Source organism: Crotalus tigris, unplaced genomic scaffold (genome assembly GCF_016545835.1).
Source record: "Crotalus tigris isolate CLP2741 ecotype Arizona unplaced genomic scaffold, ASM1654583v1 scf7180000018301.7375997, whole genome shotgun sequence".
In the NCBI taxonomy this organism is placed as follows: Eukaryota; Metazoa; Chordata; class Lepidosauria; order Squamata; family Viperidae; genus Crotalus; species Crotalus tigris.
In genome coordinates, this window is record NW_024096931.1 from 2,992,290 (window position 1) to 3,114,646 (window position 122,357).

A 122,357-nucleotide genomic window follows, 5' to 3' on the forward strand; every position below is an offset into this window, starting at 1 on the left:
TTTGCCTTGTTTCTACCCATTGGGACACAGAAGGAATTTGTCTCCGGTGCTTAAGCTCACAGTGTACATACAAACAACAAAGTAATATAATCATAAGACACCAATAGCAGAAGGTAACAGGAAAGATGAGAAAGATAATAGCAATACAGCCCTACTACATGAGTAAACATCCTTAGGCATAAGGCAATGCTGTGGGAATATTAGCAGAATGATGGCATGGGGGGAAAAAAACTGTCCCTGTGTCTAGTTGTTTTGGCATGCAATGCTCTCTTAGCGGTGTGCATTGTGTGTTGTGTATACCCTCATTTCTGCCTTGATCAGGACCCTTGTGAAACATTATGTCCAGCTGGACTTCTGGGGAAGCATGACAAACTGAACTCAGCTCTCCTCCTTTTGCTGCCCCAGTGAAAAGAGCTAATGCGTGGGTTGGATCACTGGATCCACGATCAAGGAGAGGACAAGGATCATCTGCAAGTTTGCTGCATACAGTCTCCCTGCAAAGAGACTGCAAATAACAAACTCCAGTGGATTTGGGAATTCTGGGATCCAGTGGAGAAACATCTTGTCTAGCCACCGTTTGGAGACTTCAAGGGGACACTGGGTTCCCCCACTTCCTCTCTTAGCTATGTTTTAGGAAGTTCCTTATTCTTGGTTTTCTAGAACCTTCCAAAGGGCAATTTCATTATGCCAAGGGAATCTTCTACCCTGGATGAAAGATGTTTTATGTTAGTTTAAGGACTGAAAAGGAAAACTTCAGCAAAAGTGGGACCAGAATGTTGATTTTGAAAAGTTAACAGCCTCGATCAGGTGTGTCCAATGATAATATGAAGATTTTGAATTAACTAAGGAATCTTCTCATGGGAAAGTTTTGTTGATTGGAAAATAAACAATAACAGAGACGTTGAAAGTTAGCTAGAGGGAATCAGAGAGAATTAAGGATTACAGTTAAAGGAGAAGAGACCCATTAATTCAATGGAGGAATACTATATGACTATAGAAGGAATTCAGACAGTCTGGGGACGATATATTCAGAAATAGAAATGGAACGTGTCCATTCTTTCAGTAGAGGAGAACATCAGAACCAAAGGGTTGAAACTATAGGGAAGTAGATTCAGACTAAATATTAAGAAATTTCCTGACAGTAACAGACATCAACCAGAAATTTCCTAACAGTGAGAACCTTTAACCAATAGAACAGCTTGCTTTAAGAAGGTGTGGATGAGTCATCATTGGAGGCTTCCAAGAGGAGACTGGACAGCCATCTGGGTTGGACTAGAGTCTAGACCAGACATGTCACGTGATGTTGCGCAATGTATCAGGTCGGTTTTGCCATTGCCAGCAATGGGGTGGGTGCGGCTTCCATGTGACGCATCGAGCCCGTGGGCTGTCAGTTTTGACACCTCAGGTCTAGACCATAAGCAGGGGGTTGGACTAGAAGACCTTCAAGGTCCCTTCCTACTCTGTTATTCTGTTATTATTCTTAAACATTAAAGATTCTACACTGAATAGATAGCTGGGTTATATGATCTCTCAAAACCTTTCCAACTGCATCATCTTATCATAGAAAGGGGAATCCTGTTTTAGATTATACGTAGCAATCCCTCCAGGGCAGTGGTTCTCAACCTGTGGATCGGGACCCCATTTGGGGTCGAACGACCATTTCACGGGGGTCGCCAAACAACGCAGTCCGACATTTTTTTCCCCTTTTCCTTAGCTGTGCTACTCCCTTTTATTCTATTGGCTTTCAAAAGCCAATAGGAATTGTCCAGACTGTCTCTGCCCTGCTGAGCCCGCCAAAAGTCCCATTCTGCAAACGGTGCTGCACCAGTTGAGTAGTCCTCCACTTACGACCGGTTGGGGGTCGCGGCATTAAAAAGGTTGAGAACCACTGCTCCAGGGTGTAAGAAGTTGCATTATTACAATCCGGTTAAATTCTCCAGTTCTGCTACATTTTTTCATAAACACACACACACACACACACGGTGAGAGAATGAATAGCAACTGTGAACTATTCGTGCTTCCATTCTGTCCTCACCACCAACAAGGTTTTAACAGCTGCAGAACTGGTGTGACTCACTATCTCTCAGCTGCTTTTTCATTTTTTTGCAACTGATCTTTAGTAAAGTTTTGTTTTGTTCCTCTTCTTCTTCTTCTTCTTTTAAAAAAAAGGCTCTTGCCCGTATCTCACTACCTGTCTTGGCCTGTCATGAGAGCAATTCTTCTGCCTGAATCAAGTAGAGGAGGATGGAGATAACTTTGAAGTCGGAATTCAACAGCCATTAGATAAACACCAGCTTAGATCTGAAAGAGAGAAATAAGAAAGAGATCAGACGGCCCCACCTCAATTCTTTTTAATTTAAGAGTGGAGGAAGAGAATCTCTGACACAGTTTCAAGATTCTATTATTAAACTCTATACAATAAAGCAGAATTATGATTGTTATGGTGGAGTCTGTTTTCTTGCTTTACCTCAAAAGGTTGTCAGGTAAGGACACATGTATTCAGGCTTCACCAAGGAATAACATTCAACAAAAGACCAGCGATGGATTTTTCTTAAACACGAAATCCAGTTTAATCTGGTAGGACTTCTTGACAAATCCATACTGATTTCAGGTCATCACCGCAATGTTTTCAAGGAGGAAATGTAGATCACTTTATGATCAGCTCTATCACCTTCCCAGTTATCGGTCTCACTGATCTGGAGTTGTGTATTCTCTTCTTACCTTCCTATTTGAAAACATTTTTTTTCAGGACCCCTCAACAACGAAATAACAGAAATTCAGCCTGAACATCATCCGATTTGATCAGTTCTTCAGGATGGAGTTTCATCAATCCTTGGAAATCTGAACTCATTCAAGGCTAGTCCGTATTTGCTCATTACATTTATTTCAAGGTCAGCTTGAGACTTCCTAATTCTTCAACCAGATTTTTAGAACGTGCCCCAAGTTGAATGAAAAGAAAGACCAGGGGAGACACGATAGCACTGTGCCCATATTTGAGGCACTTCTACAGGGATGAGAGGATCAACCTGTTTTCCAAAGCACCAGAAGGCAAGACAAGAAACAATGGATGGAAACTAATCAAGGAGAGAAGCAACCTGGAATTAAGGAGAAATTTCCTAACAGTGAGAACAATCAACCATGGAACAGCTTGCCTTCAGAAGGCTTTCAAAAAGAGAGTGGACAATCCATCCATCCATCCATCCATCCATCCATCCTTCCCAGTGGTTAGAATGCAGCATTATAGGCTGACTCTGCCCACAGTCAGAAGTTTGATCCTGACTTGTTCAAGGATGACTCAGCCTTCCATCCTTCCGAGGTCGGTAAAATGAGGACCCAGATTGTTGGGGCAAAAGGCTGTCTCTGTAAACCGCTCAGAGAGGGCTAAAAAGCACTATCAAGCAGGAGATAAGTCTAAGTGCTATTGCTATTGTTCTGTCTCCCATTTTCTCAGAAAAGCCCTAAACTTTCCTGACAGTGAGAACAATCAACCATGGAACAGCTTGCCTTCAGAAGGCTTTCAAAAAGAGAGTGGACAACCATTTGCCCAAAATGCTAGGGGGGTTGGACTAGAACAGGGGTCCCCAACCCCCAGTCCGTGGACCGGTACTGGGCTGCGGCATGCCAGCAACTGGTCCGCACAAACCAGCAAAGTCCCATCCATGGCATACAGGCAGCACACAAAACATGCACCTCTGGTTCATGGAAAAACCTTTCTCCACGGAACTGGTCCCTGGTGCCCAAAAGGTTGGGGACCTCTGGACTAGGAGGTCCCTTTCAACTCTTATCATTCTATGTTCTTTTCAGCCAAAATAGGAATCAAACCCTTTTGTAAGAGTAGCTGTGCAGCTCTTCATTTCAACCAGGGAAAAATTCACAGTGGAACAGTCACCAAACTGGTGTGTATAAAAGCGAACTGTCTTTACCAGGGCTGTGCAAAGCTTTAATTTAAAGGGATTTGATCCAAATTGTTGCCTCCATTGCATTCTTTAATTGAGCCAGGTGCCTTTAAATTGATCCAAAGATCTGAGGGGCTTGTAGGCCTCTCTACACACATATTGATCAAATGCAATTGACTGTTCAAATCCAATCACATTGGTGATTTGAATCTTGCTCGCTTCTAGCCTTTTCTACAACATTTAAAATAAACTAGAATGTAATATTGCAAACTATTTTTGCCGATTGTCCGCAGTTCGATCCTGACCTGTTCAAGGATGACTCAGCCTTCCATCCTTCCGAGGTCGGTAAAATGAGGACCCAGATTGTTGGGGCAAAAGGCTGTCTCTGTAAACTGCTTAGAGAGGACTAAAAAGCGCTATCAAGCAGGAGATAAGTCTAAGTGCTATTGCTATTGTTCTGTCTCCCATTTTCTCCGAAAAGCCCTAAACTTTGGGAAATATTGCTCTTGAGGGGTTGCTCCCTGGCTCACCCTTTCCCCCTCCCTTTTGTGCACCTGTGGGAGAGATCAAAGCTCCTCTCTTCAATCTTCACCTGCTTCCGCAGCCAAGTCTTCCTCAATCTCCAGGTGCTCAGGGAGCTCTCTTAAATAAAGGCCATCATTCAACAGATAAACCTCCATCTCTGGTGCTGCTAAGACTTGTTCAATCCTGAGGATGGCAGAGACAGATGTTTCTTCTTGTCACAAAGGAAATGAGGTTCTTTGAAGCAAAGTTTTGGGTCACCCCCAGCAATCTGGGCACTAAAATCAGTTATGACAATGGAAAAACCTGGCAACCACTATGGGCTAGCACACAATCATTGCACCAGCTGATGAACCAGTTTACGCAAGATTACTGTGTCTACGTTTCCCACCTGGTAAAAACTGGACATCCCTGGTATGTTGGTAATCTATGGAGACTTTTTGCAAATTCAGCCAGTCTTGTATGCCACCGTTGATTTCATAGAATTCATACACTTTAGGAGCAGGAAAATCACCACCATCTTTGACTGCTAAAAGCTGGCATCGTGTTGCTAATACGTCTGAGCGCTGACGGGAATTTCCACACTTTGAAGCTTTCAATAGTGGCAAGAGACACAATAAATAGCACGGCTGTCATTACCCTGAAATACTTTGAAAGAACGCCCTGCTCTTAACAACTGCTGCCCCTTCTTTCTGCAGCAGGGCTATTAGTAGTGACCTTTCAGAGAATATTCATCATTGGACAAAGGTAAACCTGCAGAATTGGAGAACTAGATAACTTTACAAGATAGTCCAATCTTTATGATTATGGCCATAGAGCAGTACAAATGGACAGTAAAAGCAATAGAAACAGTCAGAGCAATCAGAATGATGGGTCCAATTGCCCATCAGTGCAGAGTTAAAATGTGTTGAAAGTAGCGGGCATCCAATTGTGGACTAAAATACAAACAGCAATAAAAATAAAATCAGGATTGGATGGGCTCTGTCAAAGTTAAAAAAATAACAAGGCTAAAATTGATGCAGTACCATAAAAGAAAAGCAAGTATTACATTAATGTAATGTATTTAATTAGTGTTCTGGTCAGAATGTGCCTGCTGAAGTTAACAAGCAGCTGCACAAAATCTTTCCACGTTAGCTCTGATGCAGGGACTATCATCCTTGAACAGATCCTGGTTATAGCCTGCTCCATGAGAGCACCCACCAATCAGGGACAGCTAAGCCTAAACCTTAAGCCTCTGTAGCAGGGGGTCTTCAAACTTGGGCCTTTTATGACTTTGGGACTTCAACTCCCAGAATTCCTCAGCCTGCATACACTTGTTGAAGTCCACAAGTCATAAAAGGCCCAAGTTTGAAGACCCCTGCTCTATAGGCCTTGCAGGAGATCTACACTATTTCTGATAAATGGCTATCCAGTCTCTTCTCAAAAGTCTCTGAAGGCAATTTGTTCCAAATTGTTCTCACTGTTAGGAAATTTCTCCTTAGTTCTAGGTTGCTTCTCTCCTTGGTTAGTTTCCATCCATTATTTCTCATCCTGCCTGCAGGAGTTTTGGTAAATAAGTTGGACCCCTCTTCCTTGTGGTAGCCCTTCAAACACTGGAAGATTGCTATCATGTAACACCAGCTCTTTCTTTTCAGTAGACTAGATATCCTGTCAACTCTACAAATGACACTGCAGCCGTTTTGCCTTCTCATTCTAGGTTGACACATTGAATGGAAGGAGGGGGGTTGCCCAGGTGCTTCATTAGTCAAAATAATCTTCTGTCCCTTGGGAACCAAGGTCATCCACTGCTCCCACAACCAGAGACTGGGCGTTGCATAAAAAGCCCGCCAAATGAGTATATTGGGGGACGTAGTTGCTTGCATAGTTTTGTGGGTAGGACATTAAACTTTGTAATTGGGCAATTGTTACTTGTATATTCAGACTAGGTTTCACTTTTGACCATGCTGATACTTCCTACTTAATAAACATGTTCTCTGAGGAATTTTCAAGCCTTGGAGTTCTGCTTTATTCGTCTCTCTCTATCGGAACCATGACATATATACCCTATTCCTGCAATCATTCTTCATATGTTTTAGCCTCCAGTCTCCTTATCATTCTTGTTGCTTTTTTCTGCCCTCTTTCAAGAGTCTCAATATTTTTTTTATATTGTGGTGACCAAAACTGAATGCAGAATTCCAAGTGTGGTCTTACCAAGGCTTTGTAGTGCCGTACTAGTACTTCCTGTGTTCTTGATTCTATCCCTCTGTTAATGCCATCTAGGACTGCATTGGCTTTTTTGGCTAATGACACAGAAACAGTGTGTCACCTTTCTGGGTCTTATTCATTACTTAGTTCAAAATATATTAAGAAGAATAGAGAGATGTATGCCTCTTCTCTCTCTAGTTTAACGAAGAGAAGGACAAGGGGGGACATGATAGCAGTATTCCAATATCTCAGGGGCTGCCATAAAGAAGAGGGAGTCAAGCTATTTTCCAAAGCACCTGAAGGCAGGACAAGAAGCAACGGGTGGAAACTAATCAAGGAGAGAAGCAACCTAGAACTAAGGAGAAACTTCCTGACAGTGAGAACAATTAATCAGTGGAACAACCTGCCTCCAGAAGTGGTGAATGCTCCAACACTGGAAGTTTTTAAGAAGAGACTGGATAGTCATTTGTCTGAAATGGTGTAGGGTTTCCTGCCTAAGCAGGGGGTTGGACTAGATGACCTCCAAGGTCCCTTCCAACTTGACTACTATTACAACTCGCCACGGCCAGCTTGCCATGGGACAACTCACTGCGGAACAATTTAAGAATTCTATTTAGTTATTTGAAATAAATAAAAAGGAAGTTTAATTTTGGCCATTCACATTTCATTCTGTCCCTCCTTTTGCATCATTTCTTTAATGAGTCTGTCCCACCATTTCTTTGTTATTAGTGTAACTTTTGTCCGGCAATGAGTTGTCCCACAGTGAGTTGGCTGTGGTGGATTGGCCATGGTTGAGTTGGCTGTGGTGACTTGGCCATGGTGAATTGGCCACGGCAAATTGTCATAGACCAGTGGTTCTCAACCTGTGGGTCGGGACCCCATTTAGGGTCGAACGACCATTTCACGGGGGTCGCCAAACAAGGCAGTCCACCATTTTCCCCCCCTTTTCCTTAGCTGTGCTACTCCCTTTTATTCTATTGGCTTTTGAAAGCCAATAGAATAGACTCTCTTGAATAGAGTCTAATTCTATTGGCTTTCAAAAGCCAATAGGAATTGTCCAGGCTGTCTCTGCCCTGCTGAGCCCGCCAAAAGTCCCATTCTGCAAACGGTGCTGCACCAGTTGAGTAGTCCTCGACTTACGACCGGTTGAGTAGTCCTCGACTTATGACCGGTTGGGGGTCGCGGCGTTAAAAAGGTTGAGAACCACTGTCATAGACCCTTGATTTGAATGGGCATCAAGCAGAATGAAGTAGGTCACTCCCAACCTCCGGAAAGACCCCAAAGGGATTCTATCCAGTGCCAAGTTACCGCAAACACAGCAGCAGCTCTTCTCCTGTATCTTCCTGGGAAGACCATGGACTTAGTCTGTTGCAAGTCTATTGCAAGTTGTCTGAAGCCCCCGGCAGTCCATTTATCATAACTGCCATAAAATCATCACGTGGCCTGACTGATACACTGAAAAAGACAATTAAAGCAAAAATCGTTTTCCACTGTACTTTCCTCCGCTCCTCCTGAGCTCCCACCTGTCAAGAGTGCATCAGGAATGCCCCCAAACATCTGGATAAATTTAACATCTCTGCTTGCCGGCATTCTCTCTTTACTAACTTCATCTATCTTGTTTCCAAACTCAAGCACACCCGGAAGGATTTGCTCACCAAATGGGGATGGACGGCCAGTCCATTTCACCAAGTTTCGCTTAATCAGAGAAAAATCTAACTTTAATTGCATGCAAGGCAACGAGATTTGTTTTAATCCCACTGTGCGTGTTAATTAGGGAGATAATGGGTAGCAGGGTTGGGGCCCAGCCTGGGCCTGCTTAAAAAAAATGTTTGCCTGAGGAAGATGGATCAGTGGTGTTTCTCACCTGGGGGGGGGGGGGGCTGCAGAAATTTGACTTTACAAGATAGTTAGAAAAATGTATTTGTTCATCAGTCATACTTAAAAAAGGCTTCAGATGGATAGTAGCTGATAGTCCCAGCTGCAGAATTTAACTCAGCCCTTGTATGTTTTCTTGAGGGTAAATATCTGGAGGAGTTGAAGTTACCTCATTCAGAATCCGAGTGTTAAGTGAGCTACACCCATTGTACTACGGTCTCTTGGATCCAGAGCAAAGTCTTCTGAGTCGTCTTTCAACAAATGGATACCCATGCAACTTTATCAAAAAGTCCTTGACCACTCAACCCAATACAGCATAACCAACACAAACCCTAAATAAAATTACACTGCCATACATCAAGAATATCTCAGAAACCACCAACAGACTTCTACAACCACATGGAATGAGCGAAGCACACAAGCCAACTAAAACCCTTCAGAACTTCCTAAGCAAACCCAAAGACCCAGGATTAAAAACAGGAGTCACCTACAACATACAATGTAAGGACTGCAGCAACCACTAACAGGCAGAAGACTGGCAGAACGCATCCATGAGCACCAACTGGCAGTCAGAAGGCAACTTCATAATACAGGTAGTCCAGCGGTGGCATTCAAATATGTGAACAGTCGGTTCTCTGTGTGGATACTGCTTCTGGAAGTCCATTCTGGGCCTGGGAAACAAAAAATTAGCTACCAGTTCTGCTGAACTGGTGCGAACTGACTAAATTCCACCACTGAGGTAGTCCCTGATTTACAATCGGACTCTTACTAAGCATTCAGACCGATGCCAGACCTGTTCAGAGCTGGTTAAAGGCTGGTTTCAATGTTTTAATAGCTGCCCCTCCATGGTCATGTGATCACATTGGGGGCTCTTAGCAACCAGCCCACATTTATGATGGTTTGCAGCATCCCATGGTCACGTGACCACAATTTCAGGCATTTTTTTTGGCAGAAATCAGTGGTTGTCCAAAAATGTCAACCTTGAACTGTAAATATCCTCCTTTAATCTCCACAGAGTTCTAAGCAGATCTTTGTCTAATAGAAGATAGGACCCCAGATATTTGTCCCAAAGATGATTTTTCAAAAGGCAACTAAACTTCGTTGGACCCTGAAGATGTTTCATTTCTCATCCAAGAAGCTTCATCCAAGAAGGAATGTAGGTAATCCTCGCTTAATGTCTGACCGCTTAACAACTGTTCAAAATTACAATGGACTTTTAAAAAGCTACTTATAACCTGTCCTTGAAGTTATGACTGCTGCAAATCCTCCCTTGGTCACATGATCACATTTCGGGGCTTGGCAATGAGCTCACATTTACAACCAATTGCAGCAATCCACAGTCATGTGACTGCAAGTTGAGACTTTTTTTTGCCATTTTTCTGGCAGAAAACCGCACAAACACCAATTGGATCTGTTGGATTCACTTAGCAACCCCTGGTTCCCTTAATAACCATATGATTTGCGTGACAATTGCAGTTACTTTACAACTATTGTAAAAATGATTGTAAAATTGAGCCAGGTTACACGGTGACCTGCTTAATGACCACAGCAACTTAGGAACAAAATTCCAGGCTCAGTTGTGATTGTAAGTCGAGGACTACCTGTAAACCTTTAGGGAAAGCCCAGGAAATGGGTGAATTGGACCTACAAAACCAACCCTTCTTGTCCAAGAATCTTGAACCATCCAGAATAAAACTGTCAGGGCTGCCATTCAACAACGCTATGCATTGCTTGCTGTCAGCCTGCCATATTCAACGGGTGGGTGGGCGGGGAGGTCTGTGGTGTGGGATAAGAGGAGAGTTAGCATAAGGAATTGAAACTAAATGTAAGGTCCTGCCCCAACTGGTCCTATCAGAAAAGCACGAATCTTGACTCCGTGTGGTTAATCAAAAGAACTTTTATTGAGAGACACCTTACCCTTTGCCAAGTGGGCCAACAGGTCTTGCATTAGTGGTAGGGGGTACATGTTTTCCACACAAACTTGACAGACAGTGGTTGCAATAAAGTCAGGTGGAATCTAGTGGTCCTGCGCAAAGCACAAAACAATTCTTCCCTTTCCAAAAATCCAAGCCCCCTGACCAGTCCACCAGCAGCCAATGCATTTTCGCAAAGTTGTTTTGAGAACGTTGAGGTACAAGTCTAATAACAGACTTCAGGGCGCAGCGACCTTGGAGGCTGGAACCAGCAAAAATGGCCTTGTTACTAAGTGCATTGCACCAGCCAATGAGAATCTCCGGCTATTCCAAGGTCAGGCAAAGAATGCAGAACCATCCAGCCTGTGAAGACAGGGACTGTTATTCCAAACAATTTGTAGCCCCTAATTGGACACTCTTGGATAACCAGGGGGGTGGATGGGAACAAGGGAAACTTAACTATATGTTTTGGGCGCGAAAACTCCAGATCCAGCTTTGCTTCTTCTGTAACCACTTGGCTTTAGTAAAGTACACCTTGGGCTAAACATGGGCCTGAGGGTCTTCCTTTTCTAACTGACCATGTTGGGACGGTTGACAAAAACAAAGTGCAGAATACAGATAATGCCAGAAATGGGGCTTTCTCTCCTGGAATTATATGCAGACAGCTGGGAAGGATGAAGTTGAATCTGGCACTTAGATTGGATTCGTGCTGGAGACATGTTTTTTTTTCTTCAGAACTCAGATAAATATATTAAAGCAGCATCAGTTCACAAGAGTTAGGTTTTCATGAGTGTCCCAGCCTTTCCTTGACTTTCTTAGGTAACACCCTCCTCACAAACACACACACACACACACACACACACACACTTTGGAGGATGGTGCACAGAAGATGGAAGAGGCTCGGAAAAACACCCTTTTAAGTTGTCCGCTTGAAACCTGTGATTCGTTGCTTGTAAAACCGTAGTGATTAATTGCAGTTCAGCCTTTTGGTTTCATGTCTTACCCTGTTTCATTTCACAATAAAAGAGCATCCAGCTTTTCTTCTAAAAAATAGACTTCAAAGCCCTTCCTCGTGTGCAGCACGAACCCAGGGCAGATATTTAAGGGCAATCTGTATGGCATTAATTTCCCTTGGTGGAGATTTCTGGCAGAAGTGATAGTCTTCCCCGGAAGGTGCAAAACGTGCAGAGAAGAACAACTAGGATGATTAAAGAAGGCCCGGAGACTAAAACATATGAAGAATGATTGCAGGATTTGGGTATGGCTAGTCTAAAGAAAAGAAGAACTAGGGATGACATGATAGCAGTGTTCCAGTATTTGAGGGGCTGCCACAAAGAAGAGGGGGTCAAATTATTCATTAAAGCACCAGAGGGCAGGACAAGAAACAATGGTTGGAAACTGATGAAGGAGAGAATCAATCTGGAATTAAGGAGAAACTTCCTAACAGTGAAGACAATTAACCAGTGGAACAGCTGGCCTTCGGAAGTCGTGGGTGCTCCAACACTGGAGATGTTCAAGAAGAGATTGGACAGCTATTGGTCTGAGATGGTACAGAATCTCCTGCTTGAGTAGGGGGTTGGACTAAAAGACCTCTAAGATCCCTTCCAGCTCTATTCTGAATTGAACTGAAGGGCTTTTTTTAAACACCCGCTTTTTTTCTTCAATAGATCAGAGATTAATCTTTCACATGATCCCAGCCAGCAATCGCTACAGGGCTCCAGTGCTTAAAAATCTGGCTTCTGTGTATCTGAATGTTGAGGGTATGAATTTGGGAGAGCTACTGGGATCTGAGCGAATGTGAATGGCTTCTTTGCATTTTTTTTTTCCAAACCAAGTTCCTCTTAAAAGCATTTAGAGCTCGGATCTGTGTTAACCAGCAGACTGAGTCAAGCCGCAGAGAGGCAGCTGGATTGATCGGAAGCAGATGGTTTTTAATTGCTTCAGTGTGCATTTTGGGGTGGTTTTTTTGTGTTTGTTTCTCTGCTTTGTCTTCTGCCCTTTCTCCTCATCTGCAATGTTTCGTTGATGCTCTGTTTGGACTTCAAAAAAGAGAATAGGCAGAACTAACTGGGAAGGGACCTGGCAACCGAGTTTCCTGAGCCTCTGACACAAACTGTCCCAAGTCTGAAGTGCTTCCGATGAGCTCAGCCGAGGAAAACTGAAATCTGGGGACAGTTTTTGCACGAGGTTCAGGGAGTTAATTTAAAACAATGAGCAGCAGGTCAGTACAAAGCAAAGAACCTACTTCCCAAATAATCTTAATTTCTAAGAATGTGAGACACAGGCTCCACAGGTATTGCAAGATCCAATCTGGGTCGGTCACCGGGACCAGAGGTGCTGTCCTCTGAGTTTTTGGACCCACACGGGAGCCCATCCTCAGAGAACTTCTCTCTACTGAAATATGTGCTTTGGGCTATTCTATAATTTTCTATAAGCTCTTCTCTTCTTTTCTCTTCTCGGCCTACGCCTATGTCTACTTCCATTCTATTCCTATTCCTTATTCTATTCTATTCTATTCTATTCTATTCTATTCTATTCTATTCTATTCTATTCTATTCTATTCTATGGGCTTTTTTCTCATAGAATGCCCAGAACGGAGTTCCAGCACCTTTTTTGGATGGAAACTTGTAGGGTAGGCAAGGCGGGTTGTATGATGTGTGTGAGTTTTTGGTTTTTTTTTTAGAAAAAAAGCACTGTCTATTCTATCCTATCCTACCCTATCCTATCCTATCCTATCCCTATTCCTTTCAATTCCATTCCATTCGTACTCCTACTCCTAATCCTACTTCCATTCCAATCCCCTGCTCAGGCAGGAAACCCTGGCCTATACCATTTCAGACAAATGTTGTCCAGTCTCTTCTTAAAAACTTCCAATGTTGGAGCATTCACAACTTCTGGAGGCAGGTTGTTCCACTGATTAATTAATTCACTGTCAGGAAATTTCTCCTTAGTTCTTGGTTGCTTCCCTCCTTGATTAGTTTCCATCCATTGCTTCTTGTCCTGCCATCAGGGGCTTTGGAGAATAGCTTGACTCCCTCTTCTTTGGGGCAACTCCTCTCTTCCTTAAACTAGACATAACCAATTCCAGCAATTGTTTTTTATATGTTTTAGCCTCCAGTCCCCTAATCATCTTTGTTGCTCTTCTCTGTACTCTTTCTAGAGTCTCAGCATCTTTTTTACATCGTGGTGACCAAAACTGGATGCAGTATTCCAAATGTGGCCTTACCAAGCCATTGTAAAGTGGTATTAACACTTCATGTGATCTTGATTTATAACCTAATGCCTATTTAGGAGGCTACACAATGCAGTCTACTTCAGGAATAGGCAGTTCTCTATCTGACAGCATTAGATAGTCCCAGTTACTTCTCTTGGTACCCATCACTTGACTTTTTACAGCCTTATCTTATTTCAAACAATAGCACGGCAACAAAAAAACAAAGCACTGGCTTGCAAAATCATTGATGTGGTTCCAGCTAATGAAATGTTCCAAAGAACTTCCAGGCATTTATTTTCCTAAAAGTCTTTTAATATTACAAAATGTTGGCACAGGCACAACGGAGGGATGCTAGGATCTAAGTTCTCTTCCTCTGAGCAGTTAAATTATCAGCGTGTTCCCTCCCTAAATTAGCCCTCATATCTCACACTATCCAATTAGTGTGAAGGTCAAATGTTTTCTTCCTCTTTCTTTCCCAGGTTTTACCCCCAACCCCCCTTCTGCTCTTCATTAACCCCATATTTACCAGACAATTCTGCATATTGTCAAAAGCAAGAATATACAATATTTGCAGCGTTGACAATCATCTGCATTTGCAAGAGAGCCTTTTAGGGCCATAGAAATCCCAGAAAAACTATCTTGCTTTTTGCTTCATTGATATTCCATTGCTGAGCCTGAGTTTTCTGGCATGCATTGTGATTGGGGAAGTTGCCCGCATAACATCCATGACATCCTGGTAGCATCTAATGGACATCTGTTGTGTCTGCTCACAGTAGCCATCTAGGAATAGGTCGTGCCTTCCTCTGTTCCATCTGTGGAAAGAAGGGAGTGGAAGACATTGTCCTATCTTTGCAGCTCCCACTGTGTACACAGCTAGGTTTGCTTAGGATAGAACAAGCAGCCATTCTTGGGGGGGGGGAATCCTATTTGTTGTTTAAAAGACAAACAAACCATAATCGGAGCAATGTGTGAACATAGTCGCTGACTCAAAATTGCAAGCGTTTCTTTGTCCAAAGTTTCTGCTCAAAGCCAACCTTCCTCCAGCCAATTTCCTTTCTACAATGAATGATAAAACTCCGGTTCTGGCTTGGAGCAGTTCCGTGGCTGCACAGTTAGGAAACGATACCATGTCCTCTGCTGGGTCTATTAAAAAAAAAAAGCGGAATGTTTTTGATCGTAGCAAATGACATGAGTGTAAGCTTTGGAACTGGATTGAATTAAAAAATATCCCTCTTAAACCGACAACAATTAAAAATAGTAGAGAGAAGAGCAGATCGGCCCCTTCATCTTCACACAAAGCAAGGACAACAATCCCCCAGCAACATTAACCAGATGACTCCAGGCTGGGGAACTGGGGCCGTTTTCCCATGGTGCATGCTTGCGCCATTGTATAAAAGCTTCCATGTCTGGGAATGGTCTGCAGGCAACTCAATGGAATCCCTCCCCTTGGGCTTTAAATTCTTAGGACAAATTGCACCTTAATGTTTGCTAGTGGATTTGCCCAGTTAGAGATGGCTTCCGTCCTTTTTATTCTTTTACAGGTATTCTAATAAATTGTCTGCAGTTGAATTTGGCTTCTTACAAAAGCATTCCTACCGTCAGTCAACACAATTTTGCTCACGGTAGGACAAGCAGTTGTAAGGTGAGATTATCTCTCTTTTTTTTTTCCTTGATCGCAAAACTTGTTTTACTTTCCTGAAGTAACAAGGAACATTTTAAATCTGTTTGCTGCCATTTCCTACAGGAAGCAACTGGTATTTTTCATTATTTTGCTTTCAGCTCTTTGTGGAGGTGCTTTGCTATTCCTGGGAGACTTTCATTTAGTCTTCTGCAAGGTAGGCAATGTGTTTTGGAGATGGGGGTAGGTACGTGCAGAATACTGCAAGCATATGGAATGGAATGGAATGGAATGGAATGGAACAGAACAGGAGAGGAGAGGAGAGAAGAGAAGAGAAAAGAGAAGAGAAGAAGAGAGGAGAAGAGAAGAGAAGAGAAAAGAGAAGAGGAGAAGAGAGGAGAGGAGAGGAGAGAAGAGACAAGAAGAGAGGAGAAGAGAAAAGAGAAGAGAAGAAGAGAGGAGAAGAGAGATGAGAGGAGAGAAGAGAAGACAAGACAAGAGAGAAGAGGAGAAGAGAAAAGAGAAGAGAAGAAGAGAGGAGAGAAGAGAAGAAAAGAGAAGAAAGAGAAGACAAGAGAAGAGAAGAGAAGAGAAGATGAATTATTTATTGGCCAAGCATTGTTGGACACAAAGAATTTGTCTCTGGTGCAAAAGCTCTGAGTGTACATACAAACAGAAAAGTAATATAATCGTGAGATACCAATAGGAGAAGGTAATAGGAAAGATGAGAAGGATAATAATAATAATACAGCCCTACTGCATGGGTAAATAGCCTTAAGCATAAGACAGTGCTGTGAGAATTAGATGTTCAACACAGCGATGGCACGAGAGAGAAAAATGGCACTCTCACAAAATGGTTTTCATGTGAGAAGGCTTGCATAGTCACAAATGTCTGCCCTAGGAGATGTAGCCAAGCATAGGTGTATCCATATGCAATGTATATGAATGATGAACATGACTATGCAACCAGAGATGCTACCCTGACTTTTTGATCCTTGCTTCCCAAAGGCAAATGGATGAAATCAATCCCTACCATCTCTTTTAATCCTCTCCCAAGTTCTCTCTAGTAGCCCAGTTTACATTTGTCTTTTTAAGTGGCCAGATAGGTCCATTAAATCAAGCTGTTGGTCTGCAGACAATCATCTGTTTTAGGTTGGAAGAACCAATGGGGCATATGTGAGACCTATGACACCATCTCTGGTAAAGATAATGCTACAGATCAGAGTTTTTCAGCAGGCTGAGTTCCAATTTAGCCTTAACACAACTACCCTATTTTAATTTTAAAAAGATCAGCTCTATTAATAAAAATCATTAAAAAAATTATGTGAGTGAACCCATGTCCTGATAATACTGAAGTTGTGGTCTCTCTCTCGACATGCAATCTTCACATTTGCACTTTTTTTTTCCACCTGCAACATGTAGGCCCTTGGTTTGGATGGCTTCTGGGAATAAAGAAGAGCATACAACTGTTTCTTCCAAAACCTTTATTCCTGGTCCATTTCCAAGAGCACCCAGAAGGCCACCTGTAATGGGACATGTCCTTTCCCATCCCCCGTGCCATGTCTCAGCATCTGAAGCATTTGTCCAAAGACAGGACAAAGCATTTTGAAGGAGGGGTCTTTGCCATTTTGAAGCCATGGCTGCTGGTTCTAGTGCTGAGTCAAACCTTGGAGGTCTTCTAGTCCAACCCCCCTGCTCAAGCAGGAGACCCTATACCATCCCAGGTAAGTGACTATCCAGTCTCTTTTTGAAGCCTTCAGTGATGGAGCATCCACAACTTCTGAAGGCAAGTTATTTCATTGGTTAATTGCTCTCTCTAGGTTGCTTCTCTCCTTGGTTTGGTTTCCATCCATTGTTTCTTCTCTTGCCTTTTGGCGCTTTGGAAAATAGTTGGATCCCCTTGTCTTTTGTAGGAGCCTCTCAAATATTGGAACAGTGCTATCATGTCCCCCCTAGTCCTTCTTTTCACTTGACCAGACATATCCAATGCCTGCAACTGTTCTTCATATGTTTTAGCTTCCAGCCCCCTGATCATTTTTGTGGATCTTCTGTGCTCTTTTTCAGGAATCTCAACACTCTCTTGAGAAGAGGGTGTTCAAAGAAACTCCACATTCATGAACATAAGACAAGAGGATAGAATAGAATAGAATAGAACAGAACAGAACAGAACAGAACAGAACAGAATAGAATAGAATAGAATAGAGCTGGAAGGGACTTTGGAGGTCTTCAAGTCCAGCCCTCTGCTTAAGCAGGAGAACCTACACCATCTCAGACAGGTGATTGTCTAGTCTCTGCTTAAAAATCTCCAGTGATTTCTGGGGGTAAGCTGTTCCACTGGTTGATTGTCCTCACTGTCAGGAAGTTTCTCCTTAAATCCAGTTTGCTTCTCTCCTTGATCAGTTTTCAACTATTGTTTCTCGTTCTTCCCTCTGGTGCTCTGGTGAACAAAGTGACCCCCTCTGCCTTGTGGCAGCCCCTCAGATACTGAAACACTGCTATCATGTCTCCCCTATTTCTTCTTTTCTTTAGACTAGCCAAACCCAAGTCCCGCAGCCATTATTTGTATGTTTTAGTCTCCAGGATTTTGATCATCTTAGTTGCTCTTTGAATTTTTTCTTAACTCTCAACATCTTTTTTATGACATGGTGACCAAAATTGGCTACAGTATTCGAGGTGTGGCCTTACTCGGGTTTTATAAAGTGGTACTAATACTTCGCATCATCTTGATTCTATGCCTCTGTTTATACAACCTAGAATTGTATTAGCTTTTTTGGCTGCTGCTGCATAGGAGCCAGCAGTGTGCAGCAGCAACAACAAAAAAAAAAACCCCTGCAGTGCTGGCTCATAGGAAAATGCAGTTTCTGAGATTCTGTACTTTACTCCTAAACTCTGCATTAAAATACATTACATGTATTATGTAATACTTACTGTAAATACAAACAACACATTTGCATCGTCCTTGCTTCCCTGATTGGGCCCCTGCTACGCATGGCTTGACAAATCAGGAAAATGACTTGTCAACAATGAAACATGTTGTGTGAACTTGGCATCAGAGCATGGGGAATCTGAATCAAATAAAAAAAACGGGGTAGAAAAGCACCAAACTGGCATGCTGTCCAATTTAGCCTTGATTGAAGATTTCGCCTGATACTGCGTCGATTCTAGTTATTTGCTATCAATGAGCTCAGTCCCAGAAAGGTTAGATATGACTCTGAAAGGCTTTTCCTACTTCAGCTGGATTATTTCATTTATTGCCGAATATAAATTTGTTTGTTAATGCACTCCGAAAGTATAGATCTGGAAAGAGAAAAAAAACAGAAGTAAAAGACAAAAGGTAAATGTTTCGGCTTAAAATACAATTTCCACCAAATCTCCAGAGAGTTGAAAGAAAGAAAGAAAAAAAAAATCTCAGCAGAAACATTAGAATGGCTGCATTTCCTGGTAATTTATCCATTTATTTTTACAGTAGCTGTCCAGGAGAGTTTTAAAACCCCGAGATAACAAAGAGAAGTTGTGAGGCTCTCCCTGAAATATTATTTTTATTTCCTAAGGAGAGTGAAGCAGCCAATTGTGGTTTACTCTTATCAAGCCTCTATTTGGCTGTTTTCCTGATTCTTACCATTTCAGGGCTTTTAAGGAGCATAATAAAATGCATTAAGAGAGGACGAAAAGAACTCCTCTACAGATGAGACAAAAAGTATTGGTATCCTACTTTTCATCCAAGAATCCCAATTTGCTGTGAACTAAGTTGGCCACCTAATGAGAAGGAAGGACTCACTGGAGAAGGGCCTAATGCTGGGAAAGATTGAGGGCAATAGAAGAAGGGGACGACAGAGAATGAGATGGCTGGATGGAGTCACTGAAGCAGGAGGTGTGAACTTAAATGGACTCCAGAAGATGGTAGAGGACAGGAAGACCTGGAGGAACGTTGTCCATGGGGTCGCGATGGGCCGGACACGACTTCGCAATTAACAACAACAACAACAAAGTTGGGGACACAACTAAACGGCCCCCAACCCTCTTGATTTCACAGTGCACTGAGCAGACTGTGTGCTTGTCATGTATGACTTAACACAGTGGTGGCGAACCTATGACACGGGTGCCAGAGGCGGCACTCGGAGCCCTCTCTATGGGCACACGTGCCGTTGCCCCAGCCTTGCCTCCCCCCGTGACCCCCTCCACTCCAGCAGCCCCCTGAAGGGGAGTCGCCCCTGAGCGTGGCCCACGCGGAGCAGCGCAGCCAAGGACATGGCAGCCAGGCAGCGTAGACAAGACTCTGCCCTCATGCCCCATCCTGCACAGTTGATGCGCGGGCAGAGGGCGTGGCCGCCATGTCACTGCTGGGCTGCCTGGGCGATCTGTGGCGGGCCCTGGAGGCGGTGAGTGGTCCTGCGGGCAGGCGGGGCACGGGATGGGGGTGGAGCAGGGGCGGGACAGGGCATGGAGCAGGAGCGGGGCCAGTTTTTGGGCACTCGGTCTCTAAAAGGTTCGCCATCACTGACTTAACATATTCTTGTAAATAATAAAATAGTACTTTAATTTCATAGAACACAGACCAATAGAGTTGGAAGGGACCTCAAAGGTCTTCTAATCCAACCCCTTGCTCAAGCAGGAGACCCTATACCTCTTCAGACAAATAGTGGTCCAATCTGCTTTTGAAAGCCTCCAGTGATGGAGCAGCCACAGCTCCTGAAAGCAAGGCGTCCCACTGGCTAATTGTTTTCTCATTGTTAAGAATTTTCTCCTTAGTTGCAGGTTGCTTCTCTCCTTGACTAGTTTCCATCCATTTGTTCTCATCTTGCCTTGGAGAATAGATTGACACTCCCCCCCTCTTCTTTGTTTATTGGAAGGGTACCAATACTGTACTTTTGTGCCTGTATGCCACACACTTCCAACACGTTTGTCCTCTGAGTCAGAGGTCACAACCTCTTCAAACATCATCTCATTTTGCTCAGCTTGTCAAAAAATGTGACAGTGACTCTGATCTGCAGTCCCCACACACACAGACAAAGATGGTAGTTTTCCAAGAATGAGCATGAAAATTAGCAGACTTTTCAGCTAGTTTATTCCAAGGAGGATTTTTTTTTTCATTTATCACCTCCCCTTTTGTTATGTATACTCTTGAAAGTTGGGCGGTATTGTCTCCGTGTAAACGCAGAACTGAAATTTGTCCACTTTGCCTTCTCATTGCTGCACACAAATCGCTGTCTCTGCCTAAACCAATTACTGCATCAAACCACATAATGGGCAGGAGGAAGGAGCTTGAGGAAGAGGAGAAAGAAACACAACCAAGACAATGGTCGGATAAAAGACATCTGAGGCTAGCCACATCCTGGCATTAGAGAGGGAAGAATCAATACATCTTTCTGAGAGGCCACAATTGCTCTAAAGAACTGTCCTTGGCACTCAGGAAAATGCATTAATGCAGCTCAGTTCTCAGAACTTCACCATCTGGTGTCTTCTGGAAGCATCTACCACTTTTCCTGCTAGATCAGGAAGTTATTCCCCAAACAGCTTCTTCATGGTACCTTGCTCAATAGTAGTAACTGTGAGAGGGATCTCGGAGTCCTAGAGGACAATCAGTTAAATAGGAGCCAGCCGTGTGCTGCAGCTGCCAAAAAGGCCAACACAGTGCTGGGCTACATGAATAGAGGGATAGAATCAAGATCATGTGAAGTGTTAATACCACTTTACAAGGCCTTGGTAAGGCCACACTTGGAATACCGCATCCAGTTTTGGTCACCACGATGTAAAAAAGATGCTGAGACTCTAGAAAGAGTGCAGAGAAGAGCAACAAAGATGGTTAGGGGACTGGAGGCTAAAACATATAAGGAACGGTTGCTGGAATTGGGGATGTCTAGTTTAATGAAGAGAAGGACGAGGGGGGACACGATAGCAGTGTTCCAGTATCTCAGGGGCTGCCCAAAGAAGAGGGAGTCAAGCTATTCTCCAAAGTGCTTGAAGGCAGGACAAGAAGCAACGGATGGAAACTAACCAAGGAGAGAAGCAACCTAGAACTAAGGAGAAACTTCCTGACAGTTAGAACAATTAACCAGTGGAATAACCTGCCTCCAGAAGCGGTGAATGCTCCAAAACTGGAAGTTTTTAAAGAAGAGATTGGACAACCATTTGTCTGAAATGGTATAGAGTTTCCTTCCTGAGCAGGGAGTTGGACTAGATGACCTCCAAAGTCCCTTCCAACTTTTTTATTATTATTATTATTATTATTATTATTATTATTATTATTATTATTATTGGATTTCCCAGGCCCCTCTACAGCAGGCATGTCAAACTCACGACGTCATGTGATGTCGCGACATATCGGGACTTTTTCCCTGTTGCCAGCAATGGGGTGGGCACAGTTTTGGCGTGATGCATCCAGTCCACGGGCCGGCAGTTTGACATGCCTGCTCTAGAGGGTCCTCAAATCATTTTGTAGACCTGAGCTTTTGTATGAAAGGGTGGCATAGAAATAAGGCAATCGAGATGCTTGATAGGAAACCTTAAAGTGTGCTATACAAATCTTCCACCCTATCCCAGAGGAATCCTCCTTCCACCCATCTGTTTTACCAAAAGTGAGACATATCTTGAAGTCCTAGTGGACATGTACTTAATAGGAGCCAGCAGTGTGCGGCAGTAGCTAAAAAAGCCAATGTAATCCCAGACTGTATTAACAAAGTAGAAACAAACTCATGTGAAGTGCACTACTTAGGTGACCCTGAGAGCACAGATAAGCCTCCAAATGGCCTCAACAACTCTCAGAAAGAGCGTTAATGGCCAGATAACTGCAAGGAATATAAATCTTTCCATTCTCCGCCGTCCAGCCAGAACTGAAGAAGTTTCTTGGATGAGAACCAAAACATCTTCAAAGGAAACCAAAGTCCAGTTGCCTCTTGAAAAAGTTTATTTGGGACATCCATCAGGCTCCCTGATCTTTCAGTGGCTTTTGATACCATCAACCACTGTATCCTTCTGGGATCTGAGAGTGGGAGACACTGTTCCACATGGTTCTTTTCCTTCCTCTGTGGTCAGTTCCAATCAGTATTGGTCAGTGGTGGGATTCAAATAGGTGAACAACCAGTTCCCTGTGTGGATGCTGCTTCCGGAAGTCCATTCTGGGCCTGGGCAACAAAAAATTAGCTACCAGTTCTGCCGAAGTGGTGCAAACTGGTTGAATCCCACCACTGGTGTTAATGAAGGGAAAAGTAACATCTCCACCTCTCACTTGTGGGATGCCTCAGGTCTTGATGCTGTCACTCATCTGTTTAGCATCTATATGAAGTCATTGAGTAAGGCCTTTTGTTGGTTTAGGGCCCAGTTACGTATTTTGACACACACACCCCAGGCCACCCATGTAATGCTGTCAATGTCGCCACCTAATGTCTCAAGACTGTTCCGATCTGGATGGGGTTATCTCGATGTTCAAATGACTTTGGCAACTGAGAATGAAAATAAGACAGAAGTAAGAATCAACTGACACTAAGGATATAGTGCATTGTCAAAAAGTAGTAGCTAACTGGATGGCTGCATTTGAAAAATTTCCAAATGGAAAATATCTAGGAGGTGTTTGAAGAAAAACTAGGACATATTACACAAACTATGAACCAGAATCAGATTGAGTTGATTGTAGCAATTTGAGGTGATGCAACCAGGGTGTTTGGTGATCAGTAAGGATTCCTGGTTGGTTGGTTTATTCGTGTCAGAAGCATCACAATTAAAACAAGGTCTATTGTGTGACATAAATTTTAACATGTAAAATGCAAAATTAAAATATGTACAAATTAAACAGAACTTGCCCGGAAACTAGCAACATTAATTGTGTTCTATCACGCTGCCAGGAGGTAAATGTACGCTGATTGGGACAGACATACAAGCACAAAGAATAGAAGAATAGAAGAATAGAAAAGAATAGAAGCCACTGGTTAGCCATATTTAAATGATTGTCCACGAGGACTCCAAGATCGTGGCTTAAGTTTTAGTTGCTGCCATTTAAAACAAGTAGGAGAGGAGCAAAATTTGCCTCTGTACCTCACCCTAAGCCATAATTACTTGGTTGGCTTGCTGTTTGTAGCAAGAGGGCTTATAAACCATGTTTTACGGATTAGCATTGTTATGTGTACTCTGCCACTATGGCTCATTCAGATTTTAAACAAACCATGCCTCAGTATGAACCAAGTCATTACAAGCCCCAAAATGAAAGACAGGCCTTAAAAAAAATTCCTCTGAGGTGCTTTTTTACCACATATTGATTGTAACAATTGGTTTATTCGTGTCAGAAGCATCACAATTAAAACAAGGCCTATTGTGTGACATAAATGCATCCCAGAAATCTCCAGAAGCTCATTCTGTTCTGCCTTCCTTTTGTTTATCTTATCGTTATTGTGGTTGTTTATTCTTATTCTTAGTTGTTGTTGTTGTTGTTGTTATTTTCATCAACCTGTGTTCACCCAATCTTGAGAGAGCATTTTTTAACTATTTGGATTTTAATCGGAGAGCCTAGGAATCAAAGAAGTATCGTTGTTGTTGGTTTATGTACAAAACCAAAAGAATCAGAAAAAATAAAACAAAAAACAATAGAAACGTATTATATTTTTAGTTAAAAGGCAGACCTCGTTCCCTTGAAATAATATATTGATCTGTCTTTCCATTACAGCTATAAAGACAGAAAGTGAACGTATATTATCAACCCAGGATTGTAATCCAATCTTACCGACACTGAATAATAATATTTTTGTGGCACTTCATTCTCAGGAAAATCCTGATTCCTTATGTAGTGATACTCCAATTTGTTTTTATATTGTTGAAAAATATATTCACATCTTTTAACTATACTGATTTCCATAACAAACATATGGATGTTACACAAAATAAGACCAATATCCTATGACTTTGTGTCCCTGCACCCTTGTTATATTTCCAGAATGACATTAAAAACCAATCTCTTTTTGAAAACCTCCAGTGTTGGAGCACTCAGAATTTCTGGAGACAAGCTGTTCCAGTGGTTAATTATTAATTGTTAGGAAATTCCTCCTTCATTCTAGGTTGCTTCTCTCCTTTAGTTTCCATCCATTTTTTCCTCTCCTGCCTTCAGGCGCTTTGGAGAATAGATTGATTCCCCCCTCAATCTTTGTGGCAGCCCCTCAAATATTGAAAGACTGCTATCATATCGAGAAGGATGAGGGGGGACATGATAGCAGTCTTCCAATATCTCAGGGGCTGCCCCAAAGAAGAGGGAGTCAAGCTATTTTCCAAGGCACCTGAAGGCAGGAGAAGAAGAAACGGATGGAAATTAACCAAGGAGAGAAGCAAGCTAGAACTAAGGAGAAACTTCCTGACAGTTAGAAAAATTAACCAGTGGAACAACCTGCCTCCAGAAGCGGTGAATGCTCCAACACTGGAAGTTTTTAAGAAGAGACTTAAAAGCTCGGAAAATTAAACCTTTGGTCCTGGTGACCGACCCAGACTGGATTCTGCAAAGGGGCTCTCCATTGTCAAACAAAGAAGCTGGGGGAAGCACTGAGCAGGATTGGCATTCTATTTTTATACCTCAGGGCACAAGAAATTCAAAACACCAATACAATGATTGGTTACAAATTTCTTATCAATGTAGCATGTGTATAAGTAACACTGTTCAGCATGGAAAACACAAGTACATGTCATGCTGTTTAGGTGTTCTTGGCATGATCTATACCACCTAGACCCCTGCTTGGCCCTCAGCCCAAACTGCAACAAGCTTCTAAGGACTGCCTTAACCACGTACTGTGCATCTAGCTATGGTTTCTCTGTAGATTCTGCTTTCAGCGTTCCTAATCAAGCATGCAGATCTTGTTCTATCTAGTTAAGCAGCTGGCAGCTTCCTGCTCTGAGTTTCTATGCAGATAAGACGAAAGAAGATTGAAAAGAATTGGAAAGAATATGTTCCATTTTAAATGAAGTGCTTTCAAATTTGGGGGTCTCACAACCCTGGGCACATCTTTAGACCCTTCCTTTAGGGATGTCTGCAGGGGAGCACAAAATAGAATAGAATAGAATGGAATGGAATGGAACGGAACAGAACAGAACAGAACAGAACAGAATAGAATAGAATAGAATAGAATAGAATAGAAAATATGGAATAGAATAGAATAGAATAGAATAGAATAGAATAGAATAAAATGGAATGGAATGGAACGGAATAGAACGGAATGGAACAGAATAATAGAATAGAATAGAATAGAATAGAATAGAATAGAATAGAATAGAATAGAATAGAATAGAATAGAATAGAATAGAATAGATTAGAATAGAATAGAATGGAATGGAATGGAATGGAACGGAATGGAACAGAATAGAACAGAATAGAACTAGAATAGAATAGAATAGAATAGAATAGAATAGAATAGAATAGAATAGAATAGAATAGAATAGAATAACAAGAGTTGGAAGGGACCTTGGAGATTTTCTAGTCCAACCCTTTGCTCAGACAAGGAAGCCTTATACCATTTCAGACTAATGGTTGTCCAATCTCTTCTTAAAAACCTCCAGCATTGGAGCATTCAATAACCTCTGGAGGCAAGTTGTTCCACTGATTTATTGTTCTAACTGTCAGGAAATTTCTTTTTAGTGCTAGGTTGCTTCTCTCCTTGATTAGTTTCCACCCGTTGCTTCTTGCCCTTCCCTTAGGTGCTTTGGAGAATAGCTTGACTCTCTCTTCTTTGTGGAATGATGCTAGAAGCTGGATATGTGCAGTCAACCCTCTCCCTTGTTTTCATCTGTTTCATACAAAGCATAAAAAAAGTTTTAATATCTTTCATGCAAAGCATAAAAAAATAGGTGGGGCTTTAATTGCACAGGTGCAACCATCATCTGTTTTAACCCCTTCCTGCAGCCTTTCCTGTATTCATTGCAAGTCCTCCCCCCACACACACACAATATAAAGGAACTGACCCTTCCCTGTAGTTTTTTTTTTCCAAAGCAAAGCAGAAGGGAAACCTGGAGCCCCACACTGGAGGGGAAGGCAGAGCTCCTTGTGCTGACATAACTGACAGCAAAGGGGAAAGACTTCAGATGGGATTTCAGCAAAGCAGTAAGTGCCAACAGAGCTGAGGGTTTTTGCAGCAAGGCAAAGTAGTAGTAGTAGTAGTAGTAGTAGTAGTAGTAGTAGTAATAATAATAATAATAATAATAATAATAATAATAATAATAATAATCTGGCTGACTGTGCGATGATTGAATAATAATAATAATATCATCATTTGCCTGTAAGCAAAAACTGGTGGGATCATAAAATAGAGAAAGTCATAGAAAATGATAAAATTAAACTGCTCTGGGACTTCAGAATTCAAACAAACAAGCACCTGCAACATAACACCCCAGACTTAACAATTGTCGATAAGAAAGACAAAAAAGTCTGGATAGTGGATGTGGCAGTGCCTGGAGACAGCAGAATAGACTAGAAAGAACTGGAGAAGATAACAAAATACAAAGACCTACAAATAGAAATAGAAAGACTGTGGCAAAAGCAAGCAAGGGTAGTACCAATAGTCATAGGCTCCTTGGGTGCAATCCCAAAACAACTGGAGCACCACTTGAACACCATTGGCATTGACAAATTCGCTATTAGTCAATTGCAAAGGCGGCCTTACTAGGAACTGCTTCCATCCTGCGACGATATCTGTAATACCATCAAACATCCACATCTGCCTATCCCAGGTCCTGGGTAAGGACTCGATAGGTAGACAAAATGCCAAATCCAGTCTGAACATCTGGCTGACTGTGCGATGATCCGATAATAATAATAATAATAATAATAATAATAATAATAATAATAATAATAATAATAATAATAAAGTTGGAAGGAACCTTGGTGGTCATCAAGTCCAACCCCCTGCTCAGGCAGGTAACCCTATACCATTTCAGAGAAATGGCTGTCCAGTCTCTTCTTAAAAACTTCCAGTGTTGGAGCATTTACTGCTTCTGGAGGCAAGCTGTTCCACTGATTAATTGTTCTAAATGTCAGGAAGTTTCTCCTTAGTTCTAGGTTGCTTCTCTCCTTGAGTGGTCCACAGGTCTGCACTGTTGATACAGAACCAGTGGTTATTCCTCCTCTTTCTTTTTTATTCCTTGCAAAAGGCGGGACGAATCAATAACAAACCTACACCTTGAATACTGACTTCAAGCTGACCGCAGACATGGTTTGAATTCTTTTTCTTTCCATCCACTTTAACGGAGGGTTTTTGAACCTGCCGTGTGTGTGTGAGTGTGTGTGTTTGTGTACACATGTGTGTGTAACTGTCAGAGTCAAAGCCACCACTGAGGGGTTCATAAGCCCAGGGTCTTGCTTCCCTCCCCCTGTTTCCATCTTCTTTCCTAGGAATTAATGAACGGGATGATTTCCCACTGAGGAAGCCAAAACTGTTTTGAAAGGTGAATCAATACAAATTGCTGAGTGGTTGGGGAAATATGAGGAAACCAGGCGGTTTGCATCAAGATTTTGGCAAAACCCTAATGGCTTGTAAGTAAGTCATCATCCCTTTTGGAACTGAACAAACAACCCAGATCTTCTGGTTCCACGTGCTCTGTAAAAGACTGGATTATTCTGGGCAAACTAAGCGCAGCGAACATCAGCATCTAGGAAGAGCCCTCTTGACGGGGGCACCAGGGGGAATCCAAAATAACAAGTTGGCAGATGCAACTCAGAGACTGAAGCCTGCCATCTTCACCTCGAGGTTGTCCCAAGGAGACCCTTGTCCTTGGAGCAGACAGTGAGCAAGAAGGAGCAGTCTGGAAGCTCCGCAAAGCTGCCACCAGTGACCAAAGACGTTTGGAGAATCCAAGAGGGCAGACCTAGCATTCCGTCATTGCCTGCAGGCAGCTGGAAAAGGCACAACAACCTCACAGTATCGCAACAAGGTGCTCCCTGACCCTTTAATTCTTCTCAAACATTACAGCGCCCAGTAACAACTAGCCGATGAGATGCTGTTGTTTGCTACTGATCCTGAATCTCCTTGCATTTAATTTTAACGGCCAATTCCTAACCTTAACTCTGTAAAAAGAGGACAAATATCTTTGCAGGATCCAGTCTGGGTTGTTCATGCAGATTGGAGGTTTACTCTTCTGAGCTTTACGACTCACACTGGAATCCATCCTCAGGATAAATCTCTCTCACCAGAATGTGTGCTCTGGGGCAGGGCTTTTCAAACAGTGGTACGAGTACTACCTGTGGTACATTGGCACCTAGCAGGTGGTATGCGACCATCCTAGAAAAGTGGTAGCGGGGGAGGGGAATAGGCTGAACCGGTGGCAGCACCGCACAAGCCTGAGCGAGAGATGGCTGGAGCTGCAGGGCTGTCAGGGCTCAGTGGAAGCACCAGGATGAGCACCAGGCTCCAGCTGGAGCTCTGCACTGATCCTGGCGCTTCCGCTGAGCCCAGAAGAAGCGCCGATCAGCTGGAATGTTGCAGCATCTCCAGGGTCTTGTGATTTACATTCAGATGCTTGGCAACTGATTCATATTTATGATGGTCACAGTGTCCCAGGGTCATGTGAAGTAACCAAAACCTGCTGCAACCACCCAGCAGACGGGGGGAATAAAAACCAAACACCCCCCACCCCTGCTGCCAATCCCCAACAGAAATGCTCACAACAATGAACCTCAGATAGGAGGAAGAGCACAGCCGGGTGGGCAGGCAGGTGTCTTGCTCGGCTGTGCCTTGGGGGGCACTTTTTTCAATGCCATTGTAACTTTGAACAGTCACTAAGCGGACTGTTGTAAGTTGAGGACTACCTGTACTTTATCACTTTTTTCCCTTTTGGGGGAGGTCATCATGTTTTTGACACCTTGCTAGGCGACTGGTGATACTTGGATATCGCCATATCTTAAAAGTGGTACAATAGGTGAAAAGGTTGAAAAGCCCTGCTCTGGGGTATTCTATGCATAGTAACTATGTAGTACTTGGTTATGTGGGGCTTTTTATTTGTTGATTGGGTGCTGATGGCTGACTATTAAGTCGTTGGCTGTTGTTTCTTTGTGCTGCCAAGTCCTCGGCTCCTAAGTACCTGATAAGCACTCCCATTTCCCAGGCTTCAATCATTTCCCTGGCTGTTTTTGTACCTGCTCGGCCAACAATCTTAGAAGCTGCGAAATTGAATATATGTCCTTGTTCATTGCAAGGTGAGGCTACCAATGAGTCTCTTTGTCTGACCACTGACTTGCCTTCTTGCAACTTGGTGGTTAGCTTCCTTTTCATCTGTCCTACATAGTCACAGGTAATCTAGACAGGGGATCCAGTAGATTCCATTAGAAGCATCTCCCTACCACACCTGACACAATGGAGGCTGCTTGATCATCCATAACTCTCATGAATGATGTTTCGGTTGCAGAGGAAGTTCTCCATTCAGATAAAACATCTAATCCTAGATTAACGCATATACTCTACTGAAATCCTGTTTAAGCTTCCTTTTCAAAGTTTTGGGGTGCAAAGCTTGGCCGAAGAAAAGCTTACAATGCTTTTTAAAAATGCCTCATTTATAGAAACTGGTGTACAACAATGTATGTTTTAGGGGAAAATGCCAACAAATATTAATATTGACTCTTTTGCATCTTTGGTTCAAGGGCTTGATACAAGAATGCTATAGATCAGCCTTTTCTTCACTGAACATACATGAAAGTGACATGGACTGAAAAACAAATTGATTTGTTGACCTCTGCTGCAGCATAGTTGGTTCTTTTGAAACCTGGTGTTTTTATCCAAAGGTCTTTTTATATATCTCTATATCTATGTATCTCTATATCTGTCTGTCTGTCTGTCTATCTATCTATCTATCATCATCTATCTATCTATCTATCTATCTATCTATCTATCTATCTATCTATCTATCTATCTATCTATCTATCTATCATCTTCTGGAAATGTCTCCAGGATCAACAGGCTCCCAAGATGTATCAAAGGTTGGTTTCCAGCTGAGAAAGCATCCTTCCAAAAGAAATGCGAGTAATAAACTGTAGCCAGACTATCTTGCTGGGTGAAATATTACTGTACCACAAAAGCTCATAAAAGGAACTCGCAGCCGTACGAAGCTGTGGATGGTTTGAACTGATGCCTTTGAAAAACTGCCTCGGTGACAGAATGAAAACACATACATGGAAGTCGGCAGACAGGGAGAAGACTCCAACAAGGAGGTCAGTGAATATGAGTGTGGGTGTCTGTGTGTAGAGTCATCCCAGCTGCACCACACTGTTCATGCTGAGCTATATTTCAAGAGGAACAAAAGGAGAGGAAGGAAAGGTCTCTTTCCAGTAAAGATTATCCTGTTGCCCTTCTTCCTTGCCTGCATTCACACAGTGTACTAAACGCAGGTTAACAAAACAGTGTTCCAATATTTGAGGGGGGGTCAAACTATTTTCCCAAGCACCAAGACAAGAAACAATAGATGGAAACTAACCAAGGAGAGAAGCAACCTAGAACTAAGGAGAAATTTCCTGACAATTAAGAAGAGGAACGTGTTGCCTTCAGAAGTTGTGGGCGCTCCGACACTGGAGACTTTCTTTTTCTTTTTTTATTAAAAGTTTTAAAGATTTTGTACAATATATATCCCAAATCCCTCCCACCCCTCCCCCCCACTTCCCAGAGCTGATTACAGGGTTACAAATAAACAGTCATAATCTAAATAACATTACCCAACTATACAAACAATCAAATCCATAACATACTTTAACTCCTTTTCAAAATAAATATTAAGAAATTAAAAATGAAAATAATAACATAATTAAATCATAATACTAAAACTAATATAAATTCAACCATATTAAACTATTAATAATAATCTAAAATTTACTCATAAGCTAGATAATACTTTTTAGTCTCATATTTATTCTGAATATAATTTATCCATCTTCTCCAAACCGAGATATATCTTTCTTGTGAATAGTCCTTCAAATAAGCGGAAATTTTTGCCATTTCTGCTAAATTAGACACCTTGAGTATCCATTCTTCCATAGAAGGCAAAGAATCCTTCTTCCAATATTGCCCCACCAATAATCTTGCAGCTGTTATAAGATTCAACATCAAATTAATTTCTTTAACATCAAAATCTACAATAACACCTAACAAAAATAATTGTGGCGTAAACTTTATGAACACTGGAGACTTTCAAAAAGAGACTGGACAGTTGTTTGTCTGAAATGGTGTAGGGTCTCCTGCTTGAGCAGGGGGTTGGACTAGAAGATCTCCAAGGTCCCTTCAACTCTGTTATTCTATATTCTATGATTGCAGCAAATCTCTCAGCATGCCACTGTTCCTCCAAAATACACACCCACCAGACCATTCTGATGTTCCAGACATGGTCCAATTCTGGAATGGAAGGTTTCTCTCTGGTACAAAACATTTTGTCCTTCCTTGTGGGAAGTTAAATGTTATGTTTTGTTTGGGAGTTATCCAGAAACCAAGTTTGGAATGGGGTAAATTCACTTTGATGTTGCTGACCACAAAAGAAGGCTAATGTAGGCTCACCACGTTTTAGTCTGGATTCGCTTCCTGCTCTATCATCTACAGTCCAGTACTAGAGATTTATTGGCAGTAATATTGAAATGCTTTACCTTTGGGAAGTTTAGGAAATCCTGGGAAGAAGCTATAGTGCACGGTTGCCAAGTGGCTCTCCATCCAGGGCCAAACACGTACAGGCCTACTTTGCTCATTAGAGGTCAGCCAAAATTGGCTGAATGTTAACATCTAAATCAACAAGAAAGCCAATGCAGTCCTAGGCTGCATTAACAGAGGGATAGAATCAACATCACATGAAGTGTTAATACCACTTTATAATGCCCTGGTAAGACACACTTGGAATACTGCATCCAGTTTTGGTCACCACGATATAAAAAAAGATGTAGAGACTCTGGAAAGAGCGCAGAGAAGAGCAGCAAGAACGATTAGGAGGCTGGAGGCTAAAATATTTGAGAAACGGTTGAAGGAATTGGGTATGTTTAGTTTAATGAAAGGAAGGGGTGACTAGGGGTGACATGATAGCAGTCTTCCAATATCTAAGGGGCTGCACAAAGAAGAGGGGGGTCAACCTACTCTCCAAACGACCTGAAGGAAGGACAAGAAACAAGGGACAGAAACTACATTAATCAAGGAGATAAACAATCTAGAACTACGGAGAAATTTCCTGACAGAGAGAACAATTAACCAGTGGAACGGCTTGCCTTCAGAAGCTGTGGATGCTCCATCCCTGAAGGCTTTTAAGAAGAGACTGGACAGCTATTTGTCTGAAATGGTATAGGATCTTCTACTTGAGCAGGGGGTTGGACTAGAAGACCTCCAAGATCCCTTCCAGTTCTTTTGTTATTCTGTTATTCAAATGCTGCAAATATAAATTGGCCAAGTGGAGTCAGCAACTAATAGCATCCTTCAGCATTTCATTATTCAGTCGAAAATTCAATGAAATACTCAGCAACAGTTGCTAAAGTTATGTTCATTTGCTAAATTCCTGTGCATTTTATTGTTTTAAAAAAAGTTTGTATTTAAGACATTCCATGCTAGGGAAAGCTCTGAATAAGAAATGAACGCAGATATCTTAGTAGATTCAGTGGGTTAAGTAAACCCACTTATTGCCTTTTGCATGACATGTGAAGCAGACTGTTTTACGGTTATTTGACACAGCGTAAAATCAAAAAGAGTCTGGTAGTAGTGGACTCAGCCTATAGTTTTAATTTGGTTGGTTTTATTTCCTGCATTCTTCCCCATTAGCCTGTTTGTTCACCTGTCAACTCACTGCCTCTGTTTCCCTACAGACCCATGTCGCAGGCTGTGTTGACCCTGGCAAGCAGAGAACTGCTTTGATTCCCCTGTTTTCTTCAGCAGCAACTCATGCAGAGACAGCGTGAGCACCCTCCTCTGACTGCCAGCTTGTGAACTGGTGGTAGCTGGCTTTGAATTACTAATTTCATGGGGGCCTCCTCTTTGGGAAATGAGAAGCTCTCCCCTCCAAATGACAAGAAGCTAAAAGCTAATAGAAATGTGTTTCCGATTAACAAAACGTCTTCCTTAGTATGTGGCAATCCTGGACAATTCCAGCCGTCCTGAACAGAAACCTTCCAGCCCAGACAGAAACCACAGCAGACAATGTTTACTTAACTGGAAGGACAGAATAATTTCTCCTTATTCCTGATTTCAAGTTCCTGCAATAAAGATCAAAGAGGAAGGGGGAGGGGAATCACCTTCCAGAAACAGATCTGAACTGTCCCATCAGAGAAAAGCACAGCTTCTCATCTGCACCAGCACTTCAAAAGAAGCTCCATGGGAAGCCGCAGAAGTGCTGCACCCTCTCTTCCCCCCCCCCCAAAAAAACCTGAAATGCAACAGATTTACTCATGAGAGTCCAAAGGCGTATCTTTGGGGACGGCATGTTCTGACATGAACCAAACATGTCTCTTTAGTGCAGTCTTCCAGCCATCCCTTTGTGGTGAAGAGGCTGCCGTTAGCTTGGTACTGAAGGAATAATCTTCAATTTCATCTCCTGGGCTTTGCAATTGCCAGGTAAGTTGTCAATATTCCATAAGGAAAAAAAAAATATGTTCCTCTGGGGTTTTACATACTGCTTTTACTGCCAGTGCCAAATCTTTACCCCATTTGAAACTCTAGATGAGAGGCTGAAGATGCAGAAGGATCTTGACAGACTTGAACATTGGGCCCTATCTAACAAAATGAAATTCAGTGGTGAAAAAAGTCAGGTTCTACATTTAGGCAAGAAAAACCAAATGTACAGGTATAGTATAGGGGGTACCTTGCTCAATAGTAGTAACTGTAAGAGGGATCTCGGAGTCCTAGTGGACAATCACTTAAGTATGAGCCAGCAGTGTGCTGCAGCTGCCAAAAAAGCCAACACAGTGCTGGGTTGCATTAACAGAGGGATAGGAATCAAGATCATGTGAAGTATTAATACTATTTTACAATGCCTTGGTAAGGCCACACTTGGAATACTGCATCCAGTTTTGGTCACCACGTTGTAAAAAAGATGTTGAGACTCTGGAAAGAGTACAGAGAAGAGCAACAAAGATGATTAGGGGACTGGAGGCTAAAACATATAAAGAACAGTTGCTGGAATTGGATAGATCTAGTTTAATGAAAAGAAGGATTAGGGGTGACATGATAGCAGTGTTCCAATATCTCAGGGGTTGCCCCAAAGAAGAGGGAGTCAAGCTATTCTCTAAAGCACTTGAAGGCAGGACAAGAAGCAATGGATGGAAACTAATCAAAGAGAGAAGCAACCAAGAACTAAGGAGAAATTTCCTGAGAGTTAGAACAATTAATCCGTGGAACAACTTGCCTCCAGAAGTTGTGAATGCTCCAACATGGAAAGTTTTTAAGAAAATATTGGACAACCATTTGTCTGAAATATTATAGGGCTTCCTGCCTGAGCAGCGTGTTGGACTAGAAGACTTCTAAGGTCCATTCCAATTCTATTATTCTGTTATTCTTCTGTTGATAGCAAAATGACTTAGTGCAGTGGTGGCGAACCTACAGCACGGGTGCCAGAGGCGGCACTCAGAGCCCTCTCTGTGGGCACACGCACCGTCGGCCCAGTCCTAGGCCTTCAGCTGGGTTTTATAAAACCTTTTCACTTTAGGCCTCCACTGCCGTGTACAAAAAAAAAAAAGGTTCAATCAATCAGTCAATTTCAACTTCTCGCAGAAAAAAAAGATCTTGCAAAGTTGGGATTGATTGATTGAACTTTTTAGTCCCACCCAGTCTGCCGTTACCACTGCAGCCATGCCCACCCACTGGACCACACCCACCCAACGGGTCACACCCACCCGGCACCCGACAATGCATAAGTGGGTTTTGGGTTGCAGTTTGAGCACTCGGTCTCTAAAGGGTTCGCCATCACTGACTTAGTGGAACATCAGGAGAATATAGAAAGCTTCCAGAAATGGTGTAATGCTTAGAAACAAGCAATGAGTGCTGATTGTTCAATTTAGAAAAATCTAAAACCCAAGTTGGAGCTTTGCATCTCTCTATTTTGAATAGAAGTCACCTATTTGATATTATAAAAACAACGTTTTGGCCTGGATGCAGATCTTTATGCTTTAGAAACATTTAACCAAATAATCCTTTAGAAGATATTCGGGCTTGACTTTCTGAGTATTGCTGAGACAAATTTGTTTTGAGTTACAATTTAGATTAATTTTTAAGATTCTCCCAAATGCTCCAGCTACTTGAGCTGGGAACTTAGCCATTCCTTTATGTATCCCTGTATATACAGTATGGTCCACCACTGGAGGCTTTTAAGAAGAGACTGGATAGCCATTTGTCTGGAGTGCTTTAGAATGTCTCCTGCTTGAGCAGGGGGTTGAATTAGATCTTTTGGACACCAACATTTTGAACACCAGGGACCGGTTCCATGGAGAAAGATTTTTCTGCGGACCGGAGGTGGCCTCGTTTTGTGTGCTGCCTACATCCCACGGATGGGACTTTACTTGTTTGTGTGGACCGGTTGTTGGCATGCCGCGGCCTGGACCAGGAATTGGGGACCCCTGGATTAGATGACCTTCAAAGTCCCTTCCAACTCTGTTATTCTGTTATTTCTATTGCATGGCTGAAGTTACAATGATTTAAACCTGTCCTTCTCACGGGGAAAAAAAAGATCTCGCAAAGTTGGAATTGATTGATTGAACTTTTTAGTCCCACCCAGACTGCTGTTACCACCGCAGCCACATCCACCCAATGGGCCACGCCTAGCCAGTGGGCCACACCCACCCAGCACTCGACGATGCATAAGTGGGTTTTGGGTTGCAGTTTGGGCACTCGGTCTCTAAAAGTTTCGCCATCACTGCCCTAAATCGTGTACTGGTTCTGTTTGGGGAAGTTTAGTCCCATCCAGAACTGAAGACAGGAAATCCCCAGAACCGGGGATCCCTAATGCCCAGAGTCACTCAGTCTTGCTAGGGTTGAGCTGCTGTTTCCTATCCAAATCTCCGTAGCCCTGAGACGTGGAGGCAGAACTGTTACTGGGGGATTCCTCACCTCATACCCGTTGATGACCTCATCCGCCAATTTATGTAGATGTTGAAGAGGGGAGGATGGAGAATCAAGCCCTGTGGAAATGCACAAAGCAGGGGCCATGGGCAGGAATTCTCCTCCCCTATCAATACTCATTGTATTGGAGAAAGGAAGAAAGGAAGAAAAACAGTACCACACAGGACCTCCCACTCCCAATCCCCAGAGCCGATCCAGGATACCATGGTATCAAAATCCACTGTCGAAAAGAGCCAGGATGGATGCATTTCCTCACCTGGGGTCTTTTCCATCTCTGGGGTCCTGTGAAATCTAAAGATAAACACTCAGCCACTTCTCAAGGGCTCCTCCGCATGTGCTCTCAAATATTCCAGGAGTTTCCCTCCCCTGAGAAACAGGCTTCTGTTCATCTACTACATGTCTATGGAGATTCTCAGTCATCCAGGTCATGGTCGTCCAAAGGTGCTGTCAGCCCTGTCAGCCCTTAAAATGCCTAGGGCAGTGATGGCGAACCTTTTAGAGACTGAGTGCCCAAACTGCAACCCAAAACCCACTTATGCATTGTCGAGTGCCGGGTGGGTGTGGCCCATTGGCTGGGCGTGGCCCAGTGAGTGGGCATGGCCCAGTGGGTGGGTATGGCCCAGTGGGTGGGCATGGCTGCAGTGGTAACGGCAGACTGGGTGGGACTAAAAAGTTCAATCAATCAATTCCAACTTTGCAAAATCTTTTGAAATTGACTGATTGAACCTTTTTTTTTTTTCACACGGCGGCGGAGGCCTAAAGTAAAAATGTTTTATAAAACCCAGCTGAAGGCCTAGGACTGGGGCGATGGCACGCATGCCCACAGAGAGGGCTCTGAGTGCCGCCTCTGGCACCCGTGGCATAGGTTCACCACCACTGGTCTAGGGTCCTCATCTTCATTTATTGAGAAAGCTGCAATTTTATTAGGAGTCAAGTGTCTTGCAGTAATGCATAGCCAGAACTAAGAATTGCACACCAAAATCTCAAAGTTCAACTTTCCTCCCTTAACTGCCTCCCATCAGTGACCCTCCATGACCAATCAGGTTCAAGTGAGATTTTTCAGAATGGATGCTGCCTTGGTACGCAGCTGCCTTCCTCTCCCAACTGGGTGACTTTGAAGTAGCATCTTAGGAAGATACAGAAATACTTTCACTTTCCCCCAAGCCTCCCCCCCATCCCGTCCACCCTCGCCAGAGTTCAGGGCAGACTGTCCCTGCATAGTAGCAAGCAGAAGTTGACAGCTGCTTTTTCAAGAGGCAACTGGACTTTCTTTGATATTTTTTTCTTGAAGACGTTTCACTTCTCATCCAAGAAGCTTCCTTTGGTTCTGGATGAGAAATGAAACGTCTTCAAGGAAAAATAAAGACATTCCAGTTGCCTCTTGAAAAAGCACCTTTGGGATGTTCATCTACTATTTTCTCGGGATAGTTGGGAATTTTGTCCGTATTTTTCTTGGTGAGGTTTCTGTTCTGTCTTAGCTGCAGGCCTTCAAGGGTACAACAGATGGTAGTTTGGCCTTCTAAGTATACACCCCCTGGCTGTTTCCACTTACTGCTCTATAAAAAAACCAGCATGAGGAGTTTCCTCCCAGTTTCGTTCCTGTGGGACGGAAGGAAAGTGTGGGAAGCAAAGAAACGGCAAGCCATTGGAAAGAAAATTGTCCAGTAAAAGGCAGAATATTCCCACACAGCCCTGGAGCATCTCCTTACTAAGGAAATGCAAGGATGTTGCGCTTTCTAAGTGGGAAATTCACCCGAATGTTCTCTTCCTTTGAAAGACACGTCAAGAGCAAAAGTTTTCATCAGATTTATGAGAAGGGATAGGGAGAGAAAAGGCAAGAGATTTGATTGCATTTTATGTTTTATTTGATTTGCACAGAAGGGAACCCACATAACAATCCACAACTGCCGGTGTTGCACGCAGCCTCCCAAACCTTGCAAAGGACAACCGTAGGGGAGAAAAAACATTGTTCTTGCATTCTGTGGTTGACTTACGACCACAATTGAGCCCAAAATGTACGCTGCTAAGTGAGACATTAATTGCATATGACATCCTCCACCCATCCCAATAATCTGGAAGGTATCCCCTGCATCCATTGTCTCAAGGTGCAAGCCCTAGTTTAGCTTTTTGTCTAACTGGGTTGTTTGGAAAGAGCTGCTGTCTGTCAGCAGGAGAATAAGGAAAGAGTTTAATCATGAAGAAATCCCTTTCTCCAGAGATCTCTCCATCTTTGTGCTTCTCGGTGTTCAAAATGTACTCCTTCCCTCCAGGCCCTGTACCCACTGCCAAAAAACTAACACTACATCAGGCTATAATCCACAAGGGAATTAGCTGTAGAGGTAGATCTATTGCAACAAAAGCCACAGGGAAATGTGTCCATGTTTTCTAGGTAATTTTTCATACATTCTGAGCTTTCGTAAGGAAGGAAAAAAAAAGCATTATGTTAGAAATAATGATAGGTATTAAATGTCAACTCCATTCTACTCATCCTAGGAGCCGTGGTCAGAATGCAGTATCGCAGGCTAACTCTGCCCATAATCAGAGACTGCTGGGAATTTTCTCCTTAGTTCTAGGTTGCTTCTCTCCTTGATCAGTTTCCATCCATTGTTTCTTGTCTTGCCCTTTGGGATTTTGGGAAATAGTTTGACACCCTCCCTGTCTTTGTAGGAGCCCCTCAAATATTGGAACACCGCTATCATGTCACCCCACATCCTTCTTTTCAATAGTCTAGAACAGGGGTAGGCAACCTTGGCTCTTTTATGACTCATGGACTTCAACTCCCAGAATTCCTGAGCCAGCCATGCTGAGGGGAAAGGGAGAGGTTTCCAAACTGAGCCATGCTGGCTCAGGAATTCTGGGAGTTGAAGTCCACAAGTCATGAAGGGGCCAAAGTTTCACCATGCTGGCTCAGGAATTCTGGGTGTTGAAGTCCACAAGTCATAAAAGAGCCAAGGTTGCCTACCCCTGGTCTAGACATATCCAATTCCTGCAACTGTTCTTCATATATTTTAGCCTCCAGTCCTCTAATCATCTTTATTGCTCTTCTCTGCACTCTTTCCAGAGTCTCAACATCTCTTTTGTATTGTGGGGACCAAACCTGGATGCCGTATTCCAAGTGTGGCCTTACCAAGGGGTTATAAATTGGTATTAACACTTTACCTGATCTTGATTTTCTTCAAGAGAAAACAAACTGAAGGGTCACCAACACCCTTCAGTTGCAGCATTTGTATTTCATACTATGACCTTCAGTTTGGAAAAAAAAAAAGAATGAAAAAAATCTACCCAGACTTCTCATGAAAGAGATTGTGACGGTGATTTCTGATTAGCACTCATGGTTGATGCTAGAGGTCTTGATAAGTCTTTCAGTTGGAATTTGGTTTTTGAGGGGATCCATGAAATAATCTTCCTCGTTGTCTTTCCAAGGCTTTTGGATTCCAATTAAATTGAGAAGCTGCAAGAAACGTCTCTTCTGCAGAGCCAGCAGCTTCAACAAACCCCAGAGCGCCTTTCAAGCTTAGACTTGCCCACTGGAGGGAGCTGGTGGCTTCCGCCTCGCCAGAACTCAAAACCAAAATGAGCGGTGGAAATACCCTAGGATGGATTGGCCAACATGTGTTCCTTAATCCTGCATTGGCATCGTTATAAATCATATTAATATCTTCCCTTACATATTTTTGATCCCACATTCTTAAGCTGAAGAGGCTACTGGCATGTAAAATCATGCAGTAAGAATCAGTAATATCAACCAAGCTGGAGCAAGCCAACACAAAGTCAGTGGAGGAGAAAAAAGCAAAGGCATTTGGTCTCTAAGATCCTCAGTACCAGAACTAGGGCTTTTATAAAAATCCTGGCCGCAGGGAAAGGAGGAATTTTCTGGCAAGGATGGATAGGCATGGACGAGGCAAACGAGGCAGACCTTGCAGCATATTCTCTAAAACAAAGAAATAATGCTTGGATTGGATTGGGTTTGGCCTTGGTTATCTGGTTGTGCACGCTTTTGCTATCCCAAAGGTTCTTTTTCAAGAGGCAACTGGGCTCCCTTCGTTTTGTTTTTCCTTGAAGACATTTTGCTTCTCATCCCAGAAGCTTCTTCAGTTCTGACTGAATGGTGGAGAATGAACTAATTAAACACTTCTGCTGATTGCTGCTGTAAAAAATGCCTTGCTGAACACGGCACTGTTTGAAGAAGAATAATGGGAACATCCTGCACTGATACTTTTAATGCTATTAAACAACAACATCTGTCTATTCCTGTCCTTTAGAACAGGCAACTTTAAGACTTGTGGACTTCAGGTCCCAGAATTCCTCAGCCAAAGTTGAAGTCCATGAGTCAGAAAAGGGCGGAGTTTGAAGACCCCTGTTCTGGGTGCTTTCAGCCAACAGGCTGCTCCAAAGAAGAGGGAGTCAAGCTATTCTCCAAAGTGCCTGAAGGCAGGACAAGAAGCAACGGATGGAAACTAATCAAGGAGAGAAGCAACCTGGAACTAAGGAGAAGCTTCCTGACAGTTTGAACAATTAACCAGTGGAACAACCTGTCTCCAGAAGCGGTGAATGCTCCAACACTGGAAGTTTTTAAGAAGAGACTGGACAGCCATTTGTCCAAAATGGTGTAGGGTTTCCTGCCTGAGCAGGGGGTTGGACTAGATGACCTCCAAACACATGAACCGGTTAGGGGCATGGACACAACATGCGTTTTAAAAAAAGGAGTTCTCTTCATGTTTTTCACAACACTCATCCCTGGACACGAAGCTGGGAGTGAACCACAGCAGAAGGTCAACAGGTAGTCCTCTTCTTCCAGCCACAATTTCTGTTGTTAAGCAAGACATTTGTTAAGTGAGTTTTGCTCCATTTTACGACCTTTCTGGCCACTGTTGTTAAGTGAATCACTGCGAGTAACCCGGTTGTTAAGTGAATCTGGCTTCCTCACGGACTTTGCTGGTCAGACGTGCGCAAAAGGTGACCTTCGGACACAGCAACCGTCATAAACGTGAGTCAGTTGCCAAGTGTCTGAATTTTGATCACGTGACCGTATGGGGATGCTGCAAAGGTCATAACTGTAAAAAGCAGTCATCAGTCACACTTTTCAGTGCCGTTGTAACTTTGGAAGGTCACTAAATGAACTGTTGTAAGTCAGGGACCACCTGCATTTCCTTCTCGTGATTCTGAAGAAGATTCTTTTAGAGTTTCAAGATGTGGCAGGAGGGGTATGGATATAATTACACACACACATGCATACAAACATGCACCCATGCATGTAGCTCTCTGCTGAGCTTCTCTCTCCAAAGCCCTACCCTGTGAATCTTCTTTTTTCTCAGTCTGCAAATTCAATAGTCCTAATTAAATTCAAAATAAATAATACGAATGAACTAATTAAACACTTCTGCTGATTGCTGCTGTAAAAAATGGGCTCCCTTTGTTTGTTTTTTCCTTGAAGACATTTTGCTTCTCATCCCAGAAGCCTCTTCAGTTCTGATTGAATGGTGGAGAATGAACTAATTAAACACTTCTGCTGATTGCTGCTGTAAAAAATGCCTTGCTGAACACGGCACTATTTGAAGAAGAATAATGGGAACATCCTGCACTGATACTTTTAATGCTATTAAACAACAACATCTGTCTATTCCAGGTCCTTTAGAACAGGGGTCCTCAACCTTGACAACTTTAAGACTTGTGGACTTCAGCTCCCAGAATTCCTCAGTCAGAGTTGAAGTCCATGAGTCAGAAAAGGGCGGAGTTTGAAGACCCCTATTCTGGGTGCTTTCAGCCAACAGGCTACACTTCATTCGTTCGTATCCTTATTTTTTTTTCCTTATCTGAGTTTTTGGTATATATAGTCGCTATAATCCCCAAAGTGCTTTCTTTCAAAAGGCAACTGCACTTTCTTGTTTTGCTTGAAGACGTTTTGCTTCTCATCCAAAAAGCTTCTTTGGTTCTGACTGAATGGTAGAGAATGGAAGGACTTATATTCCTTGCAGTCATATGAGCTGTGGTGGCACAGTGGTTAGAATGCAGTATTGCAGGCTAACTCTGCTCACATTGCCAGCAGTTCGATTCCTTCGATCCTGACCGGTTCACGGTGGACTCAGCCTTCTGTCCTTCCGAGGTTGATAAAATGAGGACTGTTGGGGGCAAAATGCTGACTCTATAAACCGCTTAGAGAGGGCTGTAAAGCATCAGGAAGCGGTATATAAGTCTAAGAGCTATTGCTATTCCTATCTGGTCGCTAGCCCTCTTTCTGAGAGTTGTTGAGGCCACTGGAGATTTATCTGTCCCTCAGGGTCACCTGCATCCTGTAATCCGCAATTTTTTTCTGGAAATCCATTCATACTTCCACACCGTTCAAAGGGTGTTCATTCCAAAGCGCATAGCTAAATGTCTAAGGAGATTCTCAGCATCTGCAAGGGGCCTCCACGATTCTCAGAAAGAGCACTAACAACTAGATGACTGCAAGGAATATATAAATCCTTCCATTCTCCACCATTCAGTCAGAACTGAAGAAGCTTCTTAGATGAGAAGCAAAATGTCTTCAAGCGAATGGACGACCATGACCTGGATGACTGAGAACCTCCATAGATATAGTCCTTCTAGGTTGGCAGCAAAGACACTTACTGACACAGCAACCATCAATTAACTTATTTATTTTTACTCAGAATGGACTACAGATGTGTCTAATGTATACTTGAATGCAAACTTAATTTTTGCAATTGTAAACTGACATACAAGCTCAGAGTGAGCTGTTCTTCATCATTCATACAGTACTTCTCCAGATTTTGTAAAGTTTATAGTAAAATAATAGAGAAAATTCTGTATAAAAATGCACATATTTTTTGAAAATAATGAACACGGCTACCTTACATTAAAGAATCTGTTTTCAATACTGGTGAATATTAGTCTAGAAGTCCAACACAAATATTTGTTCAGAAATATGTTTACCTAGCACAGTACAGCATAGAATAAACTGAACTTGCCAGCAGGAAAAATGAGAAATACTGAAGAGATTCCCAAACTGATGCAATCACGACCATAAGAAACCAAAATTAAAGTCTTCTCCACACTGGGCCTTCCTATAGAATATCTCAATAAAATCTGGTCATTTTTTCCACTTCATGCTCTAATGCAGGGGTTCCCAACCGGGGGTGCGAGACGATATTCCAGGGAGTGCAAAAATTTGGGTTTAGAAGTTTCAAAATTATTTTTTATGTTCATGTCATTCAAAATTTATTTAAATAAGTTTATTATTTTTGTAAGGGGTGCGAGAATATATCAGAAGTGTTCTAGGGGTGCAGGGTATAGAAAAGGTTGGGAACCGCTGCTCTGATGAATGCTTGAGCTTTATAGAGGAATACTTAGCAAAAGGTTTTGTCCTGCTTTCCTAATTATTCTCCAACTATTTATTTATTTACTTTTGCCATATTTATGTAGTGTATATCGGATGTGGTGACCCTTTGAGAGCTGCATGCAATGAAATTTCATTTTAATGTATGCCGATTAGTGTACATTCAAAGTGACGATAAAGTTATTATTCTATTCTATTCTATTCTATTCTATTCTATTCTATTCTATTCTATTCTATTCCATTCTATTCTATTCTATTCTATTCTATTCTGTAAAATTATTCCTGATAACCTAGATTTTCTATGTTGCAGTATGGGAAGCCAAACCCTTGGATTTGCAAAGTACAATTCATACTTCAGCACAAAGTATGAATGCAACCAATTATGGCTTGTTTAACAAAAAGTGTTTAAATCACAGTATGGATTAGCATGTTGTATGAACCAGTACATCTTTTAAACTTCATTTTCGGCTGATGAAGTAAGAAAAAGAAACAACATTTATTAATGCTGGTGAACATGTGCATATAACAACTCACCTACACAAATTAAAAGTGTCAATTGCAAGCATTAATTGCTTGGCATGTGGCTATCACCGAACTAATTGCTGTTTATTGATAACACGTTTCCCTTTTTTATTTTAAAATTCAGCAGAAAAGAGATGGATTTTCCCTGCAGATCCCTTCTCATGATAGGAATGGTTGAAAACAGTAATTAAGGCTTGAAAAATTAGAGGGGGAAATTCAGTTGCAAAGATATTAATTGAATGTGTGCTGTCAAACATCGTCTCCTCCCGTCCCACTCCCTTAACCTACCCCTTCTGTTCCCAAATGATGTTTGATGTTTCTTCAATTCCAGTCCTGGGTTGGAATATCATTTAAAAAAAAAAAACTGGCAGAGACACATTTGCGCATTTGCCTTTGATTTGTATCCTGCAATATCTTGAAAGTTCAAGGGAGATTATAAATTATATACACACAGCATATGCCTCATCAAAACACCACATTTATTCTTCCCATAGGGAAAAAAAAAAGGGATCTTCCTTGGCTTGTTCAAACGTTTGTATATATTTTAAATTTACTCACATATGTTGTGTTTATTTTTGGCATGGTGATACAATAATAATAATAATAATAATAATAATAATAAAGTTGTAAGGGACCTTGGAGGTCATCGAGTCCAACCCCCTGCTCAGGCAGGAAACCCTACACCATTTCGGACAAATGGCTAACCAGTCTTTTCTTAAAAATGTCCAGTGTTGGAGCATTCACCACTTCTGGAGGCAGGTTGTTCCACTGGTTAATTGTTCTAACTGTCAGGAAGTTTCTCCTTAGTTCCAGGTTGCTTCTCTCCTTGATTAGTTTCCATCCGTTGCTTCTTGTCCTGCCTTCAGGCGCTTTGGAGAATAGCTTGACTCCCTCAAATGGTGTTTTATGCAAATATCAAAGCAGCTCTTAATAATGGAAATCAACTACAGGTAGTCCTCAATCTACGACAATTGAACCCAACATTTCCGTTGTTAAGTGAGACATTTGTTAAGTGAATTTTGCCCCGTTTTTACAACCTTTCTTGCCATAGCTGTTAAGTGAGTCACTGCAGTTAAATTAGCGACACTGATGTTAAGTGGATCTGATTTCATTGACTTGGCTTGTCAGAAAGTCGTAAAAGATCACATGAGCCCAGAACACGGCAACCGTCATAAACATGAACCAGTTGCCAAGCATCTGAATTTTGATCACGTGACCACGGGGTTGCTGCAACAGTTGTGAGAAAAAACGGTCCTAAGTCACTTTTTTCAGTGTCGTTGTTCCTGTATTGCAGGATCTAGGAATCCAGCCATATTTATTCCAAACCAGAAGTACATTCTACCTGTTTCTTCCAACTTTAAGTAGCAACAACCTTCTTGCTAGTCCTTCTTGGGCTCAGGTGTGCCAAACCCTGCCTGGCTCGGTTCATTGGTTTTATCCCTCCCCTCTTCCTCCCCCCCCCCCACCAGGACGGGTCACAAGTCTGAGCTCACCTTTTAAATGTGGGGCTCACAATGGAGCCAATATTTCAGTTGCAGTTTTAGTGAGCGCGAAGCAATGGAACAATTATTGGCCTGAATTTTGCATTATACTACTCAAGAATCATATAGCTTTTTAAGCAATTGCATCGTAACAGTGGCATTTGCAAGTACATCATATTTTTCCATCCTAATATCCGATGCAAGTATTGAGCATTAAATGTTAAGAGTGTCCATGAATATTACGTAACTTGTGTTCACTGACGGCAGTGGGATATATTTTTCATCCAGTAAGTACCTTTAGAATTAGACTTTAAATGTGTATATACACACACATCCTTTTGTCTGCTTAACTGTGAAGCGTGCTCAAGAATCAGTGTTCTCCAGACGAGTAGGAGGCGAGTTAAATTAGTTTTTAAAAACAAATTAATTGCCAAGCGGTAAAGAGAGCAGTTGCATAACCGGCCGACCGAAGTACACAACAAAGAATATGCATGCGCTCTATCAAAGCAGCTCAATGCAACGCCGGCCATATAGATTCCCTTACTAAATCAACCTCTGACCCATCTTGGCTCGTGCGTATTGTGTGAACTCCGCCGCCGTGCTCGATTAAATGACCCCCCCCCCCAAGCTTCGCAAGTTGTGCGAACAAGACGGTCGGTTTTCCAGCTTTCCTGTAGAAAAGACCCGTTTATTGATCAACGTCATTGAAGGGCAAGTCAATTTTTCATATCCGATCGGTGCCGAACCGGGGAGAAGAGTCCCCCCCCCACCTGCATTCCCGGGAGAGGCTGCAGGGAGGCGACCGTCGAGGACCGAGCCCGCTGTGAGAAAAGGGCGCAGCGCAGGCCCGCCGTCTGCAGAGGATCGCTCGCAACCTCCCACTCCACCCCGGAGAACCCCCCCCCCCAGCCTCGCATGCCCGGGAGGCCCTCCAAAGCGAAGGAGGCTGCAGCGGGGCTGGGGCGGGGATGCGAAATCCGGCAGCCCCGAGTCTCCTGGGCAGGCAGCTCCTCTCCGCGCTGCCGTCCGCGGCTTCTCCTCCTCCCCAGGGACCAGGATCACTCGCAACCCCCCACCCCACCCCAGGAGAACCCCCCCCCACAGCCTCGCACGCCCGGGAGGCCCTCCAAAGCGAAGGAGGCTGCAGCGGGGCTGGGGAGGGGCGGAGGCGAAATCCGGCAGCCCCGCGTCTCCTTGGCAGGCAGCTCCACTCCGCGCTGCCGTCCGCGACTTCTCCTCCTCCCGCCGGAGCAGCGCCGGAGGGACGGGGCGGGGGGGGGGCCCTCTCCGCCTTCCCAGGGAAGGGCGCCCGCGGCTTGGGGACCCCCTCTGGGCAAGCGGGGCGCCCGCCAGATGGCCAGCCCGGCCCGGGACCTCCGCCGGGCCGGGAAGGTGCATTTCGGTGGGCAGCCCCGCCTCGGCGCGCCCCGCCCCGCGTCGTCGTGTGAATGCCGGGCCGGCCGGCGCAGAAGCCGGTCGGGGCCCCCGCCCTCCAGCCGGGAGGGGGGCGAGTGGGCGGAGGGGGGGCGGCGCCGAAGGGGCGGGGAGGGGAGGGGGGGTCAGACGGCAGCAGAAGGCGCTGAAAGGCGGCCGGGGCAGCGCGGAGGGGCCCGGGGAGACGCGTGGCCGGCTCGGCTGCCCAGGGAGCGGCCCGGGGAGCGATGCCCCCGTCGCCGGCTCCCGCCCCCGCCGGGACTCGCCGCTGCCCGGGCTCGCCCTCCGCCCATGGGATGTAGCCGCGGCGGGCCGCTGGGGGGGCTGGTGCCGCGCGGCCCGCTGGCCCTGGCCGCGATGCTGCTGCTGCTCTGCAGCTACTTCTTCTACTGCCTGACCGGCCCCTGCCAGCCCCTCCGCCGGCCCGGCTGGCCCCCGCGGGCGCCCCTCTGGCCCCGCCGCCCGCCCGAGCCGCCCGGGGGGCAGCAGGAGGAAGAAGCGGAGGAGGAGGAAGAGGAGGAGGAGGAAGAAGAAGGCGAGGAAGTCGCCGTCGCCTTGACCCAGGACGAGGCGCCCCCCGGGGCTCCGGCCGGGGCTCTTCTGCCGGTGTCCAGCGGCTCCGGCCAGAAGAAGTTCCCGCAGGCCATCATCGTCGGCGTGAAGAAGGGCGGGACCCGCGCGCTGCTCGAGTTCCTGCGCGTCCACCCGGACGTGCGAGCCGTCGGGGCAGAGCCGCACTTCTTCGACCGTTGCTACGAGAAGGGGCTGCTCTGGTACAGGTAAGCCGGAGGGGGGGGGACGGGCGCGCCACCTGTCCCGAAGCCGCTTCGAGGAGGGGCTCTGTGGGCTCCCTGCACCCCCCCAGCCACGACCCCCCCCGTCTCCGGCTCTGCTGCTGGTTGGAAAAGGCCTCCCCCCCCCAAAAAAAAGAGAAAGATGCTTTTTTTCCCAAGAGGCGTCTGGCTGGACTCTCCTTCGGTGTTCGCTTGAGGACGTTTCGCTTCTCCTCCCAGAAGCTTCTTCCGCTCCGAGGGTTGGGAAATCAGTTTCCCGTCCCCGAGCAGAGACCCCCCCACACCCCATCCCGGCCGGCCTTGTCCTCGGATAGAGGAGCGGGATGAAATTGGACGGGGGGGGGCGGAGAGAGTAAGTGGAGAGCAAAAGGGGTCTCATGAGCCAAGCCCAGGAGGAAGGTTCCCTCCGCCGGGTCCCCCCAAGTCCAATTATCCATCCGCGCCCCCCCCCCCCGTAGAGGGCTCAAGGCTGTCAGTTCGGGCTCTGTCCTGTTCCTCCTCCAATCCGCACTTTTTTTGCCCCCCACCCCCACCTGCTTTATTTATGGATTTAGTGCCCCTGCTGTACGCTAAATAAATAAATAAACTTTAGTGCCACTGCTGTATGCTAAATAAATAAATAAACTTTAGTGCCGCTGCTGTACGCTAAATAAATAAATAAACTTTAGTGCCGCTGCTGTACGCTAAATAAATAAATAAACTTTAGTGCCGCTGCTGTATGCTAAATAAATAAATAAACTTTAGCGCCGCTGCTGTATGCTAAATAAATAAATAAACTTTAGCGCCACTGCTGTATGCTAAATAAATAAATAAACTTTAGCGCCACTGCTGTACGCTAAATAAATAAATAAACTTTAGTGCCACTGCTGTACGCTAAATAAATAAATAAACTTTAGTGCCACTGCTGTATGCTAAATAAATAAATAAACTTTAGTGCCACTGCTGTATGCTAAATAAATAAACTTTGCACCCCTGCCTGCCTGCCTGCCTGCCCCACCCTGGCTTTGCTGAGAATAAACGCTGCCCCAAACCGTTTGGGCTGGACCACCCCACCCCCCCATCCCTTTATCCACCGTGGTTGCCCCTCTGCTTTGGCTGGTTACATCCCTGGTTCCCCCACCCCATCCGTTGCTCTTTTCTTCTGAAAAGTTTTGCTTTGAACGGACCCAAAGTAACTCATGCGTTGGCTTCTCTTTTGAAATTCAGCAGCCAGCGCTGCTACAAACTGGGCGGTTTGATCATGCATACTTATTCCATATATTTCTCCTCCTTAGTCCTTTCCATTCCTTTCTTCCATCAAAAGGGCTGGCTATTCTGATTTTTAAATGGCCAAGGCTTACAGCAGCAACGAGTTCAAAGTTTCTTCTTTCCTGTTTGCTCCAGCCTCGTTCAGACAAGATACCTTTGCTAGATAACCTGGAGGGGGGGGTGACTCTGAAAGAGGAGCGGAGAGCTCTGTTCTGCAATGGATGAAAGCCCCTGACCCAATTCAGGCTGCTTTCTTTCCTGCTTTCGTGATACTTTTATTCGAGTTTCTATTAAGAAATCAGGTACGAAAGACATTCTGACTTCCCAGGGCTGAAAGCTGCCTGCTTTTGAAGTCTATGGCAGCCTGGCTGCTTTTGTCACTTCAAAGAGGGGTCTAGGTTTCACAAAGGCAAAAGTGAACAAAAGCTGACCGGCTATGAAAACCCCCTTGAAAAAAAAACCCTCCCAAAATGATTAATGGAGGTTCAAGTTTTGCCTTTCGGTTGTCTTTGCTCTGAGCCGCTTCTGTTCTTCTGCAGAAAGTTCCTGTTCAACCCCACCATGTTGAAAGTGAAGTCAGGTTGATCCTCTTTCAGTCTTCTAGTTGTCATTTCCCCACCCTTTATTCTACATTTCTTCTCTTGGGTGAATAATCAGGGTAATTTTCTGGAAAAAAAATTGACTCCTCCCGAATACAATCTCAGAAGGCAGCATGTTGAGTTTTAAAATTGGGGTCTAAACCTATTTGGGGGTTCCTTCTGAAGGAAATAAAAGTTATTCTTTTATAAAATTGCAGAAAAATAATTGTAGAAGTGTAATGCCAATATATGAAACTGTCTCTTTAGCACAGATGTAACACAAATGTAGCAATACACTGCCAAATGTGTGAGAAGGTTTGTTCAATGTTTACTGCCTAATATTCCTCCGGACACAGGAACTTACACTTTGAGTAGAAATCCTACTATCGAAGAGGTGAGAATTACAAATAAGTGAGAATTACAAATAAACAAGATAACAAAGTGAGAATTACAAATAAACAAGATAACAGCAGATGGACTTCAGAGTACATCTATAACAGCAGTTCTCAACCTGTGGGTCGCGACCCCATTTGGGGTCGAACGACCATTTCACGGGGCCGCCAAACAACGCGATCCGCCATTTTTTCCGCCATTTTTTCCCTCGGCCGGCGCATGGGGGCGCCGCCGCGCATGCGTGCCGCGCATGGGGGCACCGCTGTGCATGCGCACCACGCCGCACGTGTGCGCCGCGTGCTTATGACCGGGGTCGCCGGTATAAAAAGGTTGAGAACCACTGATCTATAAAGATGAAAGAGTTGTTTAGATGTGGCATGCATTGTAGGGGTATAAAATGCAGATGTTGCAACTAGGCCAGTGTGCTCCTGGAATCCAATCCATAGGGAAGGATCCGGGGGCCGTGTTTGCAAAAGCTCCTCTCTTCTATTCTTTCTCTTTTCTCTTTTATTCTGTTTCTGTTTTTCTCCAATAAACCTTTGTTTTGTTAACCAGACTTGTCTTCGTATTGTGAGTATCAAAATTTGGGGTTTTTACATCTCACACTTCCCCTTTTGATCAGCCCTCGTAAAGGATGGTCTCAGAGTCAGTTCCGTGGAGATGGCTTTGCAATAAGCAGGCGGGACGTTGTACTGTTGTGTTCATTAGCTAAATAAAAAAGGCTGCTTTTATGTGGGGGCAGGAATGAATACTACATGGAAGAGAAAGTTTGCCTTCGATCTTCAGCTTCTTGATTGCCTTTTGCAGTTTCTTCCCCAATTAGCTGTTTTACCACTCATTTGATTAATGGTTTGTGAACCAGCTAATTCTTGATGTCGGGGTTTATATACCTGGCTGTACATATGAATAAATGGTGCTCTGTAATGAGTACTTGCCAGGCACAACGGCCTCAGTCTATTGCAAACAGAATAATAAAACTCTTCTCGTTTGTTTGGCTTTTTTTTTGTTTTGTTTTGTATTGGTCTGGAGAGCGTCTCTTGAGGATTTTGGTTTTGTTTTGTCGCTCCTGGGATCACGATAGGCCTCCAGCTCCTTGTGATGATGAATGCTTCCAAAAATCAATAAAAGCATTTAGAGTTAAGAACTGGGTTGCTTAATTTAAATCCATTGATATGCATTATCCCTGGCATAACAGCGGGATAAAAAAGCTTCTGTCCCCTAAGAAATTATGCTACTTCTTAAGTTTGAGCAAAACGTATAAACAAAATTTAAAAAAGGGGGGGGGTTTTGAAGAATTGCAGAACTGTTTCACTGTTCGAATCCTGCTGCCAGTGATTCTGAGATCCCATCAGATCCCAAAAGCAGTGATCCTCTGAGATCCCATCAGATCCCAAATGCCTTGGGAGATCAGAACAAAACATTTGAGCTGATTGCAACTTGTTGTTTTCCCTCTTTTGGATCCTTTAAGTTAAATGTAAATATACACAAATTTACGCCTCTGCGTAAAATCACATTTTGCAAAAGGATAATTTCCTGCTCTGAGATCATAATGCTGCGGAAGCTCCATTTTGGAGTGAGACAACAGCCAGATCCCCACAACTAGGCTAAAATTGAAAAGTTCTGTGTTACAGAAACATGTCAGCATCTAAGCACATGCAATGATCTAGGCTGTTTCATAAATTAATATTCCAGTGTATTTGTTTGGCATTATAGGGCACGTGGAGACAATAATTGCATTTTTTTTTCTTATTCTGGGATTTAAAATGCTGTGGAATGCATCATCCATGAAATCAAGATTGCTGTGATGAAAGAACAATTATGTATAGATAGGGTGGCTTCCCCATATAGCCTCTAGTGCTCAAAAACTGGAGGACAGAATTATAAAAATTATGTGAACAAGATTGACACTTTCTTCCTCTTTAAAATATTTGACAACTTAACCTTGCAAATCACTTTTCCCTTCCTTTTCTTTGTACTGTAAATATAAATTCACTGTTCTATTCTTACCAATATACATAATAGGAAAAAGGCGTGCCGATTAAAGATGATTTGCCCCTGCATACGAATATCTACCTTTTGTTTTTAAAATTCTCTGCCAGGAGAATCTTGGAATAGTACCTCTAGTACTGAATAGGATGGCACTGTGAATAGAGAAAATGTAGGATTAAATATATGGCTGAAGTAGAGTGAGAACTCATTCAGGGGGTGAGATATTCTTTTAATACAAATGCACGCTAGTGGTCTGACTTAGAAGGAGCCCAGCCACAGTGCAGCGGCCTAATAATAAAAAATGTCGTATCTCGGCCAATCATTAGAAGCAGTTCTCGACTTATACCAGTTCTTTTAGTGACCGTTCAAAGTTACAACGGCACTAAGTGTCTGACGACCGTTTTTCACACGACCGTTGCAGCATCCCCTTGGTCACGTGATTTACATCCGGATGCTTGGCAATTGACTCGGGGGTCACGTGGTCCCCTCAGGCAACCTTCTCCCAAACAAATTCAACGGGGAAGCCAGATTCACTTAACAACCCTGTTACTAACTTAACAACTGCAGCGATTCACTTAACGCAGGGGCAGGCTCTTTTTTGACTCGTGGACTTCAACTCCCAGAATTCCTAAGCCAGCCACGCTGAGGGGAAAGGGAGAGGTTTCCAAGCTGAGCCATGCTGGGAGTTGAAGTCCACAAGTCATAAAAGAGCCAAGGTGGCCTACCCGTGACTTAACCAATATGGCAAGAAAAATCGTAAAATAGGGCACATCTCTCTTAACAAATTTCTCACTTAGCGATATAAATTTTGGGCTCCGTTGTGGTCGTAAGTCAAGGGCCCCCGTATAAAGTTGGAAAAGGTAGAAGAGAAGAGGGGATGGACTCAGTAGCCTGGTGATATGTACGTGTTCAGAGTCCTGAAGGACCAGGTTGAGAACAAAGCCTTGAGAAGATCTACTATATGGTCAGTAAGAGTCAGTGCCAGCTGGATGATGGCACCTAATCAATCAACTTTGGTCATGTGACTAAAATGGAGCTGATTTTTCTTAATGGTACGTTTTTTTCTTATCTGGAACAAAAAGTGAGGATTTTAAAACGACTTTTAATTTCTCTAAGATTTTTGAACATTTTACAATAAGACAAACTTTTCAGGACTACCCTGTGCTTGCCCAGGAAAACTTATTTTAATTATTTGTTAGCTTTTAACCTTTGGTTTATTATTGTATTCGTCTCATGCAGCTTCTTGGTGGGGAACTTTTACTTTTTTTTAACCCCCCCCCCTTTTTTTTTGTAGCCAAGCTGTTTATTTTGAAGAAAATCAAGTTTCATTAAGTCAGTTGGGTTGCTGAGTTCTAGTCCTGCCTTAGGCATGAAAGCTAGCTGGGTGATTTGCAGCCAAACCCTCTCTCTCAGCCCAACATACCTCATAGGGTTGTTGTTATGGGAAAAATAGGAAGAAATATTAGGTATGTTCACCACCTTGAAGTATTTATGTAAACAGTAAGGGTGGAACTATATTACATAATTAAGTAAACAAGTGTCAATCAGAGAGTCAGACAATTCTTAGGGGAAGCTGAGAAAAAGTCACCTTCCAAGCTACACGTGGATTTGACTTTGGGTCTTTTCAATCCGGGTCCTTATCAGAATAACAGAGCTAGAAGGGACCTTGGAGGTCTTCTAGTCCAACCCCTGCACAAGCAGGAGTCCCTAGACCATTCCAGACAAGTGGCTGTTCAGCTGGAAAGCCTCCAATGATGGAGCACCCACAACTTCTGGAGGCCAGCTGTTTCACTGATCAATTGTTCTCACTGTCAGGAAATGTCTTAATTCTAGGTTGCTTCTCTCCATTGAAATTCCAAATGTGCTTTGAAACTTTGTCGTAACAAGTAGGGATGTCAATGCCGCGGGGTAGTCAAAAAAGTCAAAATGGCAGCCCATGATCATGTGATCAAGGCCCCTCCCTTCTTCAAATGCATCTCAGATATCCCTTATGTGAAGAAGGTAAAAAAGAAGCTGAGTCATTTAGGTTCAACACATCACCCATTCATTGCCTTAACAGGCAATCCTACCCTTTACGAACACAACATGTATTTTTACATGTTTATAACAGGTGTGAATCTAATCTTAAACTTACCATTTCAGTCAAGCTAAACAAGTGATAACATAGATGCATTGATGTATAATGTTGGCAACATTATAAAAATAGTTTTTGCTGGCTGGGGAATTCTAGGATATCTTCAAGCTGCCAAGTGTCAACGCTGCTAACATGCATTGACAACAGATGGAAATGTAGCCATCTTTTCCTTTTCGCTTTACAGTTAGATGATGTTGGGAGGGGGGTTGGATGTGAACGAGAGTCCAGCTAGATATAACAACACTAAACTTAGCATGAGAATCAAGGTTATTGAGCCCAGAGCTGATAAAGAATTGGCGAGCTGGAGAGGAAGCCCGTGCTTCAAGCTAATTGGGGAATGTGATCTATGACTGTTAATTGGAGGAAGGAATGGTGCTTTAATACTAGGTGCCCAGGGGAGGGGAATTCAGTTTTTGGCTTTGATTATGTAGTGCTACTCGAATAAAAGATTCTTTAAGGTAAACAATGCCTTGAAGTTCTTTGAAGAGTTTCATCTGTCAGAACCATAACACCAAGGTTTAAAAAATACTGCTCTAATCTTTCTAAGGCCCGAAATTTCCTGGTGGTTCCCCAGGACCAACCCAGACTAAATTCTGTCCCACTTCAGAATTAAACCAGTTTAACAATTAAACCAGTTTAACAAAGTGCTGCCATCTGCTGAGACCCAATGAAAGTCCTGGCGAGGTTTACCTCAGTCTACCTGTGCTGAAGATTAAATGGCTCACCTTCCCACGTTTCCAAGAAAAGAGTTAAACACCTGCTCGATTCTCAGCCGTAACTGCAGCCCCGTCGTAATCTCTTGATCTGTGTAAAAAGTAGGAATTAAATCTACTGGCTTTAACGATATATTTCTCTCCCCTCCCTTTCTTGTTCGTAAGCTTGTTAAACGCATGTCTGGTTTTTCCCCCTCTCATTTACCTTTTGGCGGAGAAAGAGGAGCGCGTATCTTGGTTCGGGTGTATTTAAGATTGCCTATGATTGCAGGCGATGGGGATATTTAAATCTGGGCGTGGGTCTGCGCTTGGGGGGGGTGGGGGAAGAATTTTAAAAGTTGAGCTTTCTTGCTCCTTGGAATCTTTTAAAGTAGTGTCAACATTTCTGAAATAGTTGACTAAGCCACGAAACTCCAGATTGTGCCAAAAGCTTTTAATTGCCAGCAGGTTGACCCCACCCCCTGCACCTGTGGAATTGTTCGATTTAAATGGTTTTTTTTTCCTTTTTTCTTTAAGAAAAAAGTATTTTGAGCCACCGAGTCCTTCTGCACGATCCAAGTCTCTTTGTACTTTCCCGTGCAGTCTTAATCCTTCAGGCAGGTCTGTGGATCCAGCTTGAACATTTCGTCTATGGCCTCCGAGATCGGCATTTGGCATGTTCTTTTGCTTTGTAAATATATTATGAAACTCAACAAAAGGCAAAGGATAGTATCTTTCCCTGGAGTGTTTTTGATGCTTTTCTTGGCCCTACCTTTTTTCTGCAACTTGGGCCCTTTGTTAATAACAAAAGAACCCTTCAGTTTGAAAGCCATGAGTAATTCTCCAGATTGTTAAACCCTTTTAACCCTTGAGTTCAGGGCCGAAAAAAGACTGTTCGGTTCAATAAGAGGGCGGGAGGCAAATTGAATAAGTAAATGAATGAAATAAGAAGCAGAACAGCTTTACGTGCTGGCACAAATACGTTTATGACTGTCCAGGACTTAAGGATACCATTAATTCAAACCAGCGGCATTTGCAGAGAGGCCTAAAGCAAGGGCAAGATTGCAGCTGCAAAAAACCTCATCTGAAGCCTCCCCTTTTTTATGTGCAATCCAGTGGTGCTGTTGTGACTGTCACGTTGTCTCTTTTTTTTGCTGCAAACATATACGCTCTTGATGCCAGTAATCTAAACACTTAAAATGTTTGTGTTACATTGCCCTAGGCTAGGGGTAGGCAACCTTGGCTCTTTTATGACTCGTGGACTTCAACTCCCAGAATTCCCGAGCCAACATGGGGAAACTATGGCCCCTTCATGACTTGAGGACTTCAACTCCCAGAATTCCTCAGCCAGCATGGGGGAACTATGGCCCCTTCATGACTCGTGGACTTCAACTCCCAGAATTACCAAGCCAACATGGGGGAACTATGGCCCCTTCATGACTTGAGGACTTCAACTCCCAGAATTCCTCAGCCAGCATGGGGGAACTATGGCCCCCTCATGACTCGTGGACTTCAACTCCCAGAATTCCTGAGCCAGCGTGGCTCAGCTTGGAAACCTCTCCCTTTCCCCTCAGCATGGCTGGCTCGGGAATTCTGGGAGTTGAAGTCCACGAGTCATAAAAGAGCCAAGGTTGCCTACCCCTGCCCTAGGCCTAGGCTAAACCTTAAGTTTGGAAAACAGGAGTTGCAGCTACTCCTGCAGCTGTGCAACATGCTAAATGCAGACAAGCACACGAGAGTTTTTGCAAATCCCACCTGTCCGGGCATGGCTAGACTGATGAGTCTGGCTGCAATGGAAAAGGGGTGATGTCGCAACAGGTAAACAAGCAATAACCATCTCTCTTAATGATTTCTTGACACAGTTAGTTCAGCGAAGAGACAAAGTGCAGTTTCAAAACAAGTCTCGGCGCATTGAAGGAAGACACCTTTGTTAGCAACTTGGAGGCTAATTCATTTCATGTTTTCTGAGAGCGGACCAAAGTTCCTTCACTTCTGACTTTATTCCTGTTGGTAGAAATTCTAGCCCACTGAATAACACCAAACAGCAAGTTGAAATTAGACAGAGATTTATTGGCTACAATGGTTTGCAAAGCGTGGTGGACTCCAAATAAATATTTGAGCCACAGCTGGTCACAGCAAAAACACACATTATATGCATTCTATCCCTACGCCTTGGCCCCTCCTCTGAGGTTACAATCTTATCAGGATCGCCTAAACAAAATACATTATCCCTGCCCCTTACTATTTTGCTTCACCTATTCCCTAATATGTACTTTATCATGAAATCCTATAGCTCAGTGTGGAAATCTTATAGCCTACGTGCAGAACTCTTCCAAGGTATGTGTACATGTAGAAATTGTGTAGAAATCTTGCAGTCTACGTGTAGAAATTTTGGGTAGAAATCTTTCTGTCTGCGTGTAGAAATTTTACAGAGTACGTGTCACTTTACTTTTTATTCTAAAATTTTATTCCTAACATTCCCATGTTCAGGTCAACAGGCCTCGGTCCATTGCTTGCCCACTCAGATAGAGAAGTATGGGCCGATCTTCTCTCACGGAAGAATCGTGTGATTAATATATGCAGGTAATCTTTGACTTACAACAATTCATTTAGTGACCGTTCACAGTTACAACTGCACTGGAAAAAGCCACTTACGGTTGTTTTTTCACCGTTACGACCGTTGCAGCATCCCCACGACCATGTGATCAAAATTCAGATGCTTGGCAGCTGGTTCATACTTACGACGGTTGCCCTGTTCCCAAGGTCACGTGATCTCCTTTTGCGACCTTCTGACCAGCAAAGTCCATGGGGAAGCCAAGATTCACTTAACAACCGTGTTACTAACTTATCGACTGCAGTGATTTGCTTAACAACTGTGGCAAGAAAGGTCGTAAAATGGGGCCAAACTCACTTAACAAATGTCTCACCATAACAACCGACATTTTGGGCTCAGTGGTGGTCATAAGTCAAGGACTACCTGCTCTCACATGGATGGTTTTAATTTTATATTAATTTTCTGCATGCTGGGCGGAACCTCCATTCCCACCCCGGTCTTTACGGGAAGGCACTCCGAAAAGTTACGTAAGAGGGTAGGATAAGAGTCAGTTTTGTTCATTCTCCATTTTTATTTCGTTTATTTTCTTCTGTATTTAGTAAATGATATGCTGTTTTCATTCTTACTGAGCCCTGGTGTGTTTTAATCGTAATTCACAGAGTCTGTCTTATGGGCTGGAAAAATAATCTTGGCTTGCTTGGCCATTTCCTGGTTAGCTGTCCTTCCTTCCTATCTTCTTTTGCATTTTTCTGAGTTGGTTAAACTTTGATACAGGAGATAATTGGGATTTAAGCATATCCCTCAACTCAAATCATGCAGCTGTCAGAGCATCAGCAACAGTCTCCAGATTTATTCAGTGGTTTGAATAACAACAACAGCAACAACAATAGAGTTGGAAGGGGCCTTTGAAGTCTTCTAGTCCAACCCCCTGCTCAAACAGGAAACCCTATACCTTTCAGACAAATGATTGTCCAGTCTCTTCTTAAAAACTTTCAGTGTTGGAGCATTCCCAATTTCTGGAGGCAAGTTGTTCCACTGATTAATTGTTCTCACAGGCAGGAAATTTCTCCTTAATTCCAAGTTGCTTCTCTCCTTGATTAGTTTCCATCCATTGCTTCATGTCTTCCCTTCTGGTGCTTTTGGAGAATAGGTTGACTCCCTCTTCTTTGTGGCAACCGCTGAGATATTGGAAGACTGCTATCATGTCACCCTTAGTCCTTCTCTTCATTAAACTAGACAAGTTTATTCTTCTTCATGCTATGTACTACTTCTTCAGCTAATAATAATAATAATAATAATAATAATAATTCGCTATTAGTCAATTGCAAAAGGCAGCCTTACTAGGAACTGCTTCCATCCTGCGACGATATCTGTAATACCATCAAACATCCACATCTGCCTATCCCAGGTCCTGAGTAAGGATTCGATAGGTAGACAAAATGCCAAATCCAGTCTGAACATCTGGCTGACTGTGCGATGATCCATAATAATAATAATAATAATAATAATAATAATAATAATAATAATAATAATAATAATAATAATAGCTTAAGCTGGCATATGAATAATCCCTCTTTATGCAGAAAAGTGGCTCAGAAAAGCATTTTCTGGTTGGTAATCATTAAATGATTTATGCCCACTTCGCCTGGCCTCTGCCAAGGTTTGGTTCTTTTTTCTTTCTCTTGTCCCATACCGTATTTTAATTACCTCCCCACCCCGTCATCATTAAACCTTTGGAAAAGAATAGCATGTGTGAGATTAAAAGAAAGTGTTTATTCATTTCATTTGCAAACAACCAGTGTGTATTTACAACGCTTTCTGAACAAACAGGCGTGCCCAATAGCTTTAGGGTTTTGGAGAACTTTACACGCATATGGGTGTAGCACCGGGGTCGTTAACATGTCACGCACCAGGAACTGCCACGTTCTTCCCCATCAAAACATGACGGATTGCTCAGAATATCGCAGTTTCGTGGAGAGACTTGGACTCATTGCTTGAAACCCTGCGCATTTTCACATGAGAACTCATCTGATCTCACTTAAGGACGCCGAAATCTTTGTGCATCTTGGCAACCTCATGAGTCACTGGGGAAGGGGTGTTTAATTTTGAGAATTGAAACTGCGGACACTGGACATATTCCAAGTCACCAGTTTAGGATGACTTGGGTGAGTCAGAAAAATCAAGAGGGCAACTGTCTTCTCAGTCTTGATAATTTGATGATGTGTGAGTTTCAGCTCCCAGAATATCCTAGCTGGCACGGTCCTCCAAGCCAAATACTCTGGCTAGGCTCAGTTGGTATATTAAGCCCTGGGTTGTGTGAACTACACTTTATTGAATAAGCCTCACTTGCCTGGGTTCATGCCATATGTTAGGCCATACAACCTGGCTCAGAAATTCTGGGAGTCAGAAAGTCCATGAGTCATAAAAGAGCCAAGGTTGCCTACCCCTGCTCTACACCAAAGGTGTACGTAACGCTGTTACCTTCCAACTTAAGTGGTACCTATTTATTCGCATTTGCATGCTTTCGAAGTGCAAGGCGGGCAGGAGCGGGAGCAAGGAACGGGAGCTCACCCCGTTGTGCAGAGCTCGGATCTCAAATGGGCTGCCAGCTCTCCAGTCGACAAGCTCCGTGTCTTTAGCCGCTGAGCCATTGCTCCCTTTTGCAATTCTACTAAATGTGAAATGCGGAAGGCATTCCAAAGAGTTTTGAGAAGTTGCAGACCATTTTCACAGTCTCTGATGTTGTTCCAAATTACACAAGCAAAGAAGAGAAATAATGCATTATACAGCGTGAAGGAGAGTCTCACACGCTTTGGTTCTTGCATTGTCCCAAAGTACTAAGGCATAAAGCCCAGGTTGTAGCCATAATGACAGGATTCACACAACACACTCAGCTGAAGCCCCAGAAAGCACATTAAGCACTGGGACTATTTCTGACTCTAGTTATCACGAGCCGCGTTTGTATTCTGCATTTTTTAGTGTAGAGAATTAACAGTCCAACTAATTTACAAAGGATCTTCTGAAACTGCCTTTAAAAAAAAACTACAAATGAAATACCAGTGTGACAGTTAGGATTTCAGGGTTGAGAGAAGTGGGGAATCTGGTCCTCTCCCTTGCAAATGCTGCACAGTTGTGGCAATCCAGAGAGGGCTCATCCTGCAGCTTTGATGGGGGGGGGGGGTGGCAAGAACGAAAGGCAGAGACCAAAGCTAAGCGTGACAGCTTCTTGCTGAGCAAATGGGAAGCGGCTGTTTTACTCCACAAAGTCTCTAACACCAGCAGCCTCGTCAGCCACCCGGAGTAGGAAGCTGCTCCGAGGGGAAGCGGGCGAGGGAGGCATTCAGATTGTTTGGAGAGCAGGCTTAAAAGCTTAGGGCTGACCCTTTTGTAAAGCGGGGAAGGGGAGCCCGACCGTTTTCACAGTCTTAAGCTGGGCGGGGATTGCAAAGTGAGCTAATGAAAGCCTCGCGCTAATGCCGGGATTTAAGCTTCTAAGTGGCTTTTCAAAGCACTTTCAGTGTCGGCAAAGCAAATCCATCAGCCCTAGGTAATTGTTGTCTTTCTTTCTTTCTTTCTTTCTTTCTTTCTTTCTTTCTTTCTTTCTTTCTTTCTTTCTTTCTTTCTTTCTTTCTTTCTTTCTCTCTCTCTCTCTCTCTCTCTTTCTGTCTTACTTTATTTCTCAGTCTTTCTTGCTCTCTCTGTCTCTTTCTGTTTCTCTGTGTCTCTATTTCTCTCTTTCTTTCTCTTTCTCTATATCTCTTTGTTTCTCTGTCTCTTTCTTACTCTTTCTCTCTTTCTCACTTTCTTTATTTCTCTGTCTTTCTTGCTCTTTTGTTTCTATTTCTCTGTCGTGCTCTCTGTCTCTTTCTCTTTCTCTCTGTTTCTTCTTTCTTTCTCTCTTTCTCTCTTTCTCCCTTTCTCTCTCTGTCTTACTTTATTTCTCAGTCTTTCTTGCTCTCTCTGTCTCTGTCTCTTTCTGTTTCTCTGTGTCTCTCTCTTTATCTTTCTTTCTCTTTCTCTATATCTCTTTGTTTCTTTGTCTCTTTCTTACTCTTTCTCTCTTTCTTTATTTCTCTGTCTTTCTTGCTCTTTTTCTGTCTCTTTTTCTATTTCTCTGTCGTGCTCTCTCTGTCTCTTTCTCTTTCTCTCTGTTTCTTCTCTCTCTCTCTCTTTCTCCCTTTCTCTCTCTGTCTTACTTTATTTCTCAATCTTTCTTGCTCTCTCTGTCTCTGTTTCTCTGTGTCTCTCTCTTTATTTCTCTTTCTCTATATCTTTGTTTCTCTGTCTCTTTCTTACTCTTTCTCTCTTTCTCACTTTCTTTATTTCTCTGTCTTTCTTGCTCTTTCTATTTCTCTGTCGTGCTCTCTGTCTCTTTCTCTTTCTCTCTGTTTCTTTTCTTTCTTTCTTTCTTTCTTTCTTTCTTTCTTTCTTTCTTTCTCTCTCTCTCTCTCTCTTTCTCCCTTTCTTTCTCTCTCTGTCTTACTTTATTTCTCAGTCTTTCTTGCTCTCTCTGTCTCTTTCTCTTTCTGTTTCTCTGTCTCTCTCTTTATTTCTCTCTTTCTTTCTTTCTCTTTCTCTATGTCTCTTTGTTTCTCTGTCTCTTTCTTACTCTGTCTCTCTTTCTCACTTTCTTTATTTCTCTATCTTTCTTGCTCTTTTTCTGTCTCTTTCTATTTCTCTGTCATGCTCTCTCTGTCTCTTTCTCTTTCTCTCTGTTTCTCCTTCCTTCCTTCCTTCCTTCCTTCCTTCCTTTCTTTCTTTCTTTCTTTCTTTCTTTCTTTCTTTCTTTCTTTCTTTCTTTCTTTCTTTCTTTCTTTCTTTCTTTCTTTCTTTCTTTCTTTCGCTGGAACTGGTACCCAAAAGACATATCGCCCTTTTTATTCTCTCACTTTTAAGAACAGAGAGAGGGACGCAAGGATCTACTTTCAGAGCTAATTGCAAAGTTTGGAAGAGGAATGATTGGGGAGCCTTGCTGGTTAGAAAGAGAACCCTTATCTTGCATCACCAAGGGCAGGCCTTGGTCAGAAAGCTTTTCCTCTATACATTGGATGGATTGGCAAAGGTAGCAGAGAGAAATAGACCCCTGGCTCTATCTGATGGCCATTATTATTAGCCATCGTCATCTTCGCATTTTCTGATTCTTGGAATTGGATTTATTGCAAAAGTAATGGGAGACTGGTATGGCTCCCACACCTGGGCTGCAACCTATGGATGGCCAGTAGAGGGCAGTCAAGAGACACAGCCCTGTCCCTCTTTCTCGCTACTTACTGCTAGTTGGGATTATTGCAGCGCACTCCCACCCTCCCCGTCTATGCTTCATCTTTATTTTCAAGAATTCTCCGTTGCCCCAAAGACTTTCCTACAAGATAAAAATGACAAGAGAACTACTATCCAAAGTTTGCTTGGGAAATGTTCCCCCAGTACAGAATGAAAGCATCATCTGGGAACATTATTGGGAGCTGAAGAAGCTGAGGCCAAGCAGCCTTGCCTGATGGCCTTTTTTTGTTATTTGATGTTTTTATTGCCTTTTTGCTCAATATGGCAGCCTTTACGTGAATTGGTCATTTCCACCACTCGTGGCAACCATTTTGTGAGTACCACAACATCCCCAAATGCCAAGAATAACGCTTGCTCAGCTGTATTTAATCCACATGTGATTCAGAGAGAAGGAACTTCAAACACAGACAATAAAGAGCTAAGTTGCCAGTTCAAGCTGAGCATCTGGACCACAAGCCAGCCAGATGGAATACCTTATTCCCCACTAGGGGGCACTACCTTCTGTTTTAATTATTTGAAAGGCAAGGTAGCAATTACCCAATTTGCATCAGTGCATTTAAAAACAATCCATTCCATATTGCAGACAGCCTTTATTCTTTTCTTGTTTGGTGGTAGGATTGTACAAAATGTTCCAAGTTCAGGAAAAAAAAAACAACAGGAGTCTCAGAGTTTTGTCAAGGGTGATATGCCAGTTTCGTGGGTTGCCCACCTAGTGTTCAGATTTGTCAACTGAATCTGGAAAAGCCATAAGAACACAAAACAGAATAACAGAGTTGGAAGGGACCCTGAAGGTCTTCTAGTTCAACCCCCAGCTCAAGTAGGAAACTCCATACCGTTTCAGACAAGTGGCTGTCCAATCTCTTCTTAAAAGCCTCCAGTGATGGAGCATCCACAACTTCTGGAGGCAGGTTGTTCCACTGGTTAATTGTTCCCACTGTTAGGAAATTCCTCCTTAATTCGAGGTTGCTTCTCTCCTTGATTAGTTTCCATCCTGCTCAAGCAGGACTAGAGGACCTCCAAAGTCCCTTCCAACTGTTATTCTGCAAGTCTTTCTTTCTTTCTTTCTTTCTTTCTTTCTTTCTTTCTTTCTTTCTTTCTTTCTTTCTTTCTTTCTTTCTTTCTTTCTTTCTTTCTTCTGTCCCTCCCTCCCTCCTTCTCTCCTCCATTACTAAAGGTTTTCAAGAAGAGACTGGACAGCCACTTGTCTGAAATGATACAGGGTCTCCTGCTCGAACAGGGGGTTGGACTAGAAGACCAACTCATCTAGAGCAGAGCTTTTCAACCTTTTCACCCACTGTACCATTTTTAGGATATGGCAATATTCGAGTACCACCAGTCGCCTAGCAAGGTGTCAAAAACTTGATGACCAAAAAAAAAAGGGAAAAAAGTGATAAAGTACAGGTAGTCCTCGACTTACAACAGTTCGCTTAGTGACTGTTCGAAGTTATAAGGGCACTGAAAAAAGTGCCCCCCAAGCCACAGCCGAGCAAGACACCTGCCTGCCCACCCGGCCGCGCTCTTCGTCCTGTCCGAGGTTTTCATTGTTGTGAGCATTTCTGTTGAGGATTGGCAGCAGGGGTGGGGTAGGGGGTGTTTGGTTTTTATTCCCCCCCCCATCTGCTGGGTGGTTGCGGCAGGTTTTGGTCACTTCACATGACCCTGGGACACTGTGACCGTCATAAATATGAATCAGTTGCCAAGCATCTGAATGTAAATCACAAGACCCTGGAGATGCTGCAACATTCCAGCTGATTGGTGCTTCTTCAGGACTCAGCAGAAGCACCAGGATCGATGCAGAGCTCCAGCTGGAGCCTGGCGCTCATCCTGGCGCTTCCGCTGAGCCCTGACAGCCCTGCGGCTCCAGCTGTCTCTCACTCAGGCTTGTGCGGTGCTGCCACCGGTTCAGCTCATTCCCCTCCCCCGCTGCCACTTTTTTAGGATGGACGCGTACCACTTGCCAGGTGCCAATGTACCACAGGTGGTAGCCGTACCACTGGTTGAAAAGCCCTGATCTAGAGTAATCAGCCTTAAACAGATCAACTCCGTGGAGTGTAACCCAATGTTACTGATTGCACAAAGTTAAGAAGAATGGGAGATGGTTAGTGCTTGGATGAAACATCCCAGTAGCAGTGGCTAAATTCCTTATGAGAACAGATGGATCTAACAGTGAGGCTACTGCAAGCGCAAAGAAGACTTTAGCTCCTGCTAAAAATGTTTGCAGTTTGTCTTTCCTTCCTCCTTCTCCTGGCTTTCCCCGTTGGCTCCAGGCTGCCTGCCAGTCTCTGGGACAGATGCTCAATTCCAACTTCTGGTCCACCAATTTGCTGACAGGACTCCTGTCCCCGCAGCCAACTCCCTTTCTTGCTTCGGAATGCAGGAAACTTGAGTCTGGAGCCAAAACCGTTCCTTTTTCCATCTCCCCAGCCCGTCTCAGGGGCATCTTCCTAAAATGAAAATGTGATGTGGAATCAAAAGGCCCGGGGGGTGGGGGTGGGGGGATGACTTTCTGAGTTCAAAGCTAATTCTTTTGCTGAATAGATCTTTTGCAAGCTCATTAGCACGTCGAGTGCTACTTGGGCTACTTAGCAGAGCAGAAATGCACAACTCTTGCAACTTCTGTGTTCCTGGGAGAAAATGGTACCCGAGAGGGAATACTGCAACCAATTTTGGTCACCATGCTACAAAAAAGATGTTGATAAAAGCTTCCCTATCGGACTCCACACGAATAAAGCACAGACGAAGTCTTCTGGGTGAAAACAGCTCCGGTTTACTTGGAGCAGTGGTTCTCAACCTGTGGGTCGGGACCCCATTTGGGGTCGAACGACCATTTCACGGGGGTCGCCAAACAACACAGTCTGCCATTTTTTTACCCCCTTTTCCTTAGCTGTGCTACTCCCTTTTATTCTATTGGCTTTTGAAAGCCAATAGGAATTGTCCAGGCTGTCTCTGCCCTGCTGAGCCCGCCCAAAGTCCCATTCTGCAAACGGTGCTGTACCAGTTGAGTAGTCCTCGACTTACGACCGGTTGAGTAGTCCTCGACTTACGACTAGTTGGGGGGTCGCGGCATTAAAAAGGTTGAGAACCACTGACTTGGAGGAAAAGCGATGACTTTAACACAGACCGGCATCAAACCAGCTCTGTGCTATACAAAGTTTGCGCTGGGAGCAACTGCCTCCCAGCGTGACTTAAACATACTGATGTTATTACTCTACCCTATGCAGTTATGGACCACACCTCTACCACACCCGTGCTCGTTAACCCTTACCTTCACCACACCCGTATTCGATCACAACCCCCTTCCACACCCAACACCCCCACCCTCCTGGCTTCCAATCAACGTTTGGCAACTATCATCGAGCACAGCTTTTGAATTTAATACTTCTTTGCACGCCTTGCGCTAACAAGGCAATGCTGGGGTCACCGCCCATCAGCTGGTTGCTATTTCACCGCTGATCAGCTGTCCGGCGGTTTGAGGTAGCTCTGCGCAGGCATGACAGTCCCTCTGCGTATGGCATCTCCTGCTTCCAGACCCACCGAGCAGCTTCCGTATATACGTCGGAGACTCCGCGGCTCGTAGGCTCGATCTGAAACGCCGCATCGCCGCACAGCCTTTGCTTCTCCCTCCATTAGGTCAGTTCCCCCTCTCTTGCATGTGTCAAGCCCGGGAGGGCTTGACAGTTGAGACCTTGGAAAAAAATTCAGGGAAGAGCAACTAAGATGATCCAAGGCCTGGGGTGACATGATAGCAGCGTTCTAGTATCTGAAGGGCTGCCACAAAGAAGAGGGGGTCAACTTATTTTCCAGAGCACCAGAGTCCTCGAATTATGACCACAAAGGAGCCCAAACCTTCTGTTGGGAAGTGAGAAATTAGTTAAGTGAGTTTCGCCTCATTTGACGACCTTTCTTGCCTCAGTTGTTAAGTGAATCACTTCAGTTGTTACATTAGTCACAGGGCTGTAAAGTGAATCTGGCTTTCCCCAATGACTCTGCTTGTCAGACAGTCACAAAAGGGGATCCTCTGACCCTGGGACACTGTGACCGTCATAAATATGAGTCAGTTGCCAAGGGCCCGAATTTTGATCACGTGACCATCACTGCAACGGTCATGTGGGGGAAAAAACGGTCAACAGTCATTTTTTTTTCAGTGCTGGTGTAACTTTGAATGGTCACTAAATGAGGATTATCTGTACTAAGGTCCATCCTGTCAGAGGCTGTCAGAGTCGAGGTGGCGCAGCAGTTAGAGTGCAGTACTGCAGGCCACTTTAGCTGACTGTGTTCAGCAGGTCAGCAGTTCAAATCTCACCGGCTCAAGGTTGACTCTGCCCTCCATCCTTCCGGGGTAGGTCAAATGAGGACCCAGATTGTTGGGGGCAATGGAAATATATATATACATTGCTTACTGGTGTACACCGCTTAGAGAGTGCTTGCACTTAAAGCGGTATATAAGTCTCACAAATAAATAAATAAATAAATCTGGCTCTTGGGGTTAACGGTGCAAGTCAAACGCAAAGACATACTCAGCCCGGATGAGCAGAAGTTCACCCACAACTAACAGGAAAATCTCTACGATTCAAGCTCAGTTTTCAAGCTCCTCATCAGGTGTCCTCAACAACAATACACAAATTATTTGCCGGTGCCATATTTCTTCCAACCTTGAATTTTCTGGTAGTCCCTCATCCAAGTTCTAGATCAGTGGTTCTCAACCTGTGGGTCGGGACCCCATTTGGGGTCGGGACGACCATTTCACGGGGGTCGCCAAACAACGCAGTCCGCCATTTTTCCCCCCCCTTTTCCTTAGCTGTGCTACTCCCTTTTATTCTATTGGCTTTTGAAAGCCAATAGAATAGACTCTCTTGAATAGAGTCTAATTCTATTGGCTTTCAAAAGCCAATAGGAATTGTCCAGGCTGTCTCTGCCCTGCTGAGCCTGCCAAAAGCCCCATTCTGCAAACGGTGCTGCGCCAGTTGAGTAGTCCTCGACTTACGACCGGTTGAGTAGTTCTTGACTTACAACCGGTTGGGGGGTCGCGGCATTAAAAAGGTTGAGAACCACTGTACTAGATAGATTGCAAACTCTTCTGACCTCTATGGCCTTTTGCTGTGCTTCTGCCTCTGCTTCTGCTGCTCAAACGTTCACGTGTTCTCAATTAGAAACACAAGGCTTTCGTCTATTTCTGGAGCTCGCTGCAGGAGTAGTTCCCGGAGCAAAGAATGGGGGCCCTTTTCTGGGTTAAAGTCATTTCCTTTGGCCGTGCCTATAAGCCCAGCCAAGTGGAAACGCTGTGCGATCTCCAGGGCTTGGCTCCAGAGCCTAGAGATGTGACATTCTCCCCTTAATCGCTCTTCCCTGCCTTGGAGCTGAACGGCCTCTTACGGACTGGAAAAAAAGGAGAGGAGTAGTTGGAAAAGAGTCTGGGGGCTGCATTACAAGAAGATCAGCTCTCAACCACGATCTCTCTTTCAGAATAAAAGTAAGGAATCCTGAAGGCCTGTGGTACCAGCAACCGAAGGAGGGAAGTTTAGTTACACGGATATTGAGAATTAATGAGCTGGATTCATTCCTTAGCATCTGTCTTCATTCTTTTTGTACCAAACGTGCGTCCTTTCCCTCCCTCGCATCTTTCGGCTTGATTCCCCTATAGTTGGCATGAGCTCCAGAAGGATGTTCCATCCTCGGAGTAAACCGGCATGACTTTGCTTAGCTGGGGACGGCTACTGGGCAGTGTCCAGGCCTGGGTTTTGCAGGCCAAGGAACCTATCAATCGTAATAATAATAAATTTGGAAGGGACCTTGGAGGTCTTCTAGTCCAACCCCCTGCTCAGGCAGAAAACCCTATACCATTTCAGACAAATGGCTGTCCAAGGTCCCTTCCAACTTTTTAAAAAAAATTTATTATTATTATTATTATTGATCATCACACAGTCAGCCAGATGTTCAGACTGGATTTGGCATTTTGCCTACCTATCGAGTCCTCACTCAGGACCTGGGATAGGCAGATGTGGACGTTTGACAGTATTACAGGTATCGTCACAGGATGGAAGCAGTTCCTAGTAAGGCTGCCTTTTGCAATTGACTACTAGCAAATTTGTCAATGCCAATGGTGTTCAAGTCAAATTGGCATTGACAAATTTGCTATTAGTCTATTATTACTACTACTACTACTACTACTACTACTACTACTACTACTACTATTATTATGTCAATACTGTCAGATCTTTTGCAAGAGCAGGTTTCTTTGGCTCCTTCCGGACACACCAATCCCAGGGGGAAGCAAGGGATGCTCCTTGAGGCCACCCAATCTGTTGTTCAGAATAGAGCTGGAAGGGACCTTGGAGGTCTTCTAGCCTAACCCCCTACTCAAGCAGGAGACCCTGCTTGGGCATGACCTGCGTGCTTGCAGTTCCCTGCCCAAACAGCTGGAGCCGGTTACATGTGGCATTTTTGTCCAGGCAGATGCCTATCCGGCACATGGGCGGAGCCAGCTGAAACCAGCAGCCCACCTGAGCCTGCCTTGTGACCTGCGTGTGATCAGCAGTCTTGGGCTGTTGCTGCCGTTGCTCTGCTACACTAGACTGTTGCCTGATTGTTCTGGGAAAGAAGGAAGGACTCCTTTGGCCGGAGCTGCCCTCTCCTTCTGCCCCTTTCCTGCAGGCACACTCCCACTGAGCATTTAACAGAAGAGAAACTTCCTGACAGGGAGGACCATCAATCAGTGCCAGGGCTTGCCTTCAGTAGTTGTGGCTGCTCCTACGCTGGAGACTTTCAAGGAGAGACTGGACATCCACTTGTCTGGAATGGAATAGGGTCTCCTGCTGGAGCAGGGGGTTGGACTAGAGGACCTCCAAGGTCCCTTCCAACTGTTATTCTGCTATCCTTCCTTCCTTCCTTCCTTCCTTCCTTCCTTCCTTCCTTCCTTCCTTCCTTCCTTCCTTCCTTCCTTCCTTCTTCCACCCATCCACCCATCCACCCATTCATCCATTCCTGGAGGTTTTTAAGAAAAGACAGGACAGCCACTTGTTTAGAATGGAATAGGGTCTCCTGCTTGAGCAGGGGGCTGGATAGAGGACCTCCAAGGTCCCTTCCAACTGTTATTCTGCTATTCTTTTTTCCTTCCTTCCTTCCTTCCTTCCTTCCTTCCTTCCTTCCTTCCTTCCTTCCTTCTTCCACCCATCCACCCACCCACCCATTCATCCATTCATCCATTCCTGGAGACTTTCAAGGAGAGACTGGACATCCACTTGTCTGGAATGGAATAGGGTCTCCTGCCTGAGCAGAGGGTTGGACTAGAGGACCTCCAAGGTCCCTTCCAACTGTTATTCTGCTATTCTTTTTTCCTTCCTTCCTTCCTTCCTTCCTTCCTTCCTTCCTTCCTTCCTTCCTTCCCTTCCTTCCTCCCCCTCCCTCCCTCCCTCCACCCACCCACCCATCCATCCATCCATCCATCCATCCATCCATCCATGGAGGTTTTTAAGAAGAGACAAGACAGCCACTTGTTTAGAATGGAATAGGGTCTCCTGCTTGAGCAGGGGGCTGGATAGAGGACCTCCAAGGTCCCTTCCAACTGTTATTCTGCTATTCTTTTTTCCTTCCTTCCTTCCTTCCTTCCTTCCTTCCTTCCTTCCTTCCTTCCTTCCTTCCTTCCTTCCTTCCTTCTTTCTACTCACCCACCCACCCATCCATCCATCCATCCCTGGAGGTTTTTAAGAAGAGACGGGACAGGCACTGGTCTGGAATGGAATAGGGTCTCCTACTTGAGCAGGGGGTTGGACTAGAGGACCTCCAAGGTCCCTTCCAACTGTTATTCTGCTATTCTTTTTTCCTTCCTCCCTCCCTCCCTCCCTCCTCCACCACAGGAGGTTTTCAAGAAGAGACTGGACAGCCACTTGTCTGGAATGGTGTAGGCCGGTCTCCTGCTTGAGCTGGGGGTGGGACTACATGACCTCCAAGGTCCCTTCCCACTCTTATTATTCTGCCTTCTCTATTTTGCATACGTTTTGCTTATTTACAAATGAATAAACCCAAGGCAGAGAAGCATTTCTCCATTGTCCAGCAATCGGATGCCCAATTTAGGAGGTGAGATTTTGAGGGAGTTCCAGGAGTGATCAAAAGCCCAAACAACGTTGCTGTAACAAGAAGACCCCAGAGTCTGGCCTGGCATAAGGTAGCCCCTTATCTTCCCATCCTGCAATGCAAGGCTGAAAACAGATGTGGTACTTGAAAACAAACAGGCTTGTGATACAAATCCAGATGACAGGAAATACGGTCCTAAGGATTAAAGCTTTCCTTTGTTAAAAGGCACTAATCTGGCCCATAAGATTGCAAAAGACGGGGGGGGGGAGCAGTGATGTCACGTACATCATGGCATCCTGTGAATTATGCAAATTATGTAATCCCAGGGAAGGAAAAAAAAACGTATAAAAAAAAATCGCACGGCCCAGCATTCTTTTATACACTGCATTGCATTTTTATTTTATTTTTTTAATATTGATGCGTTCCATTTGTTTCAGTGACTGATACAAAACAGATTTTCCCGGTGTTGATTTAAACCCAGATCTCGTTCCTCGATTAACAAAGTAGAATGATATGAATTTTCCCAGAGAGAGGGGGGGGGGGGCTCCACATGTGGTTGCTTCATGCTTCTTGCAATGCTTTTGGTTCTTCGTCATGGATGCTTGCACCTCAAAACACGGGGTGTGTTTGTCTGTGTGTGTGTTGGTGGGTGTTTTTTTTCCCCGTTTTTTTGTTTTATAGAAGTCTCTTCTAATTCTGAATTTTTTGTGTTCCCGGCTACTGCTAATTTGCCAGGGTCTGCTGTGGGAGGTACAGCTTTGCTCCGCTTTCGGTTGGCTCGGGGCGTGTCTGGAGAGGTGCTTTTCCTGGCCAATCCTGCGGAGCCCATCCCAGCATCAGTAACCCAAAACAGGGCCCAGAGCCACAAGCATCTCCTCAAATCACGGACTGTAATTTATTTGCAGAGCAATTTCCCCCCCCCCCCCGCCGCCAAACTGGCAGATGAAGCAGGCCCAAAACACATGGAAGCATTTTCCCCCCCCACTGATAAATTTAGGATGGGGAATGCCAAAGGAGGTAAAAAGGACTCATTTTCCCTCTGGAGAGCGGGAAATAACGATTCCTGAAGAACTGAACTTCCTGGAATTGTCCTAATTAGCATTTTTTATATATATAAATTTAACAAGGGTGTTTTTATATTTGTTGGTAAGAAAGTGCAGGCTTTCTCACAAAGCGTAAGGCAGGGGGGCGAGGGGGTAGGAGGAATTGCCCCTGGCCACACACATGCAAAGAGATTCGTGGCTTGAAATGACCAGATGAGCGGAGAATTTTAATACACGGCAGTAAGCCAAATGGATTAAAATTTAAACTCCAACAGATCATTTCCATTCACTCCTAGTCATGTACAGTTCCATTGGTATAACAGCAGATAAAATCACGATAAAACCCACAGCGAAAGAATGACAGAATGGTTTTTTGTTTGTTTGTTCTTTTGGGTTTTGTTTTGTTTTGTTTTTGAGAAATTCATAAGAGCATCACCAGGCAAGCATTTCTGGGAAGGTTACCAATGGAGAGACCCCACTAACTAGGTGCATGATGGCGGTCTGGAGGTGGGAAGATCCGCATCATAAGAGATAACAGAATGACAGAGCTGGAAGGGATCTCGGAGGTCTTCTAGTCCAACCCCCTGCTCAGGCAGGAAACCCTATAGCATTTCAGACAAATGATTGTCCAATCTTTTCTTAGAAACTTCCAGTGTTGGAGCACCCAAAACTTTAGGAAGCAAGCTATTCAAAATAACAATAACAGAGCTAGAAGGGATCTCAGAGGTCATCTAGTCCAGCCCCCTGCTCAGGCAGGAAACCTTATACCATTTCAGACAAATGGTTGTCCAATCTCTTCTTAGAAACTTCCAGTGTTAGAGCATTCACAACTTCTGGAGGCAAGTTGTTCCACTGGTTAATTGTTCCAACTGTCAGGAAGTTTCTCCTTCATTCCTGGTTGCTTCTCTCCTTGATTAGTTTCCATCTGTTGCTTCTTGTCCTGCCCTCAGGTGCTTGGGAGAATAGCTTGACTCCCTCTTCTTTGGGGCAGCCCCTGAGATATTGGAAGACTGCTATCATGTTCCCCCTCATCCTTCTCTTCATTAAACTGGAGATCCCCAACTCCATCAACCGTTCTTCATATGTTTTAGGCTCCAGTCCCCTGATCATCTGTGTTGCTCTTCTCTGCACTCTTTCCAGAGTCTCGACATCTTTTTTACATCCTGGTGACCAAAACTGGATGCAATATTCCAAGTGTGGTCTCACCAAGGCTTGGTAAAGCAGTACTACTATTAATGTGACAAGAAAGATTCATGGATGCATCAGGTGGATGATAATGGATCCCCCATCACTAAAACCAGCTACCTCCACTCAGAGATGGACCGACACAGGTGGTTTTAGACTGCATTTTGCTGTCTGTTTTGGTTGTGGGCAGATGACCCAGAAACTACAAAAAAGTCTCATTTTCTCCTTACTTGGTCCCCCCTCTCCCCCCCTCCCCAGGAGGGGAGCAAATGGAGCAGCATGAGCCAAATTCCCACTTTCCTTCCACAATTCCTTTCATGCTGATGCAGGGAAAAGCAAGTAGGCAGTGGAGATCCATTTCTGCTTTGTGGCTCTGCCGGACGTCCAGTGGAAACCTGTCTTGTCATCTCAGTGCCATGTTTTTTGTCCCGGAGCACATCTGAACAGGCTGCCCTGGGTCCTCCGTGACAGCCCTGCATATACTTGAAGTTAGCCAGTGGCTCTTCTTTTCTCTGGGTCAGTCCAGTGGTTGATTCCATTTTTGGGGAGTTTGGCTAATTAAAGAAGGTGTTGTCAAAGGCATTCATTACCCAGGGCCTCTCCCCCAGCGAGATGGGCAGTTAAGGAATATGAAATATGAAGGGAAAAGACGGGGATGGAACAGAATAGAATATGGAATGGAATGGAATAGAACAGAATAGGAATAGGAATAGGAATAGAATATGGGATGGAATGGAATAGAATAGAATATGGGATGGAATGGAATAGAATAGAATATGGAATGGAATGGAATGGAATAGAATAGAATAGAATAGAATAGAATAGAATAGAATAGAATAGAATAGAATAGAATAGAATAGAATAGAATATAGGATGGAATGGAATGGAATAGACTAGACTAGACTAGAGTAGACTAGAATAGAATAGAATAGAATAGGGAATGGAATGGAATGGAATAGAATATGGGATGGAATGGAATAGAATATAGGATGGAATAGAATAGAATAGAATAGAATAGAATAGAATATGGGATGGAATAGAATAGAATATAGGATGGAATAGAATAGAATATGGGATGGAATGGAATGGAATAGAATAGAATATGGAATAGAATAAAATAGAGTAGAATAGAATATGGGATGGAATAGAATAGAATATGGGATGGAATGGAATAGAATAGAATATGGAATGGAATGGAATAGAATAGAATAGAATAGAATAGAATAGAATAGAATATAGGATGGAATAGAATAGAATATGGAATGGAATGGAATGGAATGGAATAGACTAGACTAGACTAGAATAGAATAGAATAGAATAGAATAGAATAGAATAGAATAGAATAGGGGATGGAATGGAATGGAATGGAATATGGGATGGAATGGAATAGAATATAGGATGGAATAGAATAGAATATGGAATAGAATAGAATAGAATATGGGATGGAATGGAATAGAATAGAATAGAATATGGGATGGAATGGAATGGAATAGAATAGAATATGGAATAGAATAAAATAGAGTAGAATAGAATATGGGATGGAATAGAATAGAATATGGGATGGAATGGAATAGAATAGAGTAGAATAGAATAGAATAATAGAGGGAAGTAGGAGTAGGAAAGGGAAAGGAAAGAAAAGGAGAAAGAAAGAAAGAGAGACAAAAGAGAAAGAAAAGGAAAAAAAGAAAGAAAAAGAAAGAAAAAATTTGCCAGCCCTGTGTCACAGCCTCTCTTCAAGTTCTCCATTTCATAGGGGCTGCTTCCTTGTCTCTCTCGCGCTAGATTAGGCCAGTTTGAAAAACACCCGGAGCTCTTTGGGGCCACATGCCAAGCTGTTCTCTCAGCTCCAGCAGTTTTATGACAGCTCTCCAGGCCTCTTCACAATCCGGACTTCGGGGGTTCCCATCAGATGCTGCGGGACAAGTTCAAAGGCTTCGTCCTTTCACCCAAGGATCACTGGGCCGCCAGCTTTGAATTAGCAACAGCAGCTCAAGGAACCCTCCCAGGTGGATTGTGGCCTGTGCCCGCTAATCTGGCCCCTGTTTAAAATTCCTTAAACAAGGGTTGACCAAACAAAAGCTTTGATTTCCCCATTGTGGCTGAAAAGGAACAGATGTTGCTGGGGACCTGAAGTATATCGGCTGCAGTCAAAGCTCCCCCCACCAAGTGTGCGCGATGGGCGGATGGAGGGGAGGGGGCTGCATTCTAATGGATGCTGTTTGCATGAATCCCTCAGGAGTTCTAGAAGAAACACCTGCAGAGGAAAAGTGACAGGTGTCCTCCCTTACCCCAGCCAGCCTTGAAAACATAACAGAAAAGAAAGGAATCTATTTGAAAACTCTGTGTGTGTGTGCGCGTGTCTATGTGTTTTCACTCTCTTTGTTGTGATGGCTATGTTGTTCCTGTCCAGCAGCTCAAAATAAGGAATTGTTACCCCAGTTAAAATCTAAAATTAAAAGGGTGGCTGTTGGTCAAGCAGTGGACTGAGCCTTTTAAAAGGTGGGTTAATGCCGTCTGCATTTTTTCTGAAAGTACACCGGTAGCAAAATTTCCGGGAGAAACCTGTGGGAAATACCATCTTTTTTTTTTATTTTTTATTAAAAGTTTTTGCAATTTTACAATAAAATCCCTCTCCCACTACCTCCCTACCCTCCCCAAAACCCTCCCCCCCCTCTTCCCAGAGCTGAATACAGGGTTAACTAGAACTAAGGATACAAAACATTTAAACTTAAGTAAACCTCAAACAAAAGTTACATTAAAAAAAATCCAATATATATATATAATAAAAAAGTCCAATATATATATATAATAAAAAAATACTTATTATCTTAAACTTTAAACTTTAAACATAAATTATTCAAAAGCTAAATAATATCTTTTAATATCATACTTATACTGTATAAAGTTTATCCATCTTTTTCACACCAAGAGATATTTCTCTTGCGATTGATCTTTCAAATAAGTCAAAATTTTTGCCATTTCAGATAAATAAGAAACTTTAAAAAACCATTCCTCCAAAGTAGGCAAAAACTTCTTCCAATATTGTCCTACCAACAACCTTGCCGCTGTAATTAAATTTAACATTAAAATAATTTCTTTATCATCACAATCAACAATAATACCTAACAAAAACAATTGTGGAGTGAATTTTATCCTTCTCTTAAAAATTTTTTGAATATTCCACCATATCTTTATCCAAAAAGCTTTTATACTTTTACATGACCACCAAATATGATAATACGTTGCATCCAAACAACCACATCTCCAACATTTAGGTTGCAAATTTGAATACATACGAGACATCTTTTGTGGATCAAGGTGCCATCTATAAAACATTTTATAAAAATTTTCCCGTAAATTTTGAGCTTGCGTGAATTTAACATTCCTCACCCAAATTATCTCCCATGTTTGGGAAATACTGTCTTCACAGGCTGCATTCTGGTCTTTGGATCAACAGATTTTTTTTCCCATCTGCATTTCCCCCACCCACCCCCTTTTCAGGGCGAGCATCCTGAAAAGCAACCTAGAACTAAGGAGAAATTTCCTGGCAGCAAAAACAATTAGTTTTTGGAACGGTCTCGTTCCAAAAATGGTGGGCGCTCCATCACTGGAGGTTTGTAAGAACAGGCTGGACGGTCAATTGAAATAGTATAGGGCAGTGGTGGCGAACCTATGGCACGGGTGCCAGAGGCGGCACTCAGAGCCCTCTCTGTGGGCACCCACGCCATGCCCCGGAGATGGCAACCGTCCTCTTCAACCAGCCACCCGCTAACTTGCCGAGGTCCCACGTGGCCGGATGCATCCCAGCACCCATGCGCTTGCTGGCCTCTTTGTGTGGGGGCCGATGGTGCCAGGCCCCTGCCTTGCCCTGTGACAATGGCACCCCCGCCTTGCTTCACCTCACCCTGCAGGATCAGCCTCCTGCCCACCGCCCCACCCGCCAGAGACCTCCTGGATTTCTCCCAACCCTCCCGGCCCCCACAGGTGTCCCTCCCCAGGAGCAACATCGAGTTGGCCACGCCCGCCCATCTGCCATGACCACTGTAGTCACACCCACCCAGCAGGCCACTCCCACCTGGCGGCCATGCCCACCCGATACATAAGTGGGTTTTGGGTTGACGTTTGGGCACTCGGTCTCTAAAAGTTTCGCCATCACTGGTATGGGGCCTCCTGCTTGAGCAAGGGGTTGGTCTAGAAAGTCTCCAAGGACCCTTCCAACTCTATTATTCTGTTATTCCTCCAAAACAGACAGAAAAGGAGTAGTCGCTAAATAGAACAGAACTTCGCACATTGTGGAAAGCCTTGCGAAGTTTAAGCAACTCTCACCTACGCTGTCATAAGCAACAAAGGGCTTTGACTGCAAGAAGCCTGTCAGAATCCAATTATATTTCATCTCTAATTATCGACTATGGAAAACCCCATTTCTGCCCTCTCTGGATTCTGTCATACGATGAAGGGGAAGGGGGGTGAACAAAGGGTTTTTTTATGGCCCTCACTTCTTTCGATACAACCTCAAAAGGGATTGAATGTGGATACCACCAAAAGGACTAACCATAACAATGGGGCCATCAGCTTTCATCTACTCCCCTCCGAAGTCTCCCTTCCGCCGGCAGTGAGGAAAAAGGGGGTGGAAATGTAACCCCTGGGATTGTCGCTGGAAGGATGGTGGGGTGGGGTGGGGTTGCTGGGAACCCCTTAAAACCTTGAACCCTAGGGCTTGGCCCCCAAGTCCTGTCTAGAACGCCTGCAACCATTTTCTCTTCATAAAGGATGCCTGTTGGAAGAAAGATTCCAAGAGTTCTGTCTTCTTAACGATGCAAAGTGGGGTGGGTCCTTACAAAACCCTTGTTGGACCATCTGCTTTTTCCACCTCCTTTTTCTGCAGGCAGTTGCGATGGAAATGCCTGCAGGTCTACCACTTCGTTAGGGTTTCCTGTCTCTCCCCCCCCCCCCCCCGCTGCCCAAACTGCAGGCTTTATAAACTGCTGCAGTCCCCAGTGCTGATCTTGTGGGCTTATGAAAGGCAGACCTACCTCCTCTGGTCTGGCTTGCATTAGAGACACTCCTACAGCGGTAGGTCTCTTTTCTGAAGTGGGCTTTGGAGAGAAAAAAAGTGTGTAATGGAGAACAGAAGCGCTAAGTGGCTTAAGTGGCACATACAGCAAACGTACACTTAAGCTATCAACAGTCCCGTCATTCTTTCCAGATTGGAACATCCAGAGGCTGAGGGCTACTAGCCTCTTCCATTTTGGAGCTCCCTTCCGTGAGAAGCTGATGTGTTTCAAAGGGCTGCCACCTTATTTTCTTTTTATTTATTTAAAGTAGGGATTCTGAATGTTCACGGTCATGTGCAGAATACTTTTTTTTTTTTTTTAGTGGAATAAAATCACAGCACAGCCAGCACACAGACACCCCACTTAGAATACTGCATCCAGTTTTGGTCGCCGTAATGTAAAAAAGATGTTGAGACTCTAGAAAGAGTGCAGAGGAGAGCCACAAAAATGATCGGGGGGGGCGGGCTGGAGGCTAAAACAGTGGCAGGAATTGGGTATGTCTAAGTCCAGTGAAAAGAAGGACTAGGGGAAACATGATAGCAGTGTTCCAATATCTCAGGGGCTGCCCCAAAGAAGAGGGAGTCAAGCTCTTCTCCAAAGCACCTGAAGGCAGGACAAGAAGCAACGGATGGAAACTAATCAAGGAGAGAAGCAACCTAGAACTAAGGAGAAACTTCCTGACAGTTAGAACAATTAACCAGTGGAACAACCTGCCTCCAGAAGCGGTGAATACTCCAACACTGGATGTTTTTAAAATGAGACTGGACAGCCATTTGTCTGAAATGGTGTAGGGTTTCCTGCCTGAACAGGGGGTTGGACTAGAAGACTTCCAAGGTTCCCTTCCAACTTTATTACTACTACTACTACTACTACTACTACTACTACTACTATTATTATTATTAAGATAGATGGAAGAGAAATACTGTAGACTGATCTCTGGATATCGAAAAGACTGTCCATATGCAGGGATACACATCTTCTTTGCTGAAACTGTTCAATCAGCAGGTTGAAATTTCAAGAACGGAGTTTCTGGCTGAATATTAAGAGGTAATGGAATCTCCGCACCGTGGAGGTAGAAGGGACTCTGCTCTGCAGCATGTAAGAAGATCAATGAAACCAGGGTTCTCCAAAGCAGCTCTATTGAACTATGCACTGTTAGCATTGAGATTGTATCGTCACGATATACTTTCGCTGTCACTTTATAAAATCGTCACCCATCCTACTGTCAACCTCCAAGTATGATTGCTCCTGGAGTGGCCATCATCCAGATACGGTGGGAAAACTACTTCAAAAATTCCCTGTGAGAAGAAGGCTGTCCTAGCACCTTCAGCTCCAAAAGGTTCAAATCTTGGAAGACTGCTATCATGTCTCCCCTGGTCCTTCTCTTCACTAGTCATGCCCGGTTACAGGAAATGGGCATGGCTGGTCTAATGAAGAGAAGGAGCAGGGGAGACATGATAGCAGTGTTCCAGTATTTGAGGGGCTGTCACAGAGAGGAAGGGGACAACCTATTTTCCAAAGCACCCAAAGACCAGACAAGGAATAACAGATGGAAATTGATCAAGGGGAGATTCAACCTAGAAATAAGGAGAAATTTCCTTGACAGTGGGAACAATCAACCAATGGAACAGAAGTTGCCTTCAGATGTTGTGGGAGCTTCATTTCTGGAAGCTGTCAAGAAGAGACTGGACTGCCATCTGTCAGAAATGGTGTAGGGTCTCCTGCTTGGGGGGGGCGGGTAGATTAGATGACCTACAAGATCCCTTCCAATTCTGTTATTCTACTCTACTCTACTCTACTCTACTCTACTCCACTCCACTCCACTCCACTCCACTCCACTCTAAAATTTCTGTAAAGGCTACCTTTTCACATACTACATATTATATCTTTAATATTCCAAGTGCCAAGAGTAATTTTGCAAGCCTTGGGAATCCATATCAGAGAAATCAGAGGAGTATTTAAAATCAGGTGGAGTCTGAATGAATAAAACCAGAGGTTTTCCTCCAAGGTAAGCAGGTATATCAGATTGCAGCTTTATTTAATTTCCTTTTTAATCATTTCTCTTGCTGCCAGAATTAACTGTCTTTACATGTCATAGCCTTGGAGCCTGAGGGCAGGGACTCTTGTATCTACTGATAATTATTTTGACTCTGTTTTTGTATGAAGATCAGGATTTTTTTTTTAAAAAAGGAATATTTAAATACACAAGTCATGAAGCAAGCTCACCCTATTAAGACACCCATATTTAGCAGACAAACAAGGAATCTGCCCCATTGTAGCCTTTGGTGATTGGCATTTGCTTGCAGGTAGTCAGTTTTCTGTCCTGTGGACCAGGATGGCCCTTTCTTATTTGAAGAGGTTATTGTGTTATATTGACTAATTAATTAATTAGCTTGTTGCCATCTTTTAGTTATAACTACAGGCTGGGTGGAGTTGCTCAGACCAGCTGCACCCAGCTTGTGATCCTTAAAGGAACTATGGTGGGAAGCATGCAGTGGGGGTAGCTCAAGGTTCTGTCTTGGGCCCAGAACTCTTAAACATCTTCATTTGCGATCCAGATGAGCGGATAGAAGGGGAACCCATCAAATTTGCAAGCAAATTTTGAAAATAGGCTTAAGAACCAGAATGATCTTGGCAGTCTTGAGCATTGGGTCCTCCAACAAAATGCAGTTCAGTGGGGAGAAAAACAGGATCCTGCACTTAGACAAAAAAAACCCAAATGCACAGGTACAAAATAGGCAATACCTGGCTCTAGTAAACGTGAGAGGGATCTAGGTGTCCTAGACCCAGCAATGTGCTGCAGCTGCCCCCAAAAAAGCTAATGCAGTCTTGGGATGCATCAACAGAGGGATAGTCTCAAGATCTGCATTGATGAGTCCATGGTTGGAATATTGTGTCCAATTCTGGTCACCATGATAGAGAAAAGATGCTGAGACTCTAGAAAGAATGGAGAGAAGAGGAACCAAGATGATTAGGGGGTCTGGAGACTAAAACATACGAAGAACAGTTGCAGGAATTACTGAAGATATGTCAAGTCTAACAAAGAGAAGGACTAGGAGATATGATAGTAGTCTTCTGAGAGGGTCAACCTATTCTCCAAAGCAACTGAAAGCAGGACACGAAATAAGGGGTAGAAGCTCATCAAAGAGAGATCTTTGACTACAAATGTTAATGTATGAATGCTCTTTCACAAGGTATGCAAAGTAATGAAGACCCAACTTCTCCTGGTGTCCTCTTTTGAAGCAAAATGAAGCATAAGGAAGGAATGATATTGTCTTTTCTTGTAGCTGGCCTACAAACATTGCAAAGATGAGATTGTTGTTGTTGTTAGTTGCGAAGTCGTGTCCAACCCATCATGACCCCATGGAGAATGTTCCTCCAGGCCTTCCTGTCCTCTACCATCTTCTGGAGTCCATTTAAGCTCACACCTACTGCTTCAGTGACTCCATCCGGCCACCAAAAGATGAGATAGGCAAGACCAAAAAGGCAAAAACTAAGCTATGGTTTGTTTTATTGGACAAGCCACTATTACTCTATGGAGATTCTCAGTCATCCGGATCATGCTTGTCCGAAAGGTGCTTTTTCAGGAGGCAACTGGACTTTCTCATTTTTCTTTGAAGACATTTCGCTTCTCACCCAAGAAGCTTCTTCAGCTCTTCCGTTCTGATGGAATTGTCCACCATTCAGTCAGAGTCAAAGAAGCTTTTTGGATGAGAAGCGAAACGTCTTGAAGCAAAAACAAAGAAAGTCCAGTTGCCTTTTGAAAAAGCACCTTTGGGACAAGTGACAGCTGGATTTACTTCAACATGCTGTGTTCAAATGAGCAAATCTTGGGGGCCAACTTTAAGCCACATGCTAAGCTCAAATGGATAAGCTACTCTAAGATTCTGCCCCAAATTGAAGCCAAGTTAAAGCAGAGAGGGATGGCAACATGAGGTCCAGATTAAAAAGAAAGAAAAAAAGTCTGTGTCATGGTTCCGACTAATGAAATACTTCAAAGAACTTCCAGGCCTTGTTTACCCTAAAAGTCTTTATTAATAGTGTAACAGATTGACGGCACTTCAGATGGATGGATGCCAGAATCTGAATTTCTCTTGCTGGCATCTGACTTTTCTTGTTAAACCCCTCCTTTATTTTGCAGTCATAAGTCACATCTTCCAATTAGCCCAGAGGGCAAAGATTTACTTCCATTCCCGGGCTTTCCTTATAAATCTCCTCCCTTTCTCTGTCATCTGCATTAACTCTAAAAATACCAGACAGTTCTGTATATTTTGTCAAAGCAATAATATCCTATATTAACAGCGTTGACATCCTGTTGATGAGGATCCTTCAAGTACTATCACAAATTAGTCCATAGTTTTTGTCTCCCAATATACACACTGCAGTAGAATGGAGAAGCGTTGGCCTTTTGTCAGGATCACAAGCCTGTAGACGCAACTTGTGCTGTTTAATGTCCAGGTTGCTATATAATCAAAATCTAAGGTTCCTTTAACCAAGGGAACTCAAGGCTGGTTTATTCTAGCCCGTTGCTGAAATCTTATCTCTAATTTCTCCGGAGTATTCTCCCTCCGCCAAGGAGGTTACTGCTGTTCGACCTTGTTTCTCAGATACTTGAGAAGGTGCCTCTTAGTGTATAGTTTAGTGCAACGTTTCTGGGGACTGACTTGATTGCTAGGAAAGGCAGAGAGGCTGCTTCTGCTACTGATAGCATTTTTTGCTTCACCTTTTCATCTCCTGAAGCTGCCCAGTGGGGCCCCCAATTGGAGAAAGACCTTTGGGATTCAATTAAAGTCTCTAGAAGGATGCCGGCCTGCATCTGTTTATCATCATTCAGTGTTTCAGAAGGATTTTTCTTTCTCCAAGCCCTAGTTTTGTAACGTGGAAAAGCTGAAAGGCTTATCTTAAGGAGAAATGAAATGAAATGAGGATGATAATCTTTACTGTCATTTTTTTTTTTACTAAATGAGAAGATGAATTAGGACTAAGAAAATAGGGAGAAGGTTTAGAATAGAATAACAGAGTTGGCAGGGACCTTGTAGGTCATCTAGTCCAGGGGTCCCCAACCCCCGGTCTGTGCCGGGCTGCGGCATGCCAGTAACCAAATAAGCAAAGCCACATCTATAGGATGCAGGCAGCACACAAAACCACACACCCTCCAGTCCATGGGAAAACCTCTCTCCACCAACCTGGTGCCCAAAAGGTTGGGGACCTCTGTTTGTAGGTCATCTAGTCCAACACACACCCCCTAAGCAGGAGACCCTACACCATTTCTGACAGATGACAGTCCAATCTCTTCTTGAAAGCTTCTAGTGATGAAGCTCCCACAATATCTAAGGCAATCTGTTCCATTGGTTGATTGTTCTCACTGTCAGGAAATTTCTCCTTATTTCTAGGTTGAATCTCTCCTTGATCAGTTTCCATCCGTTATTCCTTGCTCAGCCTTCAGGTGCTTTGGAAAATAGGTTGAGCCCTCCTCTCTGTGACAGCCCCCTCAAATATTGGAAGACCGCTATCATCCTGGTCCTTCTCTTCACTAGCTAACCATGCCCAGTTCCTGTAACTGTCCTTCATATGTTTTAGCTTCCAGGTGCCTCATAGTACTATACAGTAGTCCTCGATTTACAACAGTTCATTTAGTGACCATTCAAAGTTGCAACATTGCTGAAAAAAGTGACTTATGACCATTTTTCACACTTACGCCCATTGCTGCATCCTCATGGTTACGTGATCAAAATTCAGACGCTTGGCAACTGACTGGTATTTATGACGGCCACAGTGTCCTGGATAAGGACACTTATCCTTCTGATAAGGGAAGTCAATGGAGGAATCCAGACTCAACAACCGCGTTACTAATTTAGGAACTGCAGCCGTTCATTTCCCAACTGTGCCCAGAAAAGTCGTAAAACGGGGCCAAAATTCACTTGACAAACATCTCATGTAACAACATAAATTTCAGGCTCAGCTGTGGTCATACCTTGAAGGATTGTCTGTGTTGAAAATTCACCATTTTGGAACCTGTTTATAATGGCCATACTGGCAGACAGGTCCGGGGGTGGGGGCAGAGAGTGGAATCGGGGGGGGGGGCATACAAGGACAGGTGTCCTGCCTGCATCTTTGGTCAGTTTTAGGCTGTGATCGCTCAGTGACCCTTGCATCAAAAGCTCTGAACAGCTTGAGGGTGAGGGACCGGCCAGCTGAGGATGGGGCCTGAGAGTAAAAGGTTGACTTCTCCCATTCAAAGACTTTGCTCTGCTGCACACAATTAAAACCAGGAAAAGGAGGGGGGCTTGTTATCACAACACTCAGCTTGCTTGCTTTCCTGGCAGAGGAAAAGAGCGACTAACAAGCTTATGCAGGTGCCTGTCCCGGATCCCTGCTGGCTCAGGGTGGGGGTGGAAGGAGGGCTGTCTTCTGCAAAATGCAAAGGCAGGTGGGATTTTGTAGCCGTAGCATCACAAGTTGACCAGAAGAGGATAAAACAGTGGTCGTGCCCCTCTCTGAAATAAAAACATGCTCCCTGTAGACTAGTGCCGGCAACTTTCCCCCCCTAAGCTAGCAGTTATTAATTATGTTGCCTAAATGTGAGCCTAGTAAGCCAAAATAATACATTTTGTTCCCCTACCCCAGGGATAGGCAACCTCGGCTCTTTTATGACTCATGGACTTCATCTCCCAGAATTCCTTCAATTCTGTGAGTTGAAGTCCATGAGTCATAAAAGAGCCGAGGTTGCCTACCCCTGCCATCGGAAGTGGTACACTTTGGGGAATCTTCTTTCCGTCACCAAATTTGCATCAGTTATTTTCTTGTGCATAAGTTAGTCTTGACTATACATCATATAGTCAACTTGGCAATTTTAAGATGGGGGAAGTCAATGCATCATTAGCTTGCTAGTTTGAAAAAAAAAACACTAATATGTGTCATATATACTAGCAAATGAGATATGAAAATTCCAGGAATCAGGAATCTGGTAGCCCTTTTTCAAACCTATCCATGTTATTAAAAAGCATAATCTTTAATTAGTTACAGCTCATTCCATCAAATGGAAATGTATATTTTTTTTTTTAAAAAAAAGGTTTTACAGTTGTTGTTAGTTGCGAAGTCGTGTCCAACCCATCGCACAGCTGGCTCAGGAATTCTGGGAGTTGAAGTCCACGAGTCATAAAAGAGCCAAGGTTGACTACCCCTGAGCTATATGAACAATCCTGTCTAGTTTCTTGGCAATGATGTGGAAGAGTTGTCATCTCTTGGGATATATTTTGGGGCTTGGTCTCCCATCCAAGTGTTAACCAAGACTGTCTCTTCATAGCTTCCTGAGGTCATAGAGAATCAAGATCTAATAGAGGGATAGAATCTAATAGAGGAATAGAATCAAGTGTCAATTCTCTTGCTTGCAACCACCTTTCAGCTTCTCACTCTTTGGGAATAAAGGCACTTTTTGGTGTTTGGACAAAAGTGCAATTAAAACAGGACAGGACCTGTGGTGCTGGGAGATAAACAGGGAATCAGTGCATTGACCTGGCTCAGTATAAAGACATGTTCTTTGGGGAATTTGAAAGCCTTCAGTTGAAATTCAGGAACTATGGTGTTTTTCCAGAATTCGGGAATTATTCTTACGGATGCCTGCGTCCTGCCCCACAAACCCAAGCCTGCTGTGACTTCTGTGCACATTGTGAGAAACGATCGTTCATTCAAAGCGCGCTTTTTTTTTTTTTTTTACCATTGGCCTTGATTAACAAAACCAAGATGAAATGGAGATCGCAAAGCTGCCTGATTCTGACTCGTGTACATATCATGGCTGATTAGTGTGATTTCCCTTTTGTTTTCTGACTTAATTTTATCTGTCAGTTCCGAGTAACAGGAGAACTGAAAGACCTGTGTTTAAAATCAGTTTCTCTAGTTGATGCCAGAGATATCCATGGTATCTTTCTCCCCTGCAGAGTTGGTGCAAAAAAACCCAAAAACTAGACCAGCATGTTGTTTGACCACATCAGAATAACAGTAAAAATTCACTTTAAACACAAGCACAGCTAAGGACGAGTTAAATCCGCGCTAGGGACAGGCTAGATTTTTAAGACAAAAATGAACTTAGACATGAGAACGAATAGCAAGCCACAATTCTTCTGCGCTGAGAACTTGCAATACAAAATAAAGAATAACAAAATTGGAGGGGATTTTGGAAGTCCCTTGCCCAAACAGGAGACCCCATATTATCTTGGACAAATGGCTCTTCTTAAAAACGTCCAGTGATGGAGCAGCCGCAACTTCTGAAGATAAGCTATTCCACCGATTAATTGTTCTCATTGTCAGGAAATTCCTTCTTGCTTTTAGGTTGTGTCTCTCTTTAACAAGCTTCTAGCTATTACTTCTTGCCTTGCCCTCCGGTGCTTTGAAGAATAAGTTGACCCTCTCTTCTTTGTGGAAGCCTCTCAAATATTGAAAGACTGCTATCGTGTCACTCCCAGTCCTTCTCTTCGTTAAACTAGACATATCTAGGTCCTGCTTTTTACAGTTCCAATACTTTTATTTTAGAAGAGCAAAAGGGACAGGGTAGTGGCGAGGAGTAACTTGAAAGCGCTAAATATAAATATAAACATAAACATATACATATATATATGTATATGTATAAACTTTGGAACTCTTTTTCTTATGCCTCCACCTTTGAAATCAAGTTTTAAACTTAATTGAGGACAATTAACCAGTGGAACAGCTTTGCCTTCAGAAGTTGTGGATGCTCCATCACTGGAGGTTTTTAAGAAGAGACTGGACAGTGATTTGTCTGAAATGGTATAGGTTGTCCTGCTCGAGCAGGAATTGACTAGAAGACCTCCAAGGTCCCTTCCAGATTCTATTCTATTCCTATTCTATATTCTATTCTATTCTATTCATTCCTATTCTATATTCTATTCTATTCATTTCTATTCTATTCATTCCTATTCCTATTCTATTCTATTTTATTCTATTCTATTCATTCCTATTCTATATTCTATTCTATTCTATATTCTATTCTATTCTATTCTATTCTATTCTATTCTATTCATTCCTATTCCTATTCCTATTCTATTCTATTCTATTCTATTCTATTCTATTCTATTCTATTCTATTCTATTCTATTCTATTCTATTCTATTCTATACAGATCCTTCCGCCAAATCCTTCTAGATCTTCAAAACAAATAACTTGAAGAAGAAAAGCTCACATCCCCCCCCCCTTTTCTGGCCCACAGTCTTGGCTGCTGCTGCTGCCACAAACTGCTGCTGAACTGTTCACAGCTTCCAGGTTGTGACCTCTTTGACGATCATTGACTCCTGTTTTCTGCACTTCAAAGTGCTCTGAGTTGATTCAGCTCAATTAATACAGAAGCAGCGTGAACTCCAGTGGAGGTGCCTCTTTGCACTCCTGTGACCCCCCCCATCTCTCTTGCACTCCTGTGACCCCCCCACACACACATACACACACAGACTACACACACATACACAACATGCTGTTTTTCACACGGGGCATCAACTGCGCTCAAAGGACATTTGCTAGATCCCTTCTGAAAACGCTGCATCTTGCTCCGTTTTCAGAAGAGCTGTCCTATATTTGTTTATGTAAGATATTTGTCTTCTTAAATAAGGATGAGAAAGTTGATAATGTTGACATACCAAGGCGGTCCTTGACTTACAACAGTTCATTTAATGACCATTCAAAGTTACAAGAGCCCTGAAAAAAAATGACCAATGACTGTATTTCAGACTTAAGACCATTGCAGCATCCCACACGGTCATGTGATCAAGGTTCAGACCCTTGACAACTGACTCATATATATTTCAAGATGAACAGTATTTAATATTTATTTGCTATGTATATGTAGGGGTGTGGGTCTATACATATGTTGTTCATAGTATGTTTAGGTGTGTGTCATGTATGTGTTTCACTTTGAGAGCGGGCAACTAAATTTCATTTTTGATGTGTGCCGTTGTGCCCGCAGTAAAAAGATGACAATAAAGGTTACCTTATCTTATTCTATCCTATCCTATCCTATATCTTACCTTATCTTATCTTATCTTCTCCTCTCCTCTCACCTCACCTCACCTCACCTCACTGTTGCAGTGTCCTGAGGTCAGAGGGCCTGCTGGCAAGTCAAGTCAATGGAGAACCCAGATTCACTTAACAACAGCTGTGACTAGAAAGGTCGTAAAATGGGGCAAACTCACAACACGTGTCTCACTTAGCGACAGAAATTTTGGGCTATCTGTATATCTCTCTGGCCCTGGTGAATTAAGCTGGAGGTTTTGGGAACCCAGATGGAGGACAAACAGACTTCAAATGAACCCTAGCAAGATCAAGTAACTGGGTTTTGAACTCCTCTGATTCTGGGACATTACCATCTTTGGTACTACATGGGGGTGACACTGCCCCAGACAGGCCCAGTCCACAATTGGTGAGTTCTCCTAGATTCACAACTCCTGCTCACGGAGCAGGTGGGAGCTTGTGGCCAGGAGGGCCTTTGCACAACTATGTGTTGTGCGCCAGTTTTGTTTGTTCCTGGATCGTGAGCTTTGCTTAAAACAATTAAAGGCCTGGACACAAAAACATCTGAAGAACAGTTGCAGGAGAAAAGATAGACTAAGGGCTGGGGGACATGAGAGCAATATTCCAGTACTTGGGGGGCTGCCACAAAGAAGAGGGGGGGGGTCAACATATTTTCCAAAGCACCAGAAGGCAAGACAAGAAACAAGGGTTGGAAACTGATCAAAGAGAGAAGCAACCTGGAACTTAGGAGGAAACTTCCTAACAGTGAGGACAATTAACCAGTGGAACAGCTTGCAGTCAGAAGTTGTGGGTGCTCCATTACTGGATGGAGACTGGACAGCCACCTATCTGAAATGGTATAGGGTCTCCTTCCTTGAGCAGGGGGTTAGACTAGAAGACCTCCAGCTCTATTCTGATTGATTGATTGATTGATTGCTCACACAACCTCTGGTCACTTCCCAAATGAACTGTTTTTTTGCTGGATCTTGTAGGAAATCTGGTACCAGTGAGTTTATTGGGTGCCAACTGGCCCTTGGCTCTGCTTGCCCTTGGGATGCTGGCTTTGTTTCTGCCTTCCAAAGCAGCCTCTGTTCCCAAAGGATGACTGTTCAGTGGCTGGCCTACTCCTTTCTTTCTTTCCTTGCATCCAAGTCTAATTAGGGGTAGGAGAGAGCTTCCCAGATTGGCAGGAGGGAGGGCGAGGACCATTCATACATTCTTCCCCTTGTCATGAGGGGTCGTGTCTCAAAATGGGGATTTTTGGGAGGCAGGAAAAGGGAGGGCAGCTTTGCTGCCAAAGGGGGGGGTATCATAACCTCATTTGGGTCTTCATTAATGGGTTCAGCCTCTTCAGGCCAATTAGCTCAAGGGCCGAGCCCTTCTGGCCTCATTTGCAAAAGGGGAGCCTTGGAAGAATGGCCTGGGGATTCATAGGGGAGGGAGGTGCCCCCAGGACTTTTCTCCGGGGCGGCTTTTCCGAGAAGGCTCAAGGGAAACGCTGGGAGTGACCAGAGCCGGTGGGTGGGAGAGAAAGGAAGCAGTTAGGAAGGAGAAAAGGTTTCCCATTGGTGAAGTAGGGAGACGCCTGCTTGAATTGCGGGCCTGGGGATAATGCAGCATTGTTGTTGTTGTTAATTGCGAAGTCATGTCCGGCCCATCGCGACCCCATGGACAATGTTCCTCCAGGTCTTCCTGTCCTCTACCATCTTCTGGAGTCCATTTAAGTTCACGCCTACTGCTTCAGTGACCCCATCCAGCCACCTCCTTCTCTGTCGTCCCCTTCTTCTATTGCCCTCAATCTTTCCCAGCATCAGGCTCTTCTCCAGTGATTCCTTCCTTCTCATTAGGTGGCCAAAGTATTTGAGTTTCAACTTCAGGATCTGGCCTTCTAAAGAGCAGTCGGGGTTGATCTCTTCAGTGCAGCATTAACTTTGCTCAATAGCAGTAACTGTGAGGGGGATCTGGGAGTCCTAGTGGACAATCACTTAGATATGAGCCAGCCGTGTTCTGCAGCTGCCAAAAAAGCCAACACAGTGCTGGGCTGCATTAACAGAGGGATAGAATAAAGATCACGTGGAGTGTTAATACCAGTTTACAAGGCCTTAGTAAGGCCACCCTTGGAATACTGCATCCAGTTTTGATCACCACAATGTAAAAAAGACTCTAGAAAGAGTACAGAGAAGAGCAACAAAGATGATTAGGGGACTGGAGGCTAAAACATGAGGAATAGTTGCAGGAATTGGGTATGTCTAGTTTAGTGAAGAGAAGGACAAGGGGGGACATGATAGCAGTCTTCCAATATCTCAGGGGCTGCCCCAAAGAAGAGGGAGTCAAGCTATTCTCCAAAGCACCAGAAAGGAAGGAGAAGAAGCAACGGATGAAAACTAATCAAGGAGAGGATGCTGCATTGGTCAGTGTGAAGAAAGTCTTAAGACTAAGCCATTTGTTTCAGTACCATTGTAACTTCGATCTGTCACTAAATGAACTGTTGTAATTTGAGGACTACCTGTAAGAGAGAACTTTAATCCGAAGTATTTATGGGACTTTTTCCCCCAGGGTTGTGAGTAGAGCTTTTTTTCAGGGGACCTTGATGTGACAAGAGAAATTCCCACAGGCGTCCCTGGCCCCCTTGCCTTCGTTTCTTTTCATTTGGTGAATTAACACTTTGTTCTTTATTGACCTCGAGTTCATTGAACTGGGCTTGCAATATTTAAAATATTCATTGGATTCATCCATTCGACGGGGCCGAAGGACCTATGACAGCAGCTCCATCACAATTTGTTCGGCTCGGGCTCTGCAAAACAGTGGCCGTTCTTTGGGCACTCCAAAAAAAAAAAAAATAAAGTTATTTCTTATTTTTGGCCGTCTAATTCTTCGTACTTTCAGCCGCCAAATCCTTTCCCCATGACGACCGACTGTGGCTCATCCAGCCATGTCTCTTAGATCCTGACACGTTTTTCTGCCTGCTGTGTTTAGCCCAGGATGTTCATTGATCCGTTGATTATTGGCTGATTCAATTCCCACAGCTACTCACCGGGGGTTAATATGTCGAGGGAAGGGAAAGCAAGCATGCAAAACAAAACAACTATAACCACACGACCATCTTTGCTCTCCGAAGACTGTGGAAAGCCACGGCCCAGAGAGTTAAGAGATTAGAAGCAACCCTTCTCAGGCATCCTGGGGTATTGAAGGCAGCGAGAGAAAAAGTGCTGGGGATAAATGTCTGAGATGAAAATGTAATCAGGGCACTGTTATTTTCATGGTGCCGGTGTTAGTAGGAGTGAAGAGCTGTTTTTAACATGAGTCTCAGAGAAGGGAGGCCACGTTCCACATCTGGATATAACACCTGGAATGGGTGAGAAGAGAGCTAGAGGGAGGCTTAATGGAGGCAAAACACATGCACACATACTTGGGTCACGGTGAGATCACTTATATATATACATACACACACACACACACATACATATGGCTGTATATATATATATGTGTGTGTGTGTGTGTGTATGTGTGTATGTGTGTATATATATATGTATGTATGTATGTATGTACTGTGTGTGTGTGTTTTCTGAGGTTTTCGTGGGTGTTTGTATGTAGGTCTTTGGTTATTCGGGTTTTCTCCCGCGTCAAATTGGAAGTGTCTTGCCGACGTTTTGACGAAGTCTCATTCGTCATCTTCAGGCTGGTGTTTTCGGCTTCGTGCTTCTAGGACTGAAAACAATATCGCCCAGGTTAAGAACCACTGGTCTATCCTATCCTATTCTATCCTATCCTATTTATCTATCTATCATCTATCTATCTGAATAGAGCTGGAAGGGTCCTTGGAGGTGTTCTAGCCCAACCCTCTGCTCAAGCAAGAGACCTTACATCAGTAATGGCGAACCTTTTAGAGACTGAGTGCCCAGACTGCAACCCAAAACCCACTTATGCATCGTTGGGTGCCGGGTGGGTGTGGCCCATTGGCTGGGCGTGGCTGTGGTGGTAACGGCAGACTGGGTGGGACTAAAAAATTCAATCAATCAATTCCAACTTTGCAAGATCTTTTTTTTTCCCCGCGAGAAATTGAAATTGACTGATTGATTGAACCTTTTTTTTTTTGCACATGGCGGTGGAGGCCTAAAGCGAAAAGGTTTTATAAAATCCAGCTGAAGGCCTAGGACTGGGGCGATGGCGCGCGTGCCCACAGAGAGGGTTCTGAGGGCCATCTCTGGCACCCGTGCCATAGGCTCGCCACCACTGCCCTACACCATTCTGACCAAATGGCTGTCCAGTCTTTTCATAAAAGCCTTCTCTGATTGAGCACCCACAGCTTCTGTTAGCAAATTGTTCCACAGGTTGATTGTCCTCACTGTTAGGAAGTTTCTCCTTAATTCCAGGTGGATTCTTTCCTGGCTTAGTTTCCATCCATTGTTTCTTGACTTACCCTTTGGTGCTTTGGAAAATAGATTGAGCCCCTCTTCTTTGTGGCAGCCCCTCAAATACTGGAATACTGCTATCGTGCCCCCCCCCTCTTTTCTCTAGACTAGCCATACCCAATTCCTGCAACCGTTCTTTGTATGTTTTAGTCTCCAGGCCTTTAATCATCTTAGTTGCTCTTCTTTGCACTTTTTCCAAAGTCTCAACATCTTTTTGGTAACGTGGTGACCTGGATGCTGTCCCACATGTGGTCTTCCTAAGGTGTCCATTCATCCATCCATCCTCTATCATCTATCATCTACGTGACTGAGTAGATCTGGCTTTCTAACTCAGTCCTTGGGTGTGGAGGAGAAAGGGCACTCAGATGGCAATTGGCTTGCTTGTGAAGGGGTTGTTTTTTCTACCAAGCCACCCCTGGTTTTCCATGTTACCCAAATTAAGAGTCCCCTTTGAGCCTTCTAAGGTTTCCTGCTTGGGAGAATTTCAGCATACTTTCCCCTGGTCAGTCCCTCCCTCCGGAGGCAGCCAAGAGATGAGCGAGTATGGGCTACTTCCTCTGACAGAACCCATGCTTTGATCTCCATGAGTGCATTGGAGTGGGGGGGGGGGTTAGAGAGAACAGAGGAGATTGGTTGTTCTTCCACAATTACACACATGCCTAGAGAGCTATTAGATACTGTGATGAGCAACCCTTGTGGAGCCTGGCGGTAACGAGAGACCTGATGCAAAATCGATCCTGCCCCATAATGATCCTTCTCGGTGCCGACGGGCAAAGCTTTGTTTAACAAATCAATTAGGGAGAGCTTCCCAGTTAGGGGGCCCTCCTGGCTGCCCCAGAAGAAAACCCGCGAGCCCAGCCCACGGAGAACGCACTAAAACTGGCTGCGGATGTACCTTTTGTGAGCAGTGTGCTAAGCCCCCAAGTAGCCTGGTGGTGTATCTAGGCCAGGGGTAGGCAACCTTGCCCCTTTTATGACTCGTGGACTTCAACTCCCAGAATTCCTGAGCCAGCATCCCACTTGATAAAAAGCGTCCACGAAAGAGACCTAAAACAAGATGGATCAATGACATCAGCCAGTATTGTGGGCCCAGTTGGCAAAAGAAAGGTCAAGACTGTATTGGTTGGAAACATGTGGGAGAAGGAGAAGAAAGAGGAGGAGGAGGAGCCATGGGGAGGCAGGGCTGGGGCAACAGCATGCGTGCCCACAGAGAGGGCTCTGAGTGCCGCTTCTGGCACTCGTGCCATAGGTTCGCCACCACTGCCCTACAACTACTTTCCCTGGAGACAGCCGCCAAAGCCCATTCCCATCTACCGGAGCATCAAACTGTAATAATAATTTATAACAGTGCTGATGATGGCCATGGGGGAGAGTCAAACTTGCCAGGATACCTGAAACCACATGATTAAAGCCCCACCGCTTTTTGCACATGGTGCCCCAGCATCTACAGGTAGTCCTTGATTTACGGCCACAATGGAGCCCAAAATTTATGTTGCTAAGTGAGATATTTGTTTTTGCCCCATTTTACCGTCTTCCTAAGCGAATCACTGAGGTTGAGACGTTAGTAACCTGGTCGTTAAGTGAAGCCGGTTTCCCCACTGAGTTTGCTTGTAAGAAGTTAGCAAAAGTTGATCACGTGACCTTGGGAACAGGGCAACCGTCATAAGTAGGAACCAGTTGCCAAGCATTTGAATTTTGATCACATGATCATGGGGCTGCTACAAAGGTGGTGAGTGTGAAAAATGGCCATAAGACACTTTTTTCAGCTGCGTTGTAATTTTGAACGGTCACTAAATGAACTGTTGTAAGCTGAGGACTACCCGTATTTGAAAGGAAGTGAAGCTTTAATCACATTTTTTAATAAATGCAAATATATGTATATATAAAAAATCAATTATGCCAGAGTTTCTGCAGCCCTGATCCCTGCCTAGCTTTCTTTTGTCCTTGTTCCCTCCTCTCTAGATTTATCTCTCCTACACCACTCTTTAAAGTAGGAATGCAGTTAAAAGAATGTGATGAAAAGTATAAATATAAACAAGGATAACAATGTTTGCTAGGAATTCTGGAAAATGTCATTTCAAAAAGCAGGAGAGAGAACATCACTTCAGAAAAAAAATTGATTTTATACACCCTTTTGAAGAGTTGCTACAGGACAGCATCAGAGGCAAGTTGACAAATAGCTCTGGTTTTAATTTTCCCTTTTATGTTTTTTTTTTTTTTATCCCTGCATGGGGGAAGGAATGTCAATTAAGAATAAGCATGAAACAGTTTAGAGTTTAAAAAAAAAAAAAAAAGATGGGAAAGGACAGATAACCTCTTTAAAACCAAGAGGATTTTTCTTACATATTTCAAATGCATATAAAGCTAATTTTGTCCTAATTTCTGGCCTCTAACTGCCATTAGGCTAATTAGCACAAAACTACTTGGGATATCTTTTTTATAAAACATGCACACACACACACACACACACACACACACATACACACACACTCCCAGAGAGAGAGAGAGAGAGAGAGAGAGAGAGAGAGAGAGAGAGAGAGAGAGAGAGAGAGAGAGAGAGAGAGAATTTGCCCATAAAAACTTGTTGAAAGAATCCACAACTGTTGTGCGACATGGAAACGCCCTTGACCACAGCCCAGATCTGAAAATATGTGCAAAATATTTCACATGTGGAATCTGTGGGCACAACATGCTGAGAAGGTTGACCCAGCCTTCCATTCTTCTGAGGTCAGTAAAATGAAGATCCATTTCTGGTGGAGTTCTTCACTATTCAGTCAGAACTGAAGAGGCTTCTGGGATGAGAAGCAAAATGTCTTCAAGGAAAAACAAAGTCCAGTTGCCTCTTGAAAAGGCACCTTTGGGATAGCTTACTTCTTATTTTTCCTTATTATAAAAATAATCCATCATTATTAGAAAGCAAAAAAATCACACATAAACCAAGATATTCCACACAATTTGGAATAATACATAGTCTTTAATAATAATACAGTCTTTAAGAGAGCAAGTTCATGTACCCAGTTTTAATATTTTGATCCCAAAAGATGCTAGTAAAGGAAGAAATGTTTTAATAATTAGTTGACTGAAGTATTTAAAATACCAAATGCGAATAACGCAATGCTTAGTTAAAAGATTCTTCAAGGCTCTTTGTTGCTGGGCTAAATTTTCTGTTTCTACATTTTAAAATACATTTCTACATACTGTTTCTACATTTTTAAATGCCATTGATCCAAATAAAGATGGACTTTAATGTCCAGTATTTGGCTATAATAAACCTGGCCCTTAACAACAAAGCTTAAATTAGTTCCTTTTGTTTGCACTGTTGTTTTATGTCCTTGGCAAAATAGACAATAACATCAAACCAGCAGCAATTATTAAAGATGGTTGTGTAATCTTTCCAGTTTCTTCAAAAACTTTCAGAAAATGCATATTGTAATCAAAATTAGGGAAACTGCCTGTCCTATCAGAGATGGTAGCATTCTGATGGCAAGTTAAAATGGGAGGGACCCTGCCTGGGTAGTCTCAATTAGCGTCAATTAATCCATTTGATGAGATTTCTCAACAGACAAGAAATGCAAGCTTTAAAATTCCACATTGCTTTTAAAAAAAACTAGAACAACACCAGAAGCCTTTGAAAGTTTGCACCAGAAATCCTGCTTAAATGTGAAGGATTTATTTGGCGCTCCCAGTTCCAGAGGTACACTTAGTTTTCCTAAAAAGCCCAATGCTTCTGCAGTTATCATGTTCTGAGAAACCAATGGAACTTGTTTATTTGAAGGAATCTGTATGACTTTTGTTGTTGTTGTTAGTTGCGAAGTCGTGTCCGACCCATCGCGATCCCATGGACAATGTTCCTCCAGGCCTTCCTGTCCTCTACCATCATCTGGAGTCCATTGAAGCTGACGCCTCCTGCTTCAGTGACTCCATCCAGCCACCTCATTCTCTGTCGTCCCCTTCTTCTCTTGCCCTCCGTCTTTCCCAGCATTAGGTCCTTCTCTAGTGAGTCCTTCCTTCTCATTAGGTGACCAAAGTATTTGAGTTTCAACTTCAGGATCTGGCCTTCTAAAGAGCAGTCAGGGTTGATCTCTTCTAAGACTGACCGGTTTGATCGCCTTGCAGTCCAGGGGACTCACAGGAGTCTTCTCCAGCACCATAGTTCAAAGGCCTCAATTCTTTGGCACTCAGCCTTTCTTATGGTCCAACTTTCACAGCCATACATTGCCACTGGGAAAACCATGGCCTTGATTATATGTACTTTTGTTGGCAGGGTGATGTCTCTGCTTTTTAGTATGCTGTCTAGATTTGCCATAGCTTTCCTCTCCAGGAGCAAGCGTCTTCTAATTTCTTGGCTGCAGTCCCCATCTGTGGTGACCTTGGGTCCAGAAAAATAAAATCTGTCACTACCTCCATTTCTTCCCCATCTATTTGCCAGGAATTGAGAGGGCTGGATGCCATGATCCTGGTTTTCTTAATGTTGAGTTTCAAGTATGACTTTTATTCCTACAGAAACCTGATGCCAAGGACCTTGGAAGGACAGATCACCATGGAGAAAACTCCAAGTTATTTTGTGACAAAGGAAGCCCCGCGGCGCATTTACAATATGTCCAGAGACATCAAGTTGATCGTGGTGGTTCGCAACCCTGTAACCCGGGCCATTTCAGACTACACCCAGACTCTTTCCAAGAACCCCACCATCCCCAGCTTCCAAAGCCTGGCCTTCAAGAATCTGAGCATGGGTCTTATTGATATCACGTGGAGCGCTGTGAGGATTGGACTTTACGTGAAGCATCTGGACCACTGGTTGCGTTATTTCCCTCTATCCCGATTTCTCTTCGTCAGCGGAGAGAGGTTGGTGAGTGACCCAGCTGGGGAAATGGGCCGTGTCCAAGACTTTCTGGGTCTCAAGCGAGTGGTGACGGACAAGCACTTCTACTTCAATGAAACCAAGGGTTTCCCTTGCTTAAAGAAACCGGAAGGGAGCAGCAGGCCCCGATGTTTGGGGAAGTCCAAAGGACGGCCACACCCCAAAATTGACCAGCAGGTTGTCCAACGCCTGCAGGAATTCTACAGACCCTTCAACTTAAAGTTCTATCAGATGACCGGGCAGGACTTTGGGTGGGATTGAGAGATCTCTTGACACAAAGGAGAGAGGTGGAATGTCGTGGGAGCAAACGTGAGGCCTCCTCAAAAATCTCATGAAGTACACGCTTCTCCCCAAAGTCTGTTGGGCAAAGATGCGTCTGAAATGCAACATGCGAGGAACATTTTCTGACCCTTACTAATTTATATACTGTCCTTCCAATAATTGTTATACTTAACAGTGTAGAGAGGAAAGTCTTGAAGCCTCCCCAGCTGACATCAGCAAAAGGAGAGCAAACGAGGAAAACATAGATCGATTGAAATATTCTGCTAAATAAATCTGGCCAAAATGGATAAGGTTTCTGAATTAGTGTTGAGCGAGAGAGAATAAGTAAAAGAGGGCTTGCCTGGGTGTGAGGTGTCATCACACCCAGTGTCTTCAGTCAGTTTCCCTCTTGCATATACTATTGATTGTACAGGTAGTCCTTGACTTACGACCACAATTAAGGCCAAAATTTATGTTGCTAAGTGAGGCATTTAACCGAATTTGCCCCGTTTTACGACCTTTCTTGCGACAGTTGTTAAGTGAATCACTGCAGTTGCTAAATTAGTAACACTCTTGTTAAATGAATGTGGCATCCCCCTGGGGGATGCTGCAATGGTTGTCAGTGTGAAAAACGGTCATAAGCCCTTTTATTTCTGTGCCGTTGTAACTTCAAACGGTCACTAAATGAACTGTTGAAAGTTGAGGACTACCTGTATTTCACATGAACGATGTAAAAAAAAAAAAATCGGGCTGCAGTTCCACCCCAAATCAAATTACTGGCATTTACGGTGGGGTGGTCACAGGGCAACATGGATGTAGAATTTATTGAAATGAGTCCACGTGCTTGAAGTCCACCTGCATTTGGGGAAACTTTTATTCTGCAGACAATTTTGTGAGAACTTCTTGGGGGGGTCCCCAAATTTCCTGGTGTATCAAGGACCAAGATTAGTTAGTGTGTTAATGCAGAACATTTCCATTGAATGACACACATTGCATACCCAGCCTATGTCTGCGTGCAGCGTGAGAAAGCACAACTACACATTCAGAATCTGCACACTGGTGGGAAAAGATGCTGCTACTTTCCCAAGGTCTAGGTTGCATATAAAGAATTAATGGACTCCAGATAGCTAAAGTAACCACTGGTCGAAGGAAAACCCAGAGTGTATTTTGTACAAAACAAAAAACAAAAAACAGGCTGACGATATAGTATTTCATTGGCGCATTCAGCTCCTGAGCGTTTCAGCTTTTTTAACATTTAAAATTCAAATTTCCAGCCGTTTATGACCGAGAAGATATGCTTAAATGCACAACTGTTACTTGCATGCTATCTGAAAATCGAGTCATTTTCTTCCTGAGATTTTGGGGAAGATATACTACAGGTCTGTGGAGATTTTCAGTTATCCAGGTTGTGGTTGTCTCCAAGATGCTTTTGCAAAAGGCATTTTGGACTGGACTTTTGAGACAGCTATTACCTGGATGACTGAGAATCTCCACAGACATTGAAATGTTTTGCTCTTCTTCCTCAAGGAAGAAACAGTACAGTTGCCTTTTGAAAAAGCACCTTTGAGATATACGACGGGGTCTTTCAAAAAACCTTATCCATCACTGCTGACAGAACCAGCATGAATGACACAAAATAAGAGAATTTGTGCAGGCACAGAATTTTTCATTTCTTCTTAGAACACACGTGATCTGAAACACATTAAACTGCTTTGCTCATGTCAGTGGGCATTCCCCACTTGGATGATGTATGTCTTGCAATCAACATAAGCTGAAGAGCTGTGCTTGGATGGTGTGCCATTTGTGCATGGGACCATCCAGGCCTTCCCACTCACGGTGTGTGACCGTTGGGCACAAAGGACCAAGCATGAATGGGTCCATCGGACTCAGTAAACTGCAGCCAACGGAACAAACATTCTGGAGAAGAGGCAGAGAGTCTATTGTCATTTTTAGGATAGATCTGGTAAAGGCTAACCCAAAAGTTTGGTGGAACTTCAACAAGGGTTCCTGTAGGACAGGGGTAGGCAACCTTGGCTCTTTTATAACTCGTGGATTTCAACGTTGAAGTCCACGAGTCATAAAAGAGCCAAGGTTGCCTACCCCTACTGTGGAACTCTTAGCAGTAGCTAATAAAAAGAAAATAACAGAAGCCCGTCTGTTCCACTCTCCAAATGTTTATGACCGGTTTTGCTGGTTCACATTTTCACATGGGTGTGCCGTATGGATTTGCAAAGCAAATGAGCCCTTCTAGAAAAGACAGTAGCTGTGCTCTTTTATACAGGCTGATCACACAGATGAGCAGGATTTTTAAAAAAGATAAGATAACCTTTATTGTCATTTTTTTTTACTATGGGAACAACGGCACACATCAAAAATGAAATTTAGTTGCCTGCTCTCAGAGTGAAACACATACATGACGCACACCTAAACATACTATGAACAACATATGTATAGACCCACATCCCTACATATACGTAGCAAATGTTAAATACTGTCCATCTTGAATATATAACGGAAGGAGGAAGCTTGAGAGTTTGCAAGGTTAATGCTGTATGGAATGAAACTCTGGCTGAATCTGGATGTTCTGCTTCGGGTACTACGAAGCCCCCTCCTCCCAGAAGCGAACAAGGAAAACAGGTCATGAAGAGGATGTGTGGTGTCCCAGATGATCTTACGAACCCTGCTCAAGCAACGCTTCTGTGCTATGTCCTGGATGGGAGGGAGGGAACTGCCAATGATCTTTTAGGCCAGTGGTTCTCAACCTGTGGGTCGGGACCCCATTTGGGGTCGAACGACCATTTCACGGGGGTCACCAAAGAACGCAGTCCGCCATTTTGTTTCCCCTTTTCCTTAGCTGTGCTACTCCCTTTTATTCTATTGCAGTGGTTCTCAACCTGTGGGTCGGGACCCCATTTGGGGTCAAACAACCATTTCACGGGGGTCGCCAAACCATGCTGTCCGCCATTTTTTTCCCTTTTCCCTAGCTGTCCTACTCCCTCTTATTGGTGGCCACACCCACTTGGGGGTCACCACAACATGGGGAACTGTATTATGGGGTCACGGCATTAGAAAGGTTGAGAACCACTGTTCTATTGGCTTTTGAAAGCCAATAGAATAGACTCTCTTGAATAGAGTCTAATTCTATTGGCTTTCAAAAGCCCATAGGAATTGTCCAGGCTGTCTCTGCCCTGCTGAGCCTGCCAAAAGTCCCATTCTGCAAACGGTGCTGCACCAGTTGAGTAGTCCTTGACTTACGACCGGTTGAGTAGTCCTCAACTTACGACCGGTTGGGGGTCGCGGCATTAAAAAGGTTGAGAACCACTGTTTTAGGCCATTCTCATCACTCTCTGCACCGCCTTCCTGTGTGAAGCAGGGATGCTTCCAAACCAGACTGTGATGTGTATGATGCTAACCTGCTTGTAGTCTTGCAAGTGTTGCAGAAAACAATCACTTTCAGGCACACACAAAAAACATTGTCTTTGATTTTTAAGCTAAGCAGTAGAAGACGTATTTGCCAGCTACTGGCAAAAGGAAGGACTGTAGTATACAGGTAGTCCTCGACGTAACAATCACAATTGAGGCCAATTTTTTTCTTGCTAAGTGAAACATATGTTAAGTGAATTATACCCCATTTTACGACCTGTCTTGTCCCAGTTGTTAAGTGAATCACTGCAAGTTTGTTAAGTTAGTAACCTGGTGATTAAGTGAATCTGGCTTCCCCATTGACTTTGCTTATAAGAAGGTCACAAAAGGGGATCCCACGACCCCGGGGCACTGCAATTGTCATAAATAGGAGTCAGTTGCCAAGCATCCGAATGTAAATCACGTGACCGTGGGGATACTGTAACGGTCGTAAGTGTGAAAAAGGGTCATAAGTCACATTTTTCAGTGCCGTTGTAACTTCGGACTGTCACTAAACAAACTATTGTACGTCAAGGACTTCCTGTACTTGCACTGACCATGCATCCCACCATATTGGCCTTACTTTTACACCCATGATCTTAAACTCTGCTGGGAACTCAAATTGCAGTCTGAGCATCTCTTTTAGCATGAAATCAACTGAACCTTGTAACTTTGTTGTTTAGTGCTCGCTCTCTCTCTCTCTCTCTCTCACACACACACACACACACACACACACACAGAGTTGCCATTGTGCTAGTGGAAGTCACATCCCAGATGGCCCCTGGGGACTTGGATATCAGACGTCCATGGGGAGTGAGGAACCTCCATCGTCCCTTTTGCTGGCAGCCTCCCATGATAGACTCTCCTCGGCTTGTTTAGGCTTTGTTTCCACCCTGACATTGGACCAAATTATTCTCCACCAAGGTCTTTAAAGGTTCCTAAGAGCCGGTGAATGCCGTGGGGGTGGGGTGGGGAGGGGGGAAGCTGCGATAGTGATCCTGTTTTTCATCTGAATGCCTGCATTGAGGCCAAGGGCCATTGAGATGCAAAGAGCCCCACGGAAAGCTAGTTTCTGTCTCTGCCTTATGAAAAAAAAAAGGGGCGAGGGTCACTGCCTTTCCCTCCCCACTTTGACAAAGGCAGGACCTGCCACTCCAAAGCCACACAATCTGGGACCGAGAGAGGCGCTTTCAGAGGCTCTGACATGACCCCGGAGGTCTGGAAGGGAGCTGGCAGGCTCAAGGAGGGCATTCTGTGGCAAAAACTGGGAACGTGGGGGGAGGAAGGAACAAGCTGACTGCCCAGATTAAGACTTTTCAAGTTCTACATGAACCCCCTGTTTAAGCTAATTGCTGCCCCACAGCTCAAGGGGTCAAGCATTTGCATTCAGGGCATTGAGTGGCTGCCACTTGAGGGGTTGACCAGGTGAAGCTTCTACTTCATTCCATGAAGGCAATAAAAACAACCTTTTGTATGGGGAGAAGACGGCCGAAAGAGGAGAAAGGAAACAGATTGGCTCCTTCCAGAACAAAAACTTCTGCATTCGAATAAAGTTTTGGGGTGCCGCTGAGGGTTTTAAGGAAGAAGCCATTTTACAAAGGCCAGAAAGGGTCAGCTTTTCGTCAAGTTCTGGGCAACCTGGGGTGCCATTTGCCTGCTAGACCCCTTTCAGAGGGAATAAGTTATAATGGGATGGCGCCTTAGACCCTGTTCTCATCCCTGTTTCCCCAAAACCTGGCAGTAGGATCGCATGCAGACCGCAGGGATAAAGCACAGCACAGGTAGTCCATTTTAGTGACCATTCAACGTTACAACAGCACTGGGAAAAAAAGTGATTTAACGACCATTTTTCACACAACCATCGCAGCAATCCCAATGGTTCACGTGATCAAAATGGGGCAAATATTCACTTAACAAACGTCTCATTCAGCAACAGAAATTTTGGACTCAGCTGAGGTCATAAGTTGAGGACTACCTAGATAGAGAACCATGTTTTCCCTTTTCCAAAAAGCAGGTCCTTCTGGTTGCAAAGATATGCTCCCTTGTGCCACAGCAAATCCAGTTCAAACTTCAACAGCCAGAAAGCTGAAACCATTTCAAGGAATTGAAAAGAAGGACTAAGGGGGACATGACAGCAGTGGGCCAGTATTTGAGGGGCTGCCGTGAAGAAGAGGAAGTCAACCTGTTTTCCAAAGCATTAGAACGGGTCCCCAACCTCCGGTCCGTGGACCAGTACCAGTACCAAAAATGGCCCCTGTAACACCACTGCTCCCAGAACTGCATTGGCTGCAGGTCTACTTCCAGGTGCAATTCAAAATGTGGGTGATCGTCTTTAAGGCCTTTCATGGCAGGGGTTCAGACTACATGAGGGACCATCTTTTCCCACATAATTGGAATGGAATGGAATAGAATAGAATAGAATAGAATAGAATAGAATAGAATAGAATAGAATAGAATAGAAAATATGGACTGGACTAGAATAGAATAGGAATTAGAATAGAATAGAATAGAATAGAATAGAATAGAATAGAATAGAATAGAATAGAATAGAATAGAATAGAATAGGAATTGGAATGGAATGGAATGGAATAGAATAGAATAGAATAGAATAGAATAGAATAGAATAGAATAGAATAGAATAGAATAGAATAGAATAGAATAGAACAGAATAGAATCTTTATCACTCTCCAAAAAAATACCATTATGCATATACCCACATACAAACATATGACGCAGAGAAACATCACAGTCTAGTTCGAATGTATACATATACATTGCAAAAAAAAAAACCCCTGCAAATTTGCAAGATGGATGGCATAAAGAGGCTGTTACAAAATCTAGTAGTTCTGCTATAAATACTTCGAAACCTCCTCCCAGAGGGAAGCAACAGAAATGGGCCTTGAAGTGGGTATGTGGAGTCTCTAACAGTACTTTGAGCTCTAAGCACATAGCGCTTATAAGCAGTATCCTGAATCACAGGAAGCGAGCTTCCTATTATCTGATGGATCAGCCCGATTATTCTGGTGGGCAAGGCCCAGAAGAAGGGCCTTCTCTGCCATTGCACATGCCCTGTGGAACATCTTGCCACCACCACCCCCCCCAGTGTAAGATCAGCCCTGATCCTGCTGACTGTCCAGACAAGCCTAAAGATCTGGCTCTGCCACTTAGCTGGAAGCATCACAGTAGAGGTGGTTGATTAATTAATAACAGATCCTATCTTCCCCCATCTTTTAATGGGGCTGTGAAGTTCTGGATTTTATATTAACTTATTTATGTTTTTATTTTATATAGTTTTATGGCTGTAAGCCACCAGCGTTACCCTGAGGTAAGATGGGCAGCCTATAAACTTTCTAAATAAATAAATCAAGCATACAATATTACAGTTTACTGTGATATATGAACCCAGTATGTTTCCCATTATTGGTGATTCATACAGAACCAAAATATAGGACAGGAATAATGCGTGAAAAAAATCCAGGATAAAAAAAAAAAAAGGAAAAGCAAAGAAGAACCACTTGCACGTGGGCATCTGACAGAAGCCATGGGGATGCCAATAACATCAATGCACAAAATGGCACACAATATATATCTTACAATGTGACATTTGTAAGACGACGTGATTCATGTGATGTCATGAACGTAACGCTCTGATTTTGCTAAAATGCAGTATCTGCTTTGGTTTTGTGCAAAAAAGCAACACTGGGGCACCCACGTGCCTTATGGTTGGATCCAAATAGAGATTAATGTATGCTGGGCGCAGTCGTGCTAATATGTTGATCGGATATCATAGCCTCTGCTAACTCAAGAATTAATATACCTCTGAAACCTTGCAGCCTGATCGCTGAGAGTCTTACCAATCTCTCCTCCATAAATACCCCTTTTGTCAAGAAATAAACAATGCTGCAGGGGTTCATCAGCATCCTTGCCAACATCACTGTCCTCTCCCCCCCCCCCCAAATGCTCCTGGAGTTTTCTGCTGGGATTCTCACAATTTCAACATTTGGGAACTGAAGTGTCAGTCACAGTCACCCTTTCTGGAAGGGTCAGTGAGTGATCATGTGACCTTGTCACTCACCCGCCTCCGATTCCATCTCCCTGGCTTTCTTGTCATGTGACCCTGTCAAGCATTTGGACAGAGGGCAGGATTGGTTGACAGCTGAGATTAACTTGCCTGGGAGAGAGTTGGCCACACGGATAAGCAAGTTTGGCATCTGCGGGAGATGGATTCCATCTCAGTAAATTCACTGCACCCGAGCCATTAAGTAAGAAGTGAAAAGATTTTATTTGGTTTGATTGAGGAGCCACCCAACACCCCAAAATGACCTGGTCTTGAGTAGCATAGATTGGAAGGGACCTTGGAGGTCTTCTAGTCCAGCTCCCTGCTCAGGCAGAAGACCCAATACCATTTCAGACAAATAGCTGCCCAGTGTCTTAAAATCCTCCAGTGATGGAGCACCCACAACTTCTGAAGGCAAGCTGTTTCACTGATTAATTGTTCTCACTGTCAGGAAATTTTTCCTTAGTTCTAGGTTGCTTCTCTCCTTGTTTAATTTCCATCCATTGTTTCTTGTCTTGCCTTTGGGTGCTTTGGAAAATAGGTTGACTCCCTCTTGTTTGTGGCAGTTCCTCAAATACTGGAAGACTGCTATCATGTCTCTCCTAGTCCTTCTTGTCACTAGACTAGTTATATCCAATTCCCGCAACTGTTCTTCATATATTTTAGTCTCCAGGCCTTTAATCATCTTAGTTGCTCTTCTCTGCACTCTTTCCAGAATCTCAACATCTTTTTTATATTGTGGTGCCCAAAGTGGATGCAGTAGTTCAAGTGTGGTCTTACTAGGGCTTTATAAAGCAGTATTAATACTTCATGTGATCTTGACTGTATCCCTCTTTTGATGCAGATTGCATTGGCTTTTTTGGCTGCTGCTGCACACTGTTGGCTCATATTTAAATGACTGGACTCTAAGATCCCTCTCACAGTTACTTGGTCTTCAAATACCTGAAGCAATACAAGTACACACACAACTCAAAATCCACTTTTGTTCCCTCAATATGAGAGAGCCAGAATAATTATTTTAAGATACAGAAAGAAATATTCTAGTCAAGAAAAAACATCCTCGTTTGACACTGGAATAGTAGTCTCAGAATGCAATTGATTACCTCTTTGCCAAGTGTATTCTGGATAGTATTCTTTGGCCTCCTGCACTGGGCAAGATTTGCACTTAAAAACTGAAATGTCTTTTTCTGGATAGCTGATTTGACTTTTCTAGATGGCTCCATATATTTCATCTCTTCTATAAAAATTGGATTAAATATATACATACCAAGCAAAATTACATACACACATGTACAATTGGTTTTTTCTTGCCTAAGTGTAAAATCTTACTTTTCTCAGTGAGAGCCATGTCAGCCATTTTCCAGCCCTCTGGTAGTTCCCTAGTGCTCCAAGACTGTTGAAAGATATGATTCAGTGGTTCTGAGACCATGTCTGTCAGCTCCTTCAGAATAGTGGATCTATTGGAGCCAGAACATTGGATCAGGTCTCATATTTTGAATTAGTGTGGTTGAAAAAGAGGCCCACATGCTCATTTCCATATTTCTGTTAGGCTAAGGTTGATACATCACAATAAATACCCCCCAAAAAAATTTATATTTTCTCAGCGATAGAAAAGAAAAAAGGGTCATTTCTGGAACTGGGTCTTCCTCCACTCTACCACAGACATCTGAAGAATTCGACCCAGGTTTTGAGACAGGAGAAAGAGCATTTTAAAAAGCCTGTCCAATTCATCAACAGTAAGTCTGCTGGTTTGAATTGATGTGTAATCCTCTGACACAGAATAAACTCATGCCATATTGCCCACCCCCCAAATGAAAATGAAATAAAAATGCCCCTGCCGGAGGGGAAACAAAGTAATGACAGCCACATGTCTGCATATTCTTTCCAAACCTTGTCAAATTGAAATATGTGAAGTTACTCCACTTAACCATTATCACATGGTACCATCTTATACCAGCATAGAAGGAAAAGTATTGAGCTGGAAAACAAAATCCACCTTCTTTCTTCTGACCACCATTAAATTCGTTACTCGGTTCCTCATAATTCCCTTCGCTGAATAAAGGCGTCACATTGGTTTGGAAAAAGCTCTCTAATTCAGGCTGGAACTTCAATTTAATCTCAACTTGTATTCACAATAATACGTTACTCAGCCTCCATCTACCCATTTTTTCTGTAAGGACAATATCTTCCACAGATGACTGGAGAAACTTCCACCGGTTAGCCTACAGACTAACCCAGTGGTTCTCAACCTTTCTAATGCCGCGACCCCATAATACAGTTCCCCATGTTGTGGTGACCCCCAACCACTTATACGTCATCGGGTGCCAGGGGCGTGGCCAAAGAAAAGGGGAAAAAAATGGCGGACAGCCTTGTTTGGCGACCCCCGTGAAATGGTCGTTCGACCCCAAATGGGGTCCCAGCCCACAGGTTGAGAACCACTGGACTAACCATATCCATGCAACCGTTCTTCATATGTTTTAGTCTCCAGCCCTTCATCATCTTAGTTGCTCTTCTCTGCTCTTCTCTTTCTGGAGTCCCAACCTCTTTTTTATAATGTGGTGACGAAAACTGGATGCAGTATTCCAGATTTGAGTCTTACTAAGGTTTTATAAAGCGGTACTTCACATGATCTTGATTCTATTGCTCTGTTTATGCAACCAAAGATCTGTAGGGTTTTTTTTTTCAACATTGCCATCCATTTCCTTGGAAAAAAGTCAGGAGACTGCAGTGACAAGGAACAGAGGCATCGGTCACATCAGCAATAGAATCAGCTGCCAAGAAAGCCAACACAGTGCTAGGCTGCATTAACAAAGGGATAGATTCAAGATCATGTGAAGTATCAATACCACTTTACAAGGCCTTGGTAAGGCCACACTTGGAATAGTGCATCCAGTTTTGGTCACCACGATGTAAAAAAGATGCTGAGACTGGAGAGAGTGCAGAGAAGAGCAACAAAGATGATTAGGGGACTGGAGGCTAAAACATAAGGAATGGTTGCTGGAATTGGGTATGTCTAGTTTAATGAAGAGAAGGACGAAGGGGGACATGATAGCAGTCTTCCAATATCTCAGGGGCTGCCCCAAAGAAGAGGGAGTCAAGCTATTTTCCAAAGCACCTGATAGCAGGACAAGAAGCAACGGATGGAAACTAATCAAGGAGAGAAGCAACCTGGAACTAAGGAGAAACTTCCCGACAGTTAGAACAATTAACCAGTGGAACAACCTGCCTCCAGAAATGGTGAATGCTCCAACACTGGAAGTTTTTAAGAAGAGACTGGACAGCCATTTGTCTGAAATGATGTAGGGTTTCTTGCCTGAGCCAGGGGGTTGGACTAGATGACCTCCAAGGTCCCTTCCAACTTTATTATTATTATTATCATTATCATTATTACTACTAGTAGTAGTACTACTACTACTACTACTACTACTACTACGCTGGATTGTGGTTAAGGATGACTGGAATGTTGTGCAAAAAGGGCCAGAGCTATATTCTCTCCTTACATCAACCCAAGCCATGAGGGACCTAAAATCAGTGGGATTTTGGCATCCGTTTCCTTGGACAGAAAGCAAGAGATTGGAAGTGACTGGTAATAAGGATAAGGCTCAGACTTCAAAAAGTCTGGTCCTTATCCTATAACAGTGGTGGCGAACCTATGGCACGGGTGCCAGAGGCGGCACTCAGAGCCCTCTCTGTGGGCACGCGTGCCGTCGCCCCAGTCCTAGGCCTTCAGCTGGGTTTTATAAAACCTTTTCACTTTAGGCCTCCGCCGCCGTGTGCAAAAAAAAAAAAAAAAGGTTCAATCAGTCAATTTTAAATTTTCACGGGGAAAAAAAATATCTTGCAATGTTGGAATTGATTGATTGAACTTTTTAGTCCCACCCAGTCTGCCGTTATCACCACCGCCACGCCCACCCAATGGGCCACGCCCACCCATTGGGCCACACCCAGCCAATGGGACACACCCAGCCGGCACTGGACGATGCATAAGTGGGTTTTGGGTTGCAGTTTGGGTACTCAGTCTCTAAAAGGTTCGCCATCACTGTCCTATAAAATCAATCAACCTGCTTTTAACTGATTCACGCTATTCTCTCTGGCTCCATTTGCTTTTATTTCTAATTTTCCCTCTGTAGGGATGTTTTCCTGAATAGTTTAATTTTATGCTTACCTGATCAATGGAGTATTTACCTTGCTCCTATTGCAGAAAGAAAAATCTTTTTACAACTAATTACTGTCAAAGGCAACCTGATAATGCTTCATTAACAACCTTAGCTAATTGCCTCCCAGATGTTCCATAGAGCTGGCTATTCCCTTTGCTTCAGAGCTGCTTCTGAACAAGAGTGAGATCTATAAATGAGTCCAGTTCTCCTGCAAAGTTTTAAGGCATGCAGCCACGGCAAAAATATACATGTGGTTTCCATTATGTTATGTTGTCTATATAAATAAGTTGCCCAAAGTGGTGGAAATAAAGAAACTTCTAGCAAGCTTTACATCAAACTTCTGCTGTAAAGTTGCAAATGGAATGACTGCTGTTTGATTCTACTGTACTTGCATTAATTAATTGCTTATTCCCAACTAAAATGGTATCAATCAGATCTCGCTTGGACTCATATATGAATCAACACACATAGGAAACCATGATACAAATAGTCATTCTTCCATAAACACTGCAAACAGAGACATGGAGAATATTGTTATTGATATAGTAAGACTGTTGTTTCCTTCACTCCAAGGTGGCTAAAATCATATGTGTTTTGCAAGTAAAAGCTGTAACAATCTTGCGAGCTTATGTTTAAATAAGAATACAGAAAGAAGAATATGCAATTGATGCCTTTGTTTATGCCTGAATAAGAACGAACAGAGAATTGTAAGACATCAATATTTTGATTAGTTTTTTTTTTAAAAAAAAATAGGGTGGGGGTTTTTTTGGCCCAGGGGTGGGAAGTGCTGGATGATCTCTCTACCTTGGCTGCATCAAAACACAGTTTGACCCTTAAAAACCCTCTCTGGAAGTTGGTTGGAAAAAATTCTGTAAGACTAGGGTTAAGTTTAAAATATATGCAAAAAGAAATAATTATCTAGCTGCCTTCTTTGGCTTCTTGTACAAACACTGCCTTTTTGGGGCTTCAGATGGAGCTTGGTGCCTGGAGGAATGAAAAGCTTATGACCATTGAATGGCACCAGTGAGTCTTTCGTATCCAAAAAAACTTCCCCTATTTTGTCAAAAATCTGGCTCCACCTTATTAAAAATAGAAAAACTCATCTGTTCATTAGGAAAGATATATCTACTTGCACCATGCTCTACACTTGACTGTGTCATCAAATGATTTTCGATTCCTAGCGACAGGATAGATTTTCCTCACAGCAAACGTCTGCAGTGCCGAATAGAAGAGAAAGAATGAGAGAAAAATCACAAAATATAAAGACCACCCAAAAGAAGTGCTGTACAGATAGTCCTCAGTTTACCTCGGTCGCTTACTGACCAGTATTTGAGGGGTTGCCACAAAGAGGAGGGAGTCAACCTACTCCCCAAAGCACCTGAAGGCAGGACAAGAAACAATGGATGGAAACTCATCAAGGAGAGAAGCAATCTGGAATTAAGGAGAAACTTCCCGACAGTGAGAACAATTAACCAGTGAAACAACCTGCCTCCAGAAGTGGTGAATGCTCCAACACTGGAAGTCTTTAAGAAGAGACTGGACAGCCATTTGTCTGAAGTGGTATAGGGTTTCCTGCCTGAGCAAGGGGTTGGACTAGGTGTCCTCCAGGGCCCCTTCCAACTCCATTATTCTGCATTCTGTATAAGTTACAATATACTTCCGTGGGGTACTTAACGGATTAATTGCTTTTTCCTTGAAGATGTTTTGCTTCTCATACAAGAAGCTTCTTCTGTTTTAAAGAATGAATCATACAAAACTCTCTGGCACTGAAAAACCTCACCATCTCTCTATTTTTCTGTCCTTCAGCTGATTGGGGGGGGGGTCAATGCTGGAAAGAAAAAGAATGAAATGGAGGAATTTTGCAGCTGGTGCTCTCTGCTTAAAAGCCTGGGGGGAAAAAGAAGCATATTTGGGTGGGATGCCTGAAGGTCTATAGAAGAGTCAGCTTTTAATTACAAGCCTTGGAATCCGTCTCCAGCTGGTTAATGTCATTGTCCCATACTGGAATGGTTTTAAGAACAATGTTTTTCTGCAAGGATTGTTCTTCTTCTTCTTCTTCTTTTTCTTTCATCATAAGTTCTCCCTCCCTCTCTCTCACACACACATGTGCCATTTGTTCCATATGTACATCTTTATAGTTTGAAAGAATGCAAGCTTGTCTAAGCCTTCCGAACATCAAGTCTATATTCTAATTTGCAATCTGAAAAGTTCTTCTTTGAAATTGGAAGCAAAAAATTGGGACCAGGGAGATACTGCATTAGAAGGAAGACTCAGAAGAGCAAAACGGTTGGACAACTTTACCAAATGTAAAACTACCGTTGGGTTCACGGAGTCAAAGCCTTTATCTCCCATTTCCTCAACATTGCCCTTCTCCAGCCTGTCTTACCTGAGATTAAAATCCCGCTATCAAGCGCAGTTCAAATGAGTATAAAGATTTATTGCAAGCTTAAGCTCCCTACAAGAATCTGAACTACTAACGGTCCAAGCAATTTGGTGGTGAACGACAAATCTAACGTTCACCCAATGAATTCTAAGCACTGCTGTGCAAAACCTAGCAACATTATAAAAAGCTAATACAATCCTTGGTTTTATAAATGGAGGCATAGAATCACATGAAGTATTAATATAAAGCTTTGGTAAGAGCACACCTGGGATACAGCATCCAGTTTTGGTCACCACAATATAAAAAAAAGATGTTGAGACTCTGGAAACAGTGCAGAGAAGAGCAACAAGGGTGATTAGGAGACTAAAACATGAAGAACAGCTGCAGGAATTGGGTATGTCTAGTTCAATGAAGAGAAGGACTAGGGGGGACATGATAGCAGTGTTCCAATATTTGAGGAGTTGCCCCAAAGAAGACGGGGTCCACCTATTTTCCAAAATACCAGAAGGCAAGACAAGAAACAATGGATGGAAACTAACCAAGGAGAGAACGAACCTAGAAATGAGGAAAAATTTCCTGACAGAACAATCAACCAGTGGAACAGCTTGCTTTCAGACGTTGTGGATGCTCCATCGCTGGAGGCTTCCAAGAATAGACTGGACAGCCATTTGTCTGAAAGGATATAGGGTCTCCTGCTTGAGCAGGGGGTTGGACTAGAAGACCTCCAAGGTCCCTTCCAGCTCTAGTCTGATTGATAGTAAGGTTGGTATCTGAAAGCAGCAAGGTATAGAATTGTTCTGTGCATTCTGGGTATTTATGCAATACTGATGAGATGAAGCTACTGCCCATCACCTTGTAGGAAACATTTATTGTGAAAGCTGCAAACACTTTTTTGTTCCTATAACCAGGGCTTTTTTTCTCATAGAACGCCCAGAACGGAATTGCGGCACCTTTTTTGGATGGAACCTTATAGGGTAGGCAAGGCGGGTTGTATGACGTGTGTGAGTTCCGGCACCTTTTTTTTTTTTAATAGAAAAAAAGCACTGCCTATGACAGTCTATGTCTTAACCAGCCAATCTGCATCAGTCTCTCTGTGTGTGTATGTGTTACGTGCACTTGCATGCAAGTGAATGTAAAAAGGAAGAAAACACCAGGACTAAAAAAAAAAAACACTGAACTGTGTTTTAATTTTGTTTCTGTCTTTTTTTTTTAATAAATTTTATTCAATAACAAAAAAGAAAGAAAAAGTTTAAAAACATTGAACATGGTAAATCAGACTTGACCAACATCTCAGTTCATTCCTATTCATAATTAATTAAACTCTATACAATAACATCACTCTAAACTCAATCTTAACTTATCTCATCACAGTGACCTCCAAATTTTTTCCCCCATCATTTATAAAATTTATTCCATATTTGGTAGAAATCCATAACATCCTGATTTTTGAGTCTTTTAGTGAACCTATCTAATTCTGCGCAATGCATAATTTTATAAATTAAAATTTCCTCACTAGGTACAGCTGTATTTTTCCAATTTTGAGCGAATGCTATTCTTGCCGCTGTAACCACAGGAATAAATAAATACATATCCATATGTATTGTTTCTGTCTTTTCCACCCTGTCTTCTTCCCTGGACTTTACTTGACACTGACGTGGTGACATCTGGTGTGCAAGTCAATCACCTAACGTGAACATGACTTAGTAATGTCAAACAAGGGAGAAATCAATGGCTACCGATAAGCACCGGTAATCAAATATTGATGAATTGGCGCTTTCAAAGGCAGCCGGGCTGGGAAAATGAGCACCCTCGTTCGTTCGTTCTGTGGCACTTTTAAAAATAGCAAAATATACCTACATACTTGCAACTGCATGAAGATATTTAAGCCTGGATCACATTTAAACGCAATGCATTTAAGAAATAAATATTAAAGTATGGGCAGCTTTTGTTTTATTTTTAAATATCCTTAAATGTAGAGAAAAACTCAACGCAATTAGTGACAGTTTAGCTCCTAAATGTTTTTTGACCTTTCTTGCCACAGTTGTGAAGTGAATGACGGCTCCCCTCACCTGTATATTTTCCTTTTTTTTAATTAGTTTATAATATAAAATTCAAAAGTACAAAATAAAATAGTAGGAAAAATAGGGGATGGAAAAGTGTAAGAAAAAGGGGGGAAAGAAAGAAAAGGTGTTGACCTGTATATTTTCAAGGAAATAACACTGAATTAATATTTTGTTACTGGATGTTTGCTTATTCAAAACATGCCTTCCCATTGAAGCCTTTTGAAGCATTCTTACAGGTTTCTCCATCACTCTGCTGAACACCCAATTCCCACAGCCCTGTCCTAGGCCTAAAGATGTTTACCTATCTACCCTAGTAGGCTGTATTGCTATTATCCTTCTCATCTTCTCATATAAAGAACAATTGCTGGAATTGGGTATGTCTAGTTTAATGAAGAGAAGGACGAGGGGGGACATGATAGCAGTCTTCCAGTATCTCAGGGGCTGCCACAAAGAAGAGGGAGTCAAGCTATTCTCCAAGGCGCCTGAAGGCAGAACAAGAAGTGACGGATGGAAACTAATCAAGGAGAGAAGCAACCTGGAACTAAGGAGAAACTTCCTGACAGTTAGAACAATTAACCAGTGGAACAACCTGCCTCCAGAAGCGGTCAATGCTCCAACACTGGAAGTTTTTAAGAAGAGACTGGACAGCCATTTGTCCAAAATGGTATAGGGTTACCTGCCTGAGCAGAAGGTTGGACTTGATGACCTCCAAGGTCCCTTCCAACATCATCATCTTCTTCTTCATCATCACCATTATTATTATTATTTGTTGATTGTATCTTACAAGTAATGATTGTAACTATGATTTATATCTATGATCTATCAGTTGTTTGTACATACACCGAGAGCTTATGCATCGGAAACAAATTCCTTCTGTGTCCAATCACACCTGGCTAATAAAGAATTCTCTTCTCTTCTCCTCTCTCCTCTTCTCTTCTCCTCTCTCTTCTTCTTTTCTCTTTTCTCCTCTCTTCTTCTCTCTTCTCTTCTCTTCTTCTCTTCTCTTCTCCTCTCTCCTCTTCTCTTCTCTTCTCCTCTCTTCTTCTTTATTCTCTTCTCTTCTCTTCGGCTTTGAAGAGGCCAATTCAAAACCTTGCCATCATAATTTGCTTTGTAAGCCTTCCTCAAAATGCATGGCTTCTTTGGGAAGGGATGGTTACATTTATTTAAGGGGGAGAGAGGGGAAGAAAGCATGTTTAATTTTTTTATAAATCCTTTTTTTATATAATTATATGTGTATTTGTTTCTCTGCTTTTCTCTTCTCTTCCATTCTGGATTCCCTGATACCTCCTTGAGACATCTGCTTTTTCCACAGAGGAGCCTTTGAATCTCTCCCTCCTGCACTATTCTTTCCCAGAAAAAGAGCAAGGAAGCTCTCTCTGATCTTTTTTGTCTTCCCAGCAAATTTTACATATGGCAATGACACATGCAAAAGAGGGAGGGAAGAAACCTCCCCCCCCTTTCCATTGCTGCTTGCCAAACTCAAGAGTTGCTTTTCATCTCCCTAAAATAAAGAACGTTACTTGTTCAGCGTTCATGAGATGTGTTCTATGTATAATTCTATCTCCAAGAATGTTGGTGCCTTAAAGCATCAAAAGCTAACGATGTTCAACCCAGGTTGGCGGAAATGCTTTTAGCAGATTTCATTTTGTTTCTATTACATTTGCCCTCGGTTCATTTACTTGTAAGCCTCATCCTTCTAGTGGACATAGACTATTGGAGTGTGGCTCACCCCTGTTAAATTGCCTAAATTTAATTTCAATTCATGGAATGTAAATTTTAAAAAAAGCAAAAAAGAGAGAACAAATAATAAGGGAAATAGGTCTACCTCCCACCTGAGGGGATGGCATGGGATTAGCTAAGAATGGAGAAAAATTTAAACTCCATTGTCAAGGAATATTAATTGTACGTCAACAGTCTTGATATACAATCACAATGTGAATAGAATAGTAGAGAAATAGAGTAGAGAAATAGAGTAGAGTAGAGTTGAGTAGAGTAGAGTAGAATAGAATAGAATAGAATAGAATAGAATAGAATAGAATAGAATAGAATAGAATAGAATAGAAATGCAGAATGCAGAATGGAATAGCATGCAGAATGGAATAGAATGCAGAATAGGATAGGATAGGATAACATAGCATAGGATAGGATAGGATAGGATAGGATAGGAATAGAATAGAATATCTTTATTGTCATTGTGTAACTCACAACAAAATTAAAAGCAAAAAGAGAGAACAAAGTAATAAGGGAAATAGGTCTACCTCCCACCTCAGTTGATGTCATGAGATTAGCTAAGATGGGAGAAAAATTTAAACTCCATTGTCAAGGAATATTGATTGTACGTCAACAGTCTTGATATACAATCACAGTGTGGACAAGAATTTCCACTGCTAAGCAAGGAAGTTTAAGTTGTCTACTGAAAAGAAGGACTAGGGGTGATATGATAGCAATATTCCAGTATTTGAAGAGCTGCCACAAAGAAGACAGGGTCACGTTACTCACCAAAGCACCAGAGGGCAGGACAAGAAACAATGGATGGAAATTAATCAAGGAGAGAAGCCATCTGGAACCAAGGAGAAATTTCCTGACAGTGAGAACAATCAGCCAGTGGAACAGATTGCCACCAGAAGTTGGGGGTGTCCCATCAGTGGAGACTTTTAAGAAGAGACTGAACAACCATTTGTGTGAAATGGTATAGGGCCTCCTGCTCGAGCAGGTGGTTGGACTAGAAGACCTCCAAGGTCCCTTCCAACTCTGGCAATGTTCTATGTTCTAAGTAAGTCGCATCTGATTTTTTTTTTTTTTGCCGCATTGTTAAGCGAATCATTGCAGTTATTAAGTGCAATTATGCAGTCATTAAGCAATCCAGCTTCCCGCACTGACTTTGATTGTGCGATGCCTGTTGGGAAAGCCACAAATGGCAATCACATGGCTCCAGTATGCCACAACCATCAGAAATACATACCAGTTGCCAAGTGTAACAGCCGGAATCGCTGTCTCTTAAGTGCCGCGGTCACCTGACGTCCATCTTTAGGACTGCACCCCTTGGTGATGGGAATTCCAGCTCCAACTGCCATTGTAAGAACTGGACCAGCTGTGCTAAAATTTCACATAATTCAAAGTCAGAAAAAATAATTTTATTTAAAAACCTTATTGCTTATTCTTGGGGCATATGCAAGAGTGGGGAATGGGAGGCATTTTTTACATTTCAGGAAACATTTTCGTCTTTTGGCCGATGGCAGCTTTTTTTTTGCAATTCTTGAGGTATTTCCCGTCCTCCCTGATGGGTTGGTTTTACTGTGTAATGAAGGCAGCCCAGCTAATAGTGTCTTTCTTTGTCCTCAAGAATGGAATGGAATAGAGGAATGGAATAGTAGAATAGAATAGAGAATAGAGAATAGAGTAGAGTAGAGTAGAGTAGAGTAGAGTAGAGTAGAGTAGAGTAGAGTAGAGTAGAGTAGAGTAGAGTAGAATAGAATAGAAACAGAGTAGAGAAATAGAATAGAATAGAATAGAATAGAATAGAAATAGAGTAGAGAAATAGAATAGAATAGAATAGAATAGAAATAGAGTAGAAAAATAGAATAGAATAGAATAGAATAGAATAGAATAGAATAGAATAGAATAGAATAGAATGCAGAATGCAGAATGCAGAATGCAGAATGCAGAATGCAGAATGGAATAGCATGCAGAATGGAATGCAGAATGGAACAGAATTCAGAATAGGATAGGATAGGATAGGATATCCTTATTGTCATTGTGTAATTCACAACGAAATTAAGTGCTGTCCACAGTGCACACTACACACAAGTAAAAACCACAAATAAGAACATACATTATGTACACACATCCTTCACATTTCTTTAATTGCATTGTTTGCAAACTTTCAGAAATTTTCCAATTTTCAGACAGTTATTGTTGCTGTTAAACGCAGGACTGCTACTGGGGGGGGGGCTTGCTTCTAGGTGGCTGGAGCAAACGACCCTCTTTTAAAACCTGTCGAAAAGCTTTGTCATATTAAAACGGGGGCATTCCCTGTATCCCACCTTTTTTTCTCCTTCCTCTGTTTCGCTTCCTTTTTAGAACTGGAAGACAGATAGAAATCTAAAGAAATCCACCCAAGAAACCTTCCCACCGAACTCGGCCTGCCCTGCCCTGAAATAGCTCAGGAAATAGGTGTGGCTCCTTTTTGCCTGGCCTGACAGACGGGGACGGGGTGGATGGTTGCTGCCAATGATTAAATTCTCCATTTAATGCAGGCTGAAACTGTGTCTTCTCTTCCCCATCCATCCATCCATCCCATTCCCCCCCACCCCACCCCCACCCCGTGCCTCCAAATGGTCCCTTGATCAAAGCTGCTGGCCTGACTATTAACCCCCCCCCCCCAGGAAAAAGGGGCCAGGGAATGAAGGGGCCTTTTTAATCACAAAAAGTTTCCCAGCTTGAAACGGCCACTGCCTGTCAAATGCAATGATATGGCTGATCCTCTTTTCCACTGAATTGAATTTTTTTTTTCCCCTTCTCAAAAGAGAACTGGGGTGGTTGGGGGGGGGGCGGCAGGAAATCTATAGGGGAAAAAAAAAACTAAAATGAAACTTTTAACACTGTAACATCGTGGAAATGGATGGAAAGCCCTGCCAGATGGAGCAGCAAGGCAATAAAAAGGCCTGCCGAAAAGGCCCATAATACAAAGCAATCCAAGCCAGAAATGTATCAGCCAACCCTCACCCTTGGTCTCAAGTTTCTGGAGCATGATGAGCATCTTTGCAAACAAATTCACAATTCCAGAAGCAACCGAGCTGCATGCTGATCAGAGGGGAAATGTCTTTTTCCTTGCATGCTGTGGAACAAATAATATATATATATATATATATTTTAAAAAAGTGCCAAAATGTATTTGGAAACCCATTTCTGTTGCTTGCTCTTTCTTACCACCAGTCTCTTTGGAATAAAACAGATCAGAGCTGGAAGGGACCTTGGAGGTCTTCTAGCAAACATCCACATCTGCCTATCCCAGGTCCTGGGTAAGGACTCGATAGGTAGACAAAATGCCAAATCCAGTCTGAACATCTGGCTGACTGTGCAATGATTGATAATAATAATAATTAATGTGCACAACATTATGTCCAACTGAAAGCTGAATGCAATCCACCGAAGTGATTAGAAAAGGAAAGATGTGAATTTAGTGAAAGGTGCTGACTGCAGTTTCAACAAGATGGTTGATTTTCTTATTTTCCAGAACTCAAAACCCACCAGAGATTGCTGTCTTATAATCTCCTCAGAAGGAGCAACTATCTGGATTCTGGAGTAAGTGACCTCAGCTCTTCTCCTTTCCTGGTCTACATTCTTCATTCCACTCTGTTGGTTGCAGTTTTCATGAATCCATCTTCAATCCACCATTTTTTCCTTGGGAAGCCCGAAAAAATCAATACAGGCAGTAACGATCCATCATGCCTTCATATAATAATAATAATAATAATAATAATAATAATAATAATAATAGTAATAATAATAATAGAAATAGTAATAATAATAATAATATAAAGTTGGAAGGGACCTTGGAGGTCATCTAGTCCAACCCCCTGCTCAGGCAGGAAACCCTATACCAGGGGTAGGCAACCTTGGCTCTTTTATGACTCATGGACTTCAACTCCCAGAATTCCTGTGCCAGCATGGCTGGCTCAGGAATTCTGAGAGTTGAAGTCTATGAGTCATAAAAGAACCAAGGTTGCCTACCCTGCCCTATACCATTTCAGACAAATGGCTGTCCAGTCTCTTCTTAAAAATTTCCAGTGTTGGAGCATTCACAACTTCTAGAGGCAGGTTATTCCACTGCTTAATTGTTCTAACTGTCAGGAAGTTCCTCCTTAGTTCTAGGTTGCTTCTCTCCTTGATTAGTTTCCATCCATTGCTTCTTGTCCTGCCTTCAGGCGCTTTGGAGAAGAGCTTGACTCCCTCTTCTTTGGGGCAGCCCCTTAGATACTGGAACACTGTTCTCATGTCCCCTCTCGTCCTTCTCTTCATTAAACTAGACATACCCAATTCCAGCAGCCGTTCCTTATATGCTTTAGTCTCCAGTCCCCTAATCATCTTTGTTGCTCTTCTCTGCACATTTTCTGGAGTCTCAGCATCTTTTTTACATTGTGGTGACCAAACCTGGATGCAGGATTCCAAGTGTGGCTTTACCAAGGCCTTGTAAAGTGGTATTAATACTTCACGTGATCTTGATTCTATCCCTCTGTTCTGCCTGATTTGAGGGTATGGACCCTGGCAAAACACTCTGAAGCTTGATCTAGAAAATCCCCGTTTCTGTATTAGATATATATGAAGGAAATAAAAGTTATTATTTTATAAAATTATAGAAAAATAATTGTAGAAATGTAATGCCAATATATGAAACTGTCTCTTTAGTACAAATGTAACACTGTAACACAAATGTAGCAATACACTGCCAAATGTGTGAGAAGGTTTGTTCAATGTTTACTGCCTAATATTCCTCCGGACACAGGAACTTACACTTTGAGTAGAAATCCTCCTATGGAAGAGGGAGATTTTGACCCAAAGTGAGAATTACAAATAAACAAGATAACAGCAGATGGACGGAAGAGGTCAGGTTAACAAAGTACAACTTCAGAGTACATCTATAAAGATGAAAGAGCTGTTTAGATGTGGCATGCATTGTAGGGGTATAAAATGCAGATCTTGAAACCAGGCCAGTGTGCTCCTGGAATCCAATCCATAGGGAAGGATCCGGGGGCCGCGTTTGCAAACGCTCCTCTCTTCTATTCTTTCTCTTTTCTCTTTTATTCTGTTTCTGTTATTCTCCAATAAACCTTTGTTTTGTTAACCAGACTTGTCTTCGTATTGTGAGTATCAAAATTTGGGGTTTTTACATCTCACACTTCCCCTTTTGATCGTATATATACGAACCATTCCAGCAGATCTTTGCTTGATTTTTGCCCCCCCCCCCAAAGGGAAAGAAAGAAGTTATTCAGATAACCACATGATTCAGCTTTTCTTTTTACCTCTGCCTTTTCTTTCTGAATGAGATTTTTTCATGATAATTCAATCCATGTTGGTATCAGGAAAAAGAAAAACACCATAAAACTATACACTATATTCAGCCAAAACTAGGTAATAGACAGAAGACCAAACACACACACACACACACACACACACACACACACACACACACACATCCAGAAGAATGTCATATGCGGGTAATTTGATCTGTGCTTTTTTCTTTTTCTGCTGCTTCTTGTTTGAAAGGAAGCCGGTGAGTTGAACCACAAACGCAGGAAACTTGAGTCTGCCTTGCATGGACTCTTCTGACAAAAGATGAGAATTTGCTGTAATTGGAAGAGATTTCCAAGGACAGATAGCAACATCTTCTAGTCTGTTTTTGCTATCTGCTTGGAAGACAATTCTAGAAATAAATGGGGTTATGTAGCTCGGTTACAGATGGGGGAAAACAGATTTTCAGAGCGAAGCAATATATAGTTGTTTCTTTCTTCAAATGAAGGACTAAATGGTTCAGCATTACACAGTGTGGGGCTGTTATGTTCTTCTTTCCCCCTTTTCCTTCTGCGCAGACCCAGAATTTGAAAGCTTTTGGCATCGTTGTATACGGAACGTGAAGAAACAATGGAGCAATGCAACAATTCTGCCTGCATTTGACCACTGTGGGCAGTTTCGGGCATTGCTCTTCAGAAGAGTTTTTAGGAACCTATAGCCACTTAAAATGATCAGAGGAACCCTCTTACGAGGAAGGGTTACAGTGGGGTATCTGCATGGAATGAGGGGCGATGGAGATGATGATACACACTACAATCCCTGGAGATTGCTTTATCATGCCGGTACTTTCATTACATGTTTTTTTTTCTTCTATGTCCCAGTGTAACCAAACAGAGAAGCAACCTGGAATTAAGGAAAAACTTCCTGACAGTGACGACAATTAACCAGTGGAACAGCTTGCCTCCAGAAATTGTGGGCGCTCCATCACTGGAGGTTTTTTTAAAAAAGGCTAGATAGCCACTTACCTGAAATAGTATAGGGTCTCCTGCTTGAGCAGAGGGCTGGACTAGAAGACCTCCAAGGTTCTATTCTATTCTATTCTATCCCGTAATTCTATTCTATTCTATTCTATTCTATTCTATTCTATTCTATTCTAGTCTAGTCTAGTCTAGTCTAGTCTAGTCTATTCTATCCCGTAATTCTATTCTATTCTATTCTATTCTATTCTATCCCGTAATTCTATTCTATTCTATTCTATTTCTATTCTATTCTATCCCGTAATTCTATTCTATTCTATTCTATTCTATTCTATCCCATAATTCTATTCTATTCTATTCTATTTCTATTCTATTCTATTCTATTCTATTTCTATTCTATTCTATCCCGTAATTCTATTCTATTCTATTCTATTCTATTCTATTCTATTCTATTCTATTCTATTTCTATTCTATCCCGTAATTCTATTCTATTCTATTCTATTCTATTCTATTCCGTAATTCTATTCTATTCTATTCTATTCTATTCTATTCTATTCTATTCTATTCTATTCTATTCTATTCTATTTCTATTCTATTCTATCCCGTAATTCTATTCTATTCTATTCTATTCTATCCCGTAATTCTATTCTATTCTATTCTATTTCTATTCTATTCTATTCTATTCTATTCTATTCTATTCTATTCTATCCTATCCTATTTCTATTTCTATTTCTATT

The 122,357-nt window shown here is 43.2% G+C and overlaps 1 protein-coding gene and 1 long non-coding RNA gene across 2 annotated transcripts; one reads left to right on the forward strand and one right to left on the reverse strand.

Annotated features, from left to right (window-relative positions):
* Positions 1-14,184: 14,184 nt before the first annotated feature.
* LOC120310876 lies at positions 14,185-55,102 on the reverse strand. The gene is made up of 4 exons (XR_005557481.1): positions 55,064-55,102; positions 54,871-54,949; positions 18,151-18,519; positions 14,185-14,747 (listed from the first exon to the last, which is right to left on the reverse strand). It is a non-coding gene; the product is annotated as an uncharacterized LOC120310876 (long non-coding RNA).
* HS3ST6 (heparan sulfate-glucosamine 3-sulfotransferase 6) lies at positions 47,146-97,875 on the forward strand. The gene is made up of 2 exons (XM_039349764.1): positions 47,146-47,788; positions 96,949-97,875. Exons 1-2 carry the CDS (start codon positions 47,301-47,303, stop codon positions 97,565-97,567), a joined length of 1,107 nt encoding a protein of 368 aa, XP_039205698.1. The 5' UTR covers positions 47,146-47,300; the 3' UTR covers positions 97,568-97,875.
* The last annotated feature ends 24,482 nt before the right edge of the window (positions 97,876-122,357 follow it).

Excerpts from the sequence above, each read along its gene's own strand:
- HS3ST6 (XM_039349764.1), top strand. The coding sequence starts at position 47,301 with ATGGGATGTAGCCGCGGCGGGCCGCTGGGGGGGCTGGTGCCGCGCGGC. Across the intron at positions 47,789-96,948 it reads AAGGGGCTGCTCTGGTACAG|AAACCTGATGCCAAGGACCT; the intron begins GTAAGCCGGAGG and ends TTATTCCTACAG.